This window comes from Channa argus, chromosome 1 (assembly GCF_033026475.1).
Source record: "Channa argus isolate prfri chromosome 1, Channa argus male v1.0, whole genome shotgun sequence".
Lineage (NCBI taxonomy): Eukaryota > Metazoa > Chordata > Actinopteri > Anabantiformes > Channidae > Channa > Channa argus.
The window spans coordinates 52,261,441-52,405,619 of record NC_090197.1 but is presented as its reverse complement, the minus strand read 5'-3'; the positions used below and the strand labels follow the sequence as shown (position 1 = coordinate 52,405,619).

At 38.6% G+C, this 144,179-nt stretch overlaps 4 protein-coding genes across 6 annotated transcripts in view; 1 reads left to right on the top strand and 3 right to left on the bottom strand.

Moving 5' to 3' along the window:
• The window catches only part of edaradd (EDAR-associated death domain), a 15,030-nt gene extending 4,511 nt beyond the window's left edge, over positions 1-10,519 (bottom strand). The window contains exons 1-4 of one of the 2 annotated variants that reach the window (XM_067475844.1): positions 10,343-10,519; positions 3,793-3,851; positions 3,353-3,395; positions 1,568-1,641 (exon numbers count right to left, since the gene is read on the bottom strand). In XM_067475844.1, the coding sequence (XP_067331945.1) occupies positions 1,568-1,641; positions 3,353-3,395; positions 3,793-3,851; positions 10,343-10,400 (234 nt within the window). In that variant the 5' untranslated portion in view covers positions 10,401-10,519. The remainder of the gene's footprint in view (positions 1-1,567; positions 1,642-3,352; positions 3,396-3,792; positions 3,852-10,342) is intronic. The other variant, XM_067475845.1, reaches the window with a different exon arrangement.
• A 34,221-nt stretch (positions 10,520-44,740) lies between these two features.
• Positions 44,741-78,365, top strand: pdzd8 (PDZ domain containing 8). The gene is made up of 5 exons (XM_067475837.1): positions 44,741-45,773; positions 54,170-54,295; positions 56,761-56,863; positions 74,958-75,120; positions 75,302-78,365. The coding sequence occupies exons 1-5, from the start codon at positions 44,890-44,892 to the stop codon at positions 77,659-77,661; spliced, it is 3,636 nt and encodes a 1,211-aa protein (XP_067331938.1). The 5' UTR covers positions 44,741-44,889; the 3' UTR covers positions 77,662-78,365.
• A 3,721-nt stretch (positions 78,366-82,086) lies between these two features.
• On the bottom strand, positions 82,087-110,293 carry slc18a2 (solute carrier family 18 member 2). 2 transcript variants are annotated; one of them, XM_067475839.1, is made up of 17 exons: positions 110,084-110,293; positions 109,804-109,988; positions 104,393-104,729; positions 101,470-101,528; positions 101,291-101,374; positions 100,351-100,443; positions 100,112-100,201; positions 99,670-99,713; positions 98,476-98,536; positions 95,711-95,806; positions 89,015-89,093; positions 88,074-88,125; positions 87,670-87,733; positions 87,448-87,567; positions 86,114-86,247; positions 85,048-85,174; positions 82,087-82,266 (listed from the first exon to the last, which is right to left on the bottom strand). In XM_067475839.1, the coding sequence occupies exons 2-16, from the start codon at positions 109,934-109,936 to the stop codon at positions 85,067-85,069; spliced, it is 1,554 nt and encodes a 517-aa protein (XP_067331940.1). In that variant the 5' UTR covers positions 109,937-109,988; positions 110,084-110,293; the 3' UTR covers positions 82,087-82,266; positions 85,048-85,066. The 2 variants fall into 2 exon arrangements, with proteins under 2 accessions (XP_067331940.1, XP_067331939.1); XM_067475838.1 differs by having other exon boundaries at positions 82,087-85,174; positions 110,084-110,290.
• Positions 110,294-120,344: 10,051 nt separating this feature from the next.
• Positions 120,345-132,217, bottom strand: kcnk18 (potassium channel, subfamily K, member 18). The gene is made up of 3 exons (XM_067475836.1): positions 131,786-132,217; positions 131,407-131,553; positions 120,345-121,448 (listed from the first exon to the last, which is right to left on the bottom strand). Exons 1-3 carry the CDS (start codon positions 132,012-132,014, stop codon positions 120,604-120,606), a joined length of 1,221 nt encoding a protein of 406 aa, XP_067331937.1. The 5' UTR covers positions 132,015-132,217; the 3' UTR covers positions 120,345-120,603.
• Positions 132,218-144,179: the final 11,962 nt, after the last annotated feature.

The following is a 144,179-nucleotide window of genomic DNA, read 5'->3' as shown; positions in this document are numbered from 1 at the left end:
ATAAAGAATATTATTATTATATTGCTCAGGCTACTAAATAAGGTGGGAGTGTGGCACTCATTCAAGTGTAAGATCAATTTATCCTCCAAACCACAGTATATCCCAGCTGTCATTAGGTGAGAGGCATCTCCAGTCTGTCTCAGGGCCAACACAGAGAGATATTCACAGACAAACAACCACTGACACTCACGTTCACACCTACGGAAATTTAGAGTCACCAATTAAGCTAATATGCATGTCTTTAGACTGTCGGAGGAAATCACATCTTATTAATCACCGTGATGACATCACAATTCTGAATTTAATCTTTCATGTGGGACAGTGGTTTCTGATCTGACTTTTTTTTTTCTTTTGTCCTTTCGGTTTATCCCGTGAGTTCAGGGTCACCACAGCAGATCACTGTCCACATGTTGATTTGGCACAGTGTTTACGCCGGATGCCCTTCCTGACGCAACCCTCCCTAATTACTACCGGACTTGGACAGGCACTGCACAGCTGGGGACAGGAATAGGCTGCCAGGGATTCAGTGTCTTGCCCAGAGGTGAGAGACAATGAGAGACACCTCGACATATAGCCAGAAACAGGGATCGAACCACTGACGCTTTGGTCTGTGGATGAATGCTTACCAGCTGAGCTACTATTTCACCAAAATGCCTGTGTTCCTGACTTACTTCACTGCAATGATGGGCTCTAGTGAAAACTGTACTTAATGACTTAAAAACAGTAAATACTTAACAGTCTTCCCAGGAGAAGAGAACCATCCCAGAAGAACAACATTATATTTTTCTATATGTTGACATGCATATTTGTAAAAGGTCAATAAAATTGAACTTGAAAAACACTTCATACAGAATAAGCTGAACTGGTCGTCCAATGTCCTGTCTCTCAGAGTCTCCCGTATTAAAAATGTTTAGACCATATCTTTTTTATATAGGATGGTAACTTCTAAACCAACCATCTACCTCCTCAGCTCTTTACTTCTGGCTTTTAGCTCAACTGCCCCATGATGCCTTGGTATGTTAGCTGCCTGGAACTCTCTGTCCTATCACTGTGCTTCTACTTCAGCCACTTTTGACTTGCTGTACTGTTACAGTATAGTTGTTTTATTGCTGCACTATGTTGCTGTTTCTCATACGGTGGAATGCCTGTTTGTTTGTTTGACACAAATAAAGTAGAACTTCTATTCTCTAACTTTTCAAAGACGTCTCCGTCCTTTACCACCGTTGAATGTTTCACAGCTGTTGATGTTACATGGAAGTGGACGGGTAGTTACACTTTAAAGATTTATCGGTGAAGGTTCTTGTTCATCCATCTGCAGTTATCTGGAAGTTGATCCTGCTGCTCTACCATGCTGCTTAAAGATCTACACTGACTTGCATAAGAAAGAAGACAAGGACATTAAAGGGCCCAGGTGTGAGAAGTGTGGACAACACTACACCTAATACAACTGAACTTTACGTCATTCTGTATAAATGCTTGTCCAGTGACGCGTTGTACTAGTGGAAATCAGTCTGTAAGAGGCTTTGCCACAGGCTGTGTGTGTGCAGTAGTGAGTAGTTACACTGACCTGTTTGATTCTGTCAGAGGAGGGACTCAGGTATCCAGAAGACATGGAGCTCAGGTGGAGTGTCACAGCATCTGCTAGAGACATTGAAATCAGTTTGATAACCAATCATAGATGGTGAACAATTACCACTGACAAATATGCTCAATCATTCACAGTAACAGAAGACAGTTCAACAAACTAGATCTCTGAAGCCATAAAAACATAACCTAAACACCAGAGAGAGCTTAGATTTACAGGTAAGCTCAAAATTATTATAGTAATAATTAATAATAAATTAGTTATCATTATTAATTTCAAAACGTATGAAATCAAACAAAGCCCTTAACTCGTCCATGTAAATGACCACAATCAAAAGAAACAAGAAAATAGTTAAAACAAAAAGGACAAGGGCAGAACTATTAGCCCTTTAACAGTTAAGAGTCGACAGTGTAAACTTTCTGCATAACAACTGACAACAACTTGTTATGATAGTTTCTAACTACACTGACTCATCTGTGAGGGATCTCAGCCCATTACTGTGTGGCAAATGCCCATATTATCCTTCAAATTGTCACAGTATTCTTAATTCATGATTCTACGCACTCAAACAAGAATACAAATTCTTGTGTCAAAACAAAAATGGTGATTACTAGTAATTTGCGCTTTAGAGGAGCAATGTGTTGAAGAGAACCAAAGACAAACAAAGCACAAATTTAGGATGAGAGCCTGGATGGAGAGTTGAGGAAAAAGGACTGTAGTACAGAGAAAAATAGAGGCAAATACATTTAAAATAAATCAAACTTTAGGTTACTGTAGATTTCCCTCAGTTGTAAGATGTAAATATTATGGTTTAAAGTAATTCTTTATGAAAATTACTTGTAACAACAGGATCTTTGTCAGAGCAGCATTTAGTCAACTTTACTTTGGTAGTAATCCCTTATCCTGGTATCCCAGCGTCTTGGTAGCTCAATGGCTACAGCAGCATGGTAGAGCAGCAGGATGGGATGGGAGAATAATGGCCAAATCAAATGTGTATGTTAAACTTTACTTTATCTTTAAAAAAATAAAATAAAATAAAAATCCTCTACTCATCAGTTTAAACAGAAATTGGATCACGCATGCCCTCACACGTGTTTGAGCGTCTTAAAATAGGTTTTTTAATAGAATATGTTAATTAAGGTCTGGTAAACCAATAATATGAGTTTATATTTGGCTCTTCCCCCACAGGGTTAGTGACATTTAAGTGTAATTGAAGTGTTACATGCAAAAAAGATATGACCATTATTCTGTCCTCTAGTGTTAAAAATGAATTGTTTCTTTTTTTGTCTTTTGTTATCAATTATGCAATTTGTCATCTGTGTTCACGAGGCCAATATGAGACCCGATGTCAGAACATCCGTAGTAACATCTAGGGACGGCAACAGGAATTTACTTGGGCGCAGGGAAAGACGTGACGCCCCTCAACACCCAATCCTGACTCTGAAGTCGTGGTATAACATGCCCAGAACCATGTACTGTACTTCAGACCAACCGCAGTAAATAAGCTGGACAGACAATGCAACGAGCTTAGTGAAAAATACAAGGAAACTATTTACTTTAAAAAAGTGCATACTATACTAATATATGGTTATTTTCCCAAAATGTTTAGCTCTAGTAAAAGGGAAGCAGATGGAAGGAATATAGCTGATAGACAAAAGATGCATGTGTCATTTTATTTGTTTTGGGAAACTGTGGCGCAGGACTACAGAGCGCTCGTCTATATATACACTTTGTAAATGTGACTATTGCTATTACTCTCTTACTTACCATGAGGATCTGTCACTTGCACTGGATAATTGGCCTCCAAGGACTGTGGGAGAAACCAGACATGACAATAATAAAAATTAAAAAAAAAACATTATTAAAGCTAAAGAGAAATAAAATAAGAGAAAAGTTTGTCTTTCTTTGTGGAAAGTTTCTATTCAGTCTGTTTATGAGTCTGAGACATAAGATGAAGTCTGTAACTGTGGAAGAAAATTACTCGTGTGCAAAGAAGAAACAGCCTGCTCCAACTTGTTCCTCAATGAGCCCTAAGGCTCTAGCAATCACAGTACAGTGTGTTCAGTTATGGTAAATGTCTGAGCCCCTGCTATCTAAGGAAGAACAATGAGAAATCAGCACAAAACAAATTGGACAGAAATCATATAAAGAGAATTAAACACAAAGTTAAACACAATAGAAAGTCAGAATAATTGAAAAGTGCTCACAAATTCTGCCACAAAGCTGGTGGTGTCTGTGTCTTCGACAGGTTCAGAGCTGATTCTGTCTGTTTCAAAAAAAGAGTCTTGTCAACTCATTTCACCCACTTCCTATATCACCAAAATATCAACCACAGAGATCATCAGAAAAACCACATCCTCCAGCCAACATATAGCATGAACATGACGTAGTTTGGTCTTGTGGGAGGCAAAACTGGGTAGTAATGACACCCCACAATCACTCAGATGAGGAAAACTAAGGGCAAGAAAACATTTTCACATTGCTGCTCTGTTTTGAGCATATTTTTAATTAAACAACAAAAGTCGTGCCAATAAAAAGTGTGAGGTGTATACCTTCCACTTCATCCGTGAATGAAGCAGACCAGCTTTTCTTAGTGCATGGAAGCTTCTCAAAAACAATGATATGACTGTTGAACACCAACACTGTGCACAGAAAAGGAATACTCTTAACAAGCATATTCACAGATGGGCTGGACAGCAGCACAAAGGCATCTTTTCAGCTCCAGAAAATACCTGGACAGGCTATGTGGGCCTTCATTAGTCTGTATCACTGAAAAGCCTTTGTATCCAACGGGCTCTAAATAAAGAACTGCTGTGGCCTTTCTTAGGTTACACTCTATGACGAAGGAACTTTCATTTATATGGGAAACTAAAATGAGGATGAAGTGATGAGGCCATTCCCTACATGCATCTTTCAAGCTGTTGGTCACCTGAAAGACAGTTTGTGTAATACAGGAAATGCTGAGAGAAGCACCAGTCTTAAAAAAAAACTTATGTTTAAAAAATATTTTAATGTGAATCTTGTTACAATTAGTATTATAGTCAGTTTGACGCGTTACATACAATGATACTTTTGGTTCTTTAGAGTTTTTGTTTTATTTTAATTATTTTAATTTTTTTGTCAGCACATGCAAACCCAAATGTACAGTGATCAGTGCTAATAAAAATTATTGTCTGATAAAAATGGTTTAGGAATTAGACATTTCTTGACTTATTTACTTAATTTACTGTATTTGTTAACAGATGTAAGCTATTTGTTACCTAGGAATTAAAATTAAGTTTTAAGAGATGCACAAATACCTTTACAAAACCTAACATAAAACACTAGGATTGTCTCAAAGTGTGTCAGTAGTTTAAAAAATAACTCATAACCCCCTGTATAATTGTTGACTTAAAAAAAAAAAGCCGGTTTGCAAAATGTTTTAAATACAGTAATAAAATTATGAAGTTGAGATGATTATTCTCCCTCTGCTCTAATTCTTCGAGTTCAATTGAAATTTAATTTATCAAGAACACAGACAGACCTCCCACATACAGTATAGAGCATCTGTCATGACACAGATAGTGAACCTTCTATTGAGTCATGTGCATCACTATAGTGCCTCTTCACAAACACACAAACACGATTGCACACACAATACACACTCCTAAGAAGTTAAGACCTGTCAATGCAAATGCATTTAAAACAGTAAACACAAAAATATTTCAGTCAAAAATATAATATTAAAAGAATATGTATACAAATATATTTATCTCCATATCATATCAGATTATTCAAATGCTTGAGAATTTTTTTTTTTATTATTTAAAACTTATCAAATAAGGAAAAGTTATCAAAAGGAAGGTCAAATCTCCATAAATGTCTAAAATGTCAAAGCAGTATTCATTCCTGGTATGGCACTCGATTTTCTGGTGACAGAAAGTCTACATTTCTATCAAATCTTTTGCATGTAATTTCAATAGAACGTCATTATGGGACGACTAGGTTATAAAATGTAATAAACATTTTCAGTTGTTCTTTTCTCAATAGCAGAAAGCACTGAAGGTGAAAGGCAGTGCAATCCCTGTAAATTGGAAATAAGAAGTAAATCCCCTTCACCACGTCCGTAGTGCAGCCCACACAACAGTACTAGGAAATATTAACTATTGCACTTTTATTCCATGTGGCATTCAACCTCTCTAAAGAGAAACTACTTATTGAATATTTGTGTGGAAACATTAGTTCATGTGGAAAAAACCTGCAGAACACTGTTTGCAGTACAAAACCAAGCACCTGATACCAAGTAGAGCTGAGCAGAGTTGGGGCAGTGCTTTGGAATGGAATAGCAGCTAGTACTACTAAAACTGGTAAACGGTGCCTGAAGGGTAGGAAATCAAGCTAAAAAGCTTCGTAATCATTTTTAAAACCATGCTGCAGTGTTAAATGTTGATTTCGTGTTAATTTGCTCAAAAAAGGAAAATTAGTTGTACATAACTTCGCGTGGCAGCCTGGGTTGGTATTTCCCTTTAAATACAGCACATTACGTATTAGGATTTGAAGCCAGTCACCCAATTATCAAGTGTAAGTCAAACCCCAGATCAGTTGAGCATTGTTTCTCCCTCTCTGGGAATGCAGGGGCATGTAACTGCATGTTCTGGATAAAGTTCAAGAGATGAAATATAAACCACATCATAATACATTGCTTAGGGCCATAATTCCATGCAGGTGAACCCAGCTTTCCTCCATTTTGACCACCCATGAAAGGACAAAGCACACTTTCGATGCAGCCTGTGTAGTGGGCCATTTGCTTTGTCATTAGTTTGTTTCCACACATGAATGGAGATGAATGGCGTGCCAATACCTGATCCTGGCCTCAGTGAAGTCTAGACTGAAAACAGCTACATGCACACACCTTGTACAAACTCTCTGCTACATGTTTAACAAAGCTGATAGTGGGTGGTAAGTGTGTCTGTTTCACTGTGTGTTCTCCTGAGCTCTTTAATGACATGTCAGAATAGAGAGAATAAAGAGTAGGTTGTTGTTTCATGTACAAATTTCTAGAGACTTCTTTCTGTTTTCTAATTGTAGCATTTTACCCGCGAAAGGATGTGTGGCTTTCTCCTATGTGGTGCTAAGTGTGTAGAGGCACTTTCCCAGAATGAGAAGGGCTGTTGCTATAGCTTAATAAACAGCAGCATGATGCAATCACTGTGTACTACTTGTCATCTGTGAGATTGCCAGGTTTGATACCAGCCTGCCTGGATTGTACAGAGACTAAAACCTGTGCTCACTATGACTAACCCAAATATTCCGCTATTTGGATATTCATTTACTAATTCATTTGTTAATGTTCAGGTTTTTTTTCCTAATATAAAATAGTGTATAGTTTTTTGTTACAGACAGATGGCCAACATTCTGCACTGACCCTGAATGCATCTTAAGCAGCCACTTAGCTTAAGACAGATAATGGCACAAGCTTCACTATTAATGTCAAATTCATGCACAAAGGCTATTTTACTTGAGGACAAGAAGACAGGTAATATCCTTCCCAACTACCATCCAGTATTTAAAGTAGAGATAAATATCGTATCAGCTGTTTGAGCTTAGCAACGAGCATCTGTCACACAAACTTCCCAACCCTGATAGTTCGGCAGGTCAGCTCAATATTCAGTCTCCATGTGTGATCAAGCTACTATTATCTTTATCTATCTATTTCCAACCGTCTCTAAAGTTTCCATTTCAATTACATGCATTTTTGCAAAAATGTTACTGATAATCCCAAAAAACACAGTAATAGTCCCTGAGAAATCTGCTGTCAGTACAGTTTGTAGACAATCCAGAGAATTCATTTACAGATATTGCTGTTCAAATGTAATTTAGCCACATATTACATTCCATTTCTGGTATGCTGTCAGGATGGAGACAGAAATATTACAAAGACCAATTAATCTTCATGTGTAGATACAATTAGAAAAACAACAGAACTACAGAAAACACTTTTCAATTTCAAGTTTAGGAGGAAAGATTATCTTTAAAATAGACCACTAATCTTCCCATCCATTTAATCACTATACTGACCAGACTTATGGGAACAGAGTTCAAAAGTTTCCACAGTGGGCTAGAGCTAGATCAGATAAGAGCTAAACAGCGATGTCCGGTGGGTTGATGATGCAGTTTACTGATCACAATGCATGTTGTAATGTTCACTGAAGTGACATCAGATTGGCCAGAGTCACCGGTACAAACCCATATGTGCCATCAGTGACAACACCTTAGTGGGTTTCTGACTTTGCAGTTGTGGTTTTCCTATGGTTTACAAAAAAAGCAAAGTAAGAGAAAAAATGTTTCAGAATGAAATTCAATAAAGTTACTACCAAACACTAATACAATACAATACAATAATGTGTATTTTTGGATCACATATAATAGCAGACAACAGCCATTAAGCTGCAGTATTCCTAATCACATGGCCAATATCCTTTGTCAAACACACAGTGTGTCTGTGAATTAAGTAACTGCAGGCAGGAAAAAGAAATGCAGGAAATGATACAGCCAGGTTTGAAGAGAACGTCTACACATGAATATACACATACTATGAAATTACATTCACCTCTGAAGTGCAACAGCAGCTGGTGAAAAACTAGACATCTTTGATGTGTGCACATAGAGCACTATGTAATAAGTAATTATCTAAAACTGTGATTCTGGCAGAAACAACTCCAACCCTTCAGCTCAGCAGAATGTCCCAGAGTCAGTCTAACTGGATTATGCATGTAACCATTACATATGTTTTTCATGCTGCCATGCTAACTTATCTTAAAATGTAGAGGAGCTGTCCACATTGTGACACTGTCCCTATTAAAATGTTACTTCTGGCGATTGTATTTAAATGTTTTAGTGGTGCAGATCCACTTGCTCAACAAGTATCATACAATCATTTTGTCACTGAGCTTATTTTCTGCAATAATTCACATAATGAAAAAGACCCCACTGACTTTTTGTCAAGGAAATCCGGAAGATGCCAACATCAAGGTTGGCCTACAAAAAATGTAATTCCTACGGCTTTCTATTGAATTGAGGTTTAAGAAAATGCTATCAAACCTCATCGCTATGATAGACTGAAAGATGAATAGGTCAGTTATTACATTTGTGTTGTGTGATTTCAAATGGCTTCTATCAATTGGTCTTAACACGTTCTCTGGTTAGTCTACATGGACATTTATGTGTATCTATGGAAAGCATCATTTTGCTTTGAGGACAAGGTCCTTTGTTCTTTGTAATGTTAGTGAGAGCTGGGGACATTGACCTGTGGAGGATTTTTGAAATTTATGTGATGCTTGAAGTTAATTTCCTCAGCAATTACGTATCTAGCAGTGGCAAGAAGATTTTGAAAGTTCAATAAACATTTTTTCCATCACACACATTGTCAGTACAAAGCAAACATCTAAACAGGCATAATGAAAAACCCTGCAGTGTTATAATTACGCAAATAACGTAAATCTAACTGTACTTGTTTCGTTATTTGGTGGCTCATCAAAAATTTCCTGATGGGTCGACATGTCGTGGGAGAATTTGGTATTGATTTATCCTCCTCCACTTTAAGTGATGGACAGCATGGTGGCGGAGTGGTTAGACCTGCCGGCTGCGGTATTTCTGTGTGGAGTTTGCATGTTCTCTGGAGGTTTGTGTGGTTTTCATCTGGGTACTATGGTTTCCCCCACTGTCTAATTGGTGACTCTAAATTGCTCTGTCCAGCGTGTACCCCTCCTCTCACGCTATGACAACAGGGATAGGCTCAAGCCCCCTATGACCCTGAACAGGAGTAGCGTTTGTGATAATGGTTGGATGGATAATATAAGTGGTGGCCTAGTCTCCTTTGTGGGTCTCCAAGAGGTCCTTCAGAGAATGAGGAAGAATGCTTAAAAAAAGGTTTTTAAAAACCTAAATACAATAATAACTGTGTTTATAATTAGAAAACACAGTTTAGATATTAGATATAACATATTAAAATCTTATGTACCAGCTTTCTAATTGCCTACATCTGCTGCAGGGTGAATGTGAATACAAAGCCCATAGTTTAGTATGTTGCCTTCAATGTCCTGTCCATTAAGTTACAGTTTGTCTTCTTTTGTGAAGACAGTACATTACAAGTGACCAGAGCTATTTAAAAGTAAAACATCAGTGTTATAGTCAGGAGACTTTAATCTCTTGTGCTACATTCACGTGCAAACTAAAATTTAGCCTTGTCTACAGCTCATTAACACTGTACATTTGAAGGAGGCAGAAAACTCCAATCTGATTCACAATGTTTCTCCCTGCAGGACAATACCTGTCAAATATTCATTTCATACCAGACTAACAGGACTCTGAGGTCAGACATTTTAAACAGGTTCACTGGACCACAGAGATCATCGGGGAGGGGTTCACAGCTTTTCCTTCCATTAGAGTGAGGGAATTTTTAAATTGTGGAAAGTTTCTTAGTTGTGGTTGTAGACGACTAAACAGGAAACACTCACAGTTTTCCCCTAAACCAATGGTCTTTAAAACACCTTTCAAACTCGTTTCATCAAATTAATTCTGATCTAATTGTCTGCGATAATGAAACTGTAACTTTATTTCAGTTCAACAAAAACTCTATAAACACACGAGCAGCGATAACGTTCAAAGTTAAAGTCCGGAGGTGTCACGGTTGCACTTTACAGTGGTAAATAAGACGATGTCAGACAAATTCGGAGAAAACCGAATTTGAATAACTAAATAAATGCGCGTTTCACCTACCAATTGGTTCCTGAGACGCCGTCAAACTGCTCATTTTTGAAGTTGCGATGTCTCCCATGCAGGTAACAGACAGCAGGACGAGCTGTGTGTCGGTATGAAGTGACAGACTAATAAGAAACGTAACGCTCCACTCTGCGGTTGGGAGACGCCAAAGCCAGCCCCGCGGCGGCGGCTCACACAAATGAGACACCTCCACTGTGAGAGCGCACGAGAAGCGATGCTGCCTTCACGAGCCGTTCGTACGTTGAAAACTTCCACCTCTGAGCTCGTGTCAAGTGGTTTAGGTAACAGTCAAGTGACAGATAGTAAAACCAAAGCAATGCGCTTATCTGCTTTGTGGACAAGCAGATAATTCACTGATGACACTGATGATGCTCATCACTAATTTGACAATGTAAACTGTATTTTTTTTTATACAAAAATGATTAGTTGGTTTAAATCATTATGACATCATTATGAGTTTCATACACTTACTTCCCTTTTGTGACAGGCAATTCCCCTGTGACGAGAACAAACATGGAACCAATCAAGAAACTTTCCACAATTTAAAAATTTCCCCACTGTAATAAAAGGAAAAGCTGTGAACCTCTCTCCAATGATATCTGTTGTCCAGTGAACCTGTTTGAAATGTCTGACCTCAGAGTCCTGTGAGTCTGGTATGAAATGTATAATTTAGAGGCAATGTCCTGCAGGGAGAAACATTGTGAATCAGATTGGAGTTTCTCTCCTGCCTCCTTCAAATCGCGCTTTTCTACCTATTGGCACTCAAAGCGCTTTACACTGCTTCTTATTCACACATTCACACATTCTACCTTCCTGCACCAGACGACCCCAGTTGATGCCACCTTAAAACATCTCTTATTGTAGTTAAAAGACAACATTAGCACGTCATTTCATAGCATGGTACTGTTGTTGGATTCAGGATCTGAATCCTGGACCTACCTACTATTGAAATACAGTTGAGTAAAACAATGGCATCGCCTTAGGTTGAAATGGCAAAAAAAGTAAAATAAGGGATATTTTTTTTTAAATCAACATATTTAATGAACATTCCTGAATGTTCCTTCTTCATCACGCATAACAAAATGTTCAAAGAAAGTTAAATGAAATAAGCAAAATTCTGTGGGTGCAAAATGTGAAGCTTGCATTTACACATACACCCCCTCCAGTTAATCTATCTCTCTTTAAATAAAGATATATGTGAGCTAAGTAAAAGCTTTGGCTTAGACACTGTTGACTCAAATGCAGATCTGCAGAGTCAGATGTAAGACGCAGGTCTGATTTTAAAATATAGGATTTCTCAATATGAATATTCTGTTTGGACACATAACTGTGAACTTTGTATCAGCCAAGGACAGTTTTTATGATGTAGGTGTCAAGTACTTCATACAAGTGTCTAACAAGTGTGGGCCTTATGGAAAATGTGGGACTAACACTGACTGTATCGTCAACAAAATGTTTGCTCTGTATCCTTCCACTCAGCAAATTTAAGGCGAGAATAAATACTTTACATGCTTTCATCAATTGAGATTGGAGGTTTGAGAAAACTGTGTTCTTGAACAATCTATACAACCTTCTTCTTTTCCTTTCGGCTGTTCCCTTTCAGGGGTCGCCACAGCGAATCGTGTGCCACCATGTCAGGGGCCGAGCAGATAGACACAGGACACGGGAATAAAGTCACAAAAGAAAAAGGGTTTTATTTACCCAGATATAACATATACAAAGAAAATTACATTTACTAACAAAATGTGGGCCCTAAAAGAGGTCAACGAAATACAGCTAAACTTAAACTTTCAAACTGAAATTACAACACAAGTTCTAACCACAACAGAGACAAAACTGACCTCAGCTGAGTGACACACAAGGGGCAATATATATACTGTCTGGCCAAACCAATGACACACACGGGGTAGACATAACTGTAACTAAACAAATTATAAACACACACTAGACAAACAGTTTAGTAACATTATGGAGTTTTTAAATATAAAAGGAATAACATTCATCGCACTACCTCTTGTTGCATAAATGTAATTATAAAATGTTATTTATGTAATCTCAGATAAAAGTAAAATAAATAACCAGTTGCTGTTGTCATTATAATTTTGAAAGTGAGTAAAAGATTTGACATTTAGACAATTTACATATGAGCTTACGAAGCATGAATCTGTAGCTTGTTTTGAATGACTTGAAAAATCTGCTTTACCAAATGTGGCACTATAGTCAAAATAACATGGCCTGTCGACTATTTTATGCCTACTATTCCTTTAGATGAATGTAGCTCCTGTGAAAGCAGTAGATATCTGTAGCTATGGACTGTCAACAGTGATACGTTAATTTCTTAATGCTGTGCTACAAAAAATATTACATTCACCTCTATTGAATGGTGACAGGGCGACTGTGGCGCAGGAAGGTAGAGCGGTTGGCCACCAATCTCACAGTTGTTGGTTCAATCCCCGGCTCCTCCGGTCACATGTCGAAGTGTCCTTGAGCAAGACACTGAACCCCAACTTAGTTGCTCCCGGTGAGTGTTGGCCAGCTGCATAGCAGCTCCCCCATCGGTGTATGAATGTGAGTGTGAATGGGTGAATAAGAAGCAGTGTAAAGCACTTTGAGTGCCAATAGGTAGAAAAGCGCTATATAAGTGCAGACCATTTACCATTTACATTTCAGACACAAATCTCTCACATTGAGTTTAACTAAATAGTAAAATATCACGCAGTAGAAGCATGAACATTTTCATTTTTATTAAATTAAATAATTGATAGATGGAATGAAACAAAACTTGAATTTGAATCTGCCTCCTTGGGTCAGGGAACCTACAGCATCTATTGTATAGTAACTTTACTTCAATAAATAGATTTATCATGACCTTTTTGTTTTTTAATTCAGTGATTAAATACATTTGATACTTGTAGTAATGTATGTATATGTCAATATTATTGAACTTAACCATTTACATTCACAGGCAATTTGGAATCTCTAAATAACCTAACATGCATGTCTTTGGACTGTAGCGAGTACATGGAGGAAACCCACACAGACATGGGAAGACAATTCCACAGACAGGCCATTGCAAACCCAGAGACAACTTACTGTGTGGTTAAAATTCTAACTGCCCTGCTGACCGTTTATTGTCTTTATTAAAGTGTGGTGTGTCTTTATTCAATACCATCTACATCCACAACAACTTACAGATTCGACACCTTTAAAAAGAACTTGTGAATGCTCTTCAAAACCTTCTTCCTGGGTTCAACTTCAACTGTAATTCCTTAATTCATGTCAGTCTCTGTATTATGGTGAACAGAGACAAGTGAAGCAGCCATATTCATGATGAGTGGCTTCTTATCAGTCCCTGCAGAGGAGGTGTCATCTGCCAGTTTTTCCCTGTGATCTGTCATGTCCCTGGTGGTTGGTGAAGAACTTGAGAAATCTCTTCCAATACGTTTTCCTGGTCTTGACTTCAACAAAGCCTGTGGTATATTCACCTCTGCTAATGTCTGAATTATGTGGAATAGAGATAAGTGACGCGGCCTTATTCGTGTCTGATGGCTTTTGGCCAGTCCCTGCAGTGGTGGCTCCATCCGAGCCTGTTTTCCCTAGTGGTCTGTCAGCAGCACTCCTGTCAGATGGGTTTCCATAATTTGGGAAAGTGGTTCCAGCTTCAGCTGTGGGTGATAGTTCATCATTAGTGCAGCAGTGTCTTTGTTGATCAGCTGAAAGTGGCTCATTGATGAAAGTTCCAACCTCACTGGATGTTTCGAAGGTTGTGATCTCTTCTGACAACTCTTCCAGTTGCCATAGCAGTCTCAAAAAGCAAAAGGGTATTGATGACATATTGCCACGATTGATGGGATTATTTCCTGTACAAATGTTTGGTTTGTATATAAAATCACTCATCAGCGCTTCACTGGGATTAAATCTTTTTTTGTGATCAGCATTCAGCATCTGTTTGAGGAACCTTAGAAAGGTCAGGGGGTCTTCACACTTAAAGATATGTTTCAGTTCTGGATGAAACTTTAATTTATCAGTATATTCACTTTTTGCCTCCAAATCATCCGACAGCTTCCATGAAGAACTGGGGGAATTGCTCTTTTCAATAAACTGCTTGGTAAAAATTCCAGAATCCAGCTAGTGATCACTGGGTTGACCCTGTGTCTTCAAAGTGGCACATATCATGTTAAAGTCTTTTTGTGGAAATAGTTTGCAGCCAAAGTACACAAGACTTAAAACACAGCCTAGAGACCCTATGGCTATAGCTCCATTTAACTCAGAATAACTTCAGGGTCACTGTTGAAAAGTGGCTGAAACCATTTGCCATGCATAATTGGGAGTAGCCCAAGTGGCAGACACAGACAAAAACCAATCAGTTTTACCTGAAAGGACTGCAACTAATAGTTAATCAACATTATATTATTTATGCTGATGTGTATGTACCACACCTAGAGCCACCAGAATCTGTTGTGAGATCATTTGGATCTCACAAATACGCATTGGCTTATAATTCCTTTGTGACATATAGGCACTGATACTTATGTCCAGCATTTCATGTACCAGACAATGAAATCCATTATAGTTAAAAACACTCGCCAAATTTGACAATGTTGTTCTTGTCTGGGTCAAGCTTCCCAAATTCTTGGTTACATTAACAACTGTATTGCTTAAAAAGTCCATATCATAGGTGTCTAATTTTGTGCACTGGGCTCTGGGCTTCCATCACCAAGAAACTGTTACTGTTACTGTTACTTACCTGATTTACCAGACAGAATGTTATTTTCTTGTACGGCCTCGTCATACGTACTTTCACAAGATGACCCTGTTAGTCCCATTTGAAAATCCAAAGTAAACTATTTTCAAAGAGTTGAGTACTGTACTGTTTTAAAATATGACTTTGATGTCTTTGATTTGCACTTAATGAAAGCGCCAGTGCTAATATTAGAAACGTGACGTCACAAAGGCTTCCAATTATTTATTTATTTTTGTTGGTTTAGCCGACAGTATAGATTTGCATTTCTTATTTCCTGACTACGTTTTGACTAGTGTATATCGTTGTCATTCGGTTTTGTTAGCATGAAGTTAGTCTGTAACCTCCAGGTCCACAACTAACAAGGATTTTAACTTTCAAAAAACGAGCTAAATGTAGCTAACAGCTAACCCAAAGACAGTTCGGCATATTAGGCGAAGCAATCCCACTGGAAATCTGTTGGCACTCTGAAGCACGGGAGTACAGGCCAGGTGAGTAACAAAATGTGACATGTGCTGCAGTTTATTTATCCTTAACACACTCAACCAATAATTTAATGAATATTTAAATATTTATTTTGTCGGTTTTTGACAACTTATACCCCTTGCTAGCGCTAGCTGGCTAACTAAGGTTAGCTAAAGTTAAGGATGATTTTATCCACCTCTGTTTATGTTTATGACAAAAACGATTAATTTCTACACAGTTTTATCGTTATCGTTAGTTTGGTTAAGGTGATCGGGAAAGGTTGACTAGCTGCTAATTTCTGTTATGAGCTTGAGCTGAACTTCGGTTCCACTTCCTGCCCAGGACTTTTATTTTGTAGCCCCGTTTGCCTGCTTCTACCTGCCTCATGTTAATTAATTAGCCTGATTTGTCTTCACTTGTCCCCGTTTCACTTATACCCAGCTCTCCCCACAGTCCCCTGCCAGATCCCCCGCCTGACGTGTGTTTTTTGGATTCCTGATTCTTGTTTTTGAACTCGGTTGCTTTGTTCTGTTTTTGATTCTGTTTAGTTATTTCTACCATAAATCCTCGTGCTCATGTTTGCTACCTGTCGTGTTTGTTCGTGTCCTCTCAGGAGCGAATTTATGTTCACTCTTTAGCTTTTTTGACTAATAAACCGGTTTATCAGTTAACTCCCTCTCGCCGTTTGTTCACTTGTTTACGTCCTTATACAAAATTGTGACAATATTACCTTAAAATTATGATTCTTAACTGCATCCAGGCTGAGGGGCATAGAGGACAACCTGTTCCTTTTTTTCTGTAAAAGCAAGACACACTTCCCGAAGGTAAGTTGAAAGTCTCATAAAACGCTGTTCTACAAAGCAGCTACAGTTGTATGCAAAATTTTAGGACAATATCCATGATTTTCATTTATAAATATTTTGGTGTTTGGATCACCAATTTCATTGTGGTCTATCAAATAAGTGAAGGACACAGTAATATTTCAGTAGTGAAATGAAGTTTATTGGATTGACAGAATATTCGCAATATGCATCAAAACGAAATTAGACGGGTGCATAAAAAATATCTTGTCTATAGGTCTTAATTGTCTTAATTATTTAGAAATTTCAAGCATCCAGTAGCTTACCCAGCTAAAAATGCTTAAATAGGTAAAAACAAAATAAGAATGAATAGGACAAAATAAAATATGAATAAGCCAAAATTAAATAAAAGAATACTATTTTAAAAACATGGCCATGTTTCTAATCAGCCTTGTTGTCATGTCTGAAAAACATGCAGAAATCTTATTACTGCTGTCTGCTCTCAAGTTTACTTTAAAAATGTCATGTACTTCTAGGAAATCACTGATAATGTCTTGTACTTTTGTGACATTGCCTGTGTCCTGCTTGCCTGCTAATATTCTGAACTCCAGAGCCCTTATGACCATCCAAATACAGTCCATGTGGTCCTACAAATGTCCTTATGTCTGAGAACTTATTTGCAGGTGTGTATTTGTAATTGGAACTGGACTGTTACCAAACTAATCTGTATTATGTTTTTCTGACATTTGTAATCAGGACACAATCAAGGAGACACAAAGTTGAGGGAAAATCCTCAACTTGGCTCTAATGGCTAAAGTACAGTTCTGAATGTGTCTAACAAAAAAGAGCATTAGCTCTTAACATAGGGAGAAACTTGATTCCAGTGGGGGGTGGTGCCCGGCCAGAGCGTGCAAGAGAAGAAGCCTTGGTCCGATAACAACATCATCATCACAGCCTTTAGCTTGCTTTAAATCCTCCTGACATTTTGGGATAGAGCACAGTGCTCTATCCACAGATGGGCTCCTCTGGGTAGAGACTGGAGAAGTTCAGGCCATGTGTCAAAGCAGTTTCTACACTTTGTACTCTGAGAGCATCACTTTGATTTTACTTGCAGTTTGCACTTAAAAAAATAAGATTCATAAAAACTAAGGAGTGTTGTTTATATTTGTAATTCATATGGTTTTTATTCATGCTCAATTTGTGTAAAGGACTTTAGGTAGAAGGTCACACACTATTTCAAATAGTTGCTATTGCACAATAATGAAAGAGGTGCAGGAGATTTGAGTTAGAACTTCTGACTGTTTTTAATTTAACAGATCTATGATATATGGAACATTAGGCAGTCAGTGACAGAAATAACCGAAAACCCTGGGCTGAAAAGATGTATGTAGCAGAGAAATGTTGTTTGAAGTGTGTAAACATCTTAAACTTGTCCATCTGTACGGAGCAGCCTAATCTGGGGAAATTTGCCAAAAGTTCCTTATCAAGATTGGAATTCCTAGATGAAGTACCACTAACTGGTTTGCTGACCATGATCTTACTTTGCTTGACTGGCTGGTCACCTCACCCACTAAAAACCCTAACGACAATCTATGAGTACTGTCCTGATGAAGTTGAGAAACACCCAAGTCAACAGAAACAACATGAAGGCTGCTGTAGTATCAAAGTAACCTGGTCTTCAGTAACATCTCAGCAGTACCACACACTGATGTCCTCTATGCCACCCAGCCTCGATGCAGTGATTTGTGCTACAGGAACATTGACCAAGTACTGAGGAGATAAATGACCATAATTTACAGAAATGGGAAATGTCTGTATTGTAAATCCTTTTTGAACTGATCTTTTTTTGAGATACTAGAATTTTTATTTTACTGATCTTTAAGCCACAACCATTTAAATTAACAGGAAGAAATGCTGAAATAATGAGTTTCACTTTTTTAATTAAATTACCAATAATATAGGTTTACAATATTCTAATGTAGTGAAATGCACTAGTACAGTTTGTCTGATCTGTAAACCTGTGTCGACCAAACTACACCTAAGATTATTTCTACTATTCAGTTCAGATTAAATTTACAAGCATTTATTTGTTTATTGAATCTAAAAGCAGCCATGCAACTGTGATGTGGGGAAGGCTGCAACAATCAGGTTGTTTCCGGTCTCAGGATGATTCCTGCTGCTGTTGATGGTGTCTGAGCTGACAGTCTTCAGTCTTACTGAGTCTTACTTACTTTTTTTGCTTGGATGAGCAGCAAAACGTTTACAACCAAGAAGGAAGAAGTCCAGTGGACATGATTCAGTCTTCGCATAACCAGACCTAGATGACTGATAATCTTCAGACTTTCTAAACATAGTGAACAAAGATTACTTTTCTGCTTTATAATACTTTGATATTATAACAAGAAACTTGTCATCATAACAGCATATATCCCCACCACAGAATCCATACTGAAAGAAGAGAAGTGAAACATTCTCATTCCAACATTATGTTATTAAAATGTTGTGTGCTCTCAGCTGGCGTGTTAACGTTACTCACCGCCATGTCTGCATTCAGACTACATTCCTGACGTTAGCCAGGTTTGTTGAGCTCAGAACTGTACGCAGACATAAAGGATGAGTGGTCCTGTGACATGGGAGTGAATTCAACCAGGTCCTCTAACCCTCAGTAACAAAGCTTAGCAATGCAATTCCCAAAATATTTTAACTATTTCTATACTATGATTATCTGCAACACTTGTGCTGTAGTCAGTTTATAGCCTGGAAACCATAGTTTCCCATCTATGTGCACCAGGTGAGAAAAATGGTTAACCCTTCTAGCTACAGTCTTCCCCCATCTCCAGGCTGCAGCTGCACAAGTTCACACCCTGTTCTTTGGACCTTTCAGTCCAAATCCATGCAGCAGGACTGTCATCTTCTGAAACTGCTGTAGATTCCTCAAAACAAAATAAAAAGAAGCATTGGACAACAATGCTTCTGATGCTTAGAAATAATTGATATGTGTTTAGGAGGGTCTTACACACGCTAACCAAAACCCTCTAACAACATTTGTATGTATGTATGTTTTCTACTGTTTCTACAGTGAAGTTATATGATATTCTTCTATTCAGTACCATCATCACATGACTTTAAACTGGGCTGTACTGTCCTCTAGTGGCTAAAGTCAGGCTGACATGCTGTCACATAACCCACATTCTAATACTGAACTCAACTTGCTCATCAGTTCATATATTTACTTCATCAATTTACAAATTCACTTCCTGGGAAGCAGGAAATGGATCAGAGCAGAAAGCTCCTGGGATGTTTTCAGTCAAGTGACACATGAAGTGTAGAAAGATGTAGTTGGACGGAGGATTGTCAGCAGACCCTCCTGAAGCATCAAGTCATTTTAATATTATTATTATTATTATTATTATTAGTATTAGTATTTAAATATTTCATAAAATAAATATTTAAATACCTAAATACTTTGTGTATTGTTATTTAAAATGTCGTGTTAACATTATTAAAACAAAAGAACATTTAAATGCTTTTCTGCTTAACATATGTAAAAAGGAGATGCAAGATGTTTAAATAGTTCAAAGACACATAAACTAAGGAACTACAGTTTAAAACTTCTCTTCAAATTAACAGTGCATGAACGGTTAAACGAAACTACACAAGACCATCTACAGGTCAGATTGTGGCAGAATGATATATCTGCTTAAATCTTTGTGTTGGAACAGGTTCGCCTGTCCTCCACACTGCAACAGAATATGTCTTGTGGAGGGTCTAACCCACCTGCTGCTTTTCATATAAAATGATCAGTTTTTCATTCAAATATTCTTAACTAATCAGTGGTGATTCAGTATTGTGGCTGACCCAGCTGTCAGCACAGAAAGTGTTAAAATCAGCTTCACCTTTACAAACGGTGCCCTTTGACCCTTATTTTTTTATTCAATACTGTACATGTTTAGATTCACTTAAATAACATTGTGATGTACTTTAATCTTTTAGTTTACTTTGAGTAAACTAAATCATCTGCTTACTAGTACTAGAGTACTCCAATACTCAGAGAGAAACCTTGTTCTTTTTACTCCTACGTGTAGTTGAAAGTATTTTAGCTACTAGTTACTTTGTTGATTGTTGAAAGCAAATAGAACCAACTAATAAGCGATAATGGATCATCATGGATGAAGCAGTTGTTATTAGATGAACTGGGTAAAATTAGCTGCAACATTGCTTATGTTTACATTAATTCATCAATACTGCAGTAATATATCATCATTTAACATCATGAGTATTTCTTCTTTTCCTAATTGAAGTATTTGTCAGTGCTAATACTTTGGACTTTTCCTGAACAAGATTTGTGAGCCACATTTAGAGCGACTCTGGACCTGATTCATTTTATCAACAGCTTCAAGTTAGAGTGTGTTTTCAATTCGATTTTTTTCAATTCAATCCAACACATGACGTGAAACTGAAGAAATGTTCAGCTGAAGTGATGTTTCAGAAGATGTTACCTTTTTTTGTGTCCAAATCTCACTTTTTTTTCTTTTCATCCTCTTTAGTCTTAGTGGATTAGTTGGACAGTGAACCGGATCATAAACCCATTAAAATGACAAGAACAACAATAATAGCCACTTTCATTAGTTGATAAATTCGTGTTGACTTTTGGAGACAATCTCAGGCTTAAAGTATTAAGTAGGAGCAACTGTATCTTTAAAACATACGGTTTACTGAAGGTGGAGGATCCATTCAAATGTCTGCAAGAAACAAGGGCTTTTCTGACCAAATAACATGGGGTTTAAACCAGGAAACACTGAATCAGTTTGTCCACACTACTGCTCTTCATCAGATTTCCTTCTAAGATTTAAACATTTCAGATTACATTTATTCTTTTCAAATGTAATGACAATGAATTTTCAACTCCTCAAAGCTTCAAATTAATTGAATCGTCGAGTAAAAGGCCGTAAACTGTCTTTGTGGGACTTCAGACTGCTTTTATTTTCACATTGTCTGTGATAAAATGCTGACAGCGTTGATCTGGGCTCAGCGGGGTCTCACCAAAGATCTCTTCAAAATCACACCATAAAATGGCAAATGTGTTGATAATAAGTGTTGTTATCTAATGTTTAAAGCTAAAACTAGCTCAGTGTGATACAGTCTGAGTGTTCGGATGACAAATGTGACTGTGCTGAGGACATTGTGTTTGAAACCATTGTGACACTTCTGTTAAACATGCATTTTATGCCTTTGTACAGGTTCCACAGAGGGAGAATTCCTAAAGAAAGTGTAGATCACAAAAAATGTGTAAATTGGTGAGATGAGTACTGGAGAGTGGCTGCAGGGCAGATACGGTGTAGCAGCTTAGTGGAGACACGCAAGCAAGTGCAAATGGGATGTAGCAGAGCCAGCAGCTCCCCAGGAATATATGTGGCAGGTTTTTTGTGGATGCTCAGGTGCTTCTGCTCACACAAATGATTTTCCACCCACTTACCACTGTAATTGCAAAATAGAACAGACAAAAGACCAGGAGTCATTATAACACAAACTATATTTTTTAAATCACAGGTGTCGAGCCACCAGGCTCGAGGGCCACAGACCTACTTGTTTTTAAACTATTCCTGCACAACCCTCATCCTCCAGCTTCTGACTGACTAAACCCACCTGATCCAGGTAATCAAGAGTGAGCCGTGCAGGGGTAGTGAGAAAACAAACAGGGTTCCAGGCCTCTAGTCCCAGTGTTCAACACTCATGGTCTAAATCAAATGAAATTCCACCAAAATTGATGTGAATGGTGGCACTAAACCTTATATGGCGAAGGAAAATGTGCATGTACTGTATTTATAGTTGTTGCTTCATGTTTGCTGATTATTGCTACATGTTTAGCACAGTCCAATCACGGCTTTCTTCCCTCACATTGCTAGAGAGGGCAAAGGAACACAACACAGCATATTTGTAGTTTTCTTGAAAATAAAATCTATAGAAAATGGTGTACATTTATATTTTCCACTTTTATTTAGATATATCATAAAGTTTAAATGGTTATATGCATTTTAACCAATGTTTTCTTTTCCGTGGAATTGATGCTTCAGAGATCTGCAGTAATGCCAGGCAGTTGTCCACAATTGCTGAAGCATGCAAAGAACCATGTAGTGTACGTAGCTCCTCACACGGTAGGTCAGTAAAAAAACAATATTGTTGTGTTAGTATTGTATGTTATGTTTAGGTTATGTTTTTTTAAGCTGAGATGCACTGATCCAAACCATACAACAAGCAATAAACATCAGATACATATGACAAAAATATTTTCTGCTTTAAGGCTGTTAAGTAAGCATGTGTGATGTATAAAAATAATATGTAGATATTTTCTGAATGACAATATGTAGACTATCTTGGCAAAATGTTTAGTGTTCTGCAATTTACATAGTGGAGTTTGACATTAGTCCTGCAGTTTATGCTACATACAATTAACTTAAAATATTTTGGCCAGGCTGTGTACCTTGAGTCTAAAGTAAAAGTATTCATAAGTAGCTTGAAACCATCTCTTAAACACTTGAATTTGCACCTTCTCACTAGTGATGTCATTTGATAGCGTTTGTCATCTCTGGCCATCTGTCGCTTCTTGTCCAAGGCTTCTTTTTCCTAGAATGAGCCCTTATAAACGTTGATGAGTGAGTTTGGTGCTGCTGCTTATACTGGTTTAGACCCAGATTTCCAAAGCTTTTTATAACTTAAAATTTTGAGACCCTTGTATTGGAATCCAATAATATTGTAATGGGGATGTATACAAGGACCCAGGAGCCCATGACGGCGAGAGGAGGGATAAATAATAAAAGGGTTTATTTAACAAAAAGCAGACGAACAAATGATTAAACAGGGTATTTAAATGGGAAAACAAATGAGAAACCAAACCACAGACCAACATAAAGGCAAACAAAATGAACAAAACAGGAAAACCTGGCAGGAACTGTGGGGAGAACTAGGTTTAAATAAATCAGGACTAAAGAGAAAAAGCAACCAAAAAGACAAAAAGGATATTGTATGTCAGTGAACCTTTAACACATCTACAGTAAGTCAACGTTCGTACATATAGGAAAGTTAATAATAATAATAATAATAATAATAATAATAATAATCAAAGGTGGAGGAGCAACTCAGGACAGTTGCGGGCTACTGTTGGGGCTAGGAGGTGAGGTGTCTTTTAGAATGACCATCGGTTTCATTCTCGGCGTTTCTCTTGAGTTTGTCCATTCTGAGCAAAGTCTTCGATTACAGTCCTGTTTGACATGTTATCAGTGTATGACTCAGATTCTCTTATAGTTATTCCAAAGTGCAGGACAAAAACATTTGTTGAGGTGCAACAGGTATAATGGGATGTTTATACACCTGCAGAGGATGTATTTCATTTTGTCTTTTGGAGAAAGCTTTGTTCTTATCATAGTAATTTCAGGATGTGTAATTTTGTTTTTCTTGCATAAGTGTCGGGGGGCATCATCTGTCCAGACTGTGTAATCAGTAAAGCAAAAAGAGCAGTGCAAATACATAATGTGGATTGTTGTCTGTGTAGGTTGATTGTGCATCAGTCATTTAGTAATGTCTTATTTCCTAAGGCTCCCGCAGGGGAAGACTGTGCTGCGCTCCCTCAATATATACAGATGATAGACCTTTTTTACAAAAACCAGAAGTACTTAGTGAACCTGTAAGACTTGTTCTGTCCTTTATACGCTGTGTAACCAACAATGGATTATAGTAGTGTTTTCAACTTCTCTATCAACTAATAAAATTACTTTATTTGTATAGTTACGAGCAGAAACATTCATAAATCAGGACATTTCAACATGTCAGAACGTAATTATGCCCAATTTATTGACTCACTGGAAAGATTACCACCACTTTAATGTCTTATAATTCTCCTGTACACAGATCTCAGACAAAGATGTTTAACGTTATGTTACTGATTACTAACTTTAACCTACAGGCTAAGTTGGTTAGCTTTAAATTAAAGCCAAGAAAACAGACTGACAATGAAAATGTATATTACATCACAATTAACATTATACATCATTTACGTTAATCTTTCTTACCTGTGGTGGGAAACAGTCGTGGTCCAGTTGAGACGTTACTGGCAGCTTCCACACTTACACTGGACAAAGAGCAGAATGTTTCCTTCGCAGCTAAATGTTTACTTTCTCTTTCATAGAAATTCTCCCCTTTCTGTGGTTCGACAAAGTTGTTTCATGAAAAGCGGCTTGGGACAAGTCTGTTTCTGAGCCGAGTGCTACCTGCTTTAATATAATGATCCAGAGTGAAGTGTTCACTACTTAGCATGTGCTACTTCTTAAAACCTTAAAACTTTGTTGTTCGTCTCACCTAATTGCCTGCACCCATCTTTTTTTTTTTAAATTTTGTAACTTTTGAAAACGAGCAAAAGAATTCAATTCAATTCAACTTTATTTATATAGCGCCAATTCACAACAAAGTCCTCTCAAGGCACTTTACAGAATAAAGTCCAGACTATACAAGTATGTAGAGGCAATTCAACAAATCACCCTTCTGAGATTAAAGTGGTCTAATCGGATGATACGGTAATATGAAGTCTTTTATATATGATGGAGTTTGACTGTTTAGTGCTTTGTATGTAAAGAGGCCGGTTTTGAATTCTATTTTAGAATTGTCACACTACCTGAGTGTAGTTAATTTTTGTAGGACCCAAAAGAGGAGATGGCGAGAGAGAACCCACACAATGACTGGGAGAAATGTAAAGGTCACAGAAAGGTCCTCCAGGATTTGAACCTGGAAAGCAACATTCCATTATGCTGCCCTTGTTGGACAACATCATTTTTTTATTCCATAGAATTTTGAAAGTCTTAATCTTTTAATGATAAATGCCAAATGGTCTGCACTTGTATAGCACTTTTCTAGCTATTGGCACTCGAAGGGCTTTACACTGCTTCTTATTCACCCACACACAATCACACACCGATGGGGGAGCTGCTATGCAGATGGCCTACACTCATATACTCAACTAAGTTGGGGTTCAGTGTCTTGCTCAAGGACACTTTGATATGTGACCAGAAGAGCCAGGGATTGAACCGACAACTTTGGGATTGGCGGACGGCCGCTCTACCTTCCTGCACCATAGTCGCCCCTGATATATAGGATTTCAATGTTAACAGTTACTGATAAACATGAATATTTTATTATACTCTACTAACACATGATCTGTAAAACCTAAATAAAAACAGAATGCAATGATTTGCAATTCTTATCAACCCATTTTTTTTAATTACAAAAAGAACATTTCGGATGTTGAAACTGTTTTAAATTTTACCATTTCATGGAAAACGTTAGCTCATTTTGAATTTGATGGCAGCAACACATCTCAAAGTCATAACAGGTAAAAAAAGGGCTGGAAAAGAAATTGCTGCAAATCAGGAACAAATGAATGAACATTTGACAACTAATTAGGTTATTGGCAACAGGTCAATTCAATTCAATTCAACTTTATTTATATAGCACCAATTCACAACAAAGTCATCTCAGGGCACTTTACAGAATAAAGTCAAGATTATAAAGATGTATAAAGAGAACCCAACAATTTCCCCTGGAACAAGCACTAGGCAACAGTGGAGAGGAAAAACTCCATTTAACGGAAGAAACCTCCAGTAGAACCAAGCTCAGGGTTGGCAGCCATTTGCCTCGACCGGTTGGGGTGAGTGGAAAGTGAAGAGAGAAAACAACAGAGCAACAAAAAGCAACAACAAACCATCGGGCAGATTGGTAGGACCAGTAGCTGCACGCTGGAAGACACACAGCTTCAAAGCCGGGGGCACCTGCAGAAAGGGACAGAGAGAGGGGGACAGAGAACGACAAAGACAACTACGGGAGAGAACACACAGCGTTAATGTCATACAGTGGTGACAATTGCAGGGTGAGAGGAGAGGAGAGATGGTCAAGAGGAGGAAAGAAGCTCAGTGCATTGGGGGGTGGGTCCCCCAGCAGTCTAAGCCTATGGCAGCATAACTATAAATAACTATATGCTTTATTAAAGAGGAAGGTTTTAAGCTTAGGCTTAAAAGTAGAGAGGGTGTCTGCTTCCTGAATCTGAACTGGGAGCTGGTTGCACTGGAGAGGAGCTTGATAGCTAAAGGCTCTGCCTCCCATTCTACCTTCGGACATTCTGGGAACCACAAGTAGGCCTGCATTCTGAGATCGAAGTGGTCTACTGGGATGATATGGTGCTATGAGGTCTTCCATATATGATGGAGCCCGACCATTCAGAGCTTTATATGTAAGAAGCAGGGTTTTAAATTCTATTCTAGATTTAATGGGAAGCCAATGGAGAGAAGCTAGTGAAGGTGAAATATGACCTCTCTTGCTAGTTCCAGTTAGCACTCTTGCTGCAGCATTTTGGATTAATTGCAGGCTCTTTAGGGAGTTAGTGGGGCATCCTGAAAGTAGAGACTTACAGTAGTCCAACCTAGAGGTAACAAATGCATGGACCAGTTTTTCTGCATCACTTTGAGACAGGATGCTCCAAATTTTGGCAATGTTCCGTAGGTGTAAGAAGGCTGTTCTAGAGATTTGTTTTATATGTGAGTTAAAGGACAAATCTTGAATCCAAAAATAACTCAGAGGTTCTTTGCAGTAGTAAGGAACCTTGTCAGTAACATGACTGAGTATAAAAGGAGCATCTCAGAGTGGCAGAGCATCTGGAATGTACAGATGGGCAGAGGTTCACCAATCTGCAATAAACTGTCTAAAAATTTTGTAACAATTTCAGAAATATGTTTCTCATTGTAAAATTGTGAAGATTTTAAAGATCCCACCATTTACATTATATAATATTAAAAGATTCAGAGAATCAGGAAGAATTTCTGTGCGCAAGGGACAAGGCCAAAGGTCCAAACTGGATGCGAGTGATCTTTGGGCCCTCAGGTGGCACCGCATTAAAAACAGGCATGATTCTCTACTGGACATCACTGCATGAGCTCAGGAACAACAGTAAAGAGCAATGCACACATATAAGTTAAAGCTGTATCATGCAAAGAAGAAGCAATATGTGAACACCATCCACAAATGCTGCCGTTGTTTGGAAATCACGGACATCGTGTGACGCAGACTAAAGAGGAGAGGGACCGTCCAGCTTGTTATCAGCAGAATGTTCAAAAGCCTGGATCTCAGATTGTAATAGAAAACATTTGGCACATCATAAAACATAAAAAAATCTGGCAACAAAGGTGCAGGACTGTTGAACAGCTAGAATCCTGCATCAGACAAGAATGGGACAACATTCCTCTCGTAAAACTCCAGCAACTGGCCTCATCACTTCTTGGATGTTTACAGACAGTTGTTAAAAAAAGGGGGGATGATACACAAAGGTAAACATCGACTGTTCCAACGTTTTTAATATTTTCCACAAAATGGTAAAATGTCTGTTTCCACATCTGATATGTTGTTTATGTTCTATTTTGAATAAAATATGGGTTGATGAGATTTGTAAATCCTTGCTTTCTGTTTTAATTTAGGTTTTACACATCGTTGCAACTTCTTTGGACTTGGTTGCATTGTATTAATGCTCCAGTGTCTTTGTGAAAACATTAAGCTTCTAAATATAAAAGGAAACATTTCATTTTTGTTAAATATTTTTTTAGGGACTGTCACAGAAATCATACCATAAATAGAGTTATCTTATCCTCACTTAAGTTATCTACCCTGAAAGGAAGATCCCTCCTTTGTAACTCTATAGGATCTATATTATAGGATCTTGGAACAGAGGATTTGCAGTTGTTGTGTAGAGTTTAAATAAAGTTTTAACTAAGAGAAGAATACATTTAATAGTGAATAACATCCATTTAAAAAAGCTGGTCCAATCCAGAGCAGCTGCCTGGAGGCAGGTGTATCTATGTGAAGGTCAATAATCAGGAGACAAGTTGACCAGAGTAAATGCACAGGGTTTACCACAACATGGAAACTAAGACCTGGAAGATTAGACTAGAGTTTGGCTTCCACACAGTATCCAATAGAAACAACATGAACTGCTTCCTCTTTGATTATTTGACCTTTACCAGCCAGTAGGCTCCAATCTGACTCCAGATTTTAAGTGAGAAGGTCTGATTATTACAATTTGATTAAAATGTATAAAAGCCAAAAACACACCAGAAGATAAACCAGTTCTGAAAGCAAATGTTGATGCTGAGATTCTCTGACCAATTTGCTATATTCTATTGTTTCCTTCACATCAGAATTAAACTAATATTTCCACATCCAAGTGAAAAAATAGCTGGAATAGTTGTCAGTTATTCTATTATGGTAATTAGGCTGAAGCTGAGTGAAACCCACTAAAGAGAAGAATGAGATGCAGGAGCCTTTTAGAACTCATAATTTTCACTCAGTATGTCACATTAAGCGATTGTAGTTTGCTAACTTTTGTTGTAGGACAAAATTGTAATATCATAATTCTAATAATTGTAATAATATTATTAATAGTTAGATTAGTACTATTACAAAGTAATGTTTCTAACTAGTTTAGATCGATAACTGAGATCAAAATATTTGTACAGACAACAAATATTTTGATCTCAGTTATCGATCTAATCAAATCAGCTAATGAAGTCAAAGTCAAAATACATAAATACCTAGAACATCTTAAAAGGTCGATAAGTAACCAAATGGACAAAATTAAAAACATGTTCTCTTTATTATAGTGTATCACTTATTGTTCAGTAACGTGTTTTTGTGATACTAAGATTATTTGAAGAATAAGAAAAGAAAATTCAATTGCTTGGATTTTAGGTGAATAAAGTGATCCGACAGTTTTCTGGAGCTGGAGGCCTGAGTTTGTCCAAATCTCTTTCCTGATGAAGCTGTGACCTGTGTGGAGCAGCAAACCTGTCTGATGCGTCGAAAACTGCAGTTCCATTTTCATTCTGACTGATCCTGTTGTATTTTGATGGAGCATTTGCCTCTTTGCTACATAAAAGTCACAAAGCAAAGGAAATGAGCCAAAGTGAAAATCAATGAAGGTGAGTTTTGGTTTGTGTGTTTGCGCCTGTGTCCAGGCAGCAGGTGAGAGTTGATGGAAGTGTCGGGGAGGTCGGGAAAAAGTGTCCTTGAGCAAGACACTGAACCCCATCTAAGTCGCTCCTGGTGAGTGTTGGCCAGCTGCATAGCAGCCCCATCAGTGTTTGAGTGTGTGTGATTGTGAGTGTGAATGGGTGAATAAGAAGCAGTGTAAAGTGCTTTGAGTGCCAATAGGTAGAAAAGAGCTATATAAGTGCAGAACATTTACTTAGGACGCTGCTTCTTCTGTCTGCTTCTGCGACTGTGGCCCAAGAAGGTAGAGCGGTCGTCCACCAATCTCACAGTTGCTGGTTCAATCCCTGGCTCCTCCGGTCAAGTGTCGAAGTGTCCTTGAGCAAGACACCGAACCCCAACTGCCAGTAAATCCCTAGATTCAGGTGTGCAAAGCTTGTCACCTCATACCCCCCCAAAACCTTGACCAGGACAGAGGCTCTGTAATAACCTGCATTTGTTTTAAATGCTGTAATTCAATCCATCCATTCATTAACTGCCCCCATTTAAGCCCCTTTCTTGCAAATTCAAGGTAACACCAAAGGTGGTGCTTTGCTCACAAAAACACATTTAGAGACAAACCAATGCTTGACCTTGTTTACTGTAGACACAGAACATTTTACATTTAGTCATTTGGCAGATGCTTTTATTCAAAACATCATAGCAAAGTGCCATCAGACGATTTGGAGTTTGGAAACAATGTATGAAATTTCCCACCAGCAGAACAATAGGTCATTGCTACCAGCAGCAGCCGTCCCCTATTTCCAAGTACAGGACCATCAAAGTGGGGATGCTGAGAGTTATACTGGATAATGTTTGAACCAACCTACTTCACCACAGGAGCAGGTCTGTTCCTGTGCATGCAAAGAATCTTAAATCAGTTTAATTTCAACTGGAAACTGGGTATAAAAAAACTAACAAAAATACAAACTTCAGTGTTGATAATTTCTGCTTAAACATTAGGACAGAAATTTCTATCACTATGGAAATATTTTCTGTGATTATAGTTATTAAATATAAATAAAGCTATTTAGTTTCTTTCCTGATCTCGTGGTAGATCAAGGCCACTAGAGTGGAATCCAAGCTGACACACAGACATACAAACATGGTAACTCACAAACGAATATAAGGCCTGACGATTACTTAAACATAATATACATTCATGAGGTTTAAAGAAAATCTAAAATGCTGTTTGTGTTATTATGAAGAAACGTGTGCTGCTTTTGCACTTGTCCAGCGTGGACAGAAGGGGATTGTTGTCCTGAAAAACTGATCTGATGTCTGGGCAGTGGTTTGGAAACCCGCACTCAAACGTAGTTAGTGGAAACACCCAAAAAAGTAGTTGTCACTATACTGTTAGAATCAATGGTCCATGCTTCCATCGATATTATTCTCAATATTGATATTATATTAAGTCCAGGTAGGTTTAAACATGTGAGGGCCAACAATGCAGTTTCATGTTAACTATTGTACCAGTGCAGCGTTTCTACATAGGTAATAAAAAGTATGAGACTGAATGAAGAGAGGGAGCGATTTTAATGGATAAAGCAGTAAATCTGAAAAATAAAACCTTATTTTCATTGTGATTATGTTCAAAAGCACAAATAAACACGCCCACCTCTGCTCTGCTGGTGTGTGTAGCCCACGGACACAAACCGACACAAACACCTGAACCTGGACTCATGTGGTTAATGTTTACAATGCAGATCACTGAAAAACAAAGAGCTACAGTACAATGAGGGTTTTTAATTGGATAGAAAGTTCAGATCATCACACACAGCAGTATCTTAACAATAATCACTGCTCCACCTGCCGCATGAATCTGGCCTTGCAACCTGATTTTGAGAAATGTGGTTTAGGGATGGTTCATTACATCATCATGTGGGATTGAAATTCAGTGTAAAGTCCATATGGGAGTCCCCCCTCTGACAGGACTCCAGCATGCTCCATCTGTACTTCATTCAGCAGCAAATGGTGGATGTGGGTGTATTTAGCACATCTTTCAAAGAAAGCTGTGGTAGTCACTGACATTGCCTCAACAAATAGCACTTGCTGCTTTCAAAACACGAGTCAGTGCTATTGTTCAGGCAAAGTTGGTAACAATTTCATCAAATACTATGCAACAGATCATGCATGTGTCTTAAAGTCACTATTGCTTAACATTTGCTGATTATAAATGGGTTTTCTCCCTGACTTGTAGAGCCATGTCCACCGCAGAACCAGTTACAACCAAGACAACTCCAAAGAGAAGCACTTGTGAAAAAAGGAATCAGGCTTCCATCACTTGCTTCTTTTGAAGTGATCTTGGAGAGTTTCCTTTAAGAACATGGTTTCACTACATACAGTTGCTTTAGTCAAATAAAATTGCCCCAACAAGAAGCACTTACTGTTATAAACTATCAAGTTAATGCTCGAGTTAGGGTAATAATAATGACTTACAGTTTTTATTGAATGGTGTACTTCATACAGCCGCAAAGTTACTGACAAAGTCATGACGATTTGTGAAAATAAGGGTCTGTGAAATGAATCAAGTCTTCAAAAGCAAGACAACCCCAAATAGAATCAACAGAAGAATGATTAGTTATCTGTAGTTGATACCAGTTAGATCTGGAGACAGTTAAAACAAACTGCAGTAACAAGTTACATTTATAGAATTCAAGTCAACACTCAAGCTGGACAAATAATGGCAACTGTTACGAATGTGCTCCTACACCAGAAGACTTTCTGGCAACTTCAGAGCTGTGTCCCAGTTGTAGAAGGTGTGTTAATTTGTGCAAAAATCAACATTCAGACTCCCAAGGGTTCAAATTTCATAAAAGGGGAGGCAACCAACTGTAAACTGTGTAAAAAAGCTGCAATCTAAACTCTTATTTATACAGTCAGACAACTTTAGTCCAGATGGTCCTCCTCCTCATTCACTGCACCCATGACATCCACCTGTACCAAACTCAGCAAAAATTTTTTATTCCAGCCATTATTAGTCAGTTACCTAATTTGTACTTTATTCTGTGAGTAGGTCACACGACTCAGTAAAGAAGACAGGAGCTGGATGTTTCGCGGCGTGGTCGGTGCAGGTAGCCGAACCCAGCCGAGAGCTTCAAAGAATTGGTGTTACGGACTTAAGTAACCAGTTACAATCAGCTTTCCCAAGATTTCCAATAACCAGGTTTCTTTTGCAAATGTAAAAGCGGTCTGTGTTGTCTTGACATGCAAGTGATTTAGTTTCACGTTTTCTATTAGCAAATATTATATTATTATTTTATCATAATAAATTATATAGGCACCTTTTCATTTGCATCTGTCTTAGATGTTAAAATAGTATTTTAAATAATTGGCCCATGTTTACAGTGCAAATGGTTCTTATGATCCTCCCCCCCCCAAACACACAATTTTGTATGTAATTATGTAATTTTAAATTCAGTGTATTCAGTTATTATTTAAGAAGGGACTAAATAAAGGAGCATATCAAACAAAACGTACAGCAAGTGATATACAAGCAAAGTTAGGTTAACGAGCGTTGATTGCGCAATTTGGAAAAAAATGCAACCTTATTTTGAAGGACGGAAGCGGGCTACCGGATGTGTGAACTGTATTACTGTAAACTTTGTCGAATCGGGAACAGCTAATAACCCTGTTAAATTAGCAGAACAATGCGGAGAAATTGGGGAGGGTTGCGTCAGGAAGAGCATCCGGCGTAAAAACTGTGCCAAATCACCATGCGGACAATGATCCGCTGTGGCGACCCCGAACTCACGGGATAAGCCCAAAGGACAAAAAAAAAAAAAAAAAAAATGTGGATGCCGCGAGCGGATGGTGGGATTGGAATGTACGCGGGCCGGCTACAGCTAAAACTGCGGTGGTTCCCTTTATCAGCTGCGGTGACTACAAACATTAAGTAAATGATTTAAATTATATAAAGTTGGGAAGCACACAAGCTAAACTTTACATATATGCTACAAACTCAGCAGTATTATACGATCCTTTGTATTAGGATTTGAAGAAAAACATTAGCATAAAGTTGGATAAAAGTATCCTTTTTGATTTAGGCAAAGTTAAAGAGTAGTTGTTCTCTGTTATATGGAAATACAACTATAATGAAGTACATTAAAAAAAAAATATTTTCAAAACACCAACAGAGAAGCAGACAGTGGCCATTCTTACCTGTAGCGCTTGGCCCAACAACTTTACGGTTGGTGGACTTTTCTTTTGTTTTTTCATTTTTGAAAATAATGTTACATCAGTCCTAAACTACAAACGCAGCTCTCGTTTAACAATACTATTCGTCGGAAAATCACACACCTCGTATTCCGTGGGCCCCGTCGATCGACGCCCCGAACACTACTTCAGTCTCCAGCACAATGGAAGCGCCAGCAGGACAAGTGGGGGATGTTGCTTCACTGCATAACTCAGTTGTAAGTCGCTTGGATAAAAGCGTCTGCTGCATGTAATTGTAACACCAGCCTGCGCATGAAGCGTGCGCGGTCAATTTAAACACTGAGGAAATAATAACTGCTCGTTAACGTTTACTGCAATTTTGTGGGGGTTACATTACATCTTAATTACGCATGCAAATAAAACACACTTTTGTAGTGAAAAATTACTATAAAAAACATTTAAATAAAAAATTTAAATATAATATATTAAGATCAGAACAATTTGAAAGAAAAGTATTTTCTATAAAAAATAAATAATTGTAAACCTTTTGTTTGCGGTTTCCAGCTTTTGTTCTCCCTTCTCCAAGATGTTGTCTCCAGGTTCCCAGTTCTCTGGTTTGCAATTGTAAAAATGAAGTCGGTTATATTACAGTGGGAGGATTTAGGGAAATACGGCGTCTCTATTAGCCAATCAAAGCCGGGATGATCCCTATGACGAGCCAATGACTTGGCTGGAGCTATGTGACCTCTACCCTGTCCAGTTCATCCATGTTCCGGGGTTTCAAACTCAGAGGAACACTGGCTCCTCTAACGTGAAAGAATGAACTAAAAAAGAACAGGGTAAAAATAGTTTTAGGTGAGTTTACACAGAATATATAACCAACAAGGAAAGGACCCACTTTTGTGGTTTTTTTTGTTTTGTTTTTTGTATTATTATTTTTGTATTTTTTGTTCTTTCAGCATATCCCGTGAGTTTAGGGTCATCACAGCAGATCATTGTCTGCATGTTAATTTGACACAGGTTTTTTCTTTTTTTTGGATGCTGGAAGCCCTTCCATGCTTAATCTAACGTTAACATTAAAGTTGGGATTAAATAAGAGCTTTGAAATAAAATACACCTAAATATTACACAATGTACTGAAAAGAACTGTAATGTCCATGATTGTGTGTGAACTTTTCATACAGATACTCAAGATTCAACTCATGTTACTCCCAGTGCCCATCAACAACATTTGGATTATTAAACATGTAATATCCTACATAGCACAGTTCAGCTCACATGCTTTTTTGTTTTATGTGCAGGAGGCTGTTTTATTGACTAGTTGAGTCCTGACATTCAGGACCCTGACAGACTGCTAATGACATAACATCAGAATATAAAGCAACTGTATACACCGATCAGCCATAACATTATAACCACCTCTGTAATTTAATGCAATCTAATACAGTGGCTCTGCCATAAATTCTACTTTTACAAAGTTATATGAATGAGGTGGCGAAAACATTAGGACCACGTCTTCTTATATTGTGGTCCAGTATGACTCCTCTACCCACTTTGTGGAGATGTGGAGTTTCTACTGCTGAAGTTCCGTCCTTATTATCTACCGAGGGAATTTACTGCTGTGTTAACTCCACAGCAGCACTCAGATAAACTCCATAATGTCATCAGCGCATTAGAAACTGCTCATCCTGACGCTGTTTTTATTGTTTGCTGGCGAATTCAACTAGTGTAGTTTACGGACTGTTTTCCCCAAATACCACCAGCATGAGGACATTCCCACCCGTGATAAGAACACTCCATCATGTTTACAGTAACATCAAGGTGCATACAGGGCTGCACCCCTCCCCCACTTCGGACACTCAGACCACATTTCTTTGTTCCTGTACTCAGCTTACAGACAAAGACTGAAACAAACACACCCTGTCACCAAACAGGTTAAACTCTGGACCCCAGAGACTGAGAGGACCTTGTAGGACTGTTTTGCTCTGACAGACTGGGATGTGTTTAAAGCTGCAGCCACTGTGGAGAACTCTTCCATCAGTGTACAGCATTATGCTGAGTATGTAACTGGGAAGTTTCCGGAGGCCCCCAACTACACTGCAGAGAGGGGGCTCACAAACACCTGGACCACCCAACCCCCTTCCCCTCCCCCAACTGTCTCAACAGGCCAAATACACAAAGCCCTGAGGAAGATCAACCCCCGCAAAGCAGCAGGACAAGACAACATTCCTGGGCGGGCCCTCAGAGCATGTGTCAACGAGCTGGCTGATGTTCTCACCTCCATCTTCAACCTCTCCCTCAGCCAGTGCACCGTTCCTTCTTGCTTCAAGGCCACAACCATCATCCCCCTGAGTAAGAAGAGCCCACCCACCTGCCTAACTGACTACAGGCCAGTGGCACTCACTCCAATCATCATGAAGTGTTTCTCACCTGAAAAATAAAGACTCATACCCAAGGATACTCTTCATTGACTACAGCTCGGCCTTCAACACGGTCATCCCCCACAAACTCACCCACAAACTGTCCACACTTGGTCTGCATCCCCCCCTCTGTGACTGGCTCCTAGACTTCCTGACTGGGAGGCCTCAGGCCGCAAACGCCTGCAGAGAGTGGTGAAGATTGCACAAAAGATCACCAGGACTCCACTGCCCTCTCTGCAGAGCATCTACCACCACAGGAGAGCTGCTTCCATCCTCAAAGACCCCTCCCACCTCCAGCACGGAGTGTTCACACTTCTACCCTTAGGACAGGACGGAGGTACAGAAGTGTGAAATGCAGGACTTCATGAATGAAGAACTCTTTCTTCCCCTCTGCCATCAGACTCCTAAACAGCTGACAGGAGTTTGCAACCATGGACATAACTGTTTACATTGTTTTACATTTTTGCTTTTGCACATTCATTATTTATGAAAACTACCTCACTTTTTATTGCCTTTATTGCTCTTAATTTTTTTCTATTTTATTTTACTTTACTATTGTTTTGTTACCATTAGTTATCCTTATTTTTATACAGACGCCATTTATTGTGGACGGCAAAGTAAGAATTTCATTGTGCAGGGAAACCTGCTTTCTGCACATGACAATAAACACTTTGAATCTTGAATCTTTGACCACAATGATTAACATACGGTAGAAAATTCTGACAATTTCTAACTTAAAACTGAGAAATTACACACTTGTAAAACTAGAATTCATTCCAGAGCCACTATACTGGATTTCATTAAACTGCACATGTTGTCATAATGTTATTTCTGACTGATACATATTTATAGTTTCTGCTTCATGCTTATAAACTACTGTTACATGCTGAGGAAGATCTAGTGGTTCCCCACCTTCTTCCTGTAGCTGGTGAGGATAAAAGAACAAAGAAAGCACATTGTTGGTTTTTGGGAAATAAAATCTGTAGGGACTGATGTAGGCAAATTATATTAGATTTGTATTTGGTGCCATCCAATTTTATACAGGTCAGATAAATGTTACTCAATGTTTTTTTTTTCAGTGAAATACAAAGCCTCAGAGAAATGCATCAAAAGTTGGGATTATGGTCTAGAATCTCTGAAACCCATTGAAGACCACGTGATCTATCTCACAGTTCCTCACAGGGTAAGTCAACACAACAATACCGTACTACTAATAATGTATTAGTATTACAATTTTCATTTTGTCATGTGTCAGCTAATCATGCTGGTTTGAAGCTGAGATGCAGAAATCTAAACCATTACAACAATCAGTTGCACTAAAGAGAGAAAAAAAAAACCCTCAGGACACACACAAAAAAAGAATAACTGGTTGTCAGGACTCTGGATTTAGTTTGTTCAATCTGCCCACAGTTACTTTTGGGAACAGTAATGTGCTGGGCCTCAAAACAGTGCAATTTTAGCTTAAATGTTAGTGATTAATCAAAGCACTAATACACTTCATAAAAAGTTAAGAAATCTGAGATGCATCAAATACATCTGGACGTCTTTGATAAAGGGTGTTAGGCAACACTAACTGTGTTTTTATTCACAATTCACATTAAGGTGACCTTGAATTTGAGTTTTAGTTTTTACAACAGATTAATGAACATTTTAAGCATCCTGCATGGTAATAATGTCGCGCCAGGTGCTGGGTGACTTTAACAAATGCAAATATGAATCACGTAGCCCCTGCTGACAAAATACTTGGATAATTGTCTCCCAGCTAAAGATTATGATTTGTCCTTGGCAGTACTGTAGTGTAATGGGTGCCTTTATAAGCAAACAGTGCTGTGCAACACACTCAGCTTAAGGCTTTGACTTTACAACATGTAGGGATGTTAATGATTATTCATTAATCAATTAACTATGCTTTACTCTATTAAAATATGTACTAACTGATATCTGATGCAGAAGATGAGGATGTCCTATGATTAACTGTTGTCTGATGTAGTACCTGGGGGTAACACCATGCACCATGTCTTTCTATTTAATTACTTCTTGTTATGACTGCCTGCTGCACTGACAGTAAAACAAATGCTCCTCAGCATTTCTGTGCTTAATGTGGAAATTTTGTTAATGATCATTGCAGCAGAAATTTTAGCTTTAGCTGTCCGAGGTTCATGCAAATTACAAACTTCAAGAGAAGTAGCTGCTTCTTACTGCAGACCAGGTTCTGATTGTCAAACGGTGAAGAGCACTGGTACATATCTGGTGAATTTGTTGTGACCTGGGTCATCATTAATATTATTGTTGTTTTGGGATTTTTTTTTTCTGTCTCTCCACCTCTTTCGGTGCTTTGTGTGTGTGTGTGTGTTTGTGTGTGTGTGTGTTGAGGGGGTGGGTCACAGGTGGTGTCCATGGATTGACCAGTTGGTATTAAATGCTGCACTCTTATTGGAGAAGCTGGTACTACGATCATATATAACTAAGATGACAGCAGGCCACTCTCTCTCTTTTCACCTCTGCCATTCCCAACAAACCCAGTGTTGTGTACTGTCTCTAAGAAACACTGTTGTGATTTGTGTGATTGTTCTGATAAGTGTGTATTTAATTGTGAATATAATCCACTGTAAGTATTGAGCACCAGGTAGAAAGTTAATACATTTCTACCATTTGGATTCTGAACACTTGGTGGCTTTGCCTGGGAATGGGAAGAGTGAGAAAGCACATCATGTTATGTCTTGGTTCCCCTAGAGCAGGGGCATAATAAAGTTAACAGCTTGTTTTATTTTTTAAAGTTGAATATTTCAAATAATCTTTCACTCATTTAACCACATTGTCTGTAAAAAATACACAGTCTACTTGAGAATGTTGATTGTCTCTATGTGGGACTTAAATTCAAGTTCAAATCACATTTTTGTTGTGCTGGACCACAGAACCAACTGGTGATTAAGTAGCAAACTCAGTAAACATTTTTTATTTTAGCTAATATTAATTACTTAGTTTTCTAATTTGTACTTTATTCTGGGTACTTTATACATCAGAACCAACTGTTGTTTACATTCAGAGACATCTGACACAAAGCACATTCATTAAAACAACTATATTAACTAGATTGAAACCATGGAGTATTACAAGCAGAGATTCACTCAGAAGATTGACTTGGACACCACACATTTGAAGGTAGAGGTGATCTAGGTACCAATTAGTCTCTAAAATAAAGTTTTGAACCCGATTTGCTCTGACAGGGTATAAAACTCTTTGCAAGGATTGGCGCACAGCATAGGTCTACATTAAAACTGTTATTAAAATTGTGCAGTTACATTACATTATCAAAGTAAAAATACTGGTAAATTCGATGTTTAAATCCATATCAAATAATTTAATGTAATTACAAATAATTGAAGGTTGGTAGCTCCAGCGCATCCTTTTTATGTTCTGAATCCATTCAAGTAAACTATGAACAACATGCTAGAATATTCTTTCAGTGACAATAAAGAATGTAGTGGGTTTTAAATTGATAGAACATAGAAAATAAACTTAAAAATAGATGTCAGAATGTTTTAAATGGTTGAAAGAGCAGTACAATGGAAACTTCCTTTGGACAGCTCCAAATCTATAATGTCCAGAAAAAAACAAAGTCCAGTGTGTGAGGAGGCCAGGTAACAGGATCCTTGCGCGATCTCTCAAAATATCTTGTAATGATGACAAATCATTTAAGAGCCAAACAAATACAGTCATGGAATGGAGCTGTAGGAGTTACCTTTATTCCAAAACGGAGACACTGTCAATGAAGAAGCCAGGAAACTTCAAGGGAAACAAAAAGCCCAAAGAGGATCATTAGGTCCTTTTACCTGAGAGAGGAGTTAAATTGTTTGTGTGAAAGTGATTGACGTTAATCTGGTTGTCCAGGTTACAGGCACATTTAATGTTTTCCCAGGTGGCACCATAACTCCATTAGTTGGCACAGCCCAGTGGCAGACAGGGATTGTAGATCTAGATGAGGGTGCTCAAGGACATGCTACTGAGTTAACTGCTCTTTGGGTGAAGAGTCAGAGCTTTGAACCATTGCAGAAATCTGAACAGTGTTGTGATGTGTCCATTTCTGCTGCATTTTCAATCTTTTGTAAAAAGTTTGATTGTTGAAATTGTTAGATACCATCTCCTAGGCTAGTAAAAACTAAAACTCAGGAGCAACCTCCAGTGCTTGTGCGGGTTTCCTCCGGGTACTCTGGTTTCCTCTCACAGTTCAAAGACATGCATGTTAGGTTAATTGGTGACTAAATTGCCTATCAGTGTGTGTGTCTCTGTGTTAGCCCTGAGACAGACTGGAGACCCTGCCTCTCGCCTAGTGCCAGCTGGGATAGACTCTAGCCCCCTGTGACCCTAAACAGGATAAGCAGGTACAGACAATGGATGGATGGAATTCAGGATCCTATATAGAACCATCAGGAGTAACAAGCATGAAATGAAATGAAATAAATGCAATGAAATCCAGTGACAATTGAACTTGTGACTGAATACTGAAAGGCAAGAAGTACCAGCGTCAACATGGGAAATTTAGATTGCAAGCTTGCGTTTGTTTCCTCTGCATGTTGGGTTAATTGGTGAATCTAAAATTGCCCATAGGTGTGAATCTGAGTGCGAATGGTTGCCTGTCTGGTCTCTCTGTGGCCCTGAGATAGCCTGGAGACCTGTCCAGGGTGTACCTCGCCTCTCACCCGATGACAGCTGGGATAGGCTCCAGCCCGCCCACGAGCCAAATAGAATAAGCTGTGACAGATAATGGATGGATGGAAGAGTCCAGGTGGACTTAGCCTTGTTACAGCTGCTCTCTGCTCAAAACAAAAGCAAAACCTTTCACACCTGTCAGTAAGAACAAGGACAATCTAAAATAAATCAACTGAATGTTATAATAAACAGCTTTGGTATGGAGCAATGCAATGACTGGATGAACAGAGATGATAGGATTTTATTAATAATGATGTGCAGAACCCACCAAAAGTGGTCACATAAGGCCAAAGTTAATTGAGGCACGTGGGGAGTGAAGACTGGCCTGGCACCAAGAGGCAGTATGATTCTTTGATCAATATTCTGGTAAAAACCTTGGGTTATGTCAGCAGCAATGACTTCTATTAGCAGGATAATGTGTCTGCCACACTGCTATGATGCTTCAAGAATGGAACGAGGAAAACAGCAAGTGTTCTTGTTGTTGAATTGACTTCCAAATTCTCCAGATCTCAAACCAATAGAACATGTGTGGGACGTGCTGGAAAAACAAGTCAGATCCATGAAGGCCCCACCTCACAACTCGCAGGAATTCAAGGATCTGCTACTGATGGTTGGTGCCAGATACCACAGCAAACCTTCAGGGATCTACTGAAGTCCATGCCTCGATGAGTCAGGGCTGTTTTAGTGGCAAAGGAGGAGCTTAATATAAGGAGTGTGATTATAGTCGTATTGTTGATCAGTGTATATTTATTAGTGTATATTCATTCCAAAAAAACAAATGAATAAAAGATGTAGTTGTACTGTAGTGATAATCCTACAGAAAAAATTATCCTTACAGTGCTTAAGTCACTTCACCCTAGCAGTAGTCAAATTGAATAAACAAAGGAGGTAAAACAATCTCTGTGTGTATGTTTTCAACTGTTGAATAGATACTCACCGCTAAATTACACAGGTACTTACTGTAATACACCTGAAGGCAGTAAACAGCATTAACCCCGACACTTCCTAGAGCCATTAATGTTGATCAGTGTGTTTAGTGACCAGCTAGTGAACACGGGAGCATTTAACAGCTAAAGAGACAGTGATCAGGAGTTGGTAGGCACCAAAACAGAGCTACTACTGAACTTCTGTGGTGACACTTATAAGAATCAAATATTCATTCAAATTCAGAACACAGCTTTCACATTACCCCAACAGAATAGCAGGCACAACATGCATTTATAATGGTGTAACATTAATTTCACATATTCTATATGCATAGTTTCACATTTCATATTTCCATGATTAAATCAAAGCCACTAACAGTGTTTTACAAGATATACAGGAATCTGCACAAAAAGCAAAAATGAGAAAGAATAAAAACTGTAAAAACAGGCAAACAAAAGAGCAGAAAAAAATTCTAAGCTCTTCCTTCAACCTAAAGGCAGCTTACCCATATCCGCTCATTTCACAGGCAGTAATCCAGAGCCAGTGGGGATCTGTTTCCTAGAGCACACATCATTCCTGACTTGTGGACATGGAATTGCATTTTATAGAGACTGTACACTGAGGTGTTTGGTCTGTTTCAATGCTGACCGCACCATTCTGGATATGATGAAGCTGTCCTAATCAGACAAACCTGTGAACAGGTTGCAGTAGCTAATGGCGCCGCTAAGGTGGGGAAAATCGCTGGCCACCTTACTGGCCACACGAAGAAGCTGCCCCACGTTAATAAATCATTAAATCATATTCAGTTCATACAAACCATACACTCATCTTCAATCAAGACATAAATGCAAAACGCCATGAATACATAAATAAATCATGAGTAAAATGAATCTACACCACTACAGCCCACCAATTTCAAGTGACTGAGCCACTGGTTCAATAAGGAACAGCAATTCTGGGGGGGGGGTGCAGTATGCCAAAAAGCCAGAGGAAGAAGCAGAAGAAGAATTAGCTCAGCCCTAAGTTCAATTAAATTGAAAAGAAGCCACATCATTTAATCATTAACTCAGTCACCTCCCAAAACCATAAATCTTAATGATTTTGTGAATGTTTTTGTCAAAAGACACAGCAACAGCCAAATTAAACTTCTAAAAAGAATGCTGTTAATTTACAATATAAATGGTGAGTTGAACAATATTTAACTTGCTTTTTCTATGACTTTAATTTAGGGTGTTAATGTACATTAATGGCTTTAAATGTCCCTCTGATTTGCCTATATTAAAATATTTCTGTGCTTCTAGCTGAAAAACTTTTTACCTGGAGGAGTTTTTCATCATTAGGAGTTCAGATGATGTCATCTGGGGGAAGCTCTGGAAAAGCAGATTGACCATAATTAAAAACGCGTTAGTGTGAGCAACAAAATGACATAATCTGAACTGTAGTTTTCTCCACGTGATGTCATCTGGAGGCATTTTTCAAATAGAAGTAGAGATATTTTGATATAGGGAAGTCAATAGGAAGTTTAATGGCATTTATGCAGTACGCAAACTACGACCAAAAGAAGTTCAAAATCAGTGAAGGCGTCCTTCAACAATTTGTTTTGAAAGAATTTGACTTTTTAGTTTTGAAAACACCCTGTTTTTTCATTTTAATTAATGGATTAATAATTAATGTTTTTTTCAATGTGTTTTGTTTAGCCAAGGTGTTGAAACAGCTGACACGGCTATTTTTATTTGCATGTCGTGTGTGTACATGTGATAAGAAACCTTGAAAGACTTGTACAGTTTCAGCAAACAGGAGCAGGTCATGAAATTATTAAATTACAAATGTTTGAGGATTGATGGATAACTCGGCATGTTGTTACAAAGTCCTCTGATTTAATACTACAATTTTTACAAAATGCAGTGGCAAGAAATAGTATGTGAACCCTTTAGATCTACTTAGTTTTCTGAATTAAGTGGTCTTAAATGTGAATAGATCTTTAAGTCACAGTGTCCCAGTGACACGTGTAGTGGGACCCAAATGCCACACAAGACAGAGAGAATATGTAAATATTACAGCAGTCAAAGAAAAATAAAATGACATTCAACAAACCAAAAATCAGGAGGAGGTACTCGTTTTATAATTTACTTGTAACAATAATAAACTGAGTCAATAAATGCATCTTTGTTTATCTTTGTAATTTGTGGCATTAGGTTTCGACCTAATAACATGATCTGTCGGACACCACTTTGTGGAAAGCTCGGGTTTTAAAAGTCTCCTTCTTTTCCTTTGTGCTGTTCCCTTCCAGTGGTCACCACAGCGAATCATGTGCCTCCATCTAACTCTATCCTCTGCATCCTCTTCACTCACACCAACTAACTTCATGTCCTCCCTCAACTACATCCATAAATCTCCTCTTTGCTCTTCCTCTAGACCTCCTGCCTGGCAGCTCCAACCTCAGCATCCTTCTACCGATATATTCACAGTTTCTCCTCTGAACATGTCCAAACCACCTCAATCTGGCCTCTCTGACTTTATCTCCAAAACATCTAACATGAGCTGTCCCTCTGATGTACTCATTCCTGATCCTGTCCATCCTCGTCAGTCCCAAAGAGAACCTCAACATCTTAAGCTCTGCTACCTCCAGCTCTGCTTCCTGTCTTTTCTTCAGTGCCACTGTCTCTAAGCCGAACAACATCTCTGGTCTCACCACCGTCTCAAATACCTGCCCTTTTATTCTTGCTGATACTCTTTTGCCACACAACACACCTGACACTTTTCTCCACCAGTTCCAACCTGCTTGCTCTCGCCTCTTCGCCTCTTTTCCAAACTTTCCGTTGCTCTGGACCATTAACCCTAAGTACCTAAAGTCCTGCAACTTCTTTGCCTCTGCTCCCTGTAACCTCACCGGTCCACTTAGTTTCCTCTCATTCACACACATGTATTCTGTCTTGCTACAGCTAACCTTCATTCCTCTGGTTTCCATGGCATACCCCCACCTCTCTAGATTTTCCTCCACCTGCTCCCGCCACAGATCACAATTTACAAGTAGAGAGTGGTAAATCCGACCTACCGTGAACGCATCAAAAGAAACACATTCTGCCTTCGTCATCACGCAACTTGACGTAAGCCGTTCAACCAATCAAGTGGGGAGTCTGAAGCTCAAGAAAGAAGCAGATGATATGGCAGCTTTGAGAGCGACCAGGTGGAACTTGCTTTGTTAACACGGCTAAACCTTTTATTATGAAACCCGTTTGACTCAGAGACAACGTCAGGCAGCTGCTCGAAATGATTTATTTAATATTGATTTCTGCGTTCTCCGGAGCAATTGTTACGTTGATATTAGAGTTCTTGTTGATATACCGGAGAAGCCCCGAGCCCATAGGCAGGACAGAACAGTATGTGAAAGTAGTGCCTGATAACGCATTAAAGGATTACTTTACCCAACATGTCGAAGCGGGACAGCAGCAGCATCAGGACAGCACAGCATCTGCTGCATCTAAACAGCCAGAGGCCGCCTCACCAAGGCAGCAGGAAGCGGCTGTCACCGGCGGCAGCCCCAAACAACAGCCGCCACCGCCTTGTCAAAGCGAGCCCATTGATGAGGCCAAACTCGAGACGTGTCATTTTCTAAATGCTATATTTTTGTTCCTATTCAGGGAGCTCCGAGACACCCCTGTCGTGAGACACTGGCTAACCAAAAAGATAAAGGTGGAGTTTGAGGAGCTGCTGCAAACCAAGACAGCAGGTCGGCTCCTGGAGGGGCTCAGTCTCAGAGACATTTCCCTGGGGAATTCTTTGCCGGTCTTTAAAACGGTCAGACTAATGAAGCCGGTGCATGTCAACGAGGACTGCATGCCCGACGAGCTTAACTTCGAGGTGGACATCGAATACAATGGCGGCTTTCACCTCGCCATCGACGTCGAGCTGGTGTTTGGGAAGTCGGCGTACCTGTTCGTGAAGATGAAGCGCGTGGTGGGTAGGCTGAGGCTGCAGTTCACGCGCGTGCCCTTCTCCCATTGGTCCTTCTCCTTCCTCGAGGACCCGCTGGTGGATTTCGAGGTGAAGTCGCAGTTTGAGGGAAGGCCGCTGCCCCAGCTCACCTCCATCATAGTGAACCAGCTCAAACGGGTCATCAAGAAGAAGCACACCTTACCGAACTACAAGATCAGGTAGGCGCCACAAAGCTGCGGTGATGTTGCGGTGTTAAAACAGAAATTATACAAGTCAAAATTTACCGAAGGGAGCAGAAGGACATGGAATGGATGGATCATAAGTCCAGTATTTCAGAACATTTGATTGACTAAAAGTGTGTTGTGTTTCTTGCCAACTGGGGAAGACCTGAGGTGTCTAGTATCCCTGAACAGGAAGGAGCTGAATTTTTCATGGGGGTTAGAAATGGACCGACAGGTCTGTAAATAGGTAACTACCCAGATTCAAACCCAGACCAGAGCTGGTATCAATAGCAAATATGAAGAAAAGACAAACTCATTCTGTTTCCAGCATTGATTACTTTGGTTTGTTATCTGTCCTCAGAGCTGCTGCTCAGTCTCCTACATTCGTTTCCATTCTTTTAGCAAAGCTTCTTCATTTCCATTTGAATGTTTCTGTGGAGGAACAGTAGGACCCGCTCAACATCATACATTGATACCGTTTGGAATTTTAACTTTTATAGTTTATGTGTAGCTCTTTTTTTGTAATTTTCCCTGCAAAAATGTAACACAACGTCTACAAATACTCATGAATGTTTAAGATGTACGAGTAAGGATAACAGCTACAGTAGGTAACACAGAGGCCCTGTGGGATTCAGAGGAAACTGCTGCTCAAGCCAATGGCAGCAACCACAGCAGTTTAGCAGATACAGTAAAGATATGACATGCTTATTCATAAAAAAGTTAGAAGGTGACCTGCAAATATCCTTTTAAATTTGTAATGTTCCATTTACTGTGATCACTGGTTGGCTCAGTTCTATAATTGTGTGTTTCTGCTGGTACACTGTGTTTGACCATCAGGCTCCATTTGATCTCAGGAGACCACAGAATCTGCATCCACTTTGTAGCACAGTCTCCCACATGCCTCCTAGCTAGCGTTGCTCTACTGTCATGTGAGATGTTTTCAACTGTGGTTTTCTCTGTGCCTCTCTGCCGTCAAGCTGCAACTGGTGCTGTTGCACTGTCTCTCATGTCGGCGTTGGATTCCTGTAGCTCCTGAGTCGTACAGGTCTTACCTTATCAGTGCTCTTCTCACACACATGCACACTGTTTCAGAAAGCTACTCCTGTTCTGCACTGTGTCGCTGGTGTCTGGCCATACTGCATTGTTCTTCTGTCTTCCTGCTGACTTGCAATTTTCAGTAATGTCACACACGGTTCCTTCCACTTTTAGGCATATTTAAAACACAGATAATCATCATTTACAATTATCTCTCATCTGGCAAGCTCTCCCTCCCCCTTATATACAGTGTTCTGCACAGGTCCTCAGATAATACTCATCATGAAAGTACAAGAAATAAGAATCTGCAAATCTGACTTGAACAACAGAAATTGTTATAATTCTCTGAATGGTTAAAAGGGCTTACAACTTTTAGAAGAGAACATTTCTGCTCTGCTGCCATTGCTGTTCTGAGTCTGGCTTCATGCAGGCAAGTCTCTTTAGAATATGCATATTTCTTCTGAAAAGTACTAGATAAGTTACATACTGTAGCTTTACTGTGTCTTGACTTTGGTTGTTGGCTAGGTCCAAAAAAACACCCTGAATACTTTCCCCTGATTCAGAGCTGTAACAGTAAAACAAAGTTGCACAGTAAATGTAGGAAGTAGAAAGTGTGTACAAGAGAGCAAAACTTGTTTCACTGTGGCTTACCAAATAGGAACTGATGTAGTAGTAGACATGCACGAAGTAACAGACATTGCTGAAATTGCACGTCCGAATAACACAAGCACAAATAATGAATCTGCCAATAATGTTATCATTTAGAAGTGCACAACTCACCAGAGGTGAAATATTGATGTGGGTTTGGATAGTTGAACATACAAAGATATCCAGTTAACAAAGGTTTAAAACGGTTTTGGCCTAACTGTTAGAAAGGTGAGCGTTTAACCTGAAGCTTCTAAGTTAGCAGAATTAAATATGCATTTGACAAATGAAAAAGCTGCTCTCATCTCCTCCCTCAACAACACTACTGCACTGCCCTTGAGGAAGGACCATGAATCATTCATTTCAGTGTAGCTGCTTTGCTACTGGAAGAGAGGCAACATCTTAATGGAACCTTTCTGCTAAAACTTTTAAAAAGGTTTCTTTAGGGTTTGGATGGATCCAGTCTGTTGTGGATCCAGTCTGTTGATCTTTAAGCTTGAAGAATCTTCACTAATGTCCGCACTGTACACAGCAAGTACATAAACTCAGTACTAAGTAAAAGTGCACCCTGGACACTTCTCCAGTCTCTCAGGGCCAACACAGAGAGACATACGGACAACCAGTCGCATCATGTTTACACCTATGCATCTAACATGCATGTCGGTGGCCTGTGGGAGGAAACTGGAGTAACTAGAGAAAACCAGCGGCAGCTCTAACAATTCCACCCCCTCCCAGTTGCAGTACTAAGTGCTCTAAAGTAAAAGTTAGTATGGAAAACAGCTAAAGGTCTCCCTCACATTATGAGTATTGCCAGGTGGGTTACCCAAATCAAAACCTTATTAATTAATTGATTATTTTAATTAAGAATGTACATGTGGAAAAACAAACTGCTAAGAGTAAAATGCACAATATATTCTCAATAATATTAGCAGACTAAAAGTAACACGGCATGTACTTCAAAGTTGTACTTAAGTGCAGTACTTGGTTTATTGCACTTATTTGCTTACCCCCTCTGGTAATGTCACTACTTTTCTAACATTTTCTAGACTAAAAGTAAAAAGTATTTCTATATTTAAAAAAAAAAAAGTAATAAGGTAACTCACTAGTTGGTCTTATGTACAGTACAGTGTGACTGTCCGATAGCACAGAGGAAAGTACCAAGGAAACTGATATCAACCAACTAACACTTAGACACTGAGAGGAATTCTCGTTCTTTTGTGTTTTTTTTTATATAGTTTAAAGTTGCCCTTTATAAATATATAAAATGTAATACTTTCTTAATTATATATTTCTTTAATGCAAACAGAGGAAACCTGTAAATATACCAAGAATTCTATCGACTAAGCCACACTGAGGTATATGGTTATATCTATGTCCACAAATGGTAAATAATGGAAAGTCAGATTAATAAGACCATCAATTATCTCTACCTGCCGACCCATTTTTAGGATCACGGGGGGCTGAAGCCTATCCCAGCTGTCATTGGGCGAGAGGCAGGGTAAAACCCTGGATTCCTTTTCAGCCAATCTTAGGGCCGTCACAGAGAGAAATAAACAGACAGACAACCATTCACATCTACAGGCAATTCAGAGTCACCATTTAACTTAACATACATGTATTTCGACTGTGGGAGGAAGAAAGTACCTTGAGGAAATCTGCTGAAGGACACTAAGAACATCAAATTCCACACAGAAAGACTGCAGATGCCGGGTAGACTCAATCCAGGGACCTTTTTATCTTGTGATTTTTATCACAAGCCTATTAATTGAAGACACAATTGACAGATTAATAAATCTGTAAAACATATGTTGCTTGTGGAGCCACATTCATTACATTAGGTTGAGTGATGAAAAGTTCTACATCCAGGAGGTTGAGGTATGCTTCAGTATCTCATCAGAAGATCTGTGTTGTTCAACGGTTACATTAGAAGTGTTAAGCATATATTTGCTGCCATTGATTCGCTGCCTTTCAGCTGTGTGGGAGAATACTGCAGCAAAGAGCAGACCTCCAAACATGCGTGTACGTGTGTATCACCCACTATCATGCAGAGCGAGTGTCATGAGATGATGTAATGTTGAGCAGCCTCGGAGAATTGAGCTGGACCTTGGGATTTGCTGAATGGCACAGATGGTAGTTCTGTGGAGGGGAGGGCTGGGACAACAGCCCACTGAAGATAATCCAGGCAGTACAGCACACTAACAACTCCAGTGATGGGGAAATATTGTCAGACCATTATTTCAGCTCAGCGTTATTATTTTGTACACCCAGGGTAGTTGTATTTGCAGTGACAGAGAGGATATAATATCAGTTAATATAAACACAATAAACAGATGAATGGCACCTGCCAAGAAGCATCAGCACAGCATGATACTGCCACCACTGTGTTTCACAATGGGGATGGTGTGTTTGTGATAATGTGCAGTGTTTGGTGTCCGTCCTACATAGGATCTTGTCTAAAGGCCAAAAGGCTCAAGTTGTGATTTAACATGAGTCTCACATGAAGCTTTGACTGGTGAAGAACCCAGGCAACAGTTGTTCACATACTTTTTCCTATCTGAATGTTTGAATGATGTATTCAGTTTGTGTCAAAATAGTTTGTTTATTACTGGAAGACTTAGATAAAGATGTGACCTTTCCAAAGGTTATACTATTGTATGTGCTGTAGTTAGATTATGTGTTGTTTTACAGCACGCAGCAGCTTCCTCTGATGGAATATTCACATACAGCCCACTGTACATTGTGTGCAGCCTAAGCAGCTGTTATGCAATTGTGTCTTAGATTCCTGTTGTTGCTTTTCATTCTTCTGTTATTTCCGGTCGGACGAAGAAGTATAATTAGGAATGCAAACAGCATTTTAGAGGGAGTACAGTTCCCTTTTAGATTAGCTTCTTGGTCTGTACAACAAACATGGGACTTGTATATTCAAGTTTATAAAATGGCACAACTGCAATCACATGGATCTGGAAATAGTTTAATAACAGCCATTAGTTGCTCCATACTGCACCTTTGTCCTCTTTTTGCAGTGACGTAACAGATACAGTGTTGCAATAATGTCTGTGTGACAGCCTGATCTGTTTGATACATTTAGAACTGAACTATTAATACCTTTGAAAAGACTTTGTGAGATCAACTTTTTACACATTACCAAAGAAAATATAAAAGCCTTACACTCATTGTCCATTTTATTAGGTACACCTTGCAAATACTGGGTTGGACCCCCTTTTACCATCAGGACTGAATGAATTTATTTTGTGGCATAGATTCAATTAGGTGCTGGAAACCGCAGGAAACACATTGACATGACAGTATCTTGCAGTTGCTGCAGATTTGTTGGTTACATATCCATAATGTGAATCTCTCATTCCACCACAGATCTGGGGACTACAGAGGTCATTTGAGTACAGTGAACTTATTGTCATGTTAAAGTTTTGTACAGTTTGTGACATTTGTGCTAGAAATGGCTTTAAGAAGATTGATGTGCTGTGGTTATAAAAGGTATATGATCAGCAACAATACTCAGGTAGACTGTGGCATTTAAACAATGCTCAGTTGGTACCAAGGGGCCCAAATGTCAAGAAAATATCCCCCACACCATTACACCACCTTCACCAGCCTGAACCATTTATACAAGGCAGAATGGAGCCATGCTTTTATGTTGTTTACGCCAATGTCGAGACTCCTCAACCAGGTTTCATTTTTCTCATATCGTCCATTTGTTGAGAATTTTATGTCCTGCTCTTGGCTGACAGAAGTGGCATCCAGTGTGGTGTGTGACGTGTTGTGCGTTCAGAGATGCTCTCCTGCATACTTTGGTTCTATTAGCTTCTATTAGCTTGTACTGACATCTGTTATCAACAAGGCATTTTTGCTTAGAGAACTGCCGCTCACTGCATATTTTTGTTCTTTAGACTGTTCTCTGTAAACCCTAGAGATAGTTGTGCGTGAAAATTGCAGTACATCAGCAGTTTATGAAATACTCAGACCAGCCCATCTGACACAAACAACCATGCCATGTTCGAAGTCACTTTATTCCCCTTTCTTCCTCCTTCTTATGTTCAGTTTGAACTTCAGCAGATCATTTTGACCATGTCTACACATTGAAATGCATTGAGCTGCTGGCATATGATTGGCTACTTTGATATTTGTGTTAAAAACCAGTTCAATAGGTGGAGCTAATTTTTTTTCATAAGACCAATTGCAGAAACGCAGCCATCTTTTATTAAAACATTCTTTTAAAAAACTTTTTTTTTTAAACTTGCTCTTTTTTTGAGAATGTAAAATCAGTAACCTTTGATGTAGTGTCTCCCTATACAAACATATCTCATTAGGGGGATTGAGAACCTTGGACTATTTTCTCAGGGACACAGTAAAACAACTACCCTCAAGTCAGTTTAGTTTAGAAATGGCTTATTTTATTCTCTCCCACGATTATTTTCTCTTTAGTATATGGTAAGTGTGGGGAACCTATATGCACCTCACTGCTCATACAATTTGATGATAATCTTTCTTTCCATCATATTGTTATGGGGAAATGTTTTCTAAATGATATATTCATAATCTTCAGGTACTACTCAACTGTATGAATTTCATCAGTTTCTTAATGTAAGCATTGGAAACTTATATTTACTGTAGTCACAAAATAATCAAAATTTGAATGTTTTTATAATTAAACAAAAGGACAACCGATACAGAAAACAAACCGATAGGAACTAATTTCTCAGAGAAGATAAACTCATTCACATGGAGTCAATTTTGTAGACCTAAAATGCCATGTAAAAACGACAATGATTTGGAAAACCATATTCAGGTAACAACTGAAAACTGAACTGATACACAGGGAAAAGCATTGAATGAGCGAAAAAGTGGAAAATGTGCACAGTGCAATAACACAGTTAAGACAAAATACAAAGAAACATGTCAAAGAGAGGGAGATTTGGAAATGTAACTTTTAAAAGGCATTTAAATTTATAAATTGGGCTTAAATTAAAAAAATCCTATAGCAAGATTATTATTAACATATTTGATATTGGAACTGACATCAATGACAACTGAGGGAGATCTACAGTAATTGCAGCTTAACTTAAAGTTTGCTTTAATTTACGAAGTTACAAGTTATTTTACCTTCTTTTTTTTTTTTGTTCTTTTTGATATTTTCGGCAAAAGTTGCTCCATTTCTAAAACACTGATTAATGACTTATTTGTTTTGCCTGAAGAACAAGCCAGAATTTCCAAAACTTGTTTACAATTTATGACAATTGAAAGCCTTTATAAATGCAAGCCATTACTATTTGGACGATGTCTGCCACTTTCTCCTGTGTTTAACTGTGCAAAAGATTTATGAGGATTTTACTGTCCAGCAACTAGAAGCAAAACAGGTTAGTACTCATATGTGTACTCCAAACAGCCAACTACTCAATAAAATTACTCTTATTCAGTCTGAGAAAACGTGGTATTGGGACATCCCGAATTTTAAGTGTTATCCACTATAAAGTCCAGGCATACACATTTCCAAATTACTGTTCTGTTAAATTGCATCGTGTGCTTGTGCGTGCGTGTGTGTGTGTGTGTGTGTGTGTGTGTGTGTCATACTTCAGACCCAACAGAAGCTGTTACAGTTTGGTCTTTTTTTCACTATAGAATCCTGTCAGGTTGTGTTTGCCCTCTGACCATTTGAGAGACAAGTTCTATGAGCTTCATTTCAGTACCTCAAATTTCTCGTACTTACAGGGGGAGGAAGTGTGTGTTTGCTTTGAAAAACGTTACATCATCTCCTCTCAGGACTTAGCGTAACAAGCAAAGTTTAAATATACACACTCATACAAAGCCAAAATTGCATGTGTTTAAACTCCTGCAATAGAAAGGAGGTATATGACTCGTGTTGTCCCTCTCGTTGCATTCTTCACAAATAATGCAAACCAAAGCTGATGCATTCCACACTGTGTTCATTCCTTCCAAAGCTGGCAGACAAGTTTTTTCAGAGGTCATTAGTTTCTAATTGGTAGCCTATATTTAATGTATACAGTGTAGTGTCTAACCAGAAGTGCATTAAGTAGTGCTATATACAGTGTCTACAGTATGTACAGGAGAGGAATGATTATGGACATAATGCACATGTGGAAGTACTATGGACCAATGTATGAAAGTACTATGGATAAAATAATATACAGTTGGATGCATTATGGACATATAATATAGAGATAGGGGAACTGTGGACACAATGTGCAGATGAACCTGTGTTATTAGATGTTAAGTCTCATGACACCATTAGTACTATGGAGATTAAGAATAAAGCATAACAGAATAAACACCAGTTGAGAGTCCAGTGGCAAAATATTCAGTACATGAATAAGTGAAATGAATGATGACCTGGACCAGTGTGTGAGATCGATACAGCTCAATGTTTGTATGTGCAGGAGAGATGAAGAGGGGAGATGAGTGTGTATGGGAGTGAGGGGTCAGCGGATGGCAGAGTTCAGTTATGTAAGAGCTGTAGGAAAGAAGCTGTTCCTGAGTCTGGTGGCTCCTGAAGTGCCTCCTGCAGGACAGGAGGTTAAACGGAAAGGACGGAAAGGGTTAATGCTACAAGCTCTGAGCACCTTTTCCACTTCTACACTTCACTTGTATTGGTTCTAAGAGATGAATACTCAAATGTATATGTGTGCCACAGTGGAAATTCTGAAAAAAAATTGTATACTTTCTGTGTCTCCCTACAGATACAAGCCCTTCTTCCCGTTCCAAGTACAGCCTCCGCTGGGTTCAGCTTGTGATTTTGACCTCTTGGTCCAGGACAGTAGGCTTGTTGAAGGCAGACTCAAAGTCACCCTCATTGAATGTAGCAGGTGAGACATTTTGCTGCCTTTTGTACTTCCCACCGTACTGTCATGATTTTTCTGTCTATATAGTCTTGATTTAGCCTTATTAGTTTTATTTATTGAAAAGTTAATGCTACTTCACAAAGTAACATTTTAGACAACAGTTTGCCTCCAACTTTGCTGTAAGAATTTACAGTGGACCATTTCCTGTTTCAAAATGTCAGTGGCCCAGTCACACTACCGCTAGATGAGGAAGAATTTTGCAGCTCTGGGAAGTTATTATGAGGCCAGCACACATTTTGCAGGATGACATCACATTGCATAGCTATAAACATTTAAATTCAACTTTTTGGCAAGACAGCAAAAAAGCCCTGCTTTTTTATCAGAGCCCTCTGTGTCCAAACCGCTGTTCCACCTTATTCATTACCTGTGTGTTTTAATGCAGTAGACCTGTGCCAGGTAAATAAAGTCAGCTCGCAAAATGCTCAACAATAAACAAAGTTGCTTCTTAACTTAAAATCTAGCAAGTTTTTTTTTTTTGTTCTCATAAGTATTTTGTTTAGCTAAGCTCCACGAGTAAGTTTACCTCATTTAAATATTCCGTCCAAACCCTTGTAAAAAAACATATTTTACAGTGTTTTTTGGTCGTTACTTTATGCTTTGGCATCATTGGTAATGCAATGCTGCGTTGATTGATAGCCTTGTTTTTTTTGATTAGTCAGCATTTCAGAATGCATCTTTTACAAAGAGGAAACAAGCAAACACAAATACAAGTAATATCTATTAAAATCTCCAAAAAAAAAAATCAAAATAGTATATTATCTCTATTACAATGGCAAGTGTCATTATGTAACATATTCACAATGACATCAAATAAGCTTATTATATGACTTGTGTATGACAGATCTCACTCTTTCTTACAAGTCACTTCCTGTTTCCTCAAAGCTGACATGTAAATTTTAATTGGCTAAAGAATCAAAACACTGAATCCAGGCCTTCTCTGACACAGAGGCCTGTCCTTTTGTTGCCTGAGAGAGACAGATGGATAGTGTGTGCTTTGCACCGTACTTCAGTGTGGTTGGGTGAGGTTAAAAGAACACAGGAATTATCAGACCAAGATCTTTGAATAATTGATGTCCTGCCCATCCTAATCATACAGGCTCTTCTTATCCTTCCCTCTTACTCTATATCATCTTATTCTGTTGAAGAAAGAGGCTGTTTTTCCTTTTGTCCTACTAATGTGAGTATTTCTTTCGATCTCATCACAAGCTTGCTGTATAAGTACTTACAAGTATAGTATAAGTACTTACAAGTATAGTATAAGATGCCAAGTGTAATATGCTTCAAATGTCCAGTAGAGGGAAGTATTTACTTATTTGTGTAATCTGAAAGGTTATTAAATAGAAAGCAAGAAAATTACATTTCTAGTCACTATGTTTTTAAATATGTAGTAAGTTGCAGTTTGTTTAGATATTTATTTTATCTTGGTGTGGTCAGGAAATATTTTCTCATTAGCATTACAGAAGGAACCTACACGCTATATGTATGTTGTCAGCACAGCAGGGGGCAGCAGTACACAACCCTAACATTTTTTTTTTTTTTTGTCAGTCCACAGTGGGGTATAGTGAACAGTTTCCAATTCAGCTTAAAACTTCACAATTCCACTATTAATACACTGAAACACTGAAGGGATGCTGGTAGAGGACAATATAAGACAACTCTATTTTAAAACTGGCTAGTAGAGCTGAAATGACCAGTTGAATAGCCCAACAGTAAGATGCAAAAATTTTTATGATCTTGTGAATTGTCATTCTTTCTGCAAAAGTGCCAAAGCTGGCTTCTTAAATGTAGACAGTTACTGCTTTTTTTTTGTAGTTAATTTAATAGTTAATTTACCATTGTTGACTGTTTGCACTGGACCAAAAAATGTTGTAGAACTAATAGTTATTTTCAGACATGTCACTTGTTTGGAAATAAAGAAGATGAATGTACTGAAGGGTAAATGTTCTGCACTTATATAGCGTTTTTTTACCTATTGGCACTCAAAGCAAATTCATCGATGGGGGAGCTGCTATGCATCTGGCCAACACTCAGTGTCTTGCTCCAGGACACTCTGACATGTGACTGGAGGAGGTGGGGATTGAACCAACAACTGCGAGATTGGTGGAAAACCGCTCTACCTTCCTGCGCCACAGTCAACTGAATCATTCCTTGAGCTTTTTAGTTCTTTTGACATAGCGTAAAAAAAAACATTTAAATGTCAGATTTTGTTCATAAGGGGGTTTGGGGGGTTTTACAAGCAGTACAGTGTACAACACTGTCGGAATGTTGAAAAAAAGGTGATACTGTTAGTTTTAGAGCATGTCAGACAAGATATCAACCAACAGTGCGCATTGAGATTTGGCTTCAAAGGTGCTTTTAAATGTCTTATGGTAATAATGTAACAGTTGCTGTTGTTCACATACAGTATGTTTTTGTGTGTTTTCCCGCAGACTGTTCATCCTTGGCTCATATGACAGAGAGACTTATGTTCACTGCACTCTTGAGCTAAGCAGCCATGAGTATAAAGAGAAGACTCGCAGCTCCATCAAACAGGTTGGCTCATTCACCTTTTTACATTTTTAAAAGCTTTTTCTTTTCTTTGGTTTAAGATCACAGACTCATTTTAAACATACAGGAAGCTAGACAAAGAAGTAAGATTTAAATAAAGACATACATTTGATTTACAAAGCTGTACAATTACACTAAGCATCAAGTAGAAAATCTAACTAGAACATTTCTGGTCCTTGAGAGCCACAAGCACTACTTGTTTTCCAGCTATCCCTGCCCAACCTACTGCTGAACACTAAGATACCAGTTCACATTCAATCCTCATCCATCCTCCAGTTTCGGACTGACTGAACACATCTGACCCATGTAATCAGCAGTGTGTAGAACAGGGAGGGCAAAGAACAAACAGTGGTTCCCAAGTACCATGATTGGCTTGCTGTGGTCGTAAGTGGAGACCTTTGGTAGTTAGTAGCACAGTTTAAAACACAATTTAAAAGATCTTGAACACAAATGCATTAATGTCTGGTGAACTGACCAGCCACAACATTAATAATGGTGGTGTAATCTCCTGAAAGACAAGGGTCAAAATGGCCACTCTGCAGCTACAAAGACCCACACACAGCAATATTTGGTGCACTGTGTGCAGAGATAGTAGAACTACACAAACACGGTTCTCAACTAAAAGTGCAAATTTTGGCCAAAAAAATTCTCTAATTCCACTTAAAATAAATTTTTTACTCACGTAAAGCTACTAATCAGGCGATTTGTATTTTATTTAAAGTACGAAAGTCAAAATGCTCCACTAAGCAAACAATACATTTGAAACAATTATGGTAAAATATGTAATGGTAATTAATAAAAAAATTAAAGTTCAAAGACCCCTGTTTGTAAAGATGGAGCTGATTTTACAAGCTTTTTGTGCAGTCAGGTGGTTTACCAATTATAAAACATCAGCATTTATTAGTTCAGAATTTTAAAATAAAAAAAACCCAAACATTTCACAGTAAAAACAGTAGAATCTCGCAGGAGTCCATTTATCTCCATATGGGTGTTGATGTTGTGGCTGTAGGTGTAAAAATTGTTTTATACCTGGGAAATAAAATGGCTTTAAATGTGATGTGCACCATCAGTATAATCTAATGACATAAGGGAATTTAACTCACTTTGTTTTTGAGTATATAAACTGTTATTACCCATTTTATGTTGACATGTAGCCAAAGCTTTACACTAGAACAGCACCATAGCACCTCTGCTAATACACTATATTGAAAAATCAGTTTAGAAAAATTCAGCGTTTGCTGACATCGACAAGTTTTAACAATGGACCTGGTGAATTGTCAGAAGCGTAACGAGCACTTCCATTGCAAATGCTAAACATTGTGTCTTTATTGACAGATTAATTCAGGCTTATTTTCATCTTCCTTGCACCTATGAGATTGTCCCATTGCTGACATTTTGAAGAGCAAAGAAAATTTTCAGGCCCCTCTGGCGAACCTTTTCTAATTGCAGCAATTTAGAGATATTACAGTTATCACATCAGGCTCATTTGGAAGTGACTAATGACGTTTTAGAGTGAAATGTCAGCCTTAATTACTGTCTCTCGCTCCAGCGAAGCCTGATGCTGCACTCCACACTCTACACATACCACAAGTGACATATACAATTGCTCGGAGATTTTGTTGAACATTTATTGCCTTGTCTTGTGTTGTCATTTTATGTTTAATTACTTTGGAGCAGTTTTCGTCCAGCAGAGGGCATTGAAACATTAGGTCTTCTCTCATGTCCAATTACATTATGTTCCTTTCATTTCTCTTATTGAAAAACATGTCCAAAGTCCATTAGGTGCATGGTAAAATAGATGACCTATGGTTTCATTATATATTACTGAAGTTCAGAGTTAACATTTCTTTGCAAATACAAACCATAACGATAAAAATTAAATAAAAGTATGACATTTCTGTTATTATAAATTCTAATACTTCTCAAATTAAAGTTACTGGAAACCTCGGGTCATTTAACTGTGCTCAAACTGGACGTTGTAACTTATATTTAATGAATGGAACATGGTCTTGTAGCCATCCTCTATATTTAAGAGTTTCCTCAAGAGATTTCTTTGTATTCATGGTGATTTTGGTAACTGGTAACTGGACCTTCCAAATTCAGGTAGATTTATTACTGGTGGGGATAATTTTTTGTCTTCAACGCAATTCATTACAAAATATGTCAGTTTACGAAATGTGTGTTGACACATCCCAAATTGTGGTAGAAATTAACAGTACACAAAGAATGTGTACATGGGACTATAAGGAAATTACCTCACAGTGCGAGGATTTAGTTTTAAAGGTTAACAAGAGCACAAATATAAGTACTTATGTTCTGAAATCACTGGATATGAATTCTACCACTGAGACGCCACTGAGATTAGAGAATAAGTAAATAAACTCGTGGAGCAGCTTCTTCTCTCTGAGTATGATTGAGAGCGGAGCTCAGCCAAGTCCCCCTGTCTGCAGCAGAGAGGGAGCAGACAGCTGAGATAAAGTCAAAGTTACTCCTTAACTCAAATGGACAACATAAGGGTTTGGTTACCAGCTTAAAAATGCTCCGCAAATCAATGATCTATAAGACGAAATGATCCAAACACCCATTAAACAAGTGATAATTTCATTTTCCGCAAGCCCCCATCCACCGTCTTTTGTTCACCACAACAAGCTTGTTGGCTAATCGCTAACTTTTATGAACACATTAGCTTATAAAGAGCTAAGGCTGTTATAGTATTTAAACAAAACTAAACCCTTTACTGTTTTCAATATACAGTAAGTTTCCATTCTAGTATGTCAGTCAGAAGGTTTAAATAATGCCCTGCTGTGTATACTTTACTATACTTGTATGTTATAGAGAAGATGATTGAATAAAATATAAATGACAGATGAATGCAATTTTTTATTTTGAGTAGGTTGTTGTATTAATTGAAAAATAAAAATGATGTTAATGGGAAATTAATAGATTAATTGAAAAAATAATCAACACAAAACAATGATGATTAGGTTCAGCCCTATTATTTATACTACGTTCCTTTAACACATTAACTGCACTTTGTTTTGTTTTTTTTGTAATTGTTGTAAACGTCCAAAAAGCCTAATTAAATTGACAAATAACACACAAAAGTACTCATTAGGTACATTTTTTATTTTACCATACTTAAACAACTACTACTAAATACTTCAAATACTTTTACATAGCCTAAGGTGCATCATATTTTTATCATGGCATGTACATTTCAAATCTGTAATATAAATTCTTATTATAGCTGTGGGATAAATATGGTGGAGTAAATGACAAAACTCATTTAGCTCAGATGTGTAGGGGGCTCAAAGGGCTGTTCTACTTTATAGGGATATACTTTAACTTCTACCCCTTATGATTATCTTTGGAGAGGAAACTCTAAAACTAGGGGTAGAGGTATAAAAGATGAATTGGGACTGGGCCAAAATCAAAGGTATACAGATTTTCCTCTAGGACTGATTGAACCTAGGTCCATTTACAGTGCAATCAGCGTTCCAATTTTTTTATTTTTGTCCTTCCCTTTTTCCTACCGGACTGGGACCAGCACTTCAGCTGGGAATAGGGGTGGGCTGCGGGTCGGGAAGAGCGGGGCACGAACCTCTGACCCTATGGTCGGTGGGTGGCCACGCTACCAACTCAGACACCGCCGCCCTGCAATCAGCATTCCAATAAGAAATGAATATGTGAACTGTGAACACTCAATCAGTACAGCTATCAGCACAGCCCTCTCCAAGTGGACCCACTTCAAAGCACTTGTGTTCCCTTTTTGTTAATATACACATAGAAATGCAGATTGAATGTGGCATTTGGGCCTGCTTTATCAGCCTTCTCCAGTCTGCATGTCCCCAGCAGGACTGTGTAGTAGGGATTAAAGGCTATACCATCTGGAAAAGGTCAATTTGCCATCTTTCTCTGGCTTTTTCCTGATGGCTGCTTGATGTGAGCTTTCTTCACTTCCTTTAAGAAAACAGCAACTGGTGTTAGAGTTTCTAGTTTTTTCTTCCGATTCTATATTCTCTCACGTTCACTTGTGTAAGCGAAATATCCTCTTGCTATTCATTGCCTCACATCTCTCTTCCCAAGGCAACACCTGCTTTCATCAGGACGGACTCTTGGATTTTTAAAAAAATGGTTTTGCTGGATCTCACAATTTATTATCTGGATCCACATATAATACAGAGGCACAAAATCATTTACACGATTGACTAATATATTATTATTGTTATTATACATTTTTTTTATTGTATTTTTTGTTATTTTGTGCTTTGTACTTTTGGCTCATCCTGTGAGTTCAGGGTCTCCACAGCGGATCATTGTCTGCATGTTGATTTGGCAGTTTTTACGCCGTATGCCCTTCCTGACGCCGCCCTCCCCTATTTCTACGGGATTGACAGTGCTGCCAAGATATTTGCTTATGAAAGCTTTAATGTAGGTCTGCCCATCTAACCAATCATAGAATTAAAATAATGATTTGGAGCTTGTCATTTATTGTAGTTTGATGATGAATAAGAAATTAAATGTAGATTCACGTGTAAAGAAAAAATATTTTGATAACCATTTATTTATTTATTTATTTATTTAATGGTTCCAGTTACTTAAATATGAGAATTTGATGAGTTTTTGTTAAGTTATTTAAATACTTTCAAGGCTTTGAATATCAGCGCTATCAGTGCTATTCAAAGTAATTAGTAATTACTTCTGTCGTCTGATTCCAACAGCGTCTGCATTTATTCTGATTCTGTTTCTGTCTCTCTACCTGAGAATGTAAAATGTGACCTTGCCTATATCAGATAATAGACAAACCAGTGGAACAATCCTATAATCTTCTCCTGCTCTATAGGTTCGGTTTAAAAAAAGATTACGCATATTTTTCGATTTATACCTGAACACCCATAATAGATGGGTGGGGGATATTGATTGTTTTCATTCATGAAGTACTACTAAGGGGATATTTTTTAAATTAAAATAAGTTTGTTTGGTTGTTATGTTGTAGGTGGATGAACATTTGTTTTATGGATAGACTTTGCTAAGATTCAGTATATTCAAAAAGCTCAAATAAGTGAAACATTTATTTGGCAGAATCCACATGAAAAAACAATGTCACCTAGGCTATAGTATTTAATGTGTTTCAGTCTTGTGGATCTGATATCTATGTTTAATAAATACTAGACCCTAGATAGTGTGTGAGTGGTTTTTTGTTTTTGTCAGCTGCTATTTTAGACAATTTTGCAACACTTAAATTGTCTTTTATTTTGGAGAATATTTGCGTAAATACATTTTAAAAAACCAAATTAATTTATGGAACTATTAAGCTGGTCGTTCAATAAATGATCTCTGACTATTCTATTATACAGAGATACTGTAGAACTGATGCTGTCTCCAGTTGGTCAATACATTTGCACAACAGGGATCACCTGTAAACAGGGGTAAATGAAGCCCTGTCTCTCACTCTGTCAGGCGTGTTTGCACATCTGCTCTGTCAATTCATTGCTGGCCCTGAGTGCTGATGGTTGCTGACAGCTTGACCGAAGGGACATGCAGCTTGTGTGTGCACATACACTACAATTCTAAGTCTTGTTGTATAATATTACGGCTATATGAGGTTAAATGTTCCTCTGGATCTTGTCGTCCAGAGGAATAATGATCCAGTTTTATAAAAGAAGATTCTGAATTTTATGAACATAATATCATCATTGATTAGGAGATACTATTAGAGGAAATACGTCCAGCTTCTCAGCAGGCATCTTAATCTGTTTAGGATGTCTGTCTGAGAGTACTTAAAAGTGTTAGCCCAGTAGCCAGTCATTTGCCCTCGGTTCAAAAACTTCTAGTATGGTAAATATGCTTCTTTTTTGTCAGTTTCTTGTTTTTCAGTTACACCTAATCAAAAGTAGGGCTAAACAAATTAGGAAAATAATTGCATTTATTTTGGCCAATATTGCAATTCAGATTTTTTTTTTTAATATTCTTGTATTACTGTATTATTTAGTGCAGACAAGTTTATAATTATAGTAATACCTGGCATTGCATAGAATATCATTTAACTACTTTCTCATGTTTCATGTTTTTCAATGTAACTTTATTTATATAGTACCAATTCTCAACAAAGTCATCTCAAGGCACAGAATAAAGTCAAAACTATAAAGATGTATAGAGAAAACTCAACAATTCCCCCTTGAGCAAGCCCTAGGGGGGGGGTCCCCCAGCAGTCTAAGCCTATAGCAGCGTGACTTCAATTAACTATTAGCTTTATCAACGAGGAAGGTTTTAAGCCTAGACTTAAAAGTAAGGAGAGTGTCTCCTTCCTGAATCAGAACTGGGAGCTGGTTCAACAGAGAGGAGCTTGATAGCTAAAGGCTCTGCCTCCCATTCTACCATTGGACATTCTGGGAACCACAAGTAGTCCTGCATTCTGAGAGCGAAGTGGTCTACTGGGATGATATGGTGCTATGAGATCTTCTATATATGAGGGAGCCTGAACATTCAGCGCTTTATATGTAAGAAGCAGGGTTTTAAATTCTATTCTACAAATTTAAATTATATTCTACAAATTTTATTCTATTGCACAATTGGTGCAGTCAATTTATTGTGTCTGTCCCACCGATCCTTGGATTTATATGATTCTGACTTCTTTAGTTGCCCCAGAGCCAGTGGACGTCGTGATCGACTTGTTGCTACTTACACTTGTTGCCAATCATAAAAATCCCAGATTTCTATTTCATAGTGTTGATAGGGTGGTTAACCCTCTACCCCCTCATGCAAATTGTGTTGCTGATTGCAATAAGTTTTTATCACACTTTGTGGAAATTTGTGGTTGTATCACTCAAAATCCTTCATTTCTGGATGTGGTCTGTCGTTATCTGAGCTCCCTTAATTATTATGACTTGAGAAGTGGAATTTGCTGTATTGCCATGAATATTTCATTTTAAAGGGCCTATTTGTATATATTATATCACGTTCATGTTTTTGTTGTTTAGTCATATTTTAACAACATTTAAGAGTCCTGTGCACAGCTGTCAAGACCTCAGGACCAGCCATGGTTCTATAACTTATCCTCTCCCAGTGTCCATTTGTTAGCCTAGATGTGTTTATGTACACACACACACACACACACACACACACACACACACACACACACACACACACACACACACACACACACACACACACACACACACACACACACGGGAGAACAGAGTAATTTTATGCAGGTTATTTTAGCATCTCTGACGCACTCCTAGCAACAATGTCCCCCCTTAGACACGCACACAGACCAGAACACACAACCCTTCCCATCATGGTAGCTGTTTGATGTTCCACTCAGGGTGTCTTTGTGTCTTTAATCTGCCCCCGGACATGAAATACAGCGTGTTGACGGACGGTTCATGAACATGTATACACCTGCATAAACATTTGACTTGTACAGTTCATAACATATAATGACTTAATGCATTTCCTTGTCTCTTAACCATCAACACTGTCTAACCTTTAAACTATTAAAAAAAAAAAAAAAAAAAATATCCGAAAGCTAAATTTTTACCCTTTGAAGTTGTGAGAACTGAGCAAAACGTACTCAAAATGACCCTCCACTTTATCCACACCATTACATAAAGATGTGTACACACATGCAAATTTTCTAGTCTGCTTTTTTTTGTTTTGAATGGGAAATATGAATAAAATAATCTGTCGGCCACAACATCAAAACCACCTGCCCAATACTGTGTATGCCCCCCTCATGCATCCTTATTTGTTGAAGTATGGACAAGACTTCTTAAAGTGTCCTGGTGTCTGCAATGGTTCGCTAAGGAGACCTGCTAATTCAAGTTGTGTCTCCCCCACTTGGCACATCCCATAGTTGTTTGATTGGATTGAGACCTGGGGATCTAGGAGGCCAAAGCCACATAGACTCTTGTTATGTTCCTCAAACCATTCGTGCTGAATTTTCTTTTACTGTAACAACATACATTGTCCTGCTGAAAAAGGCTGCTGTTGTCTCTTTACAAATGCATAAACAAAGTAGCATTTTCTTACCCTTTTCACTCCCACTCACCTCAGATGATTTATACCTAATTCTGATTAAGGATACAGTTTGTCTGATAAGTAGTCAAAAATTGTTCTAGCATTTTGTTTTATTAACTTGCTCTCGTCTTGTGCATTGGTTTGCTGAGCAGAGCAGCTAATTCAAGTTGTCTCCCACCACTGATTCAACATGCAGAATTGGCTAAACAGGTGTAAATGGGGCTCTAACTAGTGTCAACTTGGGGGGATGCATCACAAAAAAAAACTGACCACCAATAAACCAAGATAAAGGTGCAGTAGAGAGACATGTGGCAGGCCTGCATGGGGAACATGCACCTTCTACAGTATTTACGCTACAGTTATGTATTTACATCCCATGCAGGGTTTCAACAGCAATCTTCCATAGGCAAGAATGTATCCCAATTTAGGATTAGGTGCTGTTTTAATGTGAGAAGTAAGTTGTTTGGGGGGGAAGAACTGGGAAACTGCTTATGGCTAAAATGGCAGACGGAAATCTAAATGTTTGAATCAATATAAAATACATTGGTAAACAACCAGGTCTGTAAATGAATATTGCGGTTTTATTTTCACCCGTGAACAATGTAATTATCCCCCCCCTCAAAAAAAAAAACTGACTGGCATTGTTTGTCACGTCCACATGCACATGTAGCACATAATCAAACAGCACCTAGGGGAGTCATCACCTTTGTCATTTTTCTAACGCATATGTTGACTTGTGTTGGTTGACGCATTCTGCATTTATTTTCGCCTTGCAGTGCCATTTTAAACGGCCTGTTCTAATTCTGTTTGACAATGGCTGGCGACACAGCAACAAACACTGAAGGACATGAGAGGTTGCGCCTACAAGCTGTTTATTTTTAATCACTTCTTCTACCAATCAATTCACTTGAGAGGAAACTCGATAGACAAGCGACTGTGCATGACAGAAAGAGCCACAGCCATATTAGATATTTGCTGCTACTCTCGTTTGGACGGTTTTCTTAAACCATATAGGCATGATGTTTCATTAGAAAAATAAATGACCCGTTTCTTGGTGCTGAGTGTAAAAATTGGTTCTCTTATTGGACACTAATATGCAGTTAGCCAAATCAAAAGGAGGATAACTTGACCACAAATGTCAGTGTTTGTTTTACCCCCAAGAGATGTTCTTGTATGAAAATTGTATGAAAAGTATAAATGGTATCTTTAGATAAATATTATTTCTGACTGAAGTCCCTCTAAATTAACCATTAAATGCTCAATTACATTTATCTTGCATAAATAAAAATTCATAATTATAATTAGGAATATATTTTCCCAACAATTTATTATATTTATGAATATAACTTAAACCTATGTAAATCTAAGTCATTATTTATTGAGAAATTACACACATATAGGCCACAAGGTTTTGTTTCTGTTTCAAAACGTCCTAGTAATCATTTAGTAATTCTGAGCTAATGCACGCTTTTGATTTATAATATTACTCTGAATGGCTGTTTTTCTTGCCCTTTGTCACTGTCGTTTAGAGTGATGGTAACCACTCAGTGTACTTGCTGTCTCTACTTCTCTTTAACAAAAGTGCTCTTACAAACCATGTATTGTGCAGCAGCAGAGCCAAATGAAATAAAATGTATTTTTGTTAGACTGCGCTTCCTCACAGTCTAACTAAGGGATGAGAACTGAGGGCGTCTGCCGTTTAAAATAGCTGTTTTCTAATAGAATTTTAAAGGGACAGCAGAGAATAGACATTAATGATCTGTAGGCTGTTCACCTGCAACTGAAATTGGATATTAGAAACTGTGCAAATGTTATGTCGTCAAGCTGTCATATTGCATCTTATCGGTTTCAAAAAGCAAAATGACAGTTTAGCAATCCATTGTCCAAAGCATCTGATGAGCTCACTGAGGAGGGAGATAGGGTCAGTGTTTGCATGACAGACAAGCACTGGTTCTCAAAAGAGTGGCAAGACTGAAATGCCAACTTGATAACAAGGGAAATTGTGTCTTACTCCTTTCTGAACCAGTGATAGTAGATTTGAGTTTATTTGTCAAGGATGTAACTGTCATGACAGATAATTTGTCGATGCAAGGATAATGTCTGCTTCACAAAAAGGGACAGTGTAGGCGTCCAACCACTGTTGCTGTCCATACAAGTGCAAATTAGGCAAAGCACCTTTTATGTGTCCACGTCTCCATAACAACTCCTTTGTTCTTCATGCTTTTGAACCCTTTTGCCTATGATGGGCAACTTAAAAATTCAGATTAAGCCACAAAACAAACACAAGTATAAAATTAAACTCTTGCAGATTCTGCTTAATAAGAACGTACCATCCACCACCACATATTCATAAATTTAAAATAATTAAATAGTATTTATTGTAGTCATAACAATCCACCCAGAGGTTGCTTTTTATTGTTTTCCACATGTAACAGACATGGGGGGGGAAAAAAACACGGCACAAATACAAAAAATATTATTATGCGTTTTCATAATTGTTCAACTCAAGTTATGAACTACAGTAAAACCATATTTTCAAGCCCACTTTGGATATTTGCTCTCATGCAGTGATTTGTAAATGATGGCTTCGGTCAATTTGGAAAGAAAGTTATTTTTGGCAATCACCACACAGTCACTAAACTGGTTTAGGTTTATCATTTAAATATCTTGTTAAACCCAGTTAGAGTAATACTGGCTTTTGTTTCATACATTCACCCCTCTGAAACAAACACTTGCTTTCCAAATTTGTTTAGTCGTGAATGCTCTTAAAGAATATAGCAGTTCTCCTTTTCTTGATCTATTTTGTATTTTTTATTGTTTTGTAGGAAATTTTATATCCATCTGTCTGATTTTTTTTAAGATCTACATGACAAATAACTAGTTTTTACAAGCATCAAGAATAATTTCTTGATAATCAAACTACATTTTACTTGTTATATCTCTTTCCACTGCTCTCAGCTCACTACTCAAATGTTTTTCCAAGAGAGAATCTATCATCATCAAAAAATACACACAACATATTGTATCATCCAAGTAAATCCAAAGTATTTCAGGTTACAGACTGATGGAGACTAAATGTGAGTATACGTAACTCACAATTGGTTGTAATGTTTGTATGGGGATTGTTGAGAAATGACTATTCATTTAAGAAATGACTAAAGTTATCTTTTAAGCTTGGAAGTTTTAGTTTCTTGAATATTCCATAAATAGACTAATGAAGTTTATTTTCAGAAGCTCCTTCATACTAAGAAAAGCCAAATTAACCATGAACCAGGGGTCCAGCCAGGGAAACCAAAATGAACTGAGATAATTGGGTTGTGTCATTTCTAAAGTATTGTTATTAAAACCTGCCCATGTATGTTTGTGTTGGGATATGAATCTTTTCTATGCTGACATTGTGTTTTAGTGGCATCGGATGTGAAAATTGTCTTCTTCATATTATTATTATGATAATCATTAACAGAGAAATGAACATCTGTAAGTAATAATAGCATTCACAAATGGGATACGTAGAGTAAACTAAAACCTGTTTGCATTCATTAACGTTTTATTGTTGACTTAGCAGGCTGCTCATTGTAGGTTAGTATTCACTTTTCTAACAGGTGTTGTTCTACAGTGCGTAGTGCGATAATGACCTTAAAACATAGGGAAAGTTCTTGTTGGACATTTAGCTACTGCTACATATTTTATAATTACTTCAGGTCTGTAAATGATGGCAACAGCATAGTACACTTGTGTAGCCTATGGTATAAGCTCTGCATAGCTGCAAGGCAGAAGTAGAAATCTAACTGAACCCCCTGACAGCCTACTGGTCACCCTGCAAAGGGGGGTGAATGTTGTTCCCCCGCTTCCAAACCTATGTTGGACAGGTGTGGAAGCAGGAGGGTTCTGACCAATTTGACATGCAAGCTCGAATGAGTTCACACTCCAAGGGTGCACATATCAGATTACCTTATTTATGCTTTGTATGCTTTTCCCTTTTTTCAAACCTCTTTTCCGGTGCAATAAAAATATTACATCTAATATGATATGTACAACTTAAATCCTTGTGTAATTTTTCTGTTGGAACTAGATGTACGGCTTTTGTAGCACTGTGTATTACATCTCTTTGGATGGAGCAGTAACCCCTTACTTAAATTCCCCCTCTTAGAGGATACCAGCTCAAGGACTTAACTAAGTACTATTTCACTGAAACATCCAGATAATTTCCTGACAACTCTGCTGTAGTTGCTAATGTTCCAATGTTAATTTTATACTGTATCTTTAACACCTGTGTGCGTTATACTGTGCATGAGAACATGCAGTACAGAATATACGTCAGTGTTAACCAGCCTGATAACTGCCCACGTAAACACCTGAGCAGCTGCAGGCCAAGCAGCCCACCCCTTAGACTACTCCATCCCCATCACCAAGAGAACTACTAATTGGATGTGGCAGAGAATTGCTGCACACTTGCCTCGCAGCAACTTGTGCCCTATAACCATACACAAATCGATCTGACATGTGGTATTAGATTAAATTACCAAGCAGTGCAGTGACAGGGAAAAGGATTTGCTCAACCCCCACTTCTCCATCTCATATGCACCCTCCCAGACCTGCTGGAGACCATGTTCAGCCAAGCAACAGGAGATATTGCTCATTCTAAGCTGTGTAAAGCCACAGTTTCAGCTTGCAGCTAACAATCCTTGCGTGTACACCTATCATTAATCCTAGATTGAAGTACAAAAGTTGTGTTGAAATGCTAAGTACCACCCAACTAACCACATGTTGTGGATGCACAATGCGATTGCTAAAATCTAAAACTGAATTCTATACGAGTGACATACTGTTATAGTGAAAAAGAATAAGCTCTAGATAAAACCGTCCTCATGAAGAGCAGATGGATGAATTTGTTTGCAGCAACATTTTCCAAATAGGTTGCTTGACTGCAGAATCGTAAGATTCCTGCAGGACGTGGGTCACTTAAAATCTTTTCCATTACTTCCAGAATTACTTTTCCAGGCTGTTTTTTGATACGTCTGCCAGTTTACAATGGTAACAGCACATAACGATCAACTGCTCCCTTCCACAGAGTTCCATAAACAGTGCTAAAGTCAAAAAATGGACAAAAGAAAATTCCCCAATACTGCTGCAACAGATTTTTCAGGAACTATTGCATATGTGTTTTGGTTGAGTATTTTCTATTTTGATATAAATCAACTCAAATTGAACAGTAACCAACTTGATATCAACAAATTGATAAGGGATTCTTTAAAAAATGACAAATGTATTGTATTGTATTGTTTTGACTCTGTACAATTTTATGACACGTGTACAGTGTAGAATCAGAAGATTTTTGTTTTTGTACATTTTACACAAACACACACAGAGCTGTTATGTGTGCAATATGTATAAGTCCACATTCATTACAAGGGGAAGGAAGCTATATGCAATATACAGCTAAAATAGAGGAATTACGTTTGCATTATCTGACAAAAAAGAAGGAAACTAGCAAGGAGCACAAGTCCAGTTTCAACAAGGATATTTGTATAGGAGCATTTTTTTGGGGGGTGGTGGTTTGGAATACACCCATGATATGTCAGTGTAATATGTGTGTTTCATCACAATGGGTGGTTTATGCAGGGGATCAAAGGAAGACTTTGTCTTGGTTTCTGTCCTCCAGCTAAAAGAGAGAACTTTAAAGCAGTGATGGCTGCTATTTCACCATATTAACCTTTCATTTGTTGTTTGTGGCCGTGCAGATAAAAGAGAGGCTGAATTTGCTGAAATAGATGGTAAATTGCTACATTTACATCTGGTCATTTTGCTATGTTCTTTGCTTGTCTTTCCTAGAGACAAGGAACCAATAGCTGTCTGTTATCTTAGTCAATGTTAACAAGGTTAGACCAGTTACTGCTGCACAGCCCTCAGAGAAACCTCAACTGCACAACACTTAAACTCTGTAATTTTGAGAAGCACAAAAAGCTACTTTTCTCATTGGAGTCAGTGGAGGGAGGATACTTTTATAGAATGAAGTATGCTTGGATTTACGCATTGGCAGATTAAATCTTAAAGAGACAATCATAAAACATATGGTCTCACTGTAATATGCTGATATCTAAGCTTTGTTGCAGTATTTCTCCTAAAAGTGAGTATGGTGACTCCATAACTATTGCTAATTTTGCTAGTCCTCCTTTTGTTGATTTAGAGCCTTGGTGAAATGTATGTAGCATAAAAACTCCTTGGATGTTCAAACTATAACCAACTGTTCCATTTTCAGATGTTACATACATACAAATAGCTCTTTTTATAGTTTTGTAGTAGACTGTCAATCAGAGGAATTACTGTCCCATCTCCTTATCTACATTCTTGAACAGCGTGACAGGAAACATGATTGGTATCAGTATTTCAGTCAGGGCTGGGAAAATGTCCTCACCAGCATAGGTAATAATTTATATAGATTGGCAATTACAAAGAGCAACTGAGAAGGATGTACATTGTTTACCACAGCACTATGTGAGGCTATGGTCCTTTTCTGAAACAATTATTTTACTGATACAAATGATGGACAACAGTATTGAATATAAACCCCATGTTGTACTTCCTGTGCTCTTTTCAGACTTAGATAGTATATTGAATATTAAACTCAAAGAGCCCAGGAACTGAGGAAATTGTAGTAAATCTCTTGCCCTGTATCTTTGAAAGCAGTGCTTCTGCTGTAGATCAATAGTCTTATAAGTGGAGTTTGTACTAGTGTTAAGTAATAATGGCATTCACAAATGTTTATGACATGTACTGTCATAATTAGGTACAATATCAATGTCTGTGACTGCGTATATTTGTGGTGTATTCAAAAGGAAACTGCCAATGTTTGCATTTAAGCAGAAATGACTACTCTCCACACAAGAGGTATTTGCAGCTGTATACATAGAGCTACATAATTGTCCTGATTTTTGATATTCAGAAATTCATTATTTTTGACCAGTAGTCAAGAAAAGCTGAGCCTCTTTCTCTAATGAAGTGTGGAAATTGTCGGGAGAATCGGGTTTGGACATTGCCTGGAGTCACACCTGAAAACACAGGTGTGAATGTCTGTTTGTCTCACTTACTGTGAGCCCTAACTAGAGCTGGGCAATAGGAGTAAAACTTTAAATCTCAATTTTTTTTTTCATTGTTCTGGATGATTCAAGATATTAATTGATTTTTTTTATTTTTATTTTTTCCTGTTTACACTGACAAGACGAAACATGATTTAAAAATAGCTTTATTAAAACCATACCCTTGTAATTAGGCCCATATGTGTCATATTGATAAAGATAAACATTACTGTAGAGGATCTTCTCTTTTTACATATTTTAAACATTATAAACAATACTATCAGCAGCAGCTGTGTATCGATACCAGAAAAAGTAATTCCCAACCATACTGTTTGCATATTGGGCTATAAACGCCTCTGAAACACAGGTTAGCTACACTCTGTACAATAATGCCATTATACAGTTGCAGACAGCTCATCTTCACATTATTGCTAACAGGTCGCTAATGCTAAAGCTTCTATGGAGACGGTGTTTGAGTTTAATGTAAAGCCTGCACCACAAAGGCAAGCAAAAGGGAGAAAGGAGCTGAAATGTGTAGCCTTTCCATATCAATAAGGTAACATGACTAAGTATCTTTGGTTTTATTTTGTTGTCTTTACCTGCTGCGGCAACTCCACCTTGGTAACTAGCAAATTAAAACACACGTGCCAGCATCTCCAAGGAAACGGGGACAGCGAAGCTAGTGGTGTATATTTTTCACATTGTTCAAAAACAAAACTTCAAATTAAAGTAATTTAATATATTGCTCAGCTGTACAAATATGACAAACACATATGAAATGTATCTATATGTAACTTGCCTATGGCTGCAAACTAGTAGAATTCTGGCTTGAGAGCTTTCAGCTGCCGCTACTGTGCTCCCCCGTTTTTTATTTTGGTTGGTTTGTTTGTTTGTTTTGTGGATTTTAATTTTAAGTTTTGTCCTAAAAGTAAAATCAATTTATTAACTTCATTGCAATAGATATTAAATGAACTGGAAATGTTATTGTATCCACCTCCTAACTTGTGCTTTAATAATCTTCCTAGTGTTGTTTTATCTTCATGTTGTAGACCAGGGTTCTGATTCACTGGTAACTGCTCCAGGTGTATGTAGAGTTTACTACAGTCCTGTCAACATTCACTGCATTCAGATGATCTCCATTTAATTAATTGTGTGTTTAAAAGCAATTGGCTTCACCAGTCATTTTAAGTAACTCACTACGTTATATGTGAATATACACAATCATTGACTTTGTTCTATATTTTTAAATTAGTTCCCATTACTTTATCTTTCTGACTATTAAAAAAGCCAGTGTTATAATAAAACAAGCCGAAAACGTGTAATTTATATATATTTTTTTATTTATTTATTTATTTATTTTTTATTTTTTTCCCTCCTCCTCCAGCCAGTGTAGCTTGTATAGATCATCTGCTTATTCACGGCCAGCTCTAACTCAATCACTGCCTTCCACCAGCGCTATACAAATGACAGCAGAGGAAATTACAGTCCTTCATCTCTGTCTGCCCACATCAAGTTAGCCCTCCTTTTTTTTTTTTTTTTTTTTAAACCAGGACACCTGTACTGTCTATTCTCCTTCTTTTCCTTTACCTCATTTTACTCTTTGTCTTAACTTGAATAGATCCTGCCATGAATGTTTTCAGTAAGATGACAATCTCAAATGATCACACTTAAATCTGCATGGGTTTATTTTTATTGTTGCCTATCAGCATAGGACATGTGAATGTATTGCTGCTGTACAGACAGCCTGTCAGACGTACTAAAAGTGAGTAACCTCCACATGTGTGTTGTGAGAAATGTGAGTTAGACTCGGTGCAGTGACTCTTACGGGGGCTAAGGTTAATTGCATCCCTGACGTCTCCCACAAAATTGCCAATTTTGCTTTCTCTCAACCAAGTGCTGGAGGCACATGTCAGTTATGCACTTCATGCATTTGTCATCCTGTTTTGTTTTTCTCTCTTTCTTTTGCATTTCAAGTCTGCAGTTCATTTGGATGTTTGTGATTATACAGTCAGAAAGAGCGTCAAGTAAATTGCACACCAAAATCTAGGAGTGGTCATAGTAACTCATAGCCTAACTGCACACAATAACATTTCTTATATTCTGTTAGATGACCAGTGTTTCAACCATAAGTGGTCTTCCTCAATCCAAGTCAAGTACAGGGGTCAGATATCCTGATTCAGTGACATCAGCACATCACCACAAAGGTGCATCTGGCTTCATCGCTGGAAACTAGAAAAAGTTGTAACAGCAACTCACATTTAATATACACGTTATCCACATAAAAATGTTAAGAGAAGCATCATTAAAGACCTTTTGAAAAATGTCAATGAAAATATTAACTTCGAGTTAAGATAATGTCTTGTGTATCTTATTCGCTAACATCAGTAATCTAGAAATCAGCAGAAATCTAGAGATCAGGATTATTATAAACATTGGTGGTATGCATAAATTATGATTATGAGAATTAACGATCAATCATTCTGTGGTTATGGTAAATATGACAAGGAAACGTGGTTGTCCAGAATTAATGTACATATAGAATAAGATGTATTGAAGTAATGCTCACCCAGATAACACTACACAAACAACTTACTGTAAATGATAAATAATAATAGCAATTCATAAACCAAAACTAACACAATGCTGCATACGCTTTTCCAGTACCCCGTGTTTTATTTGATATTCTAATAAGTCACTGGAGATACTGTAGTTTATTAAAGCATTACCTTAATGTTTTTTTTTTTAAATGTATGTACAAATCTCCATAAATAATAATCATTCAATAATTCAACCACGTATTTGCATTGCAAGGCAAATAGAAATGGTAATATTTGTAATAAATTAAATTCTTGTTTATCACAATACTACTGGTACACAAAGTTAAGGTTTATGTTGTAAAGATGTCACAATGGGGCCTAGAGCCTCTAAATCGATGCAGCTCATCATTGTTCAGTTTTTGTTCTTGTAATCTGATGCACTAGACGGAGGTTATCAAGGGGCCATGTGGCAGTGTGGGGATGACTTTCAGGCAAGTTTCTGCCAGCGAGGGAGATGCAGTTCACGTCTGCATTGAGACAGTCACACCCAACTCCCCTGCAGCGTTGGCAGACCTGCAGAGGGGTGATCGCCTCATCGCCATTGGAGGTCCGACATATCACTGCACACATTTTTAATCAGCAGAATGTCACATTGTTTAATCTGTTAATATAATTAACTATTGTTAAGGAAGCTAAAATGTGTTAATGCTATTTTGTATAATTTTTTTAAAACTGAAATTCAGTTCTTTGCACTTTTGACGACATTTCCTGTTTGTTTCTGTTGACAGGTATTAAAGTAACGTCTTCAGTTCAGGTGCCCAAATTATTGAAGCAGGCTGGAGACAGGGTGGTGGTACGTTATGAGAGACCGGTTCGACATCAGACTCCCACTTTAGGAAGCCTGGGAACTCTTCAGGAAGGGTTTGGGCAGTTGGAGGAAACAAGTTTAATTCCCCACCCAGGGGGTTATGAGGAAGACCCAGCTCCCGTCACCACCCTTTCTGACCCATCTGACAGTAGAGACATGGACTCTGAGTTTGAAGAGTTGATTGTGGATTCTAAACCTAGCCAGACTGGTGGCTCTAACAACAGTACAACCAATACCAGTGACACTAAAGAGGATTTTTTACTTGCAGTAAACCAAAGCCCCAAAAGGACTGTGGCCAACTTGGCCTCTAAGCCCCTTGGTACCATATCACCCATCCTTAACCGCAAATTAAACTTGGTTGGTCTCCAGTCACCTTTAAAGCCTCAGGCCAAAGAATCACCAAAGCCGTCACCACACAAAACTAGTAGTTACCCTGGGGAGGTTCTGCAGCGCCCTTCCATGCCTCCCCCACCCCCTCCTTCTCGCCCCCCAGTCCCACCAAGACCTATGATAAGGTTGACGTCGGCCTCATCTGAAACCAGCCTGTTGGAAGGAGTTGATTCTGTTACAAGTACTAATGCGTCTGTTGCTCCAGTAATGACTACCACCATCAGTACTTCTGAAAAATCTCCAGAAAAAGTTCCTCTAACTGGTGCCAATGAGGACAAGATAGATATTGAGAAGACAGGTGTCAGACAGGCTGAGACAAGGCATTCTTACAGATCAGCAGAGTCCACTGATGAACTGCCAGTCCTTTCCACTGTGACCTTGAGCAGCAAGGCTGATCAAGCAAAGGACAAAGCTTCAGAGAGCTCCTGTAGTACACGGGACAGTCTAGAAGACCACTCCCTGTGGGAATCTCCAGAATCCATGTTTCGTAACCAGACAGCACGCTGGCAAAAGGCCTCAGTGGTGTTTGAGGTGGAGAGCAACCATAAGTACCTTAATGTGGCTCTGTGGTGCAAAGATCCCTTTAAGCTGGGAAGTTTGTTATGCCTGGGTCATGTAAGTCTCCAGTTGGAGCATATATCCTTGGAATGTATGGCCACATCTTCATCAGAGTACCAGAGCACTTTTAGGTTGGGGGCTTCAGAGCCCAGAGCAAACGTTAGCCGCACTGCACTACGCAACCTCAGTACTCACAAGGGTTTCAATGAGAAGCTGTGTTATGGAGATGTTACACTGAACTTTTGCTGCTTAACTGATGGTGAATTTGAGTATCCAGGGGCCCTGGCAGACAGAGAGCGGGAGGGGAGTCTCCATGATGAGGATCTAAGGGAAAAGGAGAGGGAACCTATTCCCTCAGCACACCGTGATGACTGTGCTTTTAGCACGATGCAGTTGGTGGAAGTTCGTCACAACTTCCAGGACACTCAGTTTCAGAATCCCACCTGGTGTGAATACTGCAAGAAGAAAGTATGGACCAAGGCGGCCTCGCAGTGTATGATCTGCGCTTATGTTTGCCACAAGAAATGCCAGGACAAGTGCCTTGCTGAAAATCCTTTTTGTGTGGCGGCCACTGAACGTCGTGGAGCTGACCCTGAAGCCAAGTCCACCATAAACCGGGCCACCACTGGCCTAACACGGCACATCATCAACACTAGCTCACGCTTGCTAAACCTCCGCCAGGTGCCCAAAGCTCGGTTCGTTGAGCAGGTGGCGGATGTGGTGCCCGGAGCAGTGGAGCCCTCACCTAAGCATACCCCCAACACTTCCGATAATGAGAGCAGTGATACTGAGACTTACACCAGTGGTGCTAGTCCCTCAAAACAGCCTCCCAGCAGTGGAACTAGTAAACTGGTACGGAAGGAAGGTGGGTTGGATGACAGTGTGTTCATTGCTGTGAAGGAGATAGGTCGTGATCTATACCGTACGCTGCCCACAGATGAACGTTCCCAGAAGCTGGAATTGATGCTGGACAAGCTGCAGCAGGAAATTGACCAGGAGCTGGAGCACAACAATGCCCTCATGCTGGAGGAAAGGGAGGCCACAGATGCCCGACGCAAAGCCCTAATTAGTACTGCCTTAGCCAAGTCTGGGGAGAGACTCCAGGCTCTCACCTTGCTAATGATCCACTACCGAGCAGGCATTGAGGACCTTGAGTCAGTGGAGAGCACCTCCCCTTCAGAGCAGCAAGGCTTTAAAGGCAAAGGGGAAGGCCTGGAGGAAGAGGCCCTGGTAGGGACAGAGGTCTATGACAGTGACACATGCAGCCCAGTGGAGGTGCAACTGCTGGATGACATTACTGAGGAGCAGATCTGTGTTGAAGCACTGCACTAAAAAAAAAAAGACGAGGGAAAGTGTTAACTTTGGACTTGTACTTTCCAACAAACCAATTTCCAGTTTATTAGGAGAAGTGCAGTAGTTAATTTTCAATATCAGATATGTTGAAATCCAGTTTTGGAATCATCCCTATGTTGGAATAGAGGATTAAATTACTTTTCTTCCTAAGAATTCGTAGTAAACTGGTTTTTAATGTTTTACTTTGCACAGTGAGATGCTGTCTTCATGCTCAGTATGTTATAGTTTGACCTGTCCTCACTAGACCTGCATATTTATCCTCATTTCTTTCTGTTTTTTTGTTGTTTTTGTTTGTTTTTTTGTTTTTGTGGTTTGAAATTGTCATTGAAAGCATTTAATATAAGTTGCTCTCTTGTCTGTAACTTCTTTGACATGAAGACTTTACATACATCTCTGTGGTGTAATCGAATCCATATGGAGTTGATATGACTTTGACTGTCTATACTACTATGGAAAATAAGGTTTGAACATGTTATTGGTTTAAGGATCTTGCTATCATACATGCATATCTTTTTTAGCACTTTTTAAAAATTGTAAATATTCCAAGTACCTTTACTGGTGCACAGTTTCTTGTGAAATTATAAATGCTTTGCCTCTTTCTTTAGGTTTTTTCTTTGTATTACTTGCTGCACCCCTTATATCATCCTTATGAGGTAACTACATAACTTGGCAAGACCCCCCCCCCAAATAAATAAATAAATAAATGAATAAATAAAACCCGAAATGTACAAAAGTTCACTTTGCTTATGAAGATCTTTTTGTCTTGCCAACTTGAGTTCTGGATATCACAACTTAATCACAACGTGCACGGGTGCAATGTGAGAAACCCATTGAACTTTGATAGCAGGTCCTCAGCTAGTCAGAAAGTTTTATCAATGTATCAGAGTTGTGATATTGAACAAGCACAGAGACGACTCAAAGATGTATCACTAGGAAAAACCCCTAATGTTACATTATACCACTGTTTTGTCAAGTTTAAGAAGGTTTGTTTCAGGAATTGTCTTTGCGTTCTTTGGGTTTTTTTTAAAGCACTTGCATCATCAAAACTTGATGGGCGCAATGTGAGAAAGGCACATAGTTGACATCTTTTAATTGATTCCTGAATGTATCTTACCCAGAAACTCTTGTGGTGATAAGATTTACAGTAATTGCTTCTGTGATTTATTGTCTTTTATGTGTCGTCTTCATGCTTTAAATGAATGTATGATCAGACCTTTGGGTGTTTATTACTTACCACAGTTTGGCAAACATAAAGCATTATTGTATCTTGTTTCAGTGATTCTATCAGAACCAGCTACAGCTACAATCCCATTCTTTTCATTTGTTTTATTCCTTTGCAGAACCATTACAAAAATGTGTTATAAGAGGGGAAATCTTACTCCTTACTTACTCTTACTGATATATTTTGATGGCCATGTCCTTTCTTTATCCTGGTGGTTATTTTGCTAGACGGTGCCATATCACAATTTTAGCACAGATTTGGTATTGGTGTGTTAAAATTGTGTTATGAACATGAATCTGAACGTCCAGTTGGAGGAGGTAAACATACTTCAGTGGTTGAAAATATTACTAGATCAGTCACTTAGTTTTTCATGATAACTACGAGGTAAACGTTAGAAAAATGTTTTTCATATTAGAAAGTAATTTGGAACTGTTCATCATCCTGTGTGTCATGACTAAGCATTGTGTTACAGTAAAAGCTCAGCTAGTTTAAACTGTTGTCTCACCTCGTGAGAGTGAACTAGTACCTTCACTGGCCTTCTGTGCTGCCTCGATATACAAAGGTCAGCCTTCTATTTCCTGCTGTGCTGTTGTCTATTTGATCATGTCACTGGATGTACATATGTGTACTATATATGCCCATCTTCTCTAAGGTTTAATTAAAAGCGTGTTGGGAAAACTAGTGCTAAGGCCTTGTGCTTACTGTATTTACCCAGCACAACACAGCTGATAATCACATTACTGTTAAATGGTGCAGCCTCATGTTTGAACCTTTTCTGCAGTGCAATGTGACATTATACATTTGTGGTGTTGACTGTATTTTTCGGGTTATCTTAACATTTCTGTTTACCTCGAGATCCTCACTGCCTATAACTGGCTGTGGATTTAAAACCATTGTGCAACAGTTTGGCATCTAAGCAGCTTTTTAAACGCAGTCGGTCCCTGTAACTAGACTTTTCCCATTGTAAATCATTGTCTTACTAGTACAGAAAACAACACACCCTCACCAGTGTTTTAACAAAAGGGAAAATCTCTGAGGGTTTTCTTTAAACGGCCTAAGGTTTGTTTGTGTACATACAGTGACCACGGATGGAAGATTTAGCAGATAGACAAGTACATTTATTAGTTATTGCAGTGTAACTTTAAAAGGACTTGCTCAGAGAAATTGGATAAGAAGTAACCAGACATGGCAGTTAGTCTTCTGTGTAATCGATATTTTGCTCTTGTACAGTAGATATTGGCTTATTGGCTGCCTCTCAGTCACTGAATATCCAGATTTTTTCGTTCAGTATTTTTGTAGAAATTGAAACCGATTATTCTGTTATGTCTGTGACCTCTCTTTTTTTTAAATTTTATTTTTAACAATGTGTGGTGTCTGTAATTTCCCTCTTTTGGCCATAGAAGCGCTGCTTTTGCTGTTGTTGCTGCTGCTGCTCTTGCTGTAACGTTCTCCTTCACAGGTCACATAGTCACATGCTTCTGCCCCCAACCTTCACCTTTGAAACTGCACTTACAATGTGGCTGCCTGTCGTGGCTTTCGGCAGGTAAAGATGGTATTTGTTTCTTTTTGTGTATGTGAGGGATGTTGTGCACAATTTTCAAGAAGGCTTATCTGATGAAGCTTTATTGTAAGTAACCTAAATAAACAAGCTCAAATAAATTCCAGTCATTCTGCTTCATGGTTTAATCAACTCACGTTAACAAGCACAAGACTTGAAACTTCCATTAAATTCAAACTGAATATGACATCATGTATTCAGGCACTTTCCTTATCACATTTTTCTTTTTTGCTGTCAGCTTCAGTCATGACCTGTAGTTTCCAGCAGCTTTCAGTCTCTAGCGTACAGGAACCAAACCCAACCACTTCCTGTTCTTCCCTTTCTAAAGTGCTCCAGTAATAAGATGACCAAAAGAATGTTTAAGCCATGAGACCCCAGCATGTTCTGTAGGGTGTTTACACACTGAAACGAGTTAACAGACTGGTCCACTGCAGCTTATGCAAATATATACACATTCATTACTGCGGACGTGATGCGACGCGATGTGCAGCAAGTCGCTGCATTAGCTAATCACATGAATTCAAGCCTATATTACTGGTTGTCTGCCTCGAAACACAAACACTGTATTTTTGCTAACTTGAGATTTTTATGACCAAAGCTAAAGCAGTGATCACGGGCATAACTTGCCAATTCTATGATTCTTAAAAACCACTGTGCTGTGATTTGGTCTCTAATAAGCTTTTTAAACGAATGACATATTATGAGGATGGGAGACTGGATTTAAACATGGAACCATTTCACTCGTATGAAAGTTTTTTTTCTTTTTTTCAGTGGGTCCAGCCATAAAATGAACCACATGTTCCACATGCTCCTGTGATTTAGGGACCACAATACATGCACCTCTTGGTTTGCTGCACAAACAAAAGAGCGATAAACCCCTTCTATGACTCCTCTAACCTTCCTAAATTATATCGGATTACAAACATTAGCCTAGTGTTCACAGTATGCAGCTTTTTTCTTATATATTTGAGTAAACTGCAATACGTTAGGTGTCCTTCCTAAAAAAGCAATGTGACATTGTTAGAAAAATGTGGGGCTAAGCTTTCCTGTAGCAACAAGAAGCAGAGATGCCTCGGGTTTTAGGGAAGGGGGGATGCATTGTGGAAGCATCTGCTATGTAATTGAAGCCAAGAGTAATTGAAGGCAAGAGTTGAGATGGACAGGCTGATTACAGTGTGTCTGCTCCCACATTTCCCCATGATGGCAACTTATTCTGCTGCCTTCCACCTCCTAGTAACACTCACACAGTGTAAGGATGGTTTTTTTTTTTACCAAACTGGAATAACTATCATGTACAAAATGTTAATTGTCACATTAATTCCCACAGGTGAGAATTTGCAGAAGAAAGGACATAAATGACATAAGCAGGCAGTGGGCAGTGTGCACATGGATGCTTATATCTGTGGGTGGAGTTTGCATGTTTGTACCTCAGACTGAGGACATTTATGAATCAATCGCTCCAGTGTTTATATAGTCAGAAGAATATCTCAGCACTTTACTGAAATGTAGCACAGTCCAGTAATCAGCAATTTTATAAGGAAATAAAAAACACTACATGACAAGACACTGGAAACATTACTAATAGTAAAACAAGTGGAAAATTTCATTCAAATACAAGAACAAATCAGTTTACACTGTAATTTAATGACAAGCAGAGAGAATACAGTTTAAAGATTATGGCAGAAATATAACAAATGATGATCATTGAAAAAACATTTATGGGGAATTGTTGTGTGCAGTCAGGAGCACGGTGTTAATCTGTCCGAGCTGCTTAGTTCACCAGCCTCATGGCCAAAAACGTATTCTGTATTTAAACGTCAAAAGGCTCAGTCAGAAAAAGTGTCAGTCATCAGTTTTTCTGAAAAACCTAAAATGTGTTTCTCTGGTTTACTGTGATTATTCCTTGTTAAGACCCAGTGTGATTATCCATCATTTACAATGGATACAATACAACAATACAACTCTAGCGCTGAACCTTCAAATGTTACGTTTCAACGCTGGAAAATCTCTTGGCAGTCATTTCAATTTGCCACAGGTGGACTCCAGTCAATGCTGTATCAGTACAATCGTGTGTTGTCATTAATATTCCCACAGACACGATCAACACCTGTGGCTTAAAATGTTGTCTCTGAGAACAAGATGACATATAAGAAGGATATGTATTCAAAGCCGAACAGGTCATGAGGGATTTGATATTTTATCTAAATTCAAATGAATTTTCCATCTCAAACTGCACTTGAAGTTTCAGAATGCAGCTCTATGCACGACTGGGCACAAAACGCACAAGGGTGGTGCTGCTGACAGCACAGTTTGATGCTCCACATGACAACATGGAAGTCAGCAGCACTGTCCACCGTTCTACGTTCATAAATGTCAAGTGCAGTTTGCAACCGCATGTATAAATGTTTGACTTAAATACAGCAAAACCCGTGTGAGAAAGGAGAAAAATCATGACACTCACACTGTTATAACAAGTCATCCAACCTTAACGCCTCATTGTCACCAAAATGGCCGACACAAAAACTGTAAACAGTGCTTTGGTTAGGGTTAGACACAAAGACACAAGAGTTAGTTTAGGTTCGGGATTAGTATTAACATGGTTACGTGCTGCTCTGGTGTCATTTCAATTCAGTTGTTCGACACAATGTGCATCACATGACTCCTGTCAAACCGTTCACTCTGGACTCAAAGCCCACTGTCCTGTGGGAAAGTCCTCTGCTCTGTTGGCCCATTCGTACCCACCAAGCCTGACAAACTGCACTGCGTACAAACCACCTGCCTAGTTGGTATTTTACAGGAGGACACACTCACCGATTATGGATGTCCATGAAAAAATGGGACAGATACCAAGCAATTTGTAACTGTTAGATAGGCAGTGTTTCAATTCAATTGTAGATCAATTCAGCCTTTATGGAAACACACAGCTCCATAGCCATGAACATACCTGAAGCTCCTTTCTTCATTCACTTTGGTAAAGGTTCATCTTGGCCTAATCTGTCCATAAGTCTTTGTGTCTCATCTCTGTAATGTTTTGTGTGTTGTTGTGTGGTCTCTGTCTTTATGGACTGAAAAACCCCCATGTTGTTTTACTTCCCCAGTGACTGTGCCCGGGGTTTATGTCACACCTTTGAATGTTTTTTCCCTCTTTTCTGAAATTTACATCTGCCTGCTTTTCTTTCATTTGTATTTTTAACAACAAATAGTCTTCAGTGGTAAAACCCATAGCTAAATCTACTAAACATTCAAAGCTACTTATTGTATGAAAGTCAACTGTCAGTCACAGGTTCCTTTGGAAGAGAAAAAAGGTGGCAAAGTTTGACTCTGATGTGAGAATCAAACGGACTCATTGTAAATGTGGCCTAATTTCTATTGGCTGGACAGGAGCTGGTGGATTCCTCTGGAGGTTGCAGCTCATTTTCTGTGCCATAATTCTGGTTTGCAATAAGAATCCTTCCACTGACACTTGCTGTCATCCATGACAGAGCAAACTATAAATGTTTTGCAGATTAAGAGCAAACCATCTCTCTAATAGTGACATTCCAGTTTTGTGTTTCAGGGGAGACAAACATTACAGAATTGTACTCACATTGTATTAGCTGTGAATCACGTTCAACCCTGCTCGCATGGAGAATACGTCTCTCCTCCAAAGAGACATGGGGTGGAGACAGCTGTGAGACTGCATCCAGCTGGACGGCTGTATTGGTGTTTACTCACTTTATTTACATATCATAATGAACAAGCAATGCGAGGCCTCTGCAGCAAATATGAGACTGTCCTCCTGCAACATATGACTACAAACTGTAGGTCCTACAGTATGAACCTGCTGCTGTCTATATATATACATACGAGTCTTTGGCAACATATGATTGTGAACATAAGACACAAGTCACCAAGTATTTAGACCAGTTGTGAGGAGAATGTTGGGTGGTTAACAATGAGACGCGACAATAAAGTACAAAACTGACAGGAGACGTGAGTTGGAGTGAAACGTGTGCTGCTTCTCTTCTTGTTGTCAGTCATGTGTGATGTGTTAGGAAGCAGTGAGTTTCGGTCAAACTGAAACTTTTTTCCTAACTCTGCCCCGATGTTGCTGTGTCTAACCTCAAACAAAGCAAGCAAAGGCCCAAGACTGGACCAAAATATCTCTGGAGTTTACACCGACAACTGTTTCTGGACATACCACACAATTACCCACTATACTACCAAATGCACTAAGATGTTGGGGAATAACACTCTGGACAGTGTCGTGGACATTGGCAGACACAGGAATGAAGATCAGATTTGTCTCTCAAATAAAGCAGCGTACTTGTTGCTCAGCAGCCTGCTACTGTCTAAAAGCTGTTTTCTAATGGACTTTCTATTGAATAAGGCTGTTGGCTAGAAGAATCCCTCTCACACAATACACCTGCAACCACAGAGCAACAAAACCTTTGGTTTGCTCCAGTACAGCTGCTAAGAAGACACTGAACAGTGAAGACTGAACACAGGACATTCACAGATCTTGGCTGTTTTGTTTCACTGCTTTTTTTTTTTTTTTCTTATGTTCTTTTTTTGTACAACAAAATATATCCTCTGAAGGCTTCACCTGCATTGCTGCTGTCCCGTTAATCATAATCATCGTATTCTGGATCCATGTTTTCACCCTGATAGTATGTCCCCTGTGTGGAGTAGGACCTCGTCTTCATTGAGCAGTTGGTGTCCATCAAAATTGCCTGAAAACACAAGTATTGTTTCTGACACATCTTGATTAAATAATATGAAAACACGTTTTTTCTCTTCTGTTCTTTTCTTTCTACCTATTTATTCAGAATTACAGATTTATAGTTACATTATTCACGTGATGTGCTCATATAGTTACATTGTATCTCCCAGTTACGGGATAACACCATTTTATTTTGTACCCTGTTCCTGTGTAAAGGAAGGTTTTCATGACATTCTACCCTTTGGCAATGTGTTAACAAAGCCCCCCCCCCCCCTCTTATTTCATCTCAACATTAAATCATGCTCAATCGGATTTGGCTTTTTGGAAAAGAGATTTCCAAAAAGGTTTTTTATGTTAAGGAAAACCGATCTATGCAAATTTAGTTTTTGTCAGCAGAAACAGTCTGTTACTCTGTTTTATGGTTTAATCATAATCATCATCCCAAAAGAAGCAAAAACTACCCATTCAGTAAGACCTTAGATAATAATGTGTGCACTACTTAACTGTGTATCCTTAATGTTACCTGGATATTTGAAATAATGTCCAGTGTTTCTACAGCTTCTTATTCTATTAGTAATGAGAAGAATATCATAATTTCATCTCATATGAAACACTGGACACCCAGTGTTGGGCTCAGTGTGAACATCTGATATTTAGCCCACAGCTTTAACACTTTGTCCAGCTGAAGTTAGGACACAGCTTGAATAAGTGTATAATAACATAACAACACTAACATTTTTCACACGTGTTTGAGGCTTTATGGAACCACATGTCAGAGCAATTAAAACAATTGATTAGGGAGTTTGATTATAACTGATGGAAAAACTATTACATCATCCAATCTTTGTTGTTTGTTGGCTTTGGCTCCTTCATGTCTTTATGTAGACTGTATATACTTGTATATAGAGAGGGTGGGCTTGACTGTATTTAAGTGTGGTTGGGAGCTTACGATTTTCTCTTCCTGTCCTGGTGGATTCCTGAGGAAAAAGCAAAGGGGAGCAAAGAAAATATCCACTATTCCAATCAAGGTCATCAGCCAAGGGAAGCCAATACTCTCAGCTATGGAGCCTCCAATAGATGGACCTACAGCAGCAGGGGACAGATCACATACTGGCTTACTTTGCTTTGTTTTATCATGCATGTTAGTACTTACAGGACAATTTCTCTCTCTCTCTCTCTCTCTATATATATATATATATATACACTATAAAATGAGCACTCAGCATTAAAAGAAACATGTTATCATTCATTATCTTTAAGCCAGAGCTAGTATGGGTATAAGAAATGTGAATCGATTTAAAAAAAAAAAAAAAAAAAGCAAAACCACCTAATATATACTTTTATGACTATGTTATGTTACACTAACAACCAAAACCAATCAAAAACGGACCTCAATTGTTACAGCAATTGGCCTCATGCAAGAACTTTTTTTAATTTACTTCATCAGATTCTTCAACATCAAATTCTCTAAATTCTCTAAACTGCACAAATCACCTGTTCATGAGAAGCTGTGCGTCAATGACATTCTATCAACATATTTAATGCCCTGAACATGAGGCAGATGTTCAGCTCTTATTGTGGTAAACTTTTAATCGCAAACATGTCACATGGAAAGAAGAATTTCACACAGTGGAGCTTTATGTCTACTGTCAGAAACAGTCAAACAAAAACACACCAAAATGTTAGATGGTTGAAGCAAAAGTAATGTTTACTAGTGACCTGAATCGGTCTGTGGCCTATAACTGAACTGTAGCAGAAATAAAGAGGGAATGATTCAGGCTGCATGAGGTTACAAAACATCTTTTAGAAGCAAAGCATCTCATGACTAGAATGTGATGTGGTCAAAAGGACAATAGTTACTGAAATATTAAAGATTATTTCAACCACTGCTGATGTTACACTGTCAGCTGCTGGACAGTGACCTGAATAAAGAACCTTAGGCAACTAAAGGGGGAAAATCCTTTTTCCATTTGACTTTCATTCAGAAGACGTTACTTGTTTTAATCAAACATATGTGTTTTTCCCCTGCAAAGACACAGAACCTGCTCATGATTTTGTTTTACTGGTGATTGAAACAAATGATCTAAAATCACTTGAATGTGACAGTTAAGACAAATCTTGTTTATTTGAATGGTTCTTGCATGAGATGGGGCCCAGTGATTCAGGGAGAGTCAGCTCTATTATTAATGAACTATAGATATTTAGTCTAAATACTCAGAGTTTTAAAAAGGTCTTTGAGGTGTTGGTCTCCTAACCTGTATATTCACAGTTGTTCGTGCTTACCTAAAGCAAATCCCATGCAGAAAGCCACGTCAGCTATGGCATACACACTTCCATACACAGACACATGGCGCAGGTCCACCAGGTAGCCCATTATAGGCATCATGGACGAGTCCACCATCCCTGTATCACATTACAGACATTTTAAGTCTCACACACTCGGCAGGGACAAGCTGGACCAATGGTGGTGTTTGTGTAAGACGATATCAAATTTTAGAGACTCACCAATAGCAAAACCAACCCCAAAGTTTGGAACAATCAAACCATAAATGTCGCCAGCAAATGGAACCTAGAACAGATTTATTATTATTTAATTTTTAGACTGTTTTGCATTAGCAGCAAACTCTTTCCATGGGGAGAGAATCTGTCGATTTCCTGCTAAGCAAATCCAGAGGGAACAGTTCAAGAATTTGGGCATTGGAGGTTGTTCTTCTTATTTTTTAAGATAAAGACAAAGTATAATAACTAATTCTAATCCTGTCAGTTCCTTTGTGTACTTGAAGATGTTGAACCTTTTACAGCACTTTAAATTTAACTTTTGTTGCATTTTTCACAACAATGTTTCTGCTCACTTTTTAAATCTTTACTGACCCACTTCTGATCAAGTGATCTATGAATTCAGTACTTACACATATTACACTGATGCCAACAACAACCATTCCAATAAGAGCACATAGCCATCTGTAAGGGAGAGAGGATATGATCAATGCTTTTGTTTAACATGCATGTAACACATAGTGTGAAATTATTAATTAGATTTTTGTTTTACTTTTGATTTTTGATTGTATGCGTTATTTACTCTTGCTGTCAAAATTTCATAATAAATGCTTTATGCTTCTTGGTATAATTCCAAATAGGAGTCACCATCATGTACAGTTATGAGGAAAACGGCACTGTTTGCAATTTCCTGGTTTTCTGGATGAAGTGCTCATGAATTCTGACATGAGTTTCACCACAGTCACAAACATTAATAAAGAGAATATTTCTAAGCTCTTAAGAAATAAACAGACATGATCTTTCATGTCTTCATGTACAATAAAGACAGACATTCAACATAGAAAGTGATAGAAAGTGATAGAAACAACAGTAATGGTTCCAGAATGTGACAGAAACCTTAAACAATAGTAGTGGTAGTAACACTGCTTGTAGCCATAGTAACAGACACTGTAGAAACAGTACTGGCATAACAAATGTAGTATTACTGGCATTATAAGCACAAATAACAGCAAAGCTAAAAAGCACCAGCCCAAACACTGGAACAAGCTTTAATTCTGCGATAGTTTGTGGTGGAATTTTGTTAAAAATGAAATATCTTTGGTTTATGCGAGTGCTGAAAAATGCTTTTGTTAACAGCAAGAATACAAAAGAAAACAAGAATAAGAAAAGAACATTCCTACTGTGCACAAGGGAAGAAATGATGGTTGCTGTGTATCATCAAGGGTTCAATACAGCTACACTCTGCAACATTCAAAACACTGAAAACTCATTTAGAGGAGCAGAAACAGATACCACATCCACAGAGGCAGAGAAGGAAAGACAGTGGGTAGATAAGAGTAATTTCCTTTCCTACCTCCCCATCTTGTGCGCCAATGTGGCGAAGATGTTGGTTCCAATAAGATAGGAGATGGATGCTGGTAAGAAAGCGATGCCTGGGCCACAGATAGACAGACAGACGGACACACACACAAGAGAGAATGAAGGTGTGGGCAGGCTTTCTGAGATAAGTAGATCTCTATCACTGCCTCATCACTGAGCTGCTCCTCTATTGTCTGTGCTGAAGACTTGCTAGCACATGACATCCTAATATCCTGTTCTTCACTCATCCATTTTTATCGTACTTTGACTTCATATACAATGGTCTGAGGCAACAAACTAATAACAACAAACACTGGAAGAAGTCTCCGTATAGAAAATCTCTAGCAGTGGTGATATTTTTGCACAGACTCAAATCTATATGCTAAGAAATCTACTAACGGAAAACCCTGATCACTAAACTGATCACTACCAATACCAGTTTTTGCATTTGAGAGTGTTTTTAATCAATTTTTCTCAATGTAAATGCACTTTTATACCTTTTTGTCACTTTTGAGCATGTTTTTGTTTCCAAAACCTGACAAGTGGAATAGAGGATCCTCCAAATACAGAAATGTCACATTATCCCCCCAAAGCAGGTATATTGGCAAGAAGGAGGCTAAAATGTATCTGGTACTTTAAGCCTGAAATTTAGATTAGATTGGAGTCAACTCTATTGTCCTTATAGAGCACAGATCCAAAGTCAATGAAGTGCAATAAGTATTATTACACACACACACACACACACGTACACACGTACACGCGCGCACACGCACACGCACACGCACACACACACACACACACACACACACACACACGTTTCCCATCTTTAGCAGGTGAAATATAATGTAGGTTTCAATGGGTTAAGATCTGGTGAATGAATCTTCATTTTTTCCCTCTGTTGAAGTCTTTTGCTGAGTTGGCCGACATACTTTGGATCAGATGCGTCTTGCTGCACGATGAAGCTCCTCCATATTAGTTTTGATGCACTTCAATGTATTTGTAGACAACATGTTTCCATCCACCTCTGAGTTCATTCTGATATCATCACTAAAGATCAGTGAGCCGGTTCCTGAAACAGCCATGCAGCACAAGATATGACACTTCCTCCATTGTGCTTTACTTGTACGATTTAAGGGATGAAACATCTTCAACAACTATGAGCAAGTCCAGCCCCTTTGAGATATTGGAAGCTGGAGAAAGTATTTACTGGTTTATTGATTTGTTTTCACCCTGTCCACACGTCTGGGTGACTGAGTCTGTGTTAATGTGTTCATGTTTATCTGTGTTTATCTATCTATCTTTATTTAATTTTTCTTTTTTTCTTTCTTTCTTTCTTTCTTTTTTTCTTTCTTGTACTCAGAAAGGAGAAATTTGATTTGCAGCCAGGAGAATAAAACAACAAACCATTCAATTACACAGCAACATACAAATTCCTCCAGTTCACTGATGCTGGAACTAACTTCTTCAAATCCAAGCAGAGATTTTCTCTGGGGTGTAAATCAGGTGGCTGTGATGGCCACTCTGGAATCTTCCAAGACTTCTTCTGCGGATCATTGCACTGGGCAATGATCCCCAACAATGTCCTGTTAGCGTATAGTTTTCTCTCAGGATGTCCTGATACTTGAATCAATCTTTCTTGCCTTCTACAGCTAAGCAGCTCCAGAACATCACCGAGCCAGGACCAGGCTTCACTGCAGGTAGAGTGTTTGAATACTGTAGCATATGCCTCATTATTGTCCCTCCAGACATTCTACTGATCCACAGGCTCCAGTAGTTCCAGTTTTGATGTAATGGTCCACAGAGGCCCAAACCTCTTTAGCTTACTGGAGCCATCTTTTCTTGTGCTTTAGGGTCAGTAGTGGTCTACATCTTGGAAAACTTCCGCATTTAGTATGTGTCTTACTGTGCAAACTGAAACCTCAGTCGCTGTTTCCATCAAGTCTTGCTGCTGGTCATTTGCAGTAATTCGATGATTTTTCTCCACCTGCCTTCTCATAAACCTTGGTGTAGCCTTTTTCTGCCACAGTTTCTTTAACTCTGAACTTGTGAACAATGTTTTTAACACTGTCTCTAGGAACATTCAGTGCGTTTGCAATCTTTTTGTATCATTTTCACTTAACTTGGATAATTCTTTTGAGTAAGCTTTATTTCTAATATGTAATCAAACAGCAATTTTAGCTATTTGATGTCTTTTATCTCAAGCACAGCTGGTGCAACTCATAAAGCCCCTGATGAGTTGCATCAGCTGTGCATAACACAGTTCCACATTTGCCAACTTGTGCTCTTTTAGGTTCACACTCAATGATTAGCATAGCTGATAAGAACTTGCTTACAGTAGTGGTCATTGGTGGGTGAAGTACTCAGAAACTAGACTTACGTAAAAGCAAAAATACAAAAGCAAACATTTACTCTAGTAAAAGTATAAGTACCCACGTCTACTTAAATAAAAGTAAGCACGACCCAATGGAACTAATAACAGACTGCAGATCTCATCAACCCATATTTTATTTTACCATATTTTACCATTTCATGGAAAACATCTCAAAAAAGTTGGTAAGGGGCAATTGCTACAAATAAAAAAAACAAATGAAGGAGCATTTCAGAAAGTAAGAGCCTCTCTAACGTAAAGATGAGCAGAGGTTCACCAATCTTTGACAAACTCTCTGTCTAAAACTTGTGGAACTATTTCAGAAAAATGTTGCTCAACATAAAATTCTGAAGACTTTGAAGATTCCACTATCTGCAGTATTTAATATCATCAAGAGATTCAGAGAATCAGGATGAATCTCTGTGCGCAAAAGACAAATCCAAAGGTCAAAACGGGACGCATGTGATCTTCAGGCCCTCAGGAGGCACTACATTACAAACAGGCCTGATTCTCTACTGGACATCACTGCACGGGCTCAGAAACACTTCCAGAAATCACTGTTAACACAGTTCGCTGTGCATCCACAAAATGTAAGTTAAAGCTATAAACTCCAGCAACTGGTCTCCTCCCTTCCCAGATGTTAACAGACAGTAAAGCGATGGTAAACATCACGCTTTTGCAACTTTTGAGATGAAGAAGTTTTGAGATATGTTACTGCCATAAAATTTAAAATGAGTTACAATTTTTCATGAAATGGTAAAATGTCTCAGTTTCAACATCTCATATGTAGTTTATGTTCCACTGTGAATGTTACACGTTGACGCACCTATTGTTGAATTAGGGTCGTAAGTACAGGATTAATATTTTACTTAAAGTATTAAAAATGGACCAGTGCTGCTTTATGTTTTTGGAAGAGTATTAATTAATTAATGTTAATATACATAAATGATGGGTTGAAGCTGTTTTATAATCTGCTGTGTTTTATTTCTACCATTACACAGTGGCAGTAACAGTGTAATAGCTCTGTGTTTTCAAGAATAAAACACTGATACAACCACTGAGAAAATGGCTAGAGAGCTGGAAATAAGCGTAACAATGTCTTAACAAGGACATAATATAAAGTTAAATGTATGTGCTTTGCTTATAGCAATATTTAGTTATGTGCAGCTGATTTAATCCAAGTAAACACAGCGGATGGTGCATTAGCGCATGTGGCTGCTTCCTTCATAAGGAGAGGAGAACAAAAAAATTGCTTCGGTCAATCAATCATATAATGAATCAGCTCTGCGCTAGTTCTAGACGCATTTACATGAAGAACTTGCGGAGAACTTCTATGCATCCTCCCCTTTGTTTAAACTAAGGCTATGCATGGAGGAACTACCAGCCTCCCTGCACCTGGTTTAATAAAACGGTTCCTGTGTCACTTGTGACTTGTTTTCACAAAATAAAAAAGAGGACAAAGTGGCTAATTATGAAATATGGCTATAATAACATGATTGTAACGTGTAACGCAACTTTAACTAGAAATTTAGTGGAGTAAAAAGTATAGATATTTGCTCTTAGCTGTAGTGGAGTATAAGTCAAAGTAGTCATAATTAAATCTACTTAAGTAAAGTACAAATACGTAAAAGGTATATTTAAGTACAGTAACAAAGTCATGTAGGTAGGTTAATGATGGAAAGAGCTATCAGCCTTTACTGCCTCAGGGTTGGACGAATAGACCATGTCATCTTCCATCGCTGATGGCTCACAGACCTTAGTGTTTGGCCGCCATTGTGATTTTAACAATATTTTACAAAGAATGTTATTAGGTTTTAGTGATGGCCTGCTTAGCTCGAGGAGTCATTTATCTACTTTACCCCAGTTGATTGAGGTTTAGAAACAGTCACAAGAAAAAGTAATGGCACTGTTTTTTTGCATAAATCTGATCTTCACCAAAGGCACAAATATTAACAAACACAATATTTCTAAGGTGATGAAACACAAAGAGTCATGATTTTTTATGTCTTTATTGAACAAACCATTAAACATACAAGGTGATGGTGGAAAAAGTACTGGCAACAGAAGGCCTCTGATCTCAGTATATGTTAACTGAATTTAGGTTTTAGCAAACCTGAAATTCAATCAAAGAAAAAAAATGTAAGCATGATTTCAGAGCTGCCTTGATTTATAAAAACACTCACTTTTATTGTGCTTTTTATGATGCTGAAGGATAATTAACTAAACAAGTCCATGTACAACAGGTTGGCACAGAGTGGCCCAGTCAGAGCCCAAACCTCAACCCACTGCTGTTCCAGTGCTGTGGAATTACATCAAGAGAGCCGTTCACACCAGATGTCCAGAGAATATGGCTGAATTTAAATACTTCTGTAAGAAGGAATGGTCCAAACTTTCTGTATTTAATGTAGTATATGAAGTAATTCATTATTAGATTTAATTGTTTTTTTCCAAAATAGTCACACGTTAGACCTTGTCCTTACATATGGAATTGAAACGGATAATTTAACCATATGTCCTCACAACTCTCTTCTCTCTGACCATTTTTTAATAACATTTGAATTTACAATAACGGACTATATAGCAGTTAGGGAAAAATTCCACTATAGCAGATGCTTAAGTGAAAAAGCTGTCAACAAAGTTAAAGAAATTATTCTTTCACCATTTGCTTCACCATTTGTCAATACAATGAAAAGTAGTCTCCTTAATGTTTCTCCTGCACAAGTCAATCACCTTGTTGACAATTCTGCAGCCTCACTACGTACAATACTCGATAGTGTTGCCCCTCTAGTTTTCCTTTAACTCTGAGCAGCAAAGACTTCATGACTTTCTTTATGAATGAAATTGTAGCTATTAGAGAAAGAATTCACCAGATCCTCCCCCCAAAAATTACAGATAGATCTTCAAGTACAGCAGTGCTAGAGTCATCGATAAGGCCCTAATCCCTGTTAGACTGGTTTTTACCCATAGATCTCTCTGAGCTAACTTCAATTATTACCTCATCTAAACCAACAACCTGTCTGCTAGACCCTATTCCAACTAAGCTGCTCAAGGAAGCTTTACCCTTAATAGATACGTTCATATTAGATATCATAAATCTATCTTTAGAAACAGGCTATGTACCACAGGCCTATAAGGTAGCTGTAATTAAACCATTACTTAAAAAACCCTGTCTTGACCCAGGTGTTTTAGCCAATTACAGACCAATATCTAATCTCCCCTTTATTTCTAAAATCTTTGAAAAAATAATTGCGAAGCAGTTATGCGACTATCTGTACAGGAATGATTTGTATGAAGACTTTCAGTCAGGATTTGAACTTCATCATAGTACAAAAACAGCACTGTTAACAGTCACCAACGATCTTCTCATGGCTCAGGTTGCAGAAAATCCAATATACGTTAGCACACCTCATTTTAAATCAGCCAAAAAAGGCTCATGTCCCAACATTCTTCTGATCTCTACACTGGCTTCCTGTAGCTGCTCAGGTTCAAAGTCTCTTGCCTACATGGTGGTCAACTCAACAGCGCCTACCTACCTCAACTCCCTCATTCAGATCTACAATCCCTTCTGTCTGCTGTGCTCTGCCAATGAACGATGTCTGCTGGTCCCAGCGTCATGCAGAAGAAATCAAGCAGAACTCTTCAGCTCAGTGATCCCACGATGATGGAACAAGCTACCAAGCTCTGCACACTCAGCAAACTCACTTCTCAATATTCAAAAAACTGCTGGAAACAGAACTCTTCTGCACCTTCATAGACAAAAAAACTCTCTTTCTGCTCTTTCAAATAAATAAATGCCAAAGTCATTATGACATATCTGCCCCCTTCCTTCTTTTACATAATGGTATGATCTTAGTCTGGGCCTGCTCGTTTGCAAACTACACATTACTAATTGCCAGTTACTTTTTCCACCATCACCATGTATGTTCAATGGGTGTGTTTTAAAAGACATGCAAAATCACATTTGTGTTTTATTTACATAAAAATATTGTGTTTGTTGATATTTGTACCTTTAATTATCAGATTTATGCAGAAACAGATGAAATTGTAAACAATTCCTTGACCTTTTCTTGAGACTGTAACTGTTTTTGATTTATCACCCTCCCTATGCACTGTCAGATACACCTGCACAGTCTACTCCAACCTGTTTTCGTTGATGCTGTTATTGAGGTATTTATTGAATTATTTGCTTCTGCATTCAGGTTTTAGTTGGATTCTGATGAACTACATCATGTTGAAAGGTATTTGTAGTGTTTGACACCTATATGTATAAAACGTACCTATGTTGGTAAATGTTCTAAGTTCTGAGCAAAGCTTTGTAAATACCTAGCTGCCATTTCCTGGCACACATGGTCTCCATCATCCAGATTGGCAGCGTTGGCTCCATCATGGCTATAGCCATATTTCCAAAACAAATGGCACCTGGAGAGAAATACTGAGAATTAATAGAATGTTGCAGATCCTTGGTCCTTATGTGTTACTTTTCCAATCCTCATCTGCCTGTAGACACAGCTAAAAGAAAAGCTGAATTTTTGTTACTTTGTTGTCACAGGAGGCAACAACACGTGTTATGATCTCGGACTTTTGTTGTTTTCATTTCCTGTTTCCTGTTTTCTGCTCTTATTTTGTAGTACATTTGTTCCATTTCCTGTCTGTCCTATGGGTTTATTCACTCACTGAGTTAGTCTTGATTGTTTTCACCTGGTCCCCTGTATATTTAACCTCCTCACTTGAACCTGTCTGTCATATGTTTGTTGGGCTTTGCTCTGAGGTTTGGTGTTAATTTTTGTCATGATACCTTGTTTTATTCTGTTTTTTATTTATATGTTTGTTCTTTGGTAATTGTGTGATTTTCCTGTCCTCACTTTTGGAGGGAATTTTTGTTTGTTGCCCTTTTCTGGTAATAAACCCTGTTGTTGTTGTGGTTGTTGTTGTTTATCCCTCCTTTGCTGGCTTTGCCTGGTGGGGGCCTGTACCCCCCCTTTTTACAACACATGAATTCTCTAATTCTTAACCACAGCCTGCAAACACCCCTTTGAGATATTGTGATTCCTTCCCACTTGGAATGTAAGGCTCAACAAAGTGTGTTGCAGGGAGAGAGGATGCATGTGATCGTACTACTGTGAGCTGTGCTCTTGTCCGCATTCTCAAAGCAGGCAAAGATTTTTACCATTACTGCATTTTAGAGTGTGTTCCCTCTAAAATAATTAATCTCATATTTACTGTAGCTGTGCACTAGCATGAGGCAGATATAATTTATTAATGATATCAGTTTATGCTGTGTTCAAAATTATTTCCAACAACAAAAAAGGAAAACAAATTAATCTAAAGAAACCTGTTAAATGGAAGCAATAAAGAATAAATGTAAAGGAATAAACATCTGGGAATTCTGGGTAAATGCTGACAAGAAGTTACAATCTAGGTTCACTATCGGAGTATGAGCAGAGTTTTCTGGTAACTAATATGTGGTTTGGTCCCACAGTCAGTGGTCCAGCCAAATGTTTCTGGCTGTGGTGGAAAATAACACTGGAAATTCGAAAAGCTGCTGTTTAATGCCTGGGACATGAAGGGAGAACAGGGAATAGATTACGGGAGAGGACGACTAGAGGAAAGCAAATGGGTTTTTTAATTTGCCTATCAAGTGGGTTTGAATAGTTAGTTATTTAGCTGAGCGTGTGCTTTGGGGTTGTATAGTAATATTGTGTACTATACATTAAATCTGATCAAATAGCATCTTGAGTTAAACAAATTGGCCACGTGGAGCCAGTGGGAGAAAGGTTTAGTTTCTGTTTTAAAATAGTGAAGATCTAACAGAAATGTATAAAAGTTGAACTTTTAATGTTTGGGCTGGTTGGGGAGCTAGTGTGTCCAACCCAACGCTCCCAGTTTCTAATCACTTACTTTCTGTTCTTCTAAACACACTTACATTGCTGAAGCTGAATGTAGATTTTCGAGGTAAAATCTGGACCTAATGAAGACAATATTGCAAAAAACATTTTTCTCTACATTTCAAAGTTGTCTACATATGATTTGGACCTCTACTGTTTCCAAAGAGTCAGAAAGGAAAACAAATGACAAAATTAAGATGTTATGTTCAAACTCGTGTGATTCCTTATTCTGCATTGCTGTACTGAAAAATAAAGAAAAATGCTAATCTACCATTTTGCGTTTGACCTTAAGATTGGCAACATTTCTTTACTGCTACAAAGTGAAGCTTCCCTTTTAATGTAGAAAGCATTGGGGATGTGACTGTCTGAATTATTCCAGCTTTACTCTGTTTGACATGCAATCATTGTCTCTCCACTATTTCATTTGTCACATAGTGAAGAGCAGGCGACAGCTTCACACAGTACACAGTCTCAGAAAGACCCTTCTGCATGATGACTTGTTCACACTGAACTCTAACAAGCTGGTATAATGTCAGCTCAGTGCTACTTTTACACATCTGTTGAGAGCCTGGTATTAGAGCCGTGCAGCATTACACGTAACACATCAGAATTAAACTCCATATTGCTGTTGCTTTCAAAACACCAATGATGCATAAATAGAGTACTTTTAATTTTGAGGGGGACTTGTGGTTGAAATGAACAGTGGAACCTTAGAAACTGTGTCGCCATCTTAACTTATAATTTATTGGGACACATGGTTTTGACTCGCACCCAGACTTTGGTGTGTTTTCATTAGTACATCATCATATCATAAAATCTGTTCCTCACTTTTTCTGTCTCCATTGTTCGGTATGATGTATGTCATTATGGACACACTTAGCTCAGTTGAGTCGGAGTTGATAGAAATGACAGATCCGCTCAGTCATTTAAGGGTTTAGTGTTAAAGCTCAAAAATGGTTAAAGTGTTAGTTAAACCTTAATGCACAGTTTATCAGAACCACTTTTCTGTTGTGTAACCTGCAAATCAATAGCTGACATGTCCAACAGACAAACCAAACCATTAAAAAATGAAGAAAAAACATGAGTCAATTTCTCGACTTCGTTTACTGGCCCCAGTAAATAAGGCAAAATGTCACAGATGCTTCTCCTGAGTGCCGTCACATTCAGGTTCTCACATCTGAAGGGTTGCTCTTATGTTCTTACCTGCTGCAATGAGAATGTATGGGTCCTTCATCAGCGTCAACAGTGGGGTCCCCTTCTGACTCTGTGAAGGACAAAGGCAACATAACTGTGTGTACAATATGTGTAAATTCAAAGAAAATGCCTTGTAGTAAAAGTACTGGCAAATATAAAATCTACAACATGTTTGAAAAAGTTAAGAGGCAGGAACGAACAACTGGTAACAAGTCAGTATATGTTGTACCAGACAAGCTTTCTGGGAAAAGTCATCCACATGTAAGGGGACGTTCTGGCTCGGAAAAAATGCTTGGAAAATAGTTTAATGTTACTCAACATAAAATAAATGCTCTCCTGCACTTCTCTGCCTTTAATACAATAATCCCACATAGACTGGTATCCAAACTTAACAACCTGGGACCATCCACCTCACTGTGTTAGAAGCACAATCAGAAGTGACTGTGTGGTACAATATGCCAACTGTAGAGTCCAGGAATAGAGGGTCCAGGACCAGGTAGCGAAAACAGCTCAGGAGATTGTAGGCAGTCCATTCCCAGACCGGAATTCAGCTTATTGTGGTCAACTTTAGAAGAAATCCCCCCAACAACACATACGGGCTGCAGCCCTAAACACTGTGAACATTCTCAGACAATCATTGCATTCATTTAAGTTGCAATGCTGTGTTTTCATGTCCAGATATTTTTTATGACCGAAACCAAGAGTCTCTATGGAATTTATTTGTACAGTGCCCAATGACAATAAAGGTTATCTGCTCTTATTTCCTTGTCTGCACTTCATAATATCAATAAAAGATTCAGAGAATCCAGAGGAATTTCTGTTTGCTAGGGAAAAAGCTATAAACTAACACTAAATGGCTTCAGGCCCTCAGGCAGCACGGCAGGAAACCTCTGAAAATCGTTGTCAGACGTGAGTTTTAATTTGGAATTGTATTTAGAAAATCACAGACACCATGTCTTTGGTGAAACACAGACTTTGTTAGTATTTTGTGCTAGTGTCAAGTTAATGGTTTTAGATACAGCAAGTGCACTTATACAATTTTTGGTTGGTTTGTTGAACATCAGTCTTCAATCTTCTCTAGTTCCCTCCACACTATCTGCATTTACTATTCATTTAACAAGAATATAATAAAACTAGTCTATTTTGTGTGGCTATAAATGTCAAAGTAAAGTGAATGTAAAGTGAGATAACCTTCACACTCACCTCTGGTTCAACTTTGGTAGGCTGGAGAACAAAGAGCTGCAAAGCTGTGAAAACACAGATAATCAATGTAAATTGATTCTTTGATATCTAAATGATCAGATTTTCTTCCATCCATTATCTGAACAGGTCTCCAGTCCATCTCAGGGCCAACAGAGAAAGACACACAGAGACAGACGACCGTTCACACTAACATTCACACCTACGGGCATTTTCCAGTCACCAGTGGACCAAACATGTCTTTGAACTGGGGGAAGAAACCAGTGTGCCTGGAGGAAACCCACTGTACAGCACAACTCCTCACAGAACAACAGAACAGAACAAGAACAGAGCCGTCCCAGGATTTGCATGATGTAGTTATGCTGAACAATGTTAAGCTTGCTATTTCTTTTGCACTGAATAGTTTTGGTTTGGAGGTGAGAAATTAAATCGAACGAAACTGTACCTCCATCAAACACAGCCAGGAAAGCCAGGATAAGGAAAGGTGCCGTCTTCCCAACAAAGTCATACATCACACTGCCAAATGGTGGTCCAACTATGGAAGGCAAACACTGTATGATCAGTGGCAGTGAGATCCACTCATTTACAAGTTAATGCAATTATAAACATGCAACACTGTTGTTTAATTATAGTGTTTCACTGTTACAGCAGAATCTCCTGGTCGAACGATGTGTGTAGACGTACCTAACACACCCAGTGCCAGACCTCCCAGGGCGATCCCGATGGCATGACCTCGCTCCTCATCATTTGTGTACACGCTAGCAAGCATTCCCATCCCTGGAAACACAAACACCACCACAGACCCAATAATTACTGATATAGGTCAACAAATCCTATCTGTGTAATTGTCATTGATATTAACAATATGCCCGAATGCCCACACAGCCGCTTTCAGATGAAACATAGATCTACACTTTATAGTGACGCTGCGTTGGCTTTTATTTAATGTAAACCTCTCGCACAAAGGGAAATGATCCAGATGTCCAAATATTGAAAGATAAGTTTGAAATGATTGTGATGAGCATATCTTGGTTTTTTCTTCCCCCACTTTTTATGTGCCACCACATACAGTATCTCCTCTGTTTCACATCACCACGTTTTACACAGAGTCAGGTGGCATCGATCAGTAATGAGCGGAGGTAGTGTCATAGTGTCACATTGCAAATATTTCAGATGAATTTTGAAACTATATTTAAAGGAATATATATAAAATTCAGCCTGAAGTGGCCAGTGGGCCTGACAGTATTACAGCACTGTTAAAATGTTGATGTCAAACCTGTATGTATATCCTTACTGTATAATATATTTAATGTTTTCTATACGAATCTGTAATTACTTAAACCCTAAAACTCGATTTTGAACAATCCCTTTCAAACATTAAAACCAACAATAAATTCCCTGTACTGATTGTGAAGTTCTGTCAGTGTGAATTAGTGTTCGTCTCTGTGCCATAGACGTAACATGATTAAAGCTCCAGTGTGCAGCTTAGTAGAACTGCACATGGTGCTAACTTGAGAATAGTGGCCAGACACCTTATCAAGACACCTGCTTGTTCATGCACATTAGTAACAACAACATTAGCACTCGCTACTCTAATATTTTTGTAAAAAGGGGAAAGTCCCACCAGCCACTGATGAGCAGGAGGACCCCACACCTTGAAGCGATCTAGCCAGAAACAGCAGAGTGTAGCTCGATGAGAAGGCAAACACTTCACAGAGAAGAAGAGAATTTGGACAAATCACATTAGACATGATGAGGACATTCTGGCTTTCTCATAACAAAGACATGTTAGAAGGCACTTACTGATAGTAGAGAGGAACATTATACAGAAACCAGCAAATATGGGAAGTTGGTATCCTATTCTGAAGGCCAAAGACAAAAAAGACAGACAGTCCATTTATACATTAAGCATGTAATTTATTTGAGATGTACATGTTAGTTTGTGATACCGTGGGTGAATCCATGAAGCTGTAGTCAGGACAATAATGCAGAATGTAACACATTCAGTGTGTATTAGGTGCCAAATCTGAAATCCCACGTATGACGTTATCACTTAAAAGCAAACATCAATAAAATGAACTGATACAGCTGAAGATAAGTGTCCTGTAAAACCACCTTCACTAATCATTTGTGGTCATTTAGAATCTGCTAGACACAACATTTCAGCCAGTTACCAGCGAAAAAGGCTAAAAGCTGCTGTTCCCGTAGTTGCCTGACATGCTTGACTGGCCTTGTATTGTCCTCTGTCAGGACAGAAGGTGAACAAGAAGCAGTAATGGGACTGTGTCTTTGCCTCAATTACAGCATATCTGAGTGTCAGTCTGAGACACTCACCACTGGCTGTGATGTGAATTCTGTTCAGAAAATCTGCAGACGGGCTCGTTCGGAATGTGATCTTTTGTTTTGTGTTGTTGTTTTCGTCTTATAAATAACACAAACAGTAACATGTCTAGATGTTTAATCAACAACAATACTACTAATAATAATAGCTTTTGTTATTATGGTTAATAATTACCTATTGCAGCATCCAGGAAGCCCGATTAGCATTTTTCAAGTCATGTTTTTGGAAACATTAAATGACACATTTTGTCAAACATTAAATGATGTTAGTTTTGTTTTCCACCAACAAAATTAACTGGGATCCTTAGCTGCTAAATGTTCCATTAGGTTCACTAGCTACTTGTTGGCATTGGTGCTGTAATCAGCTCAGATTGATCTTATAAAGTACATTTAAAAACACTAGTTGAAGTTGACCAGAGCTGTACAACCATAAAAAGGCTATGCAAACACTACCAAGTCATAGAAAAGTAAAAACACTAGCACGTGTAAAATAGATTCGGTGGAATGAATGTTTCAGCACCTGATTGTGGGAACTAGATAAAAAAAAATTGCAACAGTCTTCAGGAAAATTAAAAAAAATGGCTTTTCAGCCGAATGGATGACGAGCTTTATGCAGGATGCCCTTCCTGCTGCAACCCTCCAATTTTTATCTGTGCTTGGGACCAGCACCAAGGTGACCTTTGTGGGATTCAGACCCACTTCCACTGAGCCACCAGGTCCCCTAACTAAATCCTTGTCTACACATGCCTGAAGAATTACTTTTCCATTTATGGAGCTCAATGTTTGACACAATTGTGTTTTGGAAGATCATATTATTGCTCTTCCACTGTGCATCCAGCCATGCATGAAAACACATGCAGTATAATAAGGAATTCTGCTCTGTTTGAGCCAGTTAGATTAGATCTGATGTAGCTGACGTCTGATGACATTACAATCTCAAAACCACATCAAACTGACATGTTTACAATATGCTGCTTTCAAACAGTATATTTCTAGAAGGAGGCAGCCTGTTACTGGTCTTTCTCTTAAATTTTGATGTGGACTCAGATAAGACCAAAGATCTCTGGCTGGCTTCCCAAACACAAGCGGAAATGTGAACCACATTTATAGCTGTGGCCTGAAAGGAAACCTGTCAAATTGATGTTCTTGCTCATCTTTTGCAATTTTACTTCAAATGTCATTTCAATATACATATATCTCTAACATTTGTTGCATCATGTTGTTACATTCATGCTGCAAAATGAAGCAAATGCAAAGACCATAAACAGCTTGAGAAGTAACCAGTAGGAAAGCACATGATGTACAGTAGCTACTACAAAGAGTCAAGTCCATTCAATAAAGTGACTGAAGACACTGCTGCTGGCTCAGTCTGGCTCTTCAAATCTCAAGTGTGGCAAGATATCGATTCCCAAAGGATTTTGACTTTTACTGTAAGTATGTTTACACTTAGCAATATTTTTATTGTGTGTCATTTCATTATTTCAATATAAATAGCAATATAAATATAATATATATAAATACCTTTTTCTTAAGATGTCTGTTTCGCAGGGTTCCGCTAAAGATAAAACTTAAATTCCATTTCCTTTTACAGAAATTCAGTCACCTTATGCACAGACCAATTCAGAACATAATTCTTACCCCATAAAAACGGATCAATAGAGCCGGAAATATACTTCAGGCTGTTACTGAATTACACTGCTCTATGTCTTACAGCGTTTAAAAAATGTTTTATTACAATTAGAAAATGGACATAGACATAAATCTATATGTGCTTATTCTTACAAACCCTATTTTATTTTTGTGTTTGTGTGCACACAAAGGTCTGGCGGGTTGTGGACGTTGCCGGTATGAAGTACACCAGACAGCTCAATAACTCTTTTATTAACTAATGTCTTAGTGACTTAAATAGGATTTTGATAAATAATTTTTTGTGTTGAAATTCATTTTAACCAATGCTGTTGTTGTTCCAGCTCCTAGATTACAATGACTTTTTACAGACCACATGAGGTAACAGTGAGTAGATATGTACAATGATAATATGTCTTAGTGTTTGCTGCAACCCTAATTGCATGTTTAAGGTGGAAACTTGCTGGACATTTGGATCTTATTTGAGGCCAATGCCATATATCACCCAGTGAAGGAGCCTTATATTGGCCAAATAACCCATTTGGCTTAAGTTAATAGTCACAAATGAGATTGTTTCTGTTCCGTATGTGACACTTATTTGCCTGATTATGGCCCCTACTAATTATTCCATGATGCAAATGTCCACTCATCTTATAAAGGGTTTAATTATGTAAAGACCCTTAGCCTGCTAAGCCCCTCAGGTGAATACTTCACAACAGAAACCTCCACAGTGAAACACAAAGAGATGACAAATACCTACCTGTTAGTGAGCGGCCCAATAAAGGGATTGGTAATAAGCTGTACAGTGGCCTTGGAGGCAAACAGCATTCCTACTTTCACATTCTCATTAAGCAGCCTGCTCGCAGACTGGGGGCAGTCAGAGTTGTTCTGTGTCATCACTGCAGAAGTGGGGGTCGTAGGGACCAGGTCAGCGGGCCTGGCTGTGGCGTTGAAGCCCGACGTCCTCACAGTGTTGTCATACAAGGACACAATGCTGTGGAAGGTTCCTGTGGGAGTCTGTGGAGACGAGGTGCTGTTCTTCAACATGATATCTGTCGACTCATCCAGATTGTACAGGTAGCTGGGAATGATGGGAACTGGAGAACATGAAGAGGCAAAAGGAGATTGATACAATGTAATATGACACAAATACTAATTGATTCTCACTGATATGATGCTAATTTAGACCTTTATCAGAACAAACAGATTCCAGCAGCCTGAGGGGTTTGTAGGTTTGCATTGTGAAGCACCTCAAAGTTCTCCACGCACCTCCAGTCCACGACAAGCTGCTGCTACCCCCTCTGATAGCTACTCTTTCCATCTCATTGTGTCAATGTTTCTGAGGACAGTTTCTCACCATCAGTTAGAGTCAGAGCAGGTAACACACACCTGTCCATTTTTTTGTGGTTGCATCCTAACCATAAAAAAAAGCCTAACAAACTGTTTTATATTTTATTGTTTAGGCTTCAACGACAAAAAAGCAATGCAGAGTTTCTCATGTTCTGAAAAAGAACATGATCATGGTCCTTCATGTCACTGCAGTACAATTAAGAGAAAAACAAAGAAAGACACTGAGCTTTCTCTAACTGTGGAAGGATTAATGGCCAGAATTACCACAGAATACAATGAAAGTAAATGATATTTAAAGCATGGAACATTTACATTTTAATTTGGCTCGTTTTCAAAGTTATTAAGTTTTAAAGTTTTATTTACAGTCAGACACAGACTGTGTATAGTTAATCATGGATCATTAAAAATGCATCACACAATCACAAATAAATTAATTGAATAGCTTAAGTTTGAATTGATTTATGAGCATAGTGTGGAAACATGGTACTGATGGTACTGACATGGTAACCAGCAAAATGCCAAATAATATGTCCCTTTTAAAATTCAAATCAGATATTAACCGCTGGGCAAGTTATGACATTATTATAGAAATCAGTAACTGTTACTCATCTTCATCTGATGTGCTTCGTTGTTACAAGCTGGTTTTTTGAGGGGGCTGCTTTAGTGTGGAAGCTGCTCACCAGGTGAAGACAGACTGTGTTAGACAGAGGAGAAACTGCTACATATACACTACAACTATTACCTGACTTCTGTTAATCTCACTGGAATAAAATGCTGAGAATTGGTCAGCATTCCTACTCCGAGCTCTGCATAGTGAGTCAAAAGGTCAGCGTAACAGAACCCACTTTATTAGCATTTGAAAAATTAGTAAAACTTTGCTTTATGCCATTGTTACTTCACAGGTTCAGCAGACTCGCAGAAAGGTCACAGAAAATCAAGATAGTCAGCTTTGAACCTGATGCAACAGCTACTAGAACCCGGACAGGAAGTGCTAGGTGTCGTCAGCATAGCCATGTGAGCAGGTGCTAAAAGGCCCTGCAGCACATCCCTGGACAGGCAGTCAGATTTAGAATCTTGCCCCTTCCAAGATACCATGAAGTTATCATATAGGTAAGACCTTAACTAGGCAAACAGTAAACTGTACCAGAGATGCACAAGACAGAGTGCAGACGGGAGGATCTGGTCATTTACTTTATTACACTAACCTGCTGCACATCCTTCCCATCTCTATCTCTTTGTCTGGCCAACCTGCACAAATCCACCTCTCCCTCTTTAGTGTCCAACCTAGTATACAAGTCCTCATATGCTCTTTGTTTGACGTTTGCCACCTCTACCTTCACCTTACGCTGCATCTCCCTGTACTCCTGTCTACTCTCTTCAGTCCTCTCAGAGTCCCACTTCTTCTTAGCTAACCTCTTTCTCTGTATACACTCCTGAAGTTCCTCGTTCCACCACCAAGTCTCCTTGTCCCTTTGCCTCTTTCCCGATGACACACTGAGAACCCCCTTATCACTTGTTGTTAAAGCCACGACCGATCCGGTATAGAACTCAGATTCGGTGTGGAAGTCATGATTCCCATTAATTTGCCAAAGCCAATTTAATTTGGCGTGTGTTTTACGTCGAATGCTCTTACTGACCCTGCATTTATCCAGACCTGGGACTGGTACAAGAAGACAATGGCGTGTTTCCCCTTGTGGTTGCACTGATGGATATCAGCTGTAATTTCAGAAATTTATTAAGAGACTTATTATTTTCTAGTATTTACACCTCAGTATCTTAAACAACGTAGAACACAGCATCCAATATTTACCATTGGCAATTGGCTATGGAAAATGCACCCAAGTCTTATGTTTAAGTATCAACAGGACTGTGCTTATGTTGTCATTAACTATTTAAGACAGGGCAAATTAACACATTCAGGGATTTTAAATATTACTTTGCAAGCGTCAGATGGAAGCATTACACTTTGTCTCCAACACATCAGCTTAATTTTAAAAGCTAATTTGATAATGTTCACAACAGTTACCTTGTTCTGTTGACTATAAATGGGAGTTTCTGTTCTTGTTCTACAAATAGCAATATGTCAATTGATTGAAAATAGACATACGGACTGAAGAAGCCAGGGACTGAACTACCGAAGCCAATTTCACGTGTTATAAATTCAACAGGCCTATAGTTGCTTCAGAAAGTATTCACGTCTTTTTTTTACCCATTTGCCTGCGATGGAAATGTAATAAAGCAATGATCAAAGGTTTTTCAGAATAATTTACATCAAAGTAAAATGAGCAAAACTTTACATAATGTGAATAATTTGTAAAGACTATATCTAAATTCTGCTACACTTAAACATGAACTTCATTTATGAGAGGTTTCCCACATCCACGAATGAGATGTGCTGGAAAGTTGACTTAACACGTGCATCTTAATGTAAATGGTCTTAGTGTCTTTGATCAGACATTTCATAGGTAGAACTGGTAAGTCACTAGTCAATACTACAGTACAATCCTTCATGCTGTTCCATGTACTGGTGCACGATAAATTAAAGTTAGCTGCATTATCAGTAGGTAGATACAGGTATTATTAGAGGCAGTGCCACACACAAACTGCTCCTCAACCCCGTGAAGGTTGTGGAAGCCAGGAATTGTCTGAGATCTGGGTCTCAAGCTCAGTAAAAATCTGTGTGAAATTAAGATGCAGAGCACATGGGATAAGTTGAAAGAGGAAAAAGAATTATCTCTGTCTTCAAACTAAAATAAAAAAAAAAACAGTTTGTCTGTTTAATGTTTATTGTCTGCTTAAACTCTGCCTAAAAGAAACTACATTTATTATTCTATTTAAGACAGTAAAATTGCCGGATGCCTTTTCTCCATCACAGCTGGTGGGTGTTCTGTGTACCTAGATAGAAACATAGCACTACAAGATCATAAATTAGGCTTTATTAAGTGAAAAAGTGAGGTCAGGGTGTCAAGGAGGAAACCTGGGAGAAATGTGAGAGACTATTTCAAATCAGTAATGAAACCAATTGGCTACAAGAAAAATGTATAGTCCGACTGCGTAGTTTGTCCATGTCAGACTCTAATTGGTTCTGTGGTGTAGAAATCAAAGATAAATCTTAAACTTGATTTTTTAAGTCGCCATTGAAGGGAAAACACATTGTTGATGGAAAAAGATACAAAGAGATCAAGCAGTGAGGGAAAAGTCAGTCATCAAGATCACTGATAACCAGCCACAATTAATATGGTAAAACACACTCAACAATTTGTTCATTGAGACCAGGAAAATATTTCAACTAGGTTATGTGATACACGAGCTTCCAAAGAATAAAATGCTACAATTCATCTGATATTCAAAATGTGTGATTAATTCATTAATTGTGCTGACAATGCGACGAGCAACTCACTTTTAGTCCGTTATTACTGTTTTAGATAAAAAGGGAAAATATGACCAGTCTTTGTCCATAATGTGAATAAATGGCTTAAATATCTATATCCATCACTTCCTTCACTTTTACAGTAAAACGTGCCCGTCTGAAACTAATATATTATAATCTCTATATGTTTATAAATTGTAGTGTTAAAATGTTTTTGTCATATTTATTGGCGGTTAGAGGCTGAGCCAAGACATATGTATGATGCTGACATGGAAGATTCAAGTATGAAGCACAGACACTGGGCTGACAATAAGTTCTGACCACTGATTGTTCTTTCTTGGCTCTAAAGACTGAGGCTGATGTGACCGAAAAGATATTGTTAAATTGTATTATTGTCTCCCTACTGCAAAAATACTGTAACGAGCCATGATATACTTTTAGGTCAAACTGAAACTTCTTAAAATGTTCACAACAGAGATTAATGGACCTGAAAAGGACTCTGGAGATGAGGCAGGACTCAGTCTGACTAAAGGATGAGACGTGGCCAAATCATTAGAGAGTAAGAGTGGAGGGATAAGAGCAGGCTACGTATGTGACTGTGCAAGACAGGAAACAGTTTCTACCAACATACTCTCTCCTCTTAAATCCAATTGAGTTTTTTTTTCATGGACAGAGAAAGTAGGCGATTTGATCAAAGACCATTAGACCAAATGATATTGCTTGATGCCATAAACTAAATTATGCTGGATGTGACACACCAGTAAATTCTTCACCCATGAGGCGAATGAACATTTGTGGAAAAACAGACAGGAGCAGCATGAAGCTCTGTGACAGTAGGCGGCGGCCATTTCATACAGGTCACTGTGATTTTGTGTTTTTGTTATTTTGATATTCATGTCTTTCCTCTGAATGCATTGTTCAACTGTGTTGAATTTATGTATCAAGAAAGTTCCACACTTCAAATGGAAGAAGATTTACATGATGCTGATGGAACATGGGATTTTGACTTATTCACTGACATAACGATTCACTTCAAACAGCCGCTAAAGGTTTGGCTGAAGTGTGACCTTCAGTTAATAAACGCTGCTGGTGTGTTTTACCTATAAACTGTTGTTGAGGAAAAATGAACACAGTGGTTAATAAGCTGAGCTAAATGTCCACATGGACTTCACGATGGTTCCAATAGAAAGCAGATGTTTTTAGAAACGATTATTACTTGAAAGCTAAATCCCCCCAAATCATTATATGTTCCAGTTTGATTGCATGACTGTCACTATACTTTACAGCATTTAGTAAACGCAGCACAAATTAAGCGCGAGGACATCTCTCTGTTTCCCTGATTCGGACAGTTGGACATAGGCATATGTGGACAGGGTCTCTGTAGTGGACCACCTGTTGCGCAGGCAAAACCAAAGCACAGCAAGAGCAGAGAGAAGCGGGACTGCACCTACCGACCACAGTGAGCAGCATGTTATCCAGGAGCAGAGCGACGAAAACGATGAAGAGGATCAGTTTCCTCGACCGTCTCTCTTCTCGGAGCCATTTGATCAAATTAAACTGCCGGAGCGCATCTAACCTCCCCATGATGTGAGTCCCAAAAGAGTCAGGCAACAGTAACCAGAGGGGACAAGTCCTTCTGGAGACACAAAAGACGCAGTGATGGGTCAGTAAGTTACAAAACATTACCATAAGATGGAGATGGGAGAAGATGTGAGGGTGTAGAAGTCTTACCTCAAGTGCAGCGGCAGCAGAACAGGGAGGAGGGGATGCGGTCTTTCTACTGACTGGACCCGCTGCTGACGTCACCTAACCTTTACGTGTAGGTCGCTGTCAGACCTGCCTCCAGCCAAAGGTTAAACTAGGATTAGTTCTAGGAGGCTGGGGTCGCAGTTACCAACGGGACTGATTCTTCGCTTGGATGACCAACTATATTCTGACATTAGGGTCTAAAATATACCTAAATGTCTTTCTGCCACTGTTTCCTGTTATTTACTCAATGATTTGTTGTGAGTGACACTGAATTTGAGGAAAAATGTTTTCAACAGTATTTATTCTAAAGCCCAAGAGCACAATGACACAGTCCTACGCCCAAACACAAAGCCAGTGGCAGATGATTCAGATTTTTTTTCTCTTGCTGAAATTAGTCCTGTCCATGAATAAAATACAAAATACACATTTTTGCAACAGCAGAGGTAGCAGAATTACAAAAACCTATTCATCAAGTAAAAGTACCTGCTTAAAAAAGTACTCTACTTCCCACGAGTCCATTATCCCAATTGTAATGTTTACTCTAATCAAAATACTAGTACACAAAAGAACTCCAAGTACAAAAGCATATGAAGTACAAAAAAGAAGTTGAGTTTTTTGTAATATTCTGTGACTGGATCAGGTTCCGGCTTGTAGTAATGTTGCAGACATTATTGTATTTCAGCATAAAAATTAAAACCTCCATAAATAAAAACGAAATGACAAAAAAGCACAATCTGTACTGAAAATGAACATATACAGTAACAACAGTTTTGATGGTGCTGAGTTGTCGTGTTCGTGTGCCACAAGTTAAGTTGTCAGGTAAATCAGAAGATGATTTACACATCACAATTTAAACCGTGGTTAAGACACAACTACTGGGTCAGAGCACAGTAATTCTGCCCAAACAACTGAGTTGAGATAGTAAACGACGCACTGAAACACTGATATCCAGATGAGTTAACTTAGAAAGTCCATAGGAAAAGAACGGCCAGTGTTTAGTGCTGCATGTGTCTGGAAGTAGCTACTGACTGGTGCCAAAACTAAGAAAACAGCAAGGAGGAAAACATTTTAGATAACAGCATCATAATCTTTAGACCAGAGAGCAGTGGATACTTTCTGTTTTGTTTGGCGTTTCAAATGACTGATGATCAATTTTCCGTGCTTAAATTCATTGTTTTCTATAGTAACACTTTAATTTTATCTCATCCTGAAAAGACGATTTCAGGATGAGATAACTTCTATCTCTTCCTGCATGAAACATGTAAAGTTGAAGATGGATGAGAAAATGAAAGACGTTTGAAACAGTCAGACCTGCTACTGCATGTGGAATTTCAGACTTCCGATAACTACAGACCTCCAACTCTCTCTGCTTGTGATGGTTTTACAACAGCACCATCTTGTGTTCTCCTAACACTACTGCAACAGGGTTCACCTGCTCCAGGACACCTTCACTGTTTGACAGCATGCGACGGTGAGTTCAGCTGAATGTAGAGAGTGGGGAGGGGATAGTAGAGCAGAGGGGGTCCCCCAGCTGTCTAAGACTTAGCATAAAATAGCACAAAAGATTGGTCTTTAATAGCTGTATAGATTTTACATCAATTTTCATCGAATTTAGTTTGAATTTTTGTTTTTAAAAATGATGCAGCTGTACCACTGACTCTTGTATTGATTATCTGTTAATAATCGGTTAATAATTATCTTCAGTATCCTTGAGGTAATCCCATTACAATGGTAGAATACGTTCCTGTGCCCTTCCTTGTTGCCTTTACATTTCAGACAGTCGAACGTAGACAAGGGTGATCCATCATTTCAGGTGGGTGGGGATAAGGCCTGATAACTGTCCAGGTGCATTTTTGATGGTATTCAAAACGTCAGGGTATTCAGCCATGAATTAACATGACAAGACACATTTTTCCATATTATAAACACATTATTATCGCAATGCAACAATTCCAAGAAACGATAAAGAGGAGAAATGGATTTTTGTAGTATAGAAATTCTTTATCTAAGTGACCCACAGATGGGAAAAGCTGGGTGCCATGTTGGTTTCCACTGCAGTCCCAGGAATTCAAAAAATTTAATTAAGTAAGGACACAGGTGGCCAGAGTGTTTTAATTGTTCTGGTATTTAGAAAATGCTGAAATGTATCAAGTCTTTTTTGGTGATCAGCGTTTGTACATGTAATATGTAATATATATGTAATATCTAAAGTTCACATGACTAGATCTGGATCAAGTGGTAACTTAGAGCATAAATGTCCGACTAAGTAAACAGCTTGCACTTATATCGTGCTTTATACTGCTTCACGTTTACCTGTTCACACTGAGAAGCTGCTATGCAGCTGATTTACACTCACTAGTGACGTAGTTGGGGTTCAGTCTCTTGCTCAAAGGCACTTTGACGTATGACAAGGGGAGCCGAGAATTTAACTAACAACCCTGGGACCATTGGACGACCCTAGTAGGGATACCATTTTTTTTTTATGATAATCTATATTCATATATTGATAACGTGATAGTCCTGATATTCTGTTAAACTCCCTATACAGCAATTTATAGGTCTAAGAGGTGGCTGATGGATTTTAGGTAAAATGGATAAAAAAGCCTTTAAACCAGTTTCCTTCTTCTTCGAGATATTGTTTGGTTTAAGCCATTTAAACGAGCATTTGATGAGACTGTACATGCAGTGATAAATGCTGGATTATCCTTACTGAATGAAGGTGGATTAGAGATTTGTAAATCTGTGGAACCGTTGTTGTTTTAACCAGAGCAAATGCATGTGGTCCATTCTTTCAGATGGACCATAGAGTCTTGGTTGACATCATGTTCAAAAAGTGGTGGGGTCCTTAAGATATCTTGAGGATTAAAACCACAAAAGGCCGATGCTCCTTTGACGTCAACATCATTAGAGACTGATGTCCCATAGTGAGTGTGTCTCAGAATGTAGATATCAAAGGCAAAGAAGAATGTGTAGCACAACCTCACCTGCTGTCAAGGTGCATGGAGGTGGAGAAACGAACTGAAAAGATTAAACTACCAGCAACACTTCCAGACTGCTGAACAGCTTTATTGGCATTAGACCAATGATGTGAGGCACGAAGCCTTCGTCAAGGTCTGTTAGCGATACACAGTAGAAGATATTTATAAAGAATTAGAAACATGTGGTCATGTAGTTTCTGACAAGGCTTTTAGTTAATTTGGCATGAAAGACTGTGCAAGTTTAAAATGACAGTAGTAACAAGTGTCCACTGTGCTGAACCATCAGTAATGAGCAATGAACGAAACCTAATAAAAACAATACAAAAGAACATTAAAAGCAAACATTCATCAAAACAAGAAATAATATTTACAATAATTATGACAAAAGGAAAACAATACGTTCCTCTTTGTAAGTAGCAGCATAAAAATGTCATTAGATTTAGACTCCAGGGTGTAAACTGTCCAGTACTAACAGGGAAATATTCCAAAGCAGACGGTGTTGAAGAACGATCTGCTGCCTTGGAGCCTCATCGTGTTTCTGGCTTTGATCCTATAGGCTCGACTTATCCCAGATGAGTGTATGGAGTCCTGAAGCTTTTTCTTTTCTCTTTTTTTAACGTGTGTTTTTCTAATAGAAGTGCATTTTCATTATAATATACTTGATAATATACATCTGTGTGTGTAACTCTACATTGTTGGACATTTTATCACGCTAAACCCTCATTAATAGGTTTCTGAAATCTCTAGATTTGTCACACTTTTGGGTGAAAACAGCCAAATTCCTGGATCATAGAGCTGCACCATCTAAAGAAGGATGGATGCAATCTTCTTCTAATCAGCCTGTTTTTCCCTAAAACATTTTAAAGGTTAGATGCTTTGACAGTATATGAAGCAGAAGTGATGATGAGGCAAGAGCAAGAATTATTAGGGCCAAGTACGGTGCAGCTGACCGACACTCACTGTGAACAACGAAGTTGGGATTCAGTGTCTTGCTCAAGGACACTTCAACACTTGCCCGGGAGGAGCTAAGGGTTGAACCAACTACTGAAGGATTGGTGAGTGTAGAGGTGATCTTACTCGAATCTGACGCACATGAAGCTTCAGCACAAACGTCACTCCGGAGATCATTTTTGGACAAACATTGAACATTTATTGTACTTGCTTCTCAACTTAGCCGATGACAGATCAATGGTACATAAAAGTTTAAGCACAGTTCCTCTGCTCCAGTTACTGTGTCACGTCTGCACCCTTCAGTAGCTGAACTTGCATTTTTTCCTTGACCACTGGTCAACAAGCTTAAAAGGTAAATTATAAAGGCAACAATCAAAGGCAAACTATCAAAGGCAAATGATGTCACTAATGACATCATCAGTACGCAGACACATATCACAAACACACATTACATAAAACAAATAACTGTGGAAAACTGTGTGAAAATTTTAACTCAAGTTTAAGTACTACGCACTTGTACTTGAGAACATTAGGATAATTTTACTAAGTTGTTTAGTACAAGAGTTCTAGAAGAAATCAATGTGCTTAAATTTGTTCCACACATGTTCAAAGGTAACAATTATGGCAGAAAAGAAAATGTCAAGTAATTATTAAACAATCAAGGCATAATCTGTCTGTGATCAGTATATTGACTTAGTTTGGAACAAAAAACAGCAGCTGATAAAAGTGGACTGTAAAATCTAATTAGTTAACCTATTTTAAAAAAGCATGAAAACCAATTGCCTTAAAAAGACCAAGTCAACATGAATAGGTGTATTTTACACTAACACTTTACACAGCTGTGAAAAAACAGCGTGCATTACTTAGAAACTTTAAGACGGGGAACTTGTAAGTCAGTACGAAGTAGTTACTATTTCAAACAAAAAAATAATTTGCTGTTGAATGTGCTATGTATTGTATTACAGAAACTTATGTGAGTTTGGCTAACGTGACATTTCTAATATCTAATTGGTAGTTACTTCAACAGCACTCTGATTAAACCAATTGGCTTAAAATAACAAATAATTGTTACTTGTGTATTATATCTATTATATATGACTTTCTACTTTGTTCTTTAGTTTGTTAACCACATTTGTTAATCCAGCCTTTGTGCTTAGCCAATGTTAACAGATGCTGCTGCAGGGGCTGAAAAAAGTCAGTGGTTTACTGCACTGGGTTAATGAATTGCACCGGGGTCCATTAACCCACTGGTGCAGTGGTGTCGTAGTCTCATCTGTTGCTACTCTACTGAATTGATTTACGTTAGCTTCACTCTAAACCAGTGAATTTGCTCTGCAGTTACCTCGAACCTACACTGTAACAAATTGCTGTAATTTCGATAGTAAAACTTTACAACAGGTTTAACTATACTTTGCAATGCATCATGGGTAAATAAACCATTACAATAGCTTATAGCATTTTCCTGTTTCCTGTTTCGCTGTCTTTAAATAACTCCATACCATGAGAGGGACATTGTTATTCATTAGTCACAGAGGAGTGGGTAACAGCCTGCACGGCCTCCGACCTCCTACAACTACAGTCTGACCTGCAGACACCAGCCAGAGATCCGAGTCTACCCAGCGTCCTTTGCTCCACCTTTCTCTGAGGTGCTGTGCTCCATGAGTACAAAATAATTCTGTTTGTGTGATATTTCTGTAGCTTTTAGCAGACAAAGCAGCCATTAGCTCCCAGGTTATGACTCACAGCTCTTTTAATAACTTTTATTTCAGTTGCAGTTAAACCGTTTAGTGTCACACTGGTGCTGCTTTAGTTAACATGACAGTGACTTTACAGCTCCTGAACTACTTCCTTGTATTAAAATGGCAGGGCAGAACCTTTGGAAGTAGTTCCACAAAATCTGAACCAGTAGGTGAATTAACTAGTAAAAAGACTTTGAATCAGTCTGAAAATGACTGGTTTTAACATTTCTATAAGGTTTGCACTAACATTTATATAGGGGTGGGGGTGTTCATCAAGATATTAAGGAGTTAGACCAGTTTATAATAAGTCATTTTGTTAGAGAATTCACTACATCCAACACCAATAACAGAAGCAGAAAACTAGGTCAACTGCTGAACAACATTTAAACCATGACAACAATATTTTTAGTAATAAGTACTGAAAATGGTTGTTGTCCATCCAAGCTGGGGCTGGTTGAGAAATATCAAACCAGAGTTTAGGTTGGTAGAACTACATCACCCTTGGTCAGGAACTCTAGATTGTATTGTCACTGTATTGCAGAGCTACTTCCTGCTTCAGCTTGGACAGCGCAATTTTCATTTTGTAAGCGCAAATGATTAGTTTGTATAACCATGTGTGAATGAGCCAACCAGGGTTTCCTCTGTTTTTTGTTTATGTTGTGTATTGTAGGGTTAATTAAGAGGTATATGATTTTACACGTACTGATGATGTCATTAGTGACATCATATGGGTTTGATGATTGCCTTTATAGTTTACCTTTGTAGTTTAGTTGTCTAGGAAACAACGCTTAGCTATGGTTATCGTTACAAAAGAGTTCAGTTCGGCTCAGCTACTGAAGAGAGCGGACGTGGTCTACAAGAGACACGGTAACTGGAGCAAAGGAACTGACTTACAAGGTAGTGGGGACTGCAACACAGTTTCTTACCAGGTTCTGTGGGTTCAGCCATACTTTGAGAAACTTCTTGGATGAAATTGTTTGTGAATGTGTTTGTGAGATTACTGTTCAAAAACTTGTTTGTACAATTAGTCCGTTATCGGCTAAGTTGAGAAACAAATACAATAAATGTTCAGTGTTCGTCATACAACGATCTCCAGAGTGAAGTACTTGTTGGACCATCAGATACGAGTAAAATCACCTCTGTATTTTGCATCTCATGTAGAATATTTATGTATTGTAAAAGCTGCAAATGTAAAAAGCAAAACTTCAGTGTAAAAACATTTTACAACAACATATTATTTTGTAAACTATTGACCAATTTTAAAGTGCTAAGACAAAAAGGGAGCATAAAACATATAAACATTAACACTAAACAAGCAAAGAGCAGTTAATAAAAAGCTTTCTTGAAGAGGTAAATCTTCAGGTCCTTACAGGTAATTCTGTAGTTGTATTAGAATTTTCAAAGAATACAAGATAAAGTTGTAAACTAGATTACAATTAAAACAATACATTGCTGTAATTTTAAATACAACAAAACTGTGTAAAATATATGCTGAGGAGGAGAAGGAGTGACCGCTGGTGCATTTTGGTTCTCTCGTCAATAAAGTCTGATAAGTCCAATAAAGTCTGAGTTCTGCCGTTCTTGATGCACTTGATGCCTGGTTCTAGTGGTTTCCTGGTGCTGTTTTGGTTCTGTATTGTGTTTTAGCTTCGTCATCGCCTGTTTGCCATCAGTCTGCCTCAGATAGGAGCATCAAGCAACAGGCTTTAGCTTCTACCGTCATACAGCTGTCCCAAGTGACAGGTTTAGCCATCCGAGTCTTACTGGGATCCAACATTCTCCAATACTCATCACAACCTGCTTCTCCTGGGGTCTTCATGCTGTGGAACATTCCACCTGGACTTTAGCTCCAGGTCCTTCTCTACTGTAGCTGATAAATCATGCCTTGTCCACAAGCACATTCTGGATAAAGGAATTGACTTTATGTGCCTCACTGAATCCTGGCATCCCACAGAGGTTTACTCTACCATAACTGAAGCCTGTCCTCCTGGTTATAGTTGCCTGCAGACAGCATGTAACACGGCCTGGTGGAAATAAACCGTAATGAAAGGAAACAGTCTTCTTAGGCTCTACCTGAACTCTCCTCAGTTGAATTCCTGGCTTTCAAAGGTAAACCCCCCTTTCCAATGACAATACTGCTCATCTACCATCTAACCCAAACTCAGACTTCACTTACAGATGCATGATCTCTCAACACTTGTTGTCCCACATCTGCTGATATTATAATACTTGAACATTCATGTCGACACCCCTTCTTGCTACCTGGCAGCTGGATTCTTGGAACTACTTGATTGTCCAAACCTCACACAGCATGTTGATCTCACCAGACACACCAGAGGGCACACTCTAGATCTTGTCATTACTAACTCTGCCCCCATCAGCAACCTGCTGGTATATGACCCTTAGTGTCTCCGATCACAAGGTAATAGAGATGGATCTCTCTCTGCAGCCTTCTAGATCGTCATTCCCCCCCCCCCCCCCCATCAAAACTAGAACAGTTACATTCTCCTGCTCAGCCCGTTGGTAGACATGGTAGCTGTGGTCAAAGAAGGCAGCTGGCCATGCCCTTGAGCAGCCTTTTAAAACATCTGGGCTCTCTGTGCACAGGCTTGCTTACCACCAAAATGCCTACGCAAAATCACTCAGTACTACAGCCCTGGAAACTCTTAAGCAGCTGTTTTCCACAATAAACCGCCTCCTTAAACCTTTAAAATGCATCGAGAAAACACAGTGGAACAGTGCAACCATTTTCTTACGTTTTCAAAGGCAAGATTGACACCATCCGCTCCCTTCTTTCTGGCTCTCCTGCTCCACCTGCCCTGTTTGCCACCCTGCAGCCTTGGCTCTTCTACTCTTTTCACTGCTTCTCTAAAGTTGCACTGTATAAAGTTAAGGCTATCATTATCAGCAAAACCTGGATTCAATCAAACCTTGCTGCATTGAACCCTTTATCACAAAAATAATAAACCAGTCCCTTAAGTCTGGCCTTGTTCCATCTGCAGTCAAAACTGCTGTCTTCAAGCCACTTCTTAAAAAACCCACACATCCTTGCCAACTATAGACCCATCTGCAACATTACATTTCTTTCTAAAGTGCTGGAAATAGCTGTCGCCATTCAGTTTCAGGACCATTTACACCTACACAATCTGTTTGAAAAATTTCCGTCAGGCTGCCGCTTCACCACAGCACAGAAACGGGGTCACAAATTACCTTTTGATGGTTGCAGATGATGGTTCACCTTCTATCTGAGAGGACAGAATATGTCAGCCTGGGTAATGCTAAGTCCTGGATGCTTCCTGTCACCTGTTGTGTACCTCAAGGGTCCACTCTCAGACTCCCCCTCAGTGGTGTCATCATCCAGCATGGAATTCCTTTCCACAGCTTTTCATCAAGACTGACTAAGGCCTCTCTGCTGTATCTACATCTCTGTCTTCACTGCTGTCCACCCTGACCACATGCCTGGCATGGATGAGCCAAAACTTCTTCTAATTAAACAGCTCAAAAACTGATTCCACACTGGTTGGCACCCCAACCCATCCTCAGGTCCAGTCATTTTTCATAAACACCTTCACTTTTTCTGGAAAGGATAGTCCAATCTCATCTACAGTTACCAGCCTTGGTGTGAGCCTAGACCCCCACCTAACATTTAATAACCACATTAAACACCTTTGCAAATCATCTTTATTCCACCTCAAAAATATTGCTCCATCCCAGTTTTACCCAATCTAATGCGGAAAAGCTCATCCATGCCCTTGTATCCTCCAGGCTTGACTATTGTGACGCACTGCTCACCGGGATCCCTGGCAAGAGTTTTCAAAAGGTCTAGCACATACAAAACCGTGCTGCCAGGATCCAGATGAAAGTGCACAAACATGGGCATATCACTCCTATTCTCAAGTCCTCCAGAATTCAGTATAAAATTATCTACATAACACTTTACTGGCACATATTTGGTTTGTCATAATAATTAAATTGTAACTAAACATACCAGTCTGTAACCTGCGATTGCGGCACAGGAGGTAGAGCAGTCTTCCACCGATCCGAGGGATGTTGTTTTGATCCACCGCTCATCCTGTCACATGTCAAAGTGTCCTTAAGCAAGACACTGAACCCCAACTTTGCTGCATAGCAGCTCCCCCTTCGGTGTGTAAGTGTGTGTGTGATTGTGCAAGTGGGTGAATGAGAAGCGTCTAAAGCGCTTTGAGTGCCAATAGGTAGAAAAGTGCTATATAAGTGCCGAGCATTTACCATTTACCAGTGTAATTTAGCTTCGAACTATTATTCCAGTTGTAGCTAACATTTTCCAGCTGAAGCAACAAGAAAAGGGTCAGGAAAAGATAACTGTGATGAAAAGCGAGATGTGGGAGACCACATGACACACAGATAAAATATGCATTTTACTCGTGTTGAGAAGTGGTTTAGGTAGGAGAGATATTATATTTACTTATATTAAATTTATTATATATATATTTTTTTTCAGTTTTCCAGTTTATACCTTCAGTGTCAGCCATCATCAATGCTTTCTGCATCCAAACCAGTGCTGCTGTACATTCAAATATAAGAACTAAACCAAAACAAAATGAAAAAGCATTTATTGTAATACTTTTAGTGGTGGTCAGTGGTGGCTGTTGTATTTGTCCTCTGTAATGTTTTAAGCCAGAAGAGCTGATACATTAAGACATTTCCCTGCTAGATACTGTATCCAAATTCTGAAGTACTTCTCAGAAATTACTTTGAAAACTACCCTCCTCTGCTAAGTATTTGACACATGCAAACTTCCTTTGCTCATGCTTATAGCCCAAAACAAGCCTAAAATTTGAGATCAGTGATTTGGTCACTTAGTGATTCTATTCGTTTCTTCATTTCTCGTCTTTATATTTCCCCTACTGATGAACTTAATGCACTGGCGGTAGAAGCTCACAATCCGCGTTTGACTTAGCTTAAAGGCCATGGACATGATGGCCATGCCAACAATTATGAAAAGTGAGGTAAGCATAAAGTACTTTGGGTGATTGGGTACAATGTCACCAAAACCAATAGTGGTGAGTGTGATGAAGCAGAAATAGTAGGGGTCAAATCCCTTGAATTCAGTTTCCCACAATGGCAGAATTAAACCACCAAATAAAATGTAGGCAAAGACGATTAAAAGAATTAGCACAAATGGTACATCCAACATTTCCATTTCCTCCCCTAAGCCTGTAAAGTCCCATATTGCATAACCCTTGGGTGCTGGTGGCAGCTGGTCTAGATCTGGGCAAGAGAAGGCCCTGAGCAGGGGGCCCTTCCTGAGCAAATTCTCCCTGGCCAGAAGCTTCTCAAATATCTCTCTGTTGTTTTGAAGCTGAATGGACTTGCGCTGAACATCTGCCTGGCTGTGCAGCACTTGCCGGATGTCAAGCGGTTCACGGACAACCACATCATGGCTGAAAACAAAGGTACCATCCTCCAGGGCCTGGTGGCTTGACTCCGCCACTGTCTTCCGAGCCTTCCACGGTGACCATGTGTTGGAGCGGAGGATTTTACATAGACTGTGAATGCGAATGTAGGCTCTGGACATCAGCAAAGCAAGGAAGTCTCCCACATCTAGAATGACCAGAAGCATGAGTGGGATCCCCACCATGGCGTACAAGATACAAACCACTTTACCAAGCAGGGTAACTGGATAGATCTCCCCATACCCTGCAACGACAGTGGAGAAAATTGACATGTTAGAATGGAACATTCTTACATCAAAATCAGAGCAAAGTTGGTTCCAGACCTTTAAATATGCATCTGACAATACATTTTGCATCTTTTCAAACATTTTTTTCAGTGAAACCCATTAAATGTAAAATGTATATAAACCTATTTTAATTTCGTTTTGAAATTGTTGGGCAGAAGAAACAAACTGTGAAGAAACATTCATATATCATCACTTTTTCAGAGCATCAATGTATCAAACATATTCACTTTTTTTGGTAAGATACTTGTCTTCATCAAACCTAGTTAGCAAGAAGTTCAGTATATAGTATATGTACAATAAATATTAATGCAAATTACATTACAATGAGGAATCAATATAACAAGTAAATACTGTGTGATCATGTAATGTTAAGTCTATATACATGTACAACAATGATTGGACACAATAGTTTTCTATTGGCAATTCTTTTCTTAAACTCTCATTATGCCGGCTTTTCATAAATGAATGGAGTTCACCACTAACAAGACAAAAAAAGGACATATTGCCTCTTAAGAACATCTAATAAGGTTTTTGTGGTGTTGTAAAAAGCTTTTTCTGAAAGTGCATTCTCTGCACTGAATTGCAAACTTCCTGTGCTAAGCAATTAGCCATTAGCTGGCTTCCTTTTAGTGCTCATCACATGTGGAAGTAACTGATCTATGTTACACATTAAATTAAAAAAAAGTGAGACAGCAAAAGTAAAGAGTCTAATTAACTAACTGTAAAAAACACAAGGTCATATATCTTGATATGTGTCATACGAAAAAAAAAATACTGGCAAAGCAAATGTTTTCAGATTACTAAGACATTAATTACTGGGTTTGAGTTTATGCTGGTTTCATTTAAATTTATTAAGTACAAGTATGAAGATGGAGGAAACGTGGAGGAAAAAGAATGTTTTTTCCAATATACCAATAAACGGACAACATAGGTTCAGGTTCACTCCTACTTAAAACAACTGTCAGCATCATGCTCAAACGCCATAAACTGTAATATTCCAGGCTGTTCAACATTCTCCTGTGTAGCATTGTATTTCTGTGTGAAATTCAATTTGAATTGTGGCGTCTATTTTTTGGTCTGTATAAATTTTGTAGGTTGCTGAAACTGTTGTAAAGTCAGTGTCCTGCCTTTTTGTTGATCACCTCTTGGTCCAGCTCACTCTCAGATATCTAGAGTGTCTGCATTTTTGATTTGATATTTAAGTACCTTTAAAAACACTCTAGGTCAGTGCATAAGGTCCATGGGCCACAGCGTCAGTGCTTGTGTTCCTGTTCCCTCATACATGTTGCAGTGTTCTGAGGCAAGACACTGAACAACAAGTTGCTCCTGGTGGGTCAGGTAAGCACCTTGCATGGCAGCCTCCCTTTTCCTACTGCTAATTAGTTGCTAAACACAGATTTTTTAATGTATAAAAATGTATTGACCTATATTGGTGGTTGTTTGAGCCAAATATGGAAGCTAAGAAGTCTTAAAGAAAAAGTTGCTGTATTGTTCTGCTGCAGACCCTCAAAGCTTGGTTGCATTACACAAAGTGAGTGTGTGGTTTGTGAGGAAAAACCTGTGTTGTTGATGCTCTGCTCAGCACCACGGACAGCGGTCGGACCCACAGCCCCAGATTTGAAAACTGTAACAGAGCTTTTAACAGGCTGTTCGTGACACCAACAGTTTTCTGAGACTGAACTGCTTTTGTCTGTGTAGAGGTTAAAGGAATGAATGGGGAAGTTTATTCAGATCAAGGAGTTGCTGATTTTATTTTAGCATTAGCATTAGGAGGAGAAAAACGAATTCTATAGCTAATTAAAATGAAACCATAGAGCAGCAAATGCATATAATTAAAGAATGATGTTTCACATGTAACCAGAGCTGGCTGTAATATGCGAAAAGGTTCTGCCCTTTTTAGGGTCTGTAGGCCCTTTTCTCAGATGTTTTCTGAGTCTGTGGGGGCAACTTCCCTCTTTTATGCTGTGGTCTGCTGCTGTAGCAACATACATGTCTGAAATCCCTCCCAACTATTGCACAGTGAGCTATTTTGTCAGAGTAACATGTTCAGCCAGAGACTGATCACTGCCAGAGCCCCACAGCAGATCCTTTGTCCCAGGAAACTGTACAACTCACCCCCCTACTAGTAGGGGAAGGGGGGCTGCAATTGGGCTAAAAACTGCACAATCACGTTTTCCTGTCATTTTTATCACAGCCACACGTTATCATGACCATTAACTGTTTTTTGACCATCATCATTATTTACTGTATGTCATCCTACCATTTCTGTTCATTCAGTAATTGTACTTTTGATGTAAATCTCTTGGATTTTCTGTGTTCTTGTTGACAGTGTTTGGCTTTTGTATTGCTGTGTTTTTTTTTTTTTAATGTGACTTCTTGTCTTTTTTCTTTCTTGTTTGGAGCAGCTGTAGCAATGCTAATTAATTTCCCTTTGCAATTAATAAAGTTTGAATTTGAAATCGTGTTTTCTCTGCAGACCATGCACTGTGCTCATTGCTTGATCACACACATTTAGATAAACTGAGTCCAAGGAGCCACGTTAGACACACTCCTCAACAACTGCTACCCAAACAAACACCTCCCTGTAGTTCATGATGTACTCACAGCTTGTCCTCCCCACACTGGAACAGCAGCCCATCCTCAGGCTCTCCCTTGAGCCACAGCAACTATAAAACAATATTGTTTCAATATTATGCTGTGTCAGTGTAAGAGCTAATGCATTAAGCTGCTAATGTGTTGCGTAGTATATATTACTTTTCATAGTAACGAAATAAAACAACTTTTTATAATTATTCTCCTGAATTTCTTGTCTCCCATTTTACACTCACCAGGTCAGACGACCTGGTGAGTGTAACATTAACATTTTCGCATTACAAGCAATAAAAGTTGGAGCTGAATCAGGTACAAACTTTGTCTTTGTAGAAACTAAGCTGGGTTTTATGTAGCAGAGGACGTGGACAACAACAGTGGTGAAATGATCATTAGCTACTTTTTGTAGTGAATTCAGTTGAAGCATGAAGAGATCTAGATAATTCTGTGTATAAACCAAGCTCATTTAGTTTCAGGTGCGGTGACCTAAACAGGAAGGACTCTTTGACAGAAGCTACACTTTGTAAAACTACCACCGTCCCAAACCAAATCTTTGTAAAAACAACAAATAAATTACTGTGTAGACACTTATTTTTTAGGAGACAGGGTTGTGAACACTGACATGAGACTGTGTCGAACAATTAATTTATCTTCCTTTCCCATTACCTGCCTGTACCATCAACCACACCATTCATCACATTCTTTATTTCTATCCCTCATCTCCTCCACAGGCACAATTTCATAATCATCTAGGGTAGGACAGCCATAAACCCCCCCACACACTCTCTCTACAATGATATAAAACATCTTTTAACAAAACATCTTCCTCAACATACGCTAAACTACCCTTTCCGTTCATTAACCCTTCAAGCTCACTTTATGTTGCAGCTCTAGTAATTTGTGGGTTTTTTCTTATTGTTTGCACAAGCATGATTTTTACATCAGCTCAGCTGATTACACTAAGGGCATAAACCAACCAAACCGCAGTGGGTTTGTGATTATTTTCAGATCAGTCAATGAGTTAATACAGAAACAATTCCAGCTATGCTTTAAAAAAACTCTGTGTCTGTGTCCGTGAATGAGCCATTGGCATCACATCACTAACATGCAACAGGCACAGGTCTGTTAGTCGCCAGTTATTTTAACAATCCGACAGCTGCCCTCAGATCATGAGAGACACCAGCCACAGAAGGCAAAAGGCTGCAGCCTTTGTCTATTTTTAGGATCTTAGCTTGTTGGCCTATTCAAGTAATGCAAATACTGTATGTGACTGAACTGTAAGCAGGAACATGTTCGAGGTCTAACAAAGTCAATACCATGAAATCATACAGATTCCTATACCTGTGGTATTCAAAGTGGAGGTCAGGCCTCAGCAAGAGGGAAGATGAAAAAAAAAAACACAATTAAAAATAGTAATAATTTATAATAATTTTAAAAATGTACTGTATCATTGTGATACAGAAGTTTTATATTTTAATATGTTAAACAAAAGCCTTCTGTCAAGGCTAAAAACAACTTTTCTGTTTTCTCAGATAAATGGAAGAGCATCTGGCCCCGCAGTCAGCGACACACATTCAGCAAGGTGCTGCGCCTGAACAAACCCTGAAAAGTGACACCAGGAATCTACTTGGAACAGGTGAGAGCCAGCAAGTGTTTTGCACTTTAGCACAAACGTGTCCATCAAAAATAGTACGAATTTCATGTGATTAGAATTAAAATACAAATTATGAATTATTATTGTACTAATGAAAGTAAGTAAATATATAATTAGGTTTTCACATTTCTTCATTTTTGCATTTGCTGTAATGTCAATAGGGTTTTAAAGGCCTTGGCCACTTACAGTACCACCTACAGTACATAGACATGTACTGATGACATCTACTGTATATAATTTGGTCATTCTGCCTTCTGTCATTCTGTCATGTAGAGCCACAAAATTTCCCTTGACAGGTCAGGTCAGGCCAAACTGAGTGACCCAAGTCAAAATCTGCATTTTACAGCACAATCAAAGGCTATAGACAGAACAAGCAGCGAAATAAAAGGCTGAATAAAAAGAAAGCAAATATGAAGTGATGTAGAAAACTAACATAAAGTATCTTGCAGAAATCCATACAAGTCAAATTTGATTCTACCATTGTTCCGTATATATATATATATATAGCAAAAATGTGTATTTGTTTCCAAACTTTTTTGCACCAGTGTAAATATTAAAATGATAACACAAAATTAAACAAAAAAGTCACTGATCCAGAAGCAGATGTAGAATTTTTTTTAGTGGACAAGACTGGGAGGGTGGCATGTTTAAAAAATGATTTAAAAGGTATTAAACTCAAGTTTAAACCCTTTTTAGAAATACTGTATATAATTAGGCTATTAGTGTGTTAATGGAGCGTTTGTTTGGTATCAGAAATGTTAAAAAAAAAAATTATGCAAAATTCATACAACTAGTATCAATTTATGCTGCCTGGTGAAGTTTAGCCTGTAAATTGAGCATTTCTGCCAGTGAAGTGCTGAATCATGGTGCCACTGAGTGAGCAGTTGTACAGATACGCGCACTTTTGTTCGATAATAATTTGGCTACTTTTTCACAATAATTGTCCAGGTTAAATGTGATCCCACACAAAAACACTGTATCTTATTATTGTGCGCACTGTTACCACAAGCCACAATTTCACACAGATCAGCTCGTTTAACAGCTTGAGTCTTTAAAATAGTACAAACATGCTGTGCTTGTCAGTCTTTCTGTCTAATTGAAACGAAAGACACATTTCACACATTTTCATGAGAACGTGTGAATCACAAAAAACATGTCCATCCGCTAATGTTTGCCTCTTGCTGATGTTGTTTTTTGCAGATTTCAAAATATTTAAGAAATTATTTAAATTTTGATTAAATTCGATTTTTTTCTTCATCATTTAAACATCTCTTCACATCAACCAGTGTTGTATTTAAAAATGCAAAGGGTGATGCCACATACAGCACACATGATGCTGTTTTAATCATAACAAATGTATTATGATCACCACGTATTATAACTAACATTGTGCATTTTTTACACATAAAGCCTTGTTATAGTTAGAATTGGTGATAATGGCAAAAATAGCTCAGGCACTGTCCTTGGTGCTGAAGACGTCCCTCTCAGTTCAATGTTTCACTGAATGTTTCACAGTGTCTGCACACCCTCACACACACACACACACACACACACACACACACACACACACACACAATGCAACTCAAATAACTAAACAGAACAAATTCTGGGCAGTAGTTGTGAACATGTCTTACGCATATTTGGATGCACCACATTTGGCCTTTTGTTTATGCGTATTGCTAATGAAGTTCTTAAGAAGGAATGGTATGTCCAGTCTGTCTTTGTGCATTACAGAAAGAAAACCTCTTCTGGCCCATGGTGTTTTGCAGCCATGTTAGCAGTTTTTTAATGGGGAGAATGATCTTTCTGATGGGGCAGCAAACTCAAGTATACACAAAGTCTCAACAGCCCGCTGATTTGTGGAGGACAGGACGAAAAAACACTTCTTGGAAAGACTTCAGTCTTAGGTGCTTTGCCAGATCACCCAATAAAGTGAGCTGGTTTTCGTGGAGTTGAACTCAATTAGTTCTAGCACGTTTTCATTGACGACATCAGTGAGAATGCTTTTTTCTCCCTCCACCCCCTGAGGTGGTCTCGGTATGGTTTGTACAAACAAAATTTTTTTTTTATGAGATCTGTGTAATTAAATCTCTCTTTTGGTCCCTTGCTGTTATCTAATCGCGATCTCCTGGCCACTCCTGAGCCGTTAGAACACCTCTGAAGCACTCCCAGCCTTTCGTGGAGATAGAAGAAAGTTGATAAATTGCTAAAACTACTACTCTTTAAACTAGGACCCAAATTGCATCATTCTAAGAATGTTTGGCCACTTAGGAGCGAACTCTGAGATACTTGGTCATTTTGGTACTTTCTCCACCACGTGTCAGAGGGCCCAGATTGCCCCACTGCTCAAGAAGCCTGCTTTTGACCATTTATTGTGGAGAAATAAATGGCCATCTCCATCCATCCATACAGTATCCGTAACCACTTATCCTGTTCAGGGTCGTGGGGGGCCGGAGCCATACCAGCTGTCATAGGGGGAGAGGCATTCACAGACAGACAACCATTCCCACTCACTTTCACACCTACAGTCAATTTAAAAGTCACCAATTTACGTACATGCAAACCTAAGCGCGCCACCACCGTGCTGCCCTCTCTCTTTTTCTAGAATATCTCTGGCATTCATTGCACAGGTCTTATCACTCTGAGCGAACCTTCCGATGAAACGCAAACTCTTCTTGTTTTCCCGCCAGAAGGCTCCACTCTGCTAGATATGGAGTTCCACAAACCTCTGTGTTAGGCCCAATACTTTTTACTTTATATATGTCTCCTTTAGGCAACATTATTAGAAAACGCTCCATAAATTTCCATTGCTATGCTGATGATACCCAGCTATATTTATCTATGGAACCAGATGAAAAAAAATCAGTTAATCAAGCTTCAAGCCTACAAGAAATAAAGGCCTGGATGTCACACAATGTTTTACTTCTAAACTCAAACAAAACTGAAGTCATAGTATTTGGGCCTAAGAATCTCAGAAAAATGACGTTCTACCATATCGTTACACTAGATGGCATAAGTCTGGCCTCCAGTACTACTGCAAGGAACCTTGGAGTTATTTTTGACCAGGATTTGTCCTTTAACTCACATATAAAACAAATCTCTAGAACAGCCTTATTCCAACTACGGAACATTTCCAAATTTAGGAGCATCCTGTCTCAGTGATGCCGAAAAACTGGTCCATGCATTTGTTACCTTTAGGTTGGACTACTGTAATTCCCTACTTTCAGGATGCCCCACTAACTCCCTAAAGAGCCTGCAATTAATCCAAAATGCTGCAGCAAGAGTGCTGACTGGAACTAGCAAGAGAGATCATATTTCACCTTCACTAGCTTCTCTCCATTGGCTTCCCATTAAATCTAGAATTGAATTTAAAACCCTGCTTCTTACATATAAAGCTCTGAATATTCAGTCTTTATCATATATAGAAGACCTCATAGCACCATATCATCCCAGTAGACCTCTTCGATCTTAGAATGCAGGCCTACTTGTGGTTCTCAGAATGTCCGAAGGTAGAATGGGAGGCAGAACCTTTAGGTATCAAGCTCCTCTCCTGTGGAACCAGCTCCCAGTTCTGATTCGGGAGGCAGACACCCTCTCTACTTTTACGTCTAGGCTCAAAACCTTCCTCTTTAATAAAGTTTATAGTTAGTTATAGTTATGCTGCTATAGGCTTAGACTGCTGGGGGACCCACCTCTTCCTGTCACTCTCTCCTCTCTTCTCAGTTCAAAATTGTAAGTACTGTATGACATTTACTCTGTGTGTTTTCTCCTGTAGTTGTCTTTGTCCTTCTCTGTCCCCCTCTCTCTGTCCCTTTCTGCAGGTGTCCCCCGGCATTGAAGCTGTGTGTTTCCAGTGTGAAGCTACTGGTCCTACACACCTGCCCGGTGTTTTGTTTTTGCTTTTTGTTGCTCTGTTCTTTTCTCTCTCCCCTTTCCACTCACCCCAACCGGTCAAGGCAGGTGGTCGTCCACCCTGAGCCTGGTTCTGCTGGAGGTTTCTTCCATTAAAGGGAGTTTTTCCTCTCCACTGTTGCCTATGGCTTGTTCCAGGGGAATTGTTGGGTTCTCTCTATACATCTTTCTAGTCTTGACTTTATTCTGTAAAGTGCCTTGAGATGACTTTGTTGTGAATTGGCGCCATATAAATAAAGTTGAATTGAATTGAATTGAATTTTAATCAGCCAAATAAGACACATGTAACACAACTGTTCGGATCTCTGCACTTGCTCACAGTAATTTTTACCATCAGCTACACTCTGCCAGCAAACAGCATCTGGTGGCCCCCACACCCCACAGCAAAAGATCCCAAACAAAACTCATTAATCTGATATTCAATTCTTCTTAAGCTGTCTATGCACTTAAATCTACAAAAACGAAAACATGTGTTCTCATAGCGCTGAGCTTTAATGTCTTCTTCTTGACTTGCTTTGTCACTCACTTAGAAGTCTCTTTAGATAAATGCATCTGCCAAATGACTAAATGCTAATGTAATGTCTTGTTTAAAGCGGCATATTATTAAGGGGAAAACAGGCCTCCTGACATGTACAGTGTACACATGACTGCTGACTGCTTAGTACACAAAGATTAGCCCACAGCGAATAAGCATTTTTACTGCCTGGCAACATAAATACAAGGAGCTGAGAACACAGTCATTAGTACCAAAGTGCAGCAAACCACAAGTTATGCACTCTGGAGAACACTAAGAGAAGATGGTAATGACTCTGTGTAACACAGGCTTGTTTTAAAGCCGAAGAAGTGCTGTCATTTTCAGGATACCCTTTTCATCGAACCTGTTTTACACGTTAAACACGTCTCCTGAAAAACATGACTGATGTTCACGTGTAGCGTTACAGTTTCAGATCAACATCCCCACGATGCCCAAGTCTATTCTGACCAATTATCTGATCAAATTTCTAAATCTAATCTTTACTGCTATTAACTTGGTTTCATGTTATAATACTTCACTGTTTAAGAATTTCACCCAATAATCTTCTAAGCTACGTTTTATATATAAAATATCAGGACCACTATCATTTTGATTTCACAATTACTGAAGTTAATATTCTGTACAGACATTAATGACCCCAGAGGACAAACCTCAATGACTTTGGTCATGATCTGACTATAGCAGCATCCTGATGTCGTGCAATATCTCAGTGAAACATCAGGACTGCAATGAGATTTTGTACAGCTATCGCAGAGGGAATGTGTGAACAAAGGCTTTAATTTATCCAGTGAAATATCATTACACTTACTCAAGCAGTTGACACAATTACCCTCAAAACTACGACATTCTTATCAGACTGAGGTGTCATTAGGATTTGGAAGGTCCCACTTCCTGAGCTTTCCTCATGATGTTACTGGGCATTGCTGGGACAAGTGCAGATTAATGAAAACTGAGCTTTCTCAGCTTTTTTTCCTTTTCTTTTTTAAGGTGTTTGGAGATTTAAAAAAAGGAATATTTCATGAAATGCTTTTATGTTTTTGGGTCATGTGAGGAAACACTGTGAAAGAATTAGGGTTTACTAAAAGCCTGGCTTCTAACGGGACAAAAATAACTCTTTCAAGGAACATAAGTATCTGGAACAGATCACACTTTCCCAAGACAGGAACATAATTGAACATCTGTAGACACATCACACACACACCACTGTTTTTTTTTTTGGACTTACCAACCGTTGTGAAAACGGTGCAGCAGAAGAACATGGAGCCAAAAAAATTCCATCTGTCAGGTCTCTGAAGCCAAATGGACTTGAAATCTTTTTGCATCATGGCCTCTACTTCTTCCACTATATATTGATGTGAGCAGGAGGCATTACCTAAAAACACAGAGGAAATATTGACTTAGAGCTAATGAATTGGGGCTTGGAGTAGGTGTCATAGTGATATTAAAAGAACGAGCTGTATCTACAGGCTATGGAAAACAAATGTGCATGTCTAGGTCCAAATATCTCAACATTATAAAGAAACCATGGCGTCTACATTTGTGATTAAAGTTGTGTTGCACGTAGGAAACCGATGGTACTTCTGCAGAGGTGTGTGGACACTTACAGGTGAAGTTCTGGACGGTGCTGACTATCTGGCTGAGGAATTCCGAGTACTCCAGCTGTGCAGTTGAATTGCTCTGTCCTTCAATATGCTGAAAGGCGAGCGCACCCAGCGCTGCATAGGCGACCAGAGACAGGCACAGAGAAAGGTGCGGGAAGAGCTGCCAGAAACGCGCCGCGCATTTTCGGAGTTCGGATTTAACGTTTATTCCCTTCTTCACTGCCACTGACATTTTCTTCTTCACCCGCCGCTTCCACTCTTACAGCTCCTAGAGTGTGTGTTTGCAGATCGACTCCTCCACTACGGTCCCTATAGATTGTGTGTGTGTGTGTGTGTGTGTGCGCGTCTGTGCGCGGCAGTAAAAATGCTCCAGCAATCTGCGAAGAGACAGTGAGGCAGTAAACACAACACATGATGGGACGAAGCTTCCGGGGAGATGTCCACAGCCTATATTGGCCCCATAGCTATTAGTACCTCCTCTGACTGCCCGGAGTCCTCGGGGAGCCTGACCGATGCCTGGCAGCCTTATTAACATTTACACAGCAGTTATTGATCGTTACATTTTATTCCATTTACATTTTACCGCATTTTATTCCTGCAACACAATTTATAAAAATATAAACCTGTAGCCCCCCAAAAACGATCTACTACTAATTTTGAAGATGGAACTTTTTATTACAATCAGTGTTAGTAGTAGTCACACACCAGCGGCCACTTCAGTGTCTTTCCCCACGATACTCTGACATGTTTGCACAGGGACGCAGGAGAATTATTGCTTCACTAAACTTTGATACATTTGCTGACATTGTTTTAGAGAATATTCCGTATCTCAGGTAAACTCATCTCACACTAGTTCAAACTGAGATTCCTGTCTGCTCCCACACTGTATCAACTGATCTACACGTTAGGGACATTTACAATTAAAGACATTAAAATCACTTTTCACTTGGTGTTTTTGTCTTTTAGTCCATATTTGATTTGAACATTTTCTCTTTCTTCTATTTTTTCCCTATTTGATTTGAGGGTCTAAAGACAGATTGTATTTATGTTTTATAGACTGTAAAGTGCCGTAAGGTACAAATTTGGGATGTTGAGCTTTAAAATGTAATTTGACCAGACTTCATTTGATTCATTCTTTAAGTTTATTCCATAAAAATAACAATAAAAATAACATAAAGTTGACATATTCAATTAAAGTGGAAACACTTCAAAAGTGCAGTAGTAAATGTACTTGTCTTAGCTTGTTCCTCGTTTCCTTTGAAAGTTACACCAACTGTAAAAGCAATAATGATAATTTAATCTCTGAAAACAAAGGGGCTCAAACAGCAGGGACAACAGGTGCTGCAGCAAATCTATAACAACACCCAATGTGAGCGAACCATTTGTAAGTCATTGAACAACTGCAGTCTCTTACTATAAATACTATGAGGTGATGAAAAGTGCTAAGGGATGTTACTGACTTTAAGTTACCCAGATGATTTAATGAGAAGTGAGGATATCAAATAATAATTTATAGGAGGTGGACTTCTTTTGGATTTCTGAACTTTATCTTTTTAGCGTTATGTGGGACAATAATACTGTAGGTAGTAAACCTATTCCCACATTTACTGCACAGGATCCAAAGGAAGTTATGGCTGTATCTCTGGTAACTAGAGCAGTTGCTGAGGTGAAGACCTTGGACAGATGTCCTTGGGCAAGACACTGACCCCAAGCTGCTTCCTGTGGGTCAGATTGCATGGCGGCTCTGAGTGAATGCCTGAATGAATGCAGACCATTTACAAAGAGAAACAACTGTCAGGGGAGGAGGATGAACCAACTCTTCACTTTCACCTTTGGATGAAAAAAAACGATCTATTATCTATAATCTATAGGATAGATAATCAGCAGACATGGGAAGTAAAAAAATACAGATGCTTCATTACTCAAGTAGAAAATTGAGATATCTACTTTACTTGAGTATTCATTTTTCTGACCTTTAAGTTTCACTCCCTACATTTTAACAAATGTCTGATCCATATATTTTTAAAACAACCTTGTTACTTTAGTTTAATGCATTTGAGGGGAATGGGCAAGTCAACAGTATAAAGATGTATAGAGAGAACCCAACAATTCCCCCTTGGACAAGCCATAGGCAACAGTAGAGAGGAAAAACTCCCTTTAACGGAAGAAACCTCCAGCAGAACCAGGCTCAGGGTGGACGACCATCTGCCTTGACCAGTTGGGGTGAGTGGAAAGTGAAGAGAGAAAAGAAAAGAGCAACAAAAAGCAGCAACAGAACATCTGGCAGGTTGGTAGGACCAGTAGCTGCACGCTGGAAGACTCACAGCTTCAAAGCCGGGGGACACTTGCAGAAAGGGACAGAGAGAGGGGGACAGAGAAGGAGAAAGACAACTACGAGAGAAAACACACAGAGTTAATGTCTTACAGGGGTGACAATTGTGGGGTGAGAGGGGAGAGGGACAAGAGGAAGAAAGGAGCTCAGTGCATTGGGGGGTGGGTCCCTCAGCAGTCTAATCCTATAGCAGCATGACTATAACTAACTATTTGCTTTATCAAAGAGGAAGGTTTTAAGCCTAGACTTAAAAGCAGAGAGGGTGTCTGCTTCCCGAATCTGAACTGGGAGCTGGTTCCACAGGAGAGGAGCTTGATAGCTAAAGGCTCTGCCTCCCATTCTACCTTTGGAAATTCTGGGAACCACAAGTAGGCCTGCATTCTGAGAGCGAAGTGGTCTACTGGGATGATATGGTGCTATGAGGTCTTCTATATATGATGGAGCCTGAACATGGAGCTTTATATGTAAGAAGCAGGGTTTTAAATTCTATTCTAGATTTAACGGGAAGCCAATGGAGAGAAGCTAGTGAAGGTGAGATATGATCTCTCTTGCTAGTTCCAGTCAGCACTCTTGCTGCAGCATTTTGGATGAATTGCAGGATCTTTAGGGAGTTAGTGGGGTATCCTGAAAGTAGGGACATACAGTAGTCCAACCTAGAAGTAACCCATTCACACACACACACACTGATGACACTGGCTGCCATGGAAGGTGCTCACCTGACCCAAGGACAAGACACATGTAGCCAGGAACAGGGATCGAACCACTGACCCTGTGGTCCATGGACGACTGCCTTACCTGAGTAAGTCATTGCTGCTCAGAGTTAAGGGTTAAATTTGTTTTTCAGCTTTTTCACTTAAGCATCTGCTATAGTGGAATTTTTCCCTAACTGCTGTATAGTCCGTTATTGTAAATTCAAATGAGAGTTGTGAGGAAATATTGTTAAATTATCCGCTTCAATTCCATACGTAAGGACAAGGTCTAACGCGTGACTAAAACAATGAGTGGGTTTATTTACATTTTGGGAAAAACCAATTGAATCTAATAATGAATTAAACGCAGTGCTCAGGCAGTTACTGTCAGCATCTACATGAATGTTAAAGTCACCCACTATAATGACTTTATCTGTACTAAGCACTAAATCAGATAGAAAATCAGAAAATTCAATCAAGAACTTTGAATAAGGGACTGAAGGACGGTACACGATAACAAATAATAGTGGTTTTTGAGTTTTCCAGTTTGGGTGTGAAAGGCTAAGAGTAAGGCTCTCACTGGAACATACAGCCCAACTCATTGTACAGGTGCTGGTCATATCTCCTCTTGATTACTGCAAGACTCTGGTAATGGGGTTACTGGTGTGCAAAATCAAACCCTTGCAGATGATCCAAAATGTGGCAGCACGCCTCTTTTTTAATCAGCCAAAAAGGAGCCATGTCACACCACTTTTCAGATCGCTACACTAACTTCATGTAGCTGCTCGCGTCAGGTTCAAAGCTCTGTCTCTTGCCTAAAGGGGGATCACCTCAACTCCCTCATTCAGGTCTACAATAAAAGACATCTGGTGGTCCCAGAACCACACAGAACAGGTCAAGCAAAACTCTTCAGCTCATGATCCCACGATGGTGGTACTTCTACTTCCTTTTAAAGGAAAAAGCACTTGATACTACTTTTGCAGTCTCTAATTGTTGAGTTATATTTCACCATAGGAATCATTGTGATAACAGTGATAACGTTTTTAAATGCATTATCTGGTAATTTTGCAGTTGTGGGCCTATGACACAAAAACAAACCACCGCCCATTATCTCCAACTGCTAATCCTGTTCAGATTCTTGGGGGCTGGAGTTCATCCCAGCTGTCATTGAGTTAGAGGCAGGTCCACCCTGGACAGATGTCCAGTCTATCTCAGGGCCAACACAAAGAGACATACAAAGACAGAGAACCATTCACACTCTACAGGCAATTTAGAGTCAAGCTAACATGCAACCCAGCAAGCACAGGCAGGACACGAAAACTCACTTCTAGCTGTGAGGCAGCAGTATTACCCACTGCAACACTTTGCTGCCCTCCCCATAAACCTAAAATGCTCTAAATTCACAGTAATTCAACTACAACCACTAGATATCAGTGTAAGTAAGATGTATTTTTGTTAATTTTCTATCCTGTAAAAATGACTTTCATATTGCCTGGAACACATAAGCTGAAAAGGAAAGAGAGAAAGAGAAATGACACAGCCCCGTACTTGGAAGAAAAAACAGATGGTTAGAAAATGCAGTCATTCTCATTACAAGTGCAGTGATTTTGTTGCAGCTAAATGACTTAATGTAAATGTAAATGTACATTTACATCTTTTACTTGATTAAAGAAGTTAAATGAGTGCTTCTACTTTACTCAAGCACTTAAGTAAAGTACATTTACAGTCTCTAATTGGTGAGGCATATTTCACAGTAGGAATCATATGTGATGGTGATACTGAATGTCTGTTTCCCCACTAACCACAAAGGAGACTGAATAATAAAACAGTGATAACCTTTTTAATTTTATTATCTGGTAATTTTGTAGTTGTGGGCAACAAAAACAAACTAACAAAACAACCTCTCTAGCACCATCCGCCCATTATCTCTAAGTCCTAATCCTGTTCAGAGGATTTTCTACCAGTGATTTTCGGTAAAAGTACAGTAACCTTGTCGCAGGACTACAACAGCCTGGTTACAGTTTGATATGATGCGAAGATTAAAACATAGATTTTTTTTTAAATTAATCTATTAAGGGGGTGCAAACTTTTGCACTAATTAAATGATTATTTTACTATTTACTAATCTCTTTGATCGACTCCTTGATCATTTTTTTTACTTTTGACAGTGACAAAACCTTTGTACTAGCTGAATGTGCATAATGCTTTAATGTTTCACAGTGAGGTTTTACTTTAAGGGCACAATGCTTACTCATCCAGGAGCTAAAAACCCAGAAAGACATCCAAAGAACTGCAGGCCTCACTTGCCCCAGTTAAGGTCAGTGCTCAACTAAAAGAAAGACTGGGCAAAAATGGCATCCAGGGGACAAAGGATCGTCTCACATGACCTGGAGGACTTTTAATTACACAATTAATTGAACCATGAATTCTGGGCTCGACCCTAAAATCCTGAAAATGTCCAGGCATCAGTTGTGACTTCAAGCTCAAGTGCACATGGGTTTTGCAGCAGGACAACAATTACTTTTTTACGTAAGGTAAGACGGGTTTTGATCACTTCTTTACCTTGATAAATGAAAACACAATTTAAAAAATTATCTTTGTGTAAGATACTAATTTGGTTGATGATCTCAATCATTATGTGACAATTATAGAAAAAAACAAAAACTGAAAAGGGGGAAAACACTTTTTCACAGTATTGCATTATATATATTTTTTTGAAATTATTTTTTACATTGTAGCTTTATATAATATTTAAGCCTTTTAAATTTTAGTAGATCATAAAATTTCATTAGATGATATGAGGGTTTCTTGATGAGAACATCTATTGATAAGTCAACTTTTCTTCTGTAAATAGAAAATTGAATTAGTATGGATTTTATGTGTTTGTATGTAGGAGATACTTGATTTTAGATAAAAGTACATTTTGATTTCACTAAATGTATCTGGTTTCTAACACAGCTTCAAATGGAGCGAAATGAAGCCATAAAAAAGACTGAGGTCATGCTGTTTGGGCTTCAGGTTCAGGTTGACCTGGGTTTTTAAGTCAGTATTTGAAACCTACAGCAACAAACCTGGGTGTGAGACTGGACAGTGATCTCAAAAAGTACAGATTAGTTCTGTGGTCAAGTCCAGCTTTTTTTTTTATTTGAATCCGGCTTTGAACTAGTTAAAAAAAACGTTAGCATATTACTCCGATCTTGGCAGCACTTCATTAGCCCCCGGTTCGTTTTCGTAATTGATTTTTATTTTTTAATTCTTTTATTTGTTTTTAAATCTTTACATGGTCTCACCTCACAGTATCTGTGTGACCTTGATCATGCTGTCTGAGGTCAGCAGATCACTCACTTTAGCCGTCCCTAAGGTGAAGACGAAGCTTTGAGGTGACCGTGTTTTTTCAGTTGCTCAAAATTGTAGAATGAGCTGCCTTTGCACTGTTTATTTTTCTTTATTTGTTTTTGTTTTAAATATATGTTATCTTTGTTTTATATTTGTTTTTCGTGTCTGTTCCTATATGTAAAAGTCTTTTATGTGTTTTATATGTATTCATGTTTATGCCAAGCCCAGTAGAAATTGGGGAGGGTTGCATCAGGAAGAGCATTTGGTGTTCGGACATTCAGCATTGTGACAAAAAAAACTGTATTAATGTTTGTGTACAGAACTTTGTCCAACTGTGCTGATTTGTAAGGTGCTTTAAAAACAAAGTTGGATTGGATTGAATATTCATCTACTGATGTCAAACTCAAATGTTTTCAGTCTACACCAAAAATAAAGGAAATAGCCTCACTGTTCTAATAGTTTTGGATATGTATCTATCTATCTATCTATCTATAGATAGATAGAGATAGATCATTGTAGATCAGATAGATCATTGTTCAAACTATACCTAATAATACTTTAGCTGCCATTTATTGAATTTATTTATTTTTTATCCATTACTTATAATAAAGCTCAAGCCCACTGAATATATTAAAAGTTGATGACAAACTCTGTACTTTGGCAGTTCAGTGTAATAATGACCATAATTGGTGTAACACTGACCACCTACAGCACAGGGAAAGTCCAGGGAATGTTGGCTTCACTTCTGAACAGCTAGTACGTCTGCTCAGCATCAGTGGAGTAAACAGTTGGAAAATTCATTCCATTTAACATAAACACTCATCCCTAACTCACGTTGCTTCGGCCTCCACTCATCACATAACTTTACAGTGATGCTATTCCAAAGCAACTAGTCACAACAGAAACACAGTGAAGTGGTCTCTGGGGTCCAGACATCATGTCTTAGACAAAGCTTTTAAAGGCAAACTCAGTCATCGGTGTTTGTGTTAATGTGACTTATTTTGAGGTGAACTTGGTGTAAGCCATAAGTTGGCCTTCTCCACCATTCTTGACTGTGCTTTTGTTTAAGACTGTTAATGCTGACAGTGTCAACATGACACTGTTGGACAATCCTGAAAGTCAAATGCTGGTGGTCTCAAAGTGCATCCATGGGTGCAGAGGAGATCTTTGAGACCCTTTAAGTGCCTTACATTCAAATACCAACAGAAAAGTGTTCTCTCCTTTTGTTTTTGCTGATTCCCTGATCATTGCGTTCTCTCATTAACATTTTATATGCCACTGCAGCTTTTCTGCAAACAGCCTTTGAGATTGACAGATTGGGTGATACAGTGTATCAGTGGTTAACAGTCACAGCTGGTTGGAGCTTTTCTGTGCAGAGATTCCTTCCTCGTGTTTCCTGGAGCTGCACTAGTTGACATGCACAGTAGGTGACACAAATATTTTTAAAGCTTCAAACAAAAACTGTGTGACAGTATTAGACATTGGAAGAAAACTAGACTAATAAGCATTTCCTGAAATGTGTGAGTGTTCATTTATCAACGGGGATGCAAACTTTTGTACTTTTTAAATCCGCACTCACATCTAGCATCTTGCAAGAAGCTGTTCTGTGCTCGATTGTCTTTGGGACCTCGCTGCACAGCCTGCACCTGGAGTCCTGCCTGGTATGGTAGACCCTGGCCTCTTTTGATCTTGTACTTAGAGCCTGCTTGCTGTTCCAATTCACTGTTGGGATGATTTTGTCATTTTGCTATGCAGTTCTCTTTCACACCACATGTAGCGCTTTGGGTCCTTCCTGAACTATTTTGCCATTTGTTTCATCTGTCCACAGGACATTTTCCCAGTCGTGCTGTGTAATGTTAAAGTGAGAAACTTCAGGTGTGTTTCAGCATTCTAAGTGCGTTTGGAATGATCTTGGCTAGGCATCGATGTGTGGGGAGAGATACCAAAATACCAAACTGTCTCCATTTATAGACAGTATGTCTTACTGTGGACTGATGAATAGCCAAAGTCTTTTAATATCTATTTTATGCCATGGATCACATGAGCTGATGCTGCTTGTAAATAGCACATGGACACTGTTTTATTGTTTTTTAAGTCAAGGTCATTGTAAGGTCATTGTATTTTACACCTACCTTCTCATTTCAGTGGTTGGACCCTAGTTTTACTATTGTCTTGCTCCAACTGGCATTTGTATGTTTAATGGGTTTCTTCTGTAAAGAAATGAAAGATTTGAACTGTTTGTGTAATATCAGCTTTGACATATTGTGTTTGTTGGCATTTGTGTCTTTTGGCAAAGGTCAGATCACATTTCATGACCAATTCATTAAAAAAAAACAGCAAAATTGGTACATTCAGTCAGTCAGTCGGAAAATACCAGTTAGCTTTATCTTCTTCTATCCCACTGTAATCTAAGAGGGTATCTTCCAACTTCCAGCTTCAGGGGTCCCTGGGGACCAGGGTTGAAATCCGCTGCCTTAGATCATGAGGTCTGCTGAGTTAAAGAGGTAAGATTTACCGTGAACATTGATTTGAAATGATTTTAAAATAATGATGATTCTGATTATATCTTTGTGAAACATGTAGAATTGACAGTGTTTAAAAATTTGACTTGACAGAGGAAATATACAACCCTGTTTTCAAAAAGAGATTCAAAATGTACATAAAAACTATTTAATGACCATTTCAAGCCTTTTTTAAATGTAACAAACAAAAATCAAATTGAAAATATACATTGAAATGTTTTTGATTAATACCACAGTGGCAACACTCAAAAAAGCTGGGATGGGGAAACAAAAGAAAGCAAGGCTTTTCTTTGCCAAGACAAATAGTCACTGTCATGATATTTCCTAATGTCAAATTCAATCTCTTTTGGAAACAGAGGGCGTTGATAGCATATAAAGCTTGAGGAACACCCTAAAGCCATTACTGCAATCTAATTCAGAATCTTAAAGTGAATCCAACCCTTCACTTAGACTGATACTTTTCAGTAACTATGTTCTTTCTCTTTGTAACTTAAAGATTGTGTTTGGCCTGGAATCAGTTCCTGATCATCTGGAATAAACTATAATAAGCAATTATTTAGAATTTTTTTGCCTTTACTGTGGAATAGAGATGCAGACAAAAAAGCAAGCAGGGGTTATATGTAAGAAGACCCCAGGCCAGACTCAAGCATTGCTTATGTGGCAATAGTGTAATCATTCTACAACTGAAGTGCTCCACAGAGTCTCTTATGTAATTAGTGCTTCCAGTTCATGACTGATTTATAAATTTTGCTTTTAAAGAATATAGACATTTAGGGGAAATAGTAAGGATTTAGATTAGAGTGCTCTTTTCTGGGTGTTCTGTGAAAGGAATGAGCTTTCACACTTTACTGAAGTCTTTTATTTATTTAATTATCATTTACTTCAATTCAACTTTATTAAAATAGCGCCAATTCACAACAAAGTCATCTCAGGGCACTTTACAGAATAAAGTCAAGATTATAAAGATGTATAGAGAAAACCCAACAATTCTCCCTGGAGCAAGCCATAGGCAACAGTGGAGAGGAAAAACTCCCTTTAACTGAAGAAACCTTCAGCAGAACCAGGCTCAGGGTGGACGACCACCTGCCTTGACCGGTTGGGCTGAGTGGAAAGTGGAGAGAGAAAAGAAAAAGAGCCACAAAAGCAAAAAGAAAACATCAGGCAGGTTGGTAGGACCAGTAGCTGCACACTGGAAAACACACAGCGTCAAAGCTGGGGACACCTGCAGAAAGGGACAGAGAGAAGGACAAAGACAACTACGGGAGAAAACACACAGAGTTAGATACAGTAGTTACAATTTTGAAGTGAGAAGAGAGGAGAGAGTGACAGGAGGAGGTGGGTCCCCCAGCAGTCTGAGCCTATAGCAGCATAACTATAACTATGTATACGCTTTATTAAAGAGGAAGGTTTTAAGCCCAAACTTAAAAGTAGAGAGGGTGTCTGCTTCCTGAATCACATAGAGTAATGTTATTATATGAACAAACTCACTAAAATGTTCTGTTCTTCAGAAACTGATCTTTCCACTTCTGTTTACTCTGAAGATGTTTTCTAGGTCCCATGAGCAACCGAGGGACATGTTGAAACATCTCTCTCTGGTCTCAGGACAGGCACACAGCCAATATTGATGGCATGGCCACTATCAACCAGGCACAGGGTGGAGTCACTGGGTGTTAGCTGCTTTGGGAAGAATCTGAATGTGTGTCTTAACATAAAACAGGGGCCGTAAACCAGCCAGTTGGTTAATTTTTAAACTGTGAAATGTACTTTTATGACACACACTGTTGATAGATACAAGCCCACCTCTGTCACCAAACTGTCCTGTTTTTGAGTTGGTTGAGCAAGACACATGTTGACCAAGGCACATTTGCTAAGCTTCTTGTCTATTTCCCAACATTTTGACTATGTACAGTTTTTTTTACAGTGTCCTTATATCCAGGTTTGGAGAAATACTAGATCAATTCCGACTAAATAAGCCAATTCCCTGTAATGCCTTGCACTGCTACTGCAACTACACCCTCTTTTTGTGCACAATAAAGCACAAGGCCAAAAAAACCAAACGCTGTCATTCCTAAGTAGTAAGGCCCACACTGATGAGCTTGAACTGTCATGTGATAGTAAAGCAAACTTACAGAGGCACAAATTTGGTATAAATGTTGGGTTTATCCTCGAATAAACGATTAATATTTATTTCACTGAAAAGAGTCAAATGGAGGTGTGCCAGGTGAACCAAACACTGCATGAGGCAGTTGAGCTTCTTCAGCTTCCTAGGTTCTTTGTTATAGTGCAGTTGAGGGACCTAAATGACTCCACAACTGTAACTGCGGTGCTGCTGATGGACTCCATCTCTGGTTGGTGTGTCTGCAGTGTGTCCTTTCATTTTAAAGATGGGGGCCAAAACATTGAACCACCTCTGCTTTAATGCACCACTATGACTCTACTACCCACTTTTACCTGAATAATAAACACATTGCTGTAAAGTACTAGTTGTAGGATTGGACCCAATAAGGCGCTTGACGCAACTGCTCAGTTTAAATAAGGTTTATTATAAAATATAATAGTTGGAAAAATAGGATGGGGGTGTAGTAAGTCCTCCGACTCGCTAGATGGTGCTGAACTCCAGTCTATGAGAGCGGACACGAGGATAAGTATCTTGACAGTGACTTGTGGGATATGGTGTCTGAACATGAAAACAAAACTTACTAGAGTCAGTGGGAAGATGAGCGTAGTCTAGAGGAGAAGCAAGGTTCTTATGGGGAACAGTGGAGTAAGGTCCTGGTAGCCTTGCCTTGTACCTCACTTGTAAGTCGCTTTGGATAAATGACTAAATGTAAATGTAAATGTAAATGTGGTAGAGTTCACAAATCTTGAGATGCAGCGAGGTTGAGTAACTTGAAGATAGGTTAAGGAAATGGTGGGAGGACTGCTGGGGAGGATGTAGTGGTCTGGATCCATAACACAGAGGCAGGAATGGTAGTGAGCAAGTGGGACATAGCCATGTTGAATCTCCAATCCCTGATAGTGAAGAGAAGTCCAAAATCCCTTTAGTGACTCAGTGCCCTAGTGCAATAAATAGTCTCATAGCTCTGGATTCCAAAATTCTTTTACGAGAAACAAACACGGTTCTTAACATTGGTATGAGAATTCTTACAGTGGATTTTCACCTGGTGAAGTCCTTGATACAGGTAACTCGAACACATGATGGATACTTGTCTGATTTCCGCATTAGAGTAGTAGTAGACAATCACATAGCTTGGTAAAAATGTGAACATGGCATGATCATAGCGTAGACATGATGTGGTAAATCTTCTCCTTATAATCCCGTGGTTACAAAGGCTTGTGAAAAACTTGGTCCCTCATGGGCAGATAACAGTGCTCATAATCCTGGTCATTCATTAGGTTGGCAACAGAGAGTCAATAGCGAGCGATTACTCCCATAACCAAAGTAGCAGCAGAGTCAGGTCAAAAACGTAGCGTGGTCCAAAGCGTAGGTAGCAGAGATGATTTAGCAAACACATAAT

Bases quoted from the DNA above. Each gene is read 5' to 3' on its own strand.
- pdzd8 (XM_067475837.1), top strand. From the start codon at position 44,890: ATGATTTATTTAATATTGATTTCTGCGTTCTCCGGAGCAATTGTTACG. The intron at 45,774-54,169 runs GTAGGCGCCACA...GTCTCCCTACAG, and splicing joins TTACCGAACTACAAGATCAG to ATACAAGCCCTTCTTCCCGT. The intron at 56,864-74,957 runs GTTGGCTCATTC...CTGATGCACTAG, and splicing joins CTCGCAGCTCCATCAAACAG to ACGGAGGTTATCAAGGGGCC.
- slc18a2 (XM_067475839.1), bottom strand. From the start codon at position 109,936: ATGGGGAGGTTAGATGCGCTCCGGCAGTTTAATTTGATCAAATGGCTC. The intron at 98,537-99,669 runs GTGAGTGTGAAG...TGTCCTTCACAG, and splicing joins CTACCAAAGTTGAACCAGAG to AGTCAGAAGGGGACCCCACT. The intron at 87,734-88,073 runs GTAAGTACTGAA...AATCTGTTCTAG, and splicing joins TTGGCATCAGTGTAATATGT to GTTCCATTTGCTGGCGACAT.
- kcnk18 (XM_067475836.1), bottom strand. From the start codon at position 132,014: ATGTCAGTGGCAGTGAAGAAGGGAATAAACGTTAAATCCGAACTCCGA. The intron at 131,554-131,785 runs GTAAGTGTCCAC...CTGTGTTTTTAG, and splicing joins CACCGTCCAGAACTTCACCT to GTAATGCCTCCTGCTCACAT. The intron at 121,449-131,406 runs GTAAGTCCAAAA...CTGTCGTTGCAG, and splicing joins CACCGTTTTCACAACGGTTG to GGTATGGGGAGATCTATCCA.